This window comes from Schistocerca cancellata, chromosome 3 (assembly GCF_023864275.1).
Source record: "Schistocerca cancellata isolate TAMUIC-IGC-003103 chromosome 3, iqSchCanc2.1, whole genome shotgun sequence".
Taxonomy (NCBI): Eukaryota; Metazoa; Arthropoda; class Insecta; order Orthoptera; family Acrididae; genus Schistocerca; species Schistocerca cancellata.
Genome location: NC_064628.1, coordinates 107,403,075 through 107,547,253, shown reverse-complemented (window position 1 = coordinate 107,547,253; position 144,179 = coordinate 107,403,075). Strand labels below are relative to the sequence as shown.

The 144,179-nt window shown below is 42.6% G+C and overlaps 1 protein-coding gene across 1 annotated transcript; it reads right to left on the bottom strand.

Moving 5' to 3' along the window:
* Positions 1–54,099: 54,099 nt before the first annotated feature.
* LOC126176143 (uncharacterized) lies at positions 54,100–111,492 on the bottom strand. The gene is made up of 2 exons (XM_049923284.1): positions 110,927–111,492; positions 54,100–54,446 (listed from the first exon to the last, which is right to left on the bottom strand). Exons 1-2 carry the CDS (start codon positions 111,396–111,398, stop codon positions 54,100–54,102), a joined length of 819 nt encoding a protein of 272 aa, XP_049779241.1. The 5' UTR covers positions 111,399–111,492.
* Between the last annotated feature and the right edge of the window lie 32,687 nt (positions 111,493–144,179).

The window sequence follows — 144,179 nt, the reverse complement described above, 5'->3', positions numbered from 1 at the left end:
TCTATGCCCTTTTTGCTACATCTTCGTGATGGCTCTGAATCTGCCATTCCCGTCGAACGGTAACAGTCGTGTTCATAGGGTTGCACACATACGTTTCTCAAAATGATCAATAACGCAAACTTACACAGAGCGACTGGCCCTCCAAATCAAACCACAGAAAATCTCTGGGATATTTTGTAACAGCGAGTAAAAGATTATCCATCAACTTTCTTTTATTTCTTTGACTAAAATTAATGTTAATAAGAATCAGTTCACCTGTACTAAGACAAATTTATTATGTCACGACCGGTTTCCTTCAGTGAACATCATTTAGTCACACTACCAACAGTTCTCAAAACCAATTCTCTTATAAATGTGCTGTTATGATGACTCAAGAAGTCTAATCGTCTTACGTAATTTTGAAATACATATTCGTTACATAATATGATAACACTTCTTTAATAAAGGTCTCAGCAAATTTTACTGTTACTTGATGATATTCACTGAATAAATGTAGCTTAATACCACTTAGTTCTTTTGTTATATTTTGTTTCTTTATTTATTTACTTTTGTGAGTTATCTGTCTTCCGATTGGTTTTATGCGTATCGCCACGATCTCCTCTCTTACGATAACCTCTTCATCTCAGAGTAGTACTTGCGCACCCGCACACTCAACTACACTCCTGGAAATGGAAAAAAGAACACATTGACACCGGTTTGTCAGACCCACCATACTTGCTCCGGACACTGCGAGAGGGCTGTACAAGCAATGATCACACGCACGGCACAGCGGACACACCAGGAACCGCGGTGTTGGCCGTCGAATGGCGCTAGCTGCGCAGCATTTGTGCACCGCCGCCGTCAGTGTCAGCCAGTTTGCCGTGGCATACGGAGCTCCATCGCAGTCTTTAACACTGGTAGCATGCCGCGACAGCGTGGACGTGAACCGTATGTGCAGTTGCGGACTTTGAGCGAGGGCGTATAGTGGGCATGCGGGAGGCCGGGTGGACGTACCGCCGAATTGCTCAACACGTGGGGCGTGAGGTCTCCACAGTACATCGATGTTGTCGCCAGTGGTCGGCGGAAGGTGCACGTGCCCGTCGACCTGGGACCGGACCGCAGCGACGCACGGATGCACGCCAAGACCGTAGGATCCTACGCAGTGCCGTAGGGGACCGCACCGCCACTTCCCAGCAAATTAGGGACACTGTTGCTCCTGGGGTATCGGCGAGGACCATTCGCAACCGTCTCCATGAAGCTGGGCTACGGTCCCGCACACCGTTAGGCCGTCTTCCGCTCACGCCCCAACATCGTGCAGCCCGCCTCCAGTGGTGTCGCGACAGGCGTGAATGGAGGGACGAATGGAGACGTGTCGTCTTCAGCCATGAGAGTCGCTTCTGCCTTGGTGCCAATGATAGTCGTATGCGTGTTTGGCGCCGTGCAGGTGAGCGCCACAATCAGGACTGCATGCGACCGAGGCACACAGGGCCAACACCCGGCATCATGGTGTGGGGAGCGATCTCCTACACTGGCCGTACACCACTGGTGATCGTCGAGGGGACACTGAATAGTGCACGGTACATCCAAACCGTCATCGAACCCATCGTTCTACCATTCCTAGACCGGCAAGGGAACTTGCTGTTCCAACAGGACAATGCACGTCCGCATGTATCCCGTGCCACCCAACGTGCTCTAGAAGGTGTAAGTCAACTACCCTGGCCAGCAAGATCTCCGGATCTGTCCCCCATTGAGCATGTTTGGGACTGGATGAAGCGTCGTCTCACGCGGTCTGCACGTCCAGCACGAACGTTGGTCCAACTGAGGCGCCAGGTGGAAATGGCATGGCAAGCCGTTCCACAGGACTACATCCAGCATCTCTACGATCGTCTCCATGGGAGAATAGCAGCCTGCATTGCTGCGAAAGGAGGATATACACTGCACTAGTGCCGACATTGTGCATGCTCTGTTGCCTGTGTCTATGTGCCTGTGGTTCTGTCAGTGTGATCATGTGATGTATCTGACCCCAGGAATGTGTCAATAAAGTTTCCCCTTCCTGGGACAATGAATTCACGGTGTTCTTATTTCAATTTCCAGGAGTGTATTTCATTATTGTACTGCAGTTCTGTCTTCCTCTACAGTTTTTACCCTCTACGGTCCCCTATAATACCACGGAGGTTATTCCCTGGTGCTGTGACACATGTCCTATCATCCTGACCCTTTTTCTTCTCAGTATTTTCTATATGTTTCATCCGTCACCTATTCTGCCGAGACCCTCCTCTTTTTTTATCAGTCCACCTGATTTTCAACATTCTCCTGTACTACAACATCTCAAAGGCTTCGATTCTCTTCTGTTCCGTTTTTCCCACTGTCTATAATTCAGTATGCCCTTAACGCACATTCTTAGAAGTTTCTTATTTCCCAAGGTTGAGGCCTATGTTTAGTATCAGCACATTTCTTTTGGCAGGGAATACTCTTTTTGCCTGTGACAGCCTGCTTTTTATGTCCTCGTTGCTTCGTTCCTCCTGGGTAATTTTGCTTCAAAGACAGCAATTCTTTTTCGTCCATACTGTAATCACCAACTTTGATGTTACGTTTCGCACTATTATCGTTTCTGCTACATATCATTACCTCTGTCTCTTTCCAGTTTACTCTCAGTCCATATTCTGTACTTGTTAGACTGTTAATCCTATTCGCCAGGGCTTGTGTTCTTCACATTAATTGAGAATATAAACATCATCACCAAATCTTATCATAGATATCCTTTCACCCTGAATTTTAATCCCATTCTTAAACCTTTCAGTTCCGTCATTGCTACTCCATATATGTATTGAATATTAGGCGCGAAAGATTAAACCTCTGTCTTACACCCTTTACAATCCGGGCACTTTGCTTCTTGTACGTACCCATATTGCTCTTCTTTCCCTTTAACTTACTCCTATTTTTCTCAGAATTCCGAACATCTTGCACCATTACACATTGTCGAATGCTTTTTGTAGGTCGGCAAATCGTATGAGCGTTTCTTGATTTTTCTTCAGTCTTGCTTCCATTATCAAGCACAATGTGAAAATCGCCTCTTGGTACCTTTACCTGTAATAAAGCCAAACTGGCTGTCATTTGATTACTAATTTTCTTTTCCATCCTTCTGTATAATATTCGTGTCAGCATCTTGGCCGGCAGGAGTGGCCGAGCGGTTCTAGGCGCTACAGTCTGGAACCGCACGACCGCTACGGTCGCAGGTTCGAATCCTGCCTCGGGCATGGATGTGTGTGATATCCTTAGGTTAGTTAGGTTTAAGTAGTTCTAAGTTCTAGAGGACTCATGACCATAGATGTTAAGTCCCATAGTGCTCAGAGCCATTTGAACCATTCAGCATCTTGGATGCGTGAGCTGTTAAGCTGACTGTACGATAGCTTCCGTACTCATCTGCCCTTATTATCTTTGGATTTGTGTGTATGATATTTTTTTCCCGAATTTCTGATGGTACGTCACCGATCTCATGGATTCTGCCAACTAACTTTAATAGTCGTTTGGTTGCCAGTTCCCCCAATGATTTTAAAAATTGCAGTGGAATGCTATCCATTCCCTCTGTCTTATTTGATCTCAAATCTTCCAGAGTGATTTTAAAATCTGATTCTAATACTGGATCACGTATGTCATCCCCATCGAATTTCTTCTTCTGAAACATCAGCCAAGTTCTTTTTACCATTAAGTAGCAATCCACAATCCTGTAATTTGGTAGCTCTAAGACATCTAACCATCAATGTGTGGCTTCAACTGATATGGTCCATCCAAGGAGAATTGCGGACTCAGTTTCTCTTCGAACAGAGACCGTTATACAGGCGAGAAGCGATTTAATCTGAACTAGCGGGACGTCTCCTGGATGACTGTTCTGTCACGCGAAGTTTATAAGTTCGAGTGTTGTAGAAATAGAGTCACACCGTATTTAGCCAAAAATGAGTAACCTCATAGTAGCTCAGACGTTTATTAAAGAGATGATTTTTTATCAGTTGCTCCTCGTATATTCTTTTTGACAAGATAAAATGGCTTGTAATAGAAACAGACGTGCAAATTCCACACGTAAGTCTCATGTTCAACCAGATGGTGAAGAGACACTGGCGTTAAGATGACAACAACCTACCGTCAATGGAAAGTAAAACCTCACTGTCATCGTCCTCGATGTCTTTAGAAACGCAACACCAGCTCCGAAAAATATAGGACAGTGAAGGTAATGAACTGCGATTTCTTCTTTTCAAGCATGTGTCAGAGATGATTTCGAGAAATAGGGACGGAAGGGAATTCGTCTTGCACCTGCCAACAAAATTCACCGCTAGGTGAAGTCTGAAAATGGATTCTTGAATTCCGAAACTGGTCGTAAGAAACTTACAGTGTGCAAATCAGTTGTGTAACATATTACCAAACCTTAATTACACTCCTGGAAATTGAAATAAGAACACCGTGAATTCATTGTCCCAGGAAGGGGAAACTTTATTGACACATTCCTGGGGTCACATACATCACATGATCACACTGACAGAACCACAGGCACATAGACACAGGCAACAGAGCATGCACAATGTCGGCACTAGTACAGTGTATATCCACCTTCCGCAGCAATGCAGGCTGCTATTCTCCCATGGAGACGATCGTAGAGATGCTGGATGTAGTCCTGTGGAACGGCTTGCCATGCCATTTCCACCTGGCGCCTCAGTTGGACCAGCGTTCGTGCTGGACGCGCAGACCGCGTGAGATGACGCTTCATCCAGTCCCAAACATGCTCAATGGGGGACAGATCCGGAGATCTTGCTGGCCAGGGTAGTTGACTTACACCTTCTAGAGCACGTTGGGTGGCACGGGATACATGCGGACGTGCATTGTCCTGTTGGAACAGCAAGTTCCCTTGCCGGTCTAGGAATGGTAGAACGATGGGTTCGATGACGGTTTGGATGTACCGTGCACTATTCAGTGTCCCTTCGACGATCACCAGTGGTGTACGGCCAGTGTAGGAGATCGCTCCCCACACCATGATGCCGGGTGTTGGCCCTGTGTGCCTCGGTCGTATGCAGTCCTGATTGTGGCGTTCACCTGCACGGCGCCAAACACGCATACGACTATCATTGGCACCAAGGCAGAAGCGACTCTCATCGCTGAAGACGACACGTCTCCATTCGTCCCTCCATTCACGCCTGTCGCGACACCACTGGAGGCGGGCTGCACGATGTTGGGGCGTGAGCGGAAGACGGCCTAACGGTGTGCGGGACCGTAGCCCAGCTTCATGGAGACGGTTGCGAATGGTCCTCGCCGATACCCCAGGAGCAACAGTGTCCCTAATTTGCTGGGAAGTGGCGGTGCGGTCCCCTACGGCACTGCGTAGGATCCTACGGTCTTGGCGTGCATCCGTGCGTCGCTGCGGTCCGGTCCCAGGTCGACGGGCACGTGCACCTTCCGCTGACCACTGGCGACAACATCGATGTACTGTGGAGACCTCACGCCCCACGTGTTGAGCAATTCGGCGGTACGTCCACCCGGCCTCCCGCATGCCCACTATACGCCCTCGCTCAAAGTCCGTCAACTGCACATACGGTTCACGTCCACGCTGTCGCGGCATGCTACCAGTGTTAAAGACTGCGATGGAGCTCCGTATGCCACGGCAAACTGGCTGACACTGACGGTGGCGGTGCACAAATGCTGCGCAGCTAGCGCCATTCGACGGCCAACACCGCGGTTCCTGGTGTGTCCGCTGTGCCGTGCGTGTGATCATTGCTTGTACAGCCCTCTCGCAGTGTCCGGAGCAAGTATGGTGGGTCTGACACACCGGTGTCAATGTGTTCTTTTTTCCATTTCCAGGAGTGTAGTTTGTGATGCGCAGTGTTCATCAAGAAGTCTGAGAGGCAATCACAAGCGTGGCCAGAAACGTGACATGAACGAGGCCACCGTAGTGGGAGTCAGGGGCGACCATTCGGTAGTTCGTAGGGGGGGGGGGGGGGGGGCTGGACCTGGTGGTATGGTGTATATTTATTATTTTTGAAGACGAACGGCAATTTGTAAGAAGCTTCTCTTCCGGCCGTTTTAAAAACCTGCGTAATACCGACTTTAAACCTTTTCTTCAAAGAAAATCACATGACTACGCTGTAGCTATTTCTCTCCTTGGAAGCAAAGGGGGGTGGGGCACCCGCTGCCCTTGAGTATGGGCTCACTTGGCAGGAGCGGATGAGCGAGCAGAGATGCGCAGATCTTTCTGACCTTGGCTTAGAGCATGCGGTACCTATACACCCGTAGGTTGAACCTTCCTCATTTCACGCAAGTGTCGCTGATGGTGGAACGATCACAGTTCATTACATTTTCCAGTTCTCGAGTACATTCAAGTGGATCATTCAAGTGAATCATTGTGGATTAATGCATTTAATCGATCTTCATCCATTTCCAGAGGCCTTACTGACCGTGGAGAGTCATTAATGTTAAAACGATCGTCCTTTAAACGACTAAACCGTTTGCCGTGTTCGTCTGTGTTTTCGTAAATAAAGGTTATTACCATGTAGAAACTCTTTAAGTTCTAGAAAGTTCACCATGAATGTACATGTTTTTAAGAAAGATTTCTCCGATTCTGTGAGACCTACGGATGTACAGGTTCTTTAAAAAAATATTTGTCTGATTCCACAGGACCAAATTTTCTGCACGAATGAAGACAGAAATGGATTAAATTTCAACTCACATATCGACTCTATAAGTTTACCTCGGCGCCAGTCGAAAGTTGGCTGTTCATGTGGCGGCCGTTAAGTGTCTCCCTGGTGCAGATGAATAGCTCGTTCACCTACCTGGGTATATTGGAGATCTCGCTTTTTCCACATTGGCAAGAACATGCTGAAAATGTCATTTGTCAACGTTAGTGAGCAAAGAAGTATACAATTAACATAGAGAGGCCACCTATAAGTTACAGTGCACTAGGTGGCGGCAACAAGCAACTGTGGCCGCAGTATTTTGTAACGTCAGGCACACCGAAACTTCCAGCTGGGGAGAAGCAGCAGATACTGGAAAATCATATGTTTTGTCATTGAAATATAAATTAAATGTATTCTATTGATCATAAAATATACTGTGTACGTCTAGTGTACAGTTTCATTAATTTTACTAATTATATAGTTGGAATGTCAAACATGTCTCCACATTTAACATCTCTTATTCGTCAAATTTCTGCATCGTATTTCCTCAATCTTTATGTTCATTTGGAATTTCATACAGATGACTTTATTAATGTGCATGTCCCTACTGTATTTAGTGTGTCGGCAATATATCTGCTTCTCCAAAGTAAAATTAAGTTTTAAACGACAACTATAATTGGAATATGGGCTAAGCACGCTTATAAACTCTAACCTATTCTTCATTTTTTGTACAGAATTCCTCTGTACAACGCACGGCGCGTAACCTAGAAAAGGCGGGAGAAAATGGCAGGCTACTCAATGTAGTTATGTACAATTTTCTGGCCCTAGGGGTTCTGGTAAATGCTCATTTCAGAGAAACAAAGATACCTCACGAAGTTTGAGATAAAGCATGACACTTTTATCTTCTATTAAAACTGCTGAAAGCCACACAAAAGCGTGACGCCTGAACAAAAATCCCTAGCCCACATATGTGAAATTTTCCTCAACAGCAACGAAAATTAAGTCTCCGAATCGCGTATTAAAATCTTTATTTGCGCTTACTATTGCCTGTTCTCTCTATAAATACCAACGACTTATACAAATATACTTATTTAATAGATACCCAAGAAGGAACTTTCACATTAAAGTCAGAGGTGTAACAACTACAAGTAAGAGTTGGATATAAATTCGCCAATATCTGTATATAGCATAGCCTCCGGTAAAAAAAGCATATAAATCAGTCGTCGATACTCAACAATGGAGAAGCGCTATCTGCGCTCTTATAATCGCAATTATTACTATCTTTGTCCCTTTGTACAAGAAGAATGAGCGTATTTTTTTGTTTCACTATCTTATCGATTCTGATGTTCTAGCTGACGGACACTAATTGTTCACGGTCTATAACTGATACAATTATCTGTAGTAGTAATAGAATTTTGTTGAATATATCTGAAATTAATAATTGTAATATGTGTTTTTGTCAGTAGTGAGTACCTATCCTGCATATGTTTCTGTACATAATAAATGTTGCCCTGCCCATTTTGTGTAGGCTCATTATTGTAGCGACGTCATTGATGACAAAAATTATATAAGTTCTTTTAACATACATTTAATGCTAAAAGTATTAAAAAGAATACTCTCAATAAACTAAAAACGGCCTCTTGTAATATTTTCCAATTCATATTAGGCCAGAGGTACAGTTTTTTTATTAATAGTAATACCTATAAATGCTTACGCTGCCATATAGGCAGCTATCCTGGAGCATGCAGCCTCACAGAAAAAATAATTAAGCATTGTTTAAATGGATTATCGCGTATTATTAAAGAAAGATTTTTAATCCGTCGTGAGTAAGACGGATGTCTTCACGTTGGGATATGTATGATATTTCTGGCGGTAGCACCCTGAGAAAAATTAGCCGTGGCTTGTAAAAGAGTGCTTTCAAAACCATTTCATACAATAGAAATAAGGGCACAGTTATCGTTGTACGAAGCAGTATTCAATTTAATTACGCGATATGTAGGGTAAGATAGATTGCTAATTACAGAAATGTGCGTGTTTACATCAAAGTCACTAGAATAACGCAGCAGCTGGCACATTGCAGACATAACGTTTGAGATGCCATAGTTCACAAAAAAAAAACCTTCTTACTTGTGTTGGGGAAATATTTCTCAAAATGCGTAGTGCGGCCAAAGAAAACAAGACACAATCGCGACTAGTAGTAGCAGATAGATCTTATTGTATAACAAACAAAACAACATGAGTCTATGTTAGCAGGAACTGCATCGTTTAATATGACATTGCAAAAGATGGCAGCTAAGTTTTATTTTGCTTCAAATGTGCCGGCATCTTGGTCAGTCTTTGTTGTTTGTACAGACCGTTGTTACTGAGCCTTACTGCACAGGAACCTGCATGTAAGAACGTATTTTAACAAGCTGCTCAACAATATATCTACCGTAAGAAACACACAGATGTAGTTTGCATTACATCACTGGCGTCGATATTCCCCTAATGTGATTTTACTGTGGAATTTGTGAAAGACTCCTACGAGTTTGCGTGAACTGCGACGTCATATAGCAACAGTAATCAATTAAGTAACTCCAGACATGAACGCCAGATTTATGTGATGTGTTTGAGTCTCGTCAGAATGTTTTGTCGGGAGGGCACATTGATCGTCTGTGATAGTTAATTGCTGAAAAGTACCGAAAGATTGAGGTATTACGAATATTTTTGAATTTAGAATATGTTCTAGAATTTTTCTTTGCTTAGATGATGATGAAGTCCCATACTACTTGACAGAGCGTAGGGGACGATGCAGGAGACCAGCACCGCCGTACTACGCAAGGTCGTAGCGGAGGTGGTTTGCCATTGCCTTCCTCCGACCGTAATGGGGATGAATGATGATGATGAAGACACAACAACACTCAGTCATCTAGAGACAAGCGAAAATCCCTGACCTCGCTGGGAATCGAACCCGGGACCACGTGCTCTGGAAGCGAAAACGCTACCGTGAGACCACGTGCTGCAGACGGTACGGCTATGAATCATTTCCATTGCTCTTTTTGTTTCTGAGCATGGCTTGCACCCCATTTCAGTTGTTGCAGTTCCATAATCACAAGTCATGCAGATTATTTTTTAACAGCGAGGCTGATTCGCTAATAAAGCTCGGTATGGCGCTTGATTGTAAAGGCATCTCTCACTGGTATTCAACTTTTCTTTCACTGGTAGCCATGCCCCCTGCCGTTTTTCTGACATGTGTACAAACGGCACACCTTTTGAGTTCAGTACTTTGTTCATTAAACGCTAGAAGCCCAGTTCCTTGTTTACTTCCACGTGGTAAGAATATAGCTTCCGAGATTACCACCTCATCATCATGGGGTTATTTTAGCCACAAAAGTAAGAAACGGTACATTCTAAGTCAAAATGTAGTTTATTATTTATTACATTACTTTCAGAACGCACAGAATTATGCCTGAAAGATACTCTTTTTTAGTCCATTAATGCAGCGTGAACATTAGATATTCAGATATTAAACGAATACCTAATTCCCATTCCTAAGTCACAGAAACATTCTGTAGTCCTTTGCTTCTAATATTTCATTTTCGAAGTCTAAAGTCTAACGTACAGTTAACTGCTCTTAAATGCAACCCTTTCTTAATTGTAGCCAAGTGACTAAGATTAGGAACCGTGACTGTGTGGAATAACTATTTTTATTTTTATGTTACCAACCACATTAGTCCAGTGTTGTCTTCTGTTGATATGGATCTGAGCCTTATCTTTGTAATTTTTTACCACAGACTGTGCAGGATACAGATAATTTTGTATCTCTTATTATGGAGTGGAGTCGTGTGATATTCGTTCTATACGTTGGTTGTTCACTTACGATACTTACGTCTAAAATCTTCATCTGGATCTTTGGTGCACTGGCGGAGCTGTTGTTCAAAATTCCACTATTGCGCTGCTTATTTTAATATTGTCCCTTTTTCTTTTAATGCACTTTCGTTGTAAAAACGTTTCTGCACCAAATGTTAACAGTATGTATCAAATGCCATACGGCGGGCTTACAATGTGTGGATGAGTACCGTTTATCATTCCTTTCACCGATATTCGCGGTACTGACAGTTGGTAATCGTTTGTTTCACAGTGACACATATTAAATCTGTCGCTAATGGTTTAAGGCTTCATAAGAATTTTGAGTTTTTCAAATCCACACATTAAAAATATTATCCCCATTTTTTTGTATTTTGAATGACAATTTATATTTCTTTCATGATGTCCTTTTTTTTTTACTTTTTTCGATTTTGTGCCAAATTCCCAGTTGGCTTCGAGTTTCAAATGATGGCCTGTGTAATGTGTGTTGCTAGTGCTGATCTGTTAGATTTCTCCAGCCTGTGGAAGTCTCTACGTTCTTTAAATGGTGTTCTGAAATTTCTGCCTGTCTGAGCTGAATAGAATTTGTTGCATTGACTGAAGGTAATGTTGTAAATGGAAGATGAGTCAAAATCTGTATCTAGCGGTTTTTTTGTTGTGAATAAGCGTCCATCTCAAACCGACGGTGGCTCTGAGGCTGATTTTTACATCAGTGTTTGTGAGTAACCTAGCTTATTTAGCAAATATTATACCAAGATATGACATTTTTACATGCTTCATTGCTCGAGGACCTACAGTATAGCCAAGATCAGTTGAGTGCTTCGTTCAGAAGTTGTGATCGGTACATATCGTCTTTCCTTTTAGATCTGCCACTGAATACAGGTTCACCGAACATCTACAATACAAATGCAGATGTTCGAATGTTATGGCTGAAACCATCTGAAGACGTTATAGTCACAAGGTCTACAGACTTTTACCTATGTGTGTCGAGCAGAACTACGGAGTAAAGTGACACTGCTACGGGGACAGACAGTAGCAGCTGTTGTTTCTATTAAATTTTGTGGTTTCAGAATGAAAAACACTCGTTTGTGAAATTATTTACTGTCAGTGACGCGTTTCCCCCTTTTTGGGCATCATCAGATTGTGTAAAAGTAGCTGGATACACAATATGATGATGCTCAAAAGGGTGAAAGGCGTCATTGACATTATATAATTTCGCAACCGAGACTGTTTTTGCTTTCAAACGCTTTTAAAACGGTTGCTGTAACTGCCTGCAGGGGTATGGGAAAATTATCTTGTGGTTCCTTTGTTTTGGTTATAAGAGATGATTTCTTATTGTAAGTTTTATTACAAGTTTTCAAAAATCTAAACTTGTCATTTCTATAGTTTTGGGGATGGGGAGGGAGTATAGTTGAAGAGGTGACTTCCGACACCTAAAAAATATTGGAAAATGAACACTGCAAGCCCCGAACTGTTTGAGAATGTTTTTTACGAATCTTCCACGTGTATGAGGGCGCTCCGCAAAGCACCTCATCTTCGTCCTAATCCTAATGAGCTCATCCCTGATTACCATCGAGAGATGCGTCACATAGCCTACCGATCTGTGTGAGTTGCGGCTGCCGTTTGAGTGGTCCCGAGCGTTATCCGTGTCTCTTAGAGCGCATGATAGCTCGCCGCCATCACAGTTGAGTATCTGGAGGACTATTATAGGCCTGTAGCTCATGAATGTGCATTTATGATTATTAACTCACAGTAACTTATGTGAAACTACGGCAAAACATGCTATGTGATAACGTGATAACGCCGTACACCACTGGTGATCGTCGAGGGGACACTGAATAGTGCACGGTACATCCAAACCGTCATCGAACCCATCGTTCTACCATTCCTAGACCGGAGAGGGAACTTGCTGTTCCAACAGGACAATGCACGTCCGCATGTATCCCGTGCCACCCAACGTGCTCTAGAAGGTGTAAGTCAACTACCCTGGCCAGCAAGATCTCCGGATCTGTCCCCCATTGAGCATGTTTGGGACTGGATGAAGCGTCGTCTCACGCGGTCTGCACGTCCAGCACGAACGCTGGTCCAACTGAGGCGCCAGGTGGAAATGGCATGGCAAGCCGTTCCACAGGACTACATCCAGCATCTCTACGATCGTCTCCATGGGAGAATAGCAGCCTGCATTGCTGCGAAATGTGGATATACACTGTACTAGTGCCGACATTGTGCATGCTCTGTTGCCTGTGTCTATGTGCCTGTGGTTCTGTCAGTGTGATCATGTGATGTATCTGACCCCAGGAATGTGTCAATAAAGTTTCCCCTTCCTGGGACAGTGAATTCACTGTGTTCTTATTTCAATTTCCAGGAGTGTAGTTATTTGAAGAGTCGTCACGGTAATCTGTTTCGTGTTAACATATTTTCGCAATGGTCGAGCTATAAATGTGTTCAGTGTGGGTTTGATGATATTATTAACTATAACTTGTAGTGTACCAAAGTTAACGCGAGGCTGATATTCTGGTTTGAGTAGCAAAGACTACGTTGATAGCAGCCAGTCATGAGAAGAAGAGCCGAATGCTTTCTAGAAATGGAATTAATCTTTAAAGGTAATGGTATCGCTCTACATTTGTTTGGTGTTCCTAAATGGTTTCAGATGGGATTACGTCATTACGTCAGCCGTGGTTGAATTATTCCTGGGGATACCCAGTTTAAAAGAGCCTGGTAGAACTGGGCTTTTTTAGTTTAGGTGACTTGCGAAATTGCTAGCTACATTGATTCTAAATGCACTTGTAATGTGGGATAAATTATGTCTTTTTTTACCGTTACTGACTGGCTCAATATAGTTGAGGGACAGATACTGCATGTTCCCGTTTGTGAATTTTTAGTAAACAGTTGACGTGTGGATGGTTAAGCAACGACGGAGATTTGGCTATTTTACAATGAGAAGTCCGTAAAATAATATTTTTTTGGAAGCGAGTGTTCTGTGATACAAACTGTATAGAGACCAGGCACTAATGAGTCATGATTGTAAACGGGGACCATATGCTGATCTGAATAACTCTCTGAATTAGTATAAGTGTTAAAGTATTTGCAGACTCATTCATAGTTGAGTCGTGCAAAAATTATTTCGTGTACGAGTTTGATACACCCTGATAGGGTCGAGTGTTCGATGTGCATAATTATGCTCTAACTGCAAAAATAATGTCGTCCATTCTTGTTGTAAAAAGGCAATTGGTTTTCGCTTTTTGCTGTGAGTAACAGGAAATCAACTGCTGGCACTATGGTATTTTGGAACGTGGTAACTGATTGGTCGTACTGTGGTAATTTCGCCTACTCATTGCCAAGATTTTACCTTAACAGACGATTGATAATTTGTTGAAACCATTTACTGATACATGTATGATAAGGCTGTACCATTACTTTTTTCTTCTTCTCTTTATTTTGGGTGGCGTTGACTTTCATAGAAGAAAAAGATAGTCGCTTGTGAACAGCTAACGCCTGAAGAGGCTTAACTGTGCTCCAGTTGTTTAAATGGTATGGTGTAAAGCGGTGGTGGCACGTAGTGTTTTTGTTTGCATTTTTTTATGTTCAATTGCTTTATTGCAGGCTACAACGTGTGGCCACTCGTTGACTCTCATCGACTGCCTCTGTGTACGATAGTCAAATAAAGCAAAATTGTGTGAAGTTGAGAAAAAATTAGTCCCAACTCTTAGTTGAAAGTACCCCCGCAACAAGATGAATAGCGTAACTTTCTTCCTAAAGAAAGCCACTTAAATATTTACATGGAAATAATAAAATTCATTAAAGGAGATAGTAGTGGATATCACCAGGCGGAGATGTTCTTTGATCCTGATATTTAAGTGTGTGAACTAATTAAAGTTCAAAGATTATTAGTTTAATTTCAGGTCTCTGCTAATACATTCAGGAAGTAATTACTAACTAAGGTCTAGAAATTCGTTTACCATAACGACAAGAAATAGTAAGAGAAGAATTTAGTGTTATTTATTTGAAGTATAAATAAATCGACGTTTAGCAAAGAAATTGATTCCATTATACGAACAAAACACTTACTCTGTGTGAGAGAATATTATGTCGCTGATGAAGTGACTAATGGCATGTCTAGGTACTAAACCTACGAGAATTGTAATTTATGGAAATTATAGTTCTCTAATAAACCAGTATTCTAGCAATTATTTATTTACCTGACAACCAATAATAAGTAAGCATCGTATGTAGAAGGTGATCAGTTACTTGGTATGCTGAGTCTATGTAGAGGGTGATCAGTGGATAGGTATGCTGACTATGTGTCATATTACTACAGACACGATGATACAACTGGATCAACGGCGAATTTAGACGCATTTTCTGATTGCAATTATTTCAGAAGGTCTATTTATTAGCAGGAAATACGACAACCCGTATGTACAGAATCACGTCACGATGATAAGGAAAATGGCAGTGTGCATAACTATTCCGTGATATATACAATTCTTTGTGTTGTGTTATTCTTTGATTTTCAGTTAGTTTACTGTTCCAGGCATCTTGTATGGGGAATCTGACGTACCTATACATGCGAGTACTAATGTAAGGTAATATGAGGAAATAAGTCATTAACTCTCAGAAGTTAACCGCATATTTTGGTGATTCGAAGTGATATTACGTCAGTACAACCGCGCCGGCTCCGTCGCGCCGTATCGCATCGCAACACACATGCACGGTTCTTTCGCCCTTGAAAAGTAGAACCAGCTGCAAGCAGCGGTATCAGCAAAATCACGGTCAAATCCCCGTCGTTCTGGTGACATACCCCTGCATTCTGGTTCGTGCAATTGGAAAGCCAATTCGTGTTAGCACAGATATCGCCAGATGAAACGAAATACAGCTACGTCGTCGCAACACTAAATGAAGAGCGGTAGTGCAAGACATCCTCGCTGCGCAGCCGAACATCGAATAACACGCATCTATTAAAAACGCTTTAGTGACACGTCTATCCCAAGCAGAGCGGAGTGACTGGATAAACTTTTGCCAATGAAAGAACTCAGCAGTGGCACCCCATCACAGCTTCTACGGCGTCTACGGATGCGAGTAATACAGTCAGTGACCACGTACTACGTAACATCTGGTTGTCACGCCTACCTTCTCATACGCAGAAAATTTTAACTGTTTGCGCCGGTGATTCGAGAGCGCTAGCACAGACAGCAGACAGATTAATGGAAATATCTGTCTGGGATTGTGTCAACATTATTTGCAGACGACAACGTGCCCGCAGTCACCCATTTATCCCAGCAGTCGCAGTCAGCTGAACTGACTACAAAAATCGCTACACTGCAAACGACGCACACTTGGCGTGTGTTTACGTCGTCGATAGTCGCGAAGCCGCAATGTATCACCTGCCACGCAGAGTATCTGCTGGTAGCATTAGAAGTTGGTAGCGACGCGGGGAAATGTGCACCACCATGCAAGTGTAAACATGACACAGAACGCATATCTGCAGCAACTACTCCTGGGAATAGCATACGTTGCCTTTCCGTCACAGACGGTGACACAAAACTGCGTTTTTTGGCGGACACAGGGGCTGAAATCAGTGTACCCGGCAACTGCATTGGTTATTACCTTTTCGCCGCCATTGACTCCAAGATTAGGACATTGATGCGTGACACTAGTACTTAATCCCGGATTACACCCCAGATTTGAATGGCAATTTGCAGTTGCAGATGTGTCGCCGGTTACTCTGAGAGGTGATTATCTTTTTATGGGCTGGTCCCCGTGTAACGCCGGAAATGCATATCCTCCTATTTCCATCTATTGTACTATAAATTTGTTTTCCTTATTTTTCTTACCTGAATATATGACATTTCTGTGTCTTTATATATTGTAATTGTTTTACTATTTGTATATATATATTTATGCATTTATGTCGATGTATAATTGGTTTGTTTCGTAAATATTATTTGTATTTTTACGCTGGGTCTTGCCTAGGGAAAACTGCTATCCAACGATTACATCGATAGGTCGTGTGAAGAATCAAAGTGTGTAGGATCTTTGGTAATGTTAACACTGTAGCGTGGAGCGCGGGCAGAGAGAGTCTGGCTGGAGTAGCGAGTGGAGCAGGTGTGTTGTGTGAAGCTCCCGCGAGTTGCCGCGCTTTCGGGGTTTGGCAGCATGTAATTGCGCTCGACTTGCGATGATAGTTTCTGACATGGTGTCGCGGACGGGAAGCATTAGCTGGCGCACATCAAGAGCCCGTTTCGTCTGATGACCGTGTCAAGAAGAAGGCGCGCCAACATCCAGCTTCTGCAACAGCGACGGCCGACAATGAGTGACTGTCGCCACCTCCTCGATCAACGGCTTCAAACCTTCAATCAACCAACAAGGAAGACTGGAAGCACGTAAAGTTTTAGAACTGTATGGCAGACCTCAGCTTTTCAAACTTTTAAAATTGTTGCATCACAAAATTACAGCAACTTAGCATGAACGTTTGTTGCTCATTGTCCCAATTGCATTACCAAGCAGGGTCCCTTCCTTTTCCGGAATGAACCCGAGTGTCGTTGAAATTCAAACGCCAGCATCATTCCACTTCACTACTTTAATTTCAAAGTTCAGTTAAAGTATTCATAGCTGGCTACAATATTCAGATTACACAAGCACAAATTAAGAGTGCGAGTTTTGTTACCATATTTTAGCTTACCTGTGACTGCAGCTCAGCTTGGTACGTACTAAATTTTACTATTGTTAATTGTTCAGAATCATTTAATTCAAGTTCAAAGTTAAATCTCTTATTTCTAAATTGCGTAGATTCAAGTAGCTTTTGAAATGATTGTTGAGGTAGTCCAAGACTAACCGTATTTTACTGAATTTCGATGTGCTTCAGAAAGAAAGCTCACTATTAACTTCAGTCACTAAATTAACTTTCGATTTTCCGGTTTTATTAATTCTTTTGCTAAATTAAGTCAGAGTGTAGCGAAATTTATTACTTCTGACAAACTTTCAGTTTTCAGACTACACTTGTCAACCTTCAGTTGCCACGCTTCTAGTGCTAATTAAATGTGTAATAATCTTTCTTTTTCAGTTACTATAGTAATTGTCCTTAGGACTGGCGACCGTAATTTCCCCCAAATCTCAAATATCTAATTACCTCTAGTTGATTGTTAACGTAACGGCCGCACATTTACTTTCTTTATTAACTTTACTCCTTTTTCAAAATTAATTTCCACCAGTTTCATTAGCATTTGTCCTTTAATATAGATGTAACCCTTTCCTCCCTCTTTACCGACAGATTAACTTCGGTGACGATTGCTTTTCCCAAAATTCCATTAGGTAAACGCGGTTTAATTTTTCACTGTCATTAAGGTCGACAAGTGAGGGGGAGGTTACACCTGACCTACAACATGAGCGACTGATAGATTCTACACTAACCTGGATAGCCGAGGACAGATATGCTCTGCCTCTCAGACGACAATACGCTCGATTTCTGGGGTACTCCATGCATAAATCTGTCATGAAAGTTCACCGAGATCAGGAAACACTCGCACACACTGGTGCCAGTGAATAACACCACACAATATCATATCCCTACCACCAGGCTACGCACGTCCTCGGCGTCTAACGCGGTAAAAAGCAGGAATTCAATAGCGTGCTGATACAAGGCATCTGTCGAGCTTCCAGCAGCAGTTGGGCAGCCTCGTTACACTGGTGCCAAAGAACAATAACGGATGGCGCCCTTGTGGCGATTACCGCCAACTCAACGCAAAGATCACTTCTGACCCGTATACGGTGCCACACATTGAAGATTTCGCTTTCAACTTACACAGCGAGAAAATATTCTCTACTATTGCCATAGTGCGAGCATCCTATCACATTCCTGTTGCAGGAGACGTCTGTGTACAAGCATTTCGATCTTTTTGAGTTTGTGAGAGTGCCTTTCGGACTGTGTAATGCGGCGCATATATTTCAACGCTTTATGGACGAAATCACAAGAGATCTGGGCTGTTTATGTCTATAAAGACGATACCTTAGTGATGTATGTGTCAGAAGCGGGTCATCTAGAACATTTAAGCAAAACATTTGTTCGCTTCCATATGCAAGGCCCGGTTGATAATTCTGAGACGTGTACCTTTGGGACCACAGAGGTTCAGTTTCTAGGATACACAATCGGGGCCCATGTCATCCGACCTCCGAAAGATAAGGTGGAAGCCACAGTCAAGTAGTCCCGTCCTACTACAATTAGGGAGCTACGTCATTTTCTTGGCATCAGTAATTTCTGTCATCTATTTACACGCAGTCATGCACTAATAAGAGCTCTATTGACTGAACTTCTGAAGGGTACACCGAAGCCAAATAATAAAGTACAATGGACAGACGAAACGGGTACTGCTTTCCAAGCTGGAAAAACAGAAAAAGCAAAGGCTACACAGTTAGCTCATCCAGTGTCGCACGCTTCACTTGCACTCATGGTAGATGCATCAACTACTGCCACCGGTGCCAACAAGTGGAACATCATTGGCAACCACTCGCACTCTCAGTCGCAAGCTGTCACCAGCACAGCAACGCTGGGCAACTTACGGTCGGGAACTCTACGCTGCATATGCCGCGGTTAGGTAGTTCCGCCATTCGTTAGAAGGCCAACACTTTACCATATACATGGTCCACAAACCTCTGACATGTGCTTTCAATATGAAACCAGCGAAAGCATCACCATGATAACTTCGACATTTGTACTATACTAGCCAGTTACGATTCACGCACTCTATGTGTAAGGAAAGTCAAATATGCCAGCAGACGCTCTCCCATGTGTTGAAGCTATAACCACTGCAATTGATTACGAAGTCCTACCTCAGTCCCAGCAGTACGATGACAAGCTATGCATGTTACTGGATAACTCAGCGGGATTGAAGCTACAACGCATGACTGTACCAGAAAAAAATGTAGTATTGTACTGTGACGTGTCTCGTACAAAAATACGACCGTTCATACCTCACGAATTCCGATCGCAAGCAACTGAGTCAAGGCAAAACCTGGCTCATTCTGCGATCCGGGGCACGGCGAAATTAGTGTTGTCTGGCCAGGAATGGATGCAGACGATAAGACATTTGTCAGAAGCTGCATGGAGTGCCAGGAAAATAAGATCGCTCCGCATGTCAAGGCACCATTAGGCACATTTCTGCCTCGAACTCAATGCTTTCAACACGTTCATACAGATGTTATGGGCTTCCTTCCAGTATCAGAAGGCTACGGCTACTACATCACGTTCTTGGATCGATTTTTAAGATGGCCTGAAGCTTTCACTATGAAAGACACTACACCCGAGATGGTAGCACAAACGTTTTTCCGTACATCGATCGCCCGGTTTGGCGTACCGGTACGCATTACAACATAACAAGGACGCCAGTTTGAGGCTTACCAATTCAAATGGCCAGTTTGTTGGCCTCTAAGAGCATTCGTACTACGGCTTATCATCCGGCACTGAATGGAATAGTACGTAGGATGCCTGCATCGCTAACTGAAGTCAGCCCTCCAGTGTCACGCTAAACAAAATTGGGTGAAGACATTACAGTTGTGCTCATTGGGCTCCGTGCATCATTTAAGAGCGACCTGAAGGCTACAGCAGCTGAGTCACCGTACCGACAAACACTGCGCCTGCAAGGAGAGTTCATGTATAATGTGATGGATGATGCGGTTGATGCAGCAAAGTTTGTCACCAAATTACGATCGCACATCCGACAACTGCATCCAGTCACACCAAGAGCAAAGCTGATGACACCTGTTCATATTCAAAGACCTCTCCAGTTGCAACATGTATTCATACGATATGACACGGTGCTCAAGCCACTGCAGCCTCCGTACGAAGGGCTATATAAAGTACTTGTTAGAAGCAACAACACTTTTAAGATAGCCATCAGAGATGTACCTACCACCATAACCATTGAAAGACTCAAACCCATAGAGTATAAATATCTATGGAGCGAGCATAGCCTACTGCTCACGTTCTCAACATCAAACCGGGCTAGTCACATGGTACCGGGACGTTCCTTCTTGTTTGCAATTTGTGGTAACAGCGAAACTGTAATATTACACGTATTCACCAGTTTTTATATACGTTCCTACACGTTTTAGTAGTAATAATAGCCATGGTACAGTATTGTTGTTGCTACGTATGTAAAGAGAAGTACGTGAAAGGAGGACCAGTTATATTTCATGGGTACGTGGAACAAATCTCTAATAGTGAATATCATATTGAGGTGAGGCGCTTTATATGTTTAAAAATATCGAAACACGGTATTTAATGTCTGGTATTGTAGAGCAAATTTCTGCTTTTTTTTTTTTTTTTTTGCCCGTATGTTTACGAGAGAAATGCTAGATAAATCTGCAAGTAAGTTTAAGCTGCCAGTCAGTGTTTACGTACTCGTCTGCAGATATAGTTTATATAAGACAGTGTGGTTAATTTGCTTAAGTTTATTCAGGTCCTCAAACCCTTGTGTGTATCTAAGTACTTCTGCATGAGACAGTTTCCTACATTATGGTATTGTCTGTCAAATAAATACAGCAGGTGATGTAAACTGCTTATTTACAGTAATAATTTCATTGCTACAAAAGCGCCCCCTCCCCTCCTCCTATGATGCATCGGCTCCCAATACAGTGTCATTGTGACGTAATAATTACAACGGAGGTTCGACAACATGAATAAGTGTAATAGAAAACCTAAATAGGTATTGTTGGCAGTCACTTCTTTTCCCGCACCCGAAAAAACTTAAGTGGAACTGAGCTATGATACTGAAGCGAAAAAGCACAATACCTTTTCTGTTCACAGCTTATAAAAAGTTTCAGGATACTTCTTAAGGTGATCTATCTGTTCTAGCAAAGTAATAACACTTAAAATACGCTAAGCGTTATGCGGATTAACATGCGCCGTCTCAGTACCATGTCACGTGAGCAGCAGGAGATGTTGCGGACAGATAGACGCATTTTCTAATCGCAATCATTTTAGAAAGTTTATTTATGAACAACAAGCATGACAACGAACTTTTCTGAAATTCATAACATTTCCTAGATAACTGCAAATACTGTACTTAGTGTGAGGTTTACTTTGTGTTAGTAGCGACCGCGTGGTGCACGTATCCGTGTTCAGTGTAAGCATTAGTGGGCATTATAAGAGCGTATGTTACGTTTGTAGACACATAAAAAGTAACTTATACACTGATGTGTTGGCTTTAACCGCAATATTCGTATCTATTCCATAATTTACGATTTTACACGTACTAGCAGTTTGCAAGAACTGGTATTCATGATCATTGCCGCTTCAGATGCGTGCACGTAACTCATTGCCTGTATTTTCTACATAAATTAGTAACTAAAATTATCTTGAGGTGGAACGGAGTAACTTAGACGAATAATCAAGCCATTTTCACACATTTATAATATCGTCGAGTGTAGTAATTATCACATTGTGTGACTGCAGTAGGTGGCGTACGGTCTGCTACTTAAATTATAAGTGATATTCGTTGTAAGAAGTTTATACTGGTAACAGGCTGGGATTATTAACCACCGTTTATAGTTAATAGCGGCCCGAATTCCCTCAATGTAAAACAATACGGGAATTGGCTTTTTACGGTGTAGGAGGCGTCGTCTGTAACCAGATTCCACTTCTTACAAATTAGTGCAAGAAGTCTGGCGGCTAACGGTATAAGTAGAGAACAAAGACTGACGGTGTGTGTTAAAACCGTCACTTCTGCATATCGTCAATAAGTAGCGACAGTTTAAGACACAAAAGCATAAGAGCTGTTCCGCCACAGTGCTTCACATCCAGGGTTATTTCAGAGGATGTAACAATCCGTGGCAAGACGAGTAAGTATTTGTCTATATGAGATCGAAGGGCATTTGCTATGAGTTCCTGACTTGAGAACTTCGCGACATAGTCTTATTTAGAATTCAAATTTAAAATTTTTCGTACATATGTTTTGTAACTTTTTTCATGTTTTGGTGTGAGGCAACTATCCCAAACGTTTGCAAAAGTTATTACTATGCATACTGTATAAACTTCAGATATGCTATAATGTATGGCCACCATAGATTTCTTACTGAGGAATTTTTGTTCAAGTAACACATTATCGTTCAGTGAAGAAGGTAAAATTGTCCTCACCCTGATTGTCTTGTGGAACACCGCAGTGTTTTGCTAGGTATGGCCCAGTTACAGATGGTGTGTCCTTTACTTCCTCCGACCTTTGGCCTTACCCACACAGCTGTGTGTTGACCTACAGTTTAATGAGCACCCCCGACTACGGTGCAACTTTGGCAATTTTCGCACGTAAAATAATTTACAGATGGGAAAGAAGCGATCAAAGGGATAAATAATTTTCCAATTGAGTGAGGACTGAAACCCGAATGTTTCCAGTTTTAGGCTGTAGCTTACTGACACCGTCAACAGAACTAAGCTGTGTGGAAATACACAAAACATTAATTTGCTATAGTGATCTACTGCCTCTGTAAGGATGTACAAAATTATAACAATACCGATATTAGGAGAAAACACAACTCCGTCATTAGGAAATTTAGAGAACCAGCATTTGAGGCTAACTGCAGTACAATTTTACTGCCGCCAACTAACATTTCGCGGAAAGACCACCAAGATAAGATAAGAGAGATTAGGGCTCGTACAGAGGCATATAGGCAGTCATTTTTCCCTCGTTCTGTTTGGGAGTGGAACAGGGAGAGAAGATGCTAGTTGTGGTACGAGGTACACTCCGCCACGCACCGTATGGTGGATTGCGGAGTATGTATATAGATGTAGATGTAGACAGCTCTTTCTTATTCTTTCTTTCTTCCGGTCTTCATCGCCTAACTTCACGGGGTCAGCAGTTACTGCATTAGGCAAAGAGAGTGGCTGGAAGCCCTTCGTGTAGCCAACCCCTAAACAGCCGGCGTTGTACAGCCCGCAAAAGGGGCTGAGGAGGAACTAAGAGGAAATATTTTCCATATTTAGGAATCGAGACATTTATTTTTGCCATTGTGTATTCAGCAGATCAGTTACAACGAAATTGAGAAACTACATACAAAATCAAATGTTCCAATCAAGCCATCGAAAATATACAAGAGTTGAAAGAATCTGTTAGTATCAGTGTCGGTACTGTAAACACGTGTGTTTCAGAAACACTTGTTAACGCCTCTCTGAAGAAAGTGAACAAAAGTGGCATGACCATTTTTATGCAACCGTTTCAACATAGGGGCTTGTTTGATTACTTACCTGCAACTCAGACACGTTGTTCTTTCTTGTCTCCTTAACAGTACTTTCACTGGCAGCCTTCGAAATTTTGTCTGTGGACTTCGTTGTATAAAATTTTTTTCACATCTTCGAATACATTCCTTCCGAACATTATATTTACTCATTACCTCATAATATTAGCGTTATATTTCGTCTTGCACACTCCCACTACACCTGCTGAAGTCATTATATACTTTATTATGTGATGCTGACGTCCTCGAAAAAAACCATTAATACATTTAAAAAAGGCTCACAATTGCGTCGAAGCCGTTTGTGTAGAGCAAAATTACAACATAACTGGATTCTGGAGCGTTTTATATCTATAAATACAGTAATGTCGTATTTAAAACCTGCATAAATATCTGAGGCCATGGAATCCACCGCCTCAGCTTTGCGAAACAGCGACACTGTTCCGATAACACGGACGGCTGTTGGTCTTGAAAACATCGGATGAGGGCAGAGTGCCTGTTCAAGATAGCTGAAACATCTTTATCACAATCACAGATCTCCTAAGGAATGTTGAGATGCTGCGGGTAAAATGGTGACAGCATGCACAAATCAAAGCAACACATGGTTCGCTAAACGCAAGCCGTCTTAATTCAGACAAGATGCTTAAGTAGACCTAGGAACAGAACCCATGGATTACTGGCCAATACAGATGAGGGAAATTCGGTTATTAGAGGACAGCTATTCAAAATTGGTTTTACCTGTACACGGTTGTTGTACGAGAATGAAAGTTGCTAAAGTCCCAGTAATGATTAGAACAAATCAAATAATGTGGTCGATTGAGTTTCTGTTTCGTTCCTACCGTAAGTCATTTATGGACAACTAGAGGGGAAGCGTACAATCCAGAGTCTTACAAATTGTTTATCCTACCTCGCAATGAATGAAGGGTAACTGGTAATGATCAACAAATACCTACAGATCATTGTGTTCATTCAGTAGCGCAGGCGTTGATCCTGGGCGAGACCTCATCATTCAAAATGATAATTCCTGCACTCATTCGTTCGTGAATGAGCGAGATTCGTTCAATGAGCATTAGAATGTAATCATGGGATAAGCATATGTCGAGTCATTTCACTCACTGTTCACTTTGTGCATAATGCGTCTCCCGCGAAATTGAATCTTTTTACCGAAGAAAAGAAGAAAACGACATAATCCCCACTTGGAAAGCGTTTTAATATAATTAAGACTGATTGAGAAGCATGTTAAGACGCTCAGGAATGCTTTTGCAGGTTCTCACAACGCTAAATAGTCTAATTTGAGGGGAATGGAGACGGCCCTGTACGAGAACTTAGGAGCAGTTTCCACCTTAATTTTGCAGCTTGTAAAGGCTCTGAGCACTATGCGACTGAACTGCTGAGGTCATCAGTCGCCTAGAACTTAGAACTAATTAAACCTAACTAACCTAAGGACATCACACACATCCATGCCCGAGGCAGGATTCGAACCTGCGACCGTAGCGGTCACGTGGTTCCAAACTGAAGCGCTAGAGCCGCAAGGCCACACCGGCCGGCTGCAGCTTGTAAACTCCTAGAACATCAAAACAATATAATCAGTTGGATTAAAGTCTGCAAAATTCGAGGTAATAACGAGCAACGCGTTTTGTCATGTTCTTTTCTTAGCTGAGGGTCCTTCTGTTAGTGTCTGGAACTTGAAGTTGCCCCACGATACTGGCGTGAGATTGCCGTTTATGCAAATAACCGAATAGTGCAATCAGCTGTCTCTGTTAATATTTTAATATTCTCAACAGATCTGTAGTTATAGGATATATTAAGAAGCAAGTCAAAAATGGCATTGTGGAAGGATCAGGTTGGTCTCTAAAAGGTGACGACGGTCAAATAGCAAATACAAAATTATGGGTAACAACTATTGTTGATGGTGATGAGTCGTAATCGATATGCCACTATTCTGTAATTATATTTCTGAAGTTTATCGTCGATCCTAGGACTGAAAGCGATATTCTGTTTTACGTAAAGAATATAACCTTTAAAATTTATGTAGCAGCGAAGAACATTAATGCACAGTATATAGATCAGGAACCTAATCTCACTGCCCTTAATTTTATTCACACTGATGACATTGAGACAGTAGATAACAAGAGGAATAACTAAACTCTCAGAATAAATATAGAGAATTCAAGTGTTCACTGAATTCAAAAGTTTGCTATAATAGCGAATAATTGCTTTCACTGACTCCTTCATGCCGACGTTTCCTCAGCCATACAATGTTTGAAACTAGGACTGGCAAGGCAAAACATTTTTCCACAAATTATCAAATTGGAAGTCGAAGAGCAAGTTACATAAATTACGATGACAACAAACGTTTTTCAAGTAGACTGGTCACTATAGGCATCCAGCGCTTTTATTGTGTGTTACATGCGCAGTACGTAAACTGGCAACGCCACCAACACTCAATACCACTAAGCTATGAAACATCTGTAGCAAAACAGAGCAACCTCGTTGTCCATGTGATGGATAAGACGACTAATTCGCAACATAAATATCAATGAAAGCAATAATTTCTGCTGGAACGTGCTTCCTGGACCAAATAACAAACATTTCCTACGTCTTCAGTGCGAATCATGTTGCATATGTAATTTAAAGGACATAAAAATATCGAGTGGACTTACTAACATAATTATGAAACACTCAAGAACGTAAATCGATGGTCACATAGTTGTTAAACTTATTCTACCGTGTTGCCATTGTCCCTTAGACTAGCAGCAGGAAGAAAATGTCCGCTCAGCTGATGTGCTGAGATAGCTAGCACTGGCGAAGCTCGCGCTTCGAAGACGCCACAGCATCGTCTGCCACCACTTCGTTGGAAATGACCTCAAGTGTGAGCCAATGTGTTTTATTCGCATATCTGTGACGCTAAATTGTTGTTATGGGTAGTAGGTACGCTCATATTGCGAATCTAACATCATAAAGACAAGGGGAAATGAATTAGGCGTCCCACCTCTTCCGTAACATCATATATATTTTAGTTATTCTATATTAAATGAACTGCGCAGAAAATCATTCACCAGAAGTGAATAACTTTTCAGTAACACCAGACGATATTAACAGCTTGCCGGCGCGGGTTGGCCGAACGTTCAACGGCGTCATATCGCGGACCGCGCGGCTGCTTGTGATGTCAGTTCGAATCCTTCCTCGGGCATGGATGCGTGTTAGGTTAGGTAGGTTTAAGTAGCTCTGTGTCTAGGGGACTGATGACCTAAGCAGTTTTGTCTCATAGTTCTTAGAACAATTTTTTGACCTTTCGCGTAAATTTTCTTTACATAAACAGCCGTATCTTTAGACTGCGTGTACATAGCTCACTTTTTTACACCACCAAGGGACCGTATACCGTAGGAAGTGCGATATATTTCCGCTTATTATGTCTACCCGTACTCGAGGTAAACGGATTTTAGGGGTTGGGCAAACAGATAGACGGTCAAGAACGTGAAACTAGTAGGGTTCCATTTTCACCGATTTAGGTGACGAAATCCTACCAACGAAAATAGCTACGACAGTTACTGAAGACGAGCACCGCATAAATGATTCCCCCTACTCTTTATTCGAAATGTTCTAGTGGTAGTCGATACATCAGTATATTAACCGTAGCTACGCTTTCGATCGAAAACACGTTTACAGGAATGCAAATAAAATCCATTTGCTATTCACGTGGTAATTCAGATCGTAGTGTTAAGGTCACCGCGTTTTAGATGTGTGAGCATTCCCATTGCTAGCTAGCTTAAGAAACACTTTGGATAATGAACGTTTTCTGGCTGTGGCGAGTCTAATGGAGAATTCGAAACATAGTAGAATATGTTTGGCAGCTATGTCGCCGTTTATTTCCTGGGGTGGTGTAGAATTCTCCTACTAAATTTACTCGTTAATAACAGTATTTTGTTATTTTCATAAACATCCCGAATGATTGTCACATGAGCGGTGACATAAACGTAAAAAAATTCATGTTTTTGAGTCCAGAAAGCTCAATGCAACAGAAACTGTATATCATTTTCCCATTGTCGTTGCGAAATTGTCGGCTTATTCATGTTTGGGATAATAATAGAGGGCTGTTTGCCTGGGTTGTCTGCTAGCGTAGTGAAAGGTGTTTGCTACTGCAAGGGAGGTCTGGTTTGTTTTCGGTTCTAATCTCGATGGAGGCAGATGGACTACCAGTAAAGCAATTGTAATAATTCTCGGGCCCCCAATACGTTTTATTGCTACCTTCAATCTGTACGGGCGCCCTGTGGATGTCAATATGAAACTCTTGTAGAATTTCGTAGTTGTTACTGCCTATTTTTCCGCTTCTGTCGGTAATTCAATTGACTTAAGTGTGGCACTAAATGATTTTTAACTGAATTTCGTTATGAATCTTCACGCATTGCTAATTTTGCACACTTTCATGGTAGGTCAGCAACAGTAATCCAGTATGACTGGTCTGAACGTCGACACAGGCCGTTTCGCGGCCGAATGCGCGTAATATTTTGCTAATTCGTAACAATCTGGGGTACTTTGCATTACTAAAACTGTTATGTTGTCTCGATAAGCTGAAATTCATTTTTATTAGTACAGTTCATACTAATTAGCGTTTCTTCTTTCATATTTGTCTTATGTTTACGTGTGTTTAACACATTAATCAGCATTAATATAGTCTTAAACATGATTGAAAATAGTCTGACAAAGTTGGGATGGTTTTTTAATTTCACGCTTGTGCATAGTATGCTGGTAGCACTTCGTCGCCTTACCTGTTATGCTGTGTAGCAGACTTTAAAGCTGTGAGGATCAGCATAACGAAAAGGCGAGGTGTCTCCCTCGTTTTGTCCACGCCTGTACTTAACTGGTTGTACAGGATTCTTCTTGGCTGCACACATATAATTATAAACAGATAGCTATTGAGGCCTCACGCAGGACATACGTTACTAAGCGCCTTGTTAGAGATTGCTTCCTATCAGCTAAAGGCTATGCTATTTTACTACTTGATGTCCCGAGCAAGAGTGGACGAGAGCTCGCTAGGAACTTGATAAAAGCGGCGCTGGTCGCGACTCGCGGGTCTTATGACAATAATACTGACCGCGGTCGATAACTGCAACCCCTATCAAGTGTGGTATCGAACGTTGATACCACAGACAATTGTGAAGGTGGTTCGATGAACCCTCTGTCAGTCGCTTAATGTGATTTGCAGAGTATCCATGAAGATGTAGATGTACTTAGAGGCTGCAAATTATTTGCAGGATTTCATCATTGTTTTTTAAAATAGCAACATTGTTTAATTTGTTTATGTAATGTCTCACGGCCGACTAGCTTGAGTTCAGAGGCGTCTGTGTAAAAAAACTGTTATCATCGATCAATACATACAGAATTAATCAATACATACAGAATTAGCCCCTTGGGTGAAGTATCCGCGTACTCTACGATGTACATTATGCACATGAAGATATACACCACGCCAGCAATATAGATAAAAATTGAGGCAGATGGCGTAGTAGTTACAACACTGAACTCGAGCAGGTTTAAATCCACGTACGACCAGATTTAAATTGTCAGTAGTTTCCCTGATTCACCTTACGTGACAGCTGGGTAGATTCATCTGCAACGTGTGGAGCCAATTTGCTCGTTTGTGCCCACTCAAAAGTATTGCTCTGTCTTTGACGAACCACGTCGACGACAGAGCGTTGAATCCTAACCTTTCTTCTTTCCTTGCTTTGGATTCAACCCAGAGCGTCCCATTCACAAACACTGACAAAACTTATTTTGATGAAATCACCTATAGGAGTCGTTAGCCTGCACTAGAAGTGTGGAGCAGAGCCTTACGCATCGTATTTGTTATTCTAGGGTATGGGAGTTAAATACATCGATTCCCAGGATGACCCGGGCTGGAAGCCAGTGGTTTTCAAGTGAAACATACGATAGGTGGCCATATTACTGGACCATAAATCTCATATTAACATTCTTACTTTGTTGGACTCATTAGGAAAATGATTTGATCTCTTGTGTTTTCTCGGGTGATTAATGGTGTGCTTTCCGGTGTCAGCTTAGTTGTTGATTCCATTTTTATCCACAATATTTCAACCACCGTATAACTGCTACATCCATTATAATCCGCGACTGTAATCAAATCTTGATCTCACTTTACAGTTTTTACCCTCCTCACTTCACTTCGTTACCAAGCTGACGATTCCTCGATGCCTTGAGAATATGTCCTGTTAGCAGATCTCTTCTTTTGCGAGTCAAATTGTGCCACATATTTATTTTCTCTCCAATTCGGTTCAGCTACTCGACATACCAATCCAATCTTCAGCACTGTTCTGAAGCACCATTTTAAATGATTCCATTCTCTACTTGTCTACACTTACTTTCGCCCATGTTACACTTTCTCACCAGACAATATCTTCAGAGAAGAATTTCTAACAGTTAACCTTATGTACGATGTTAAAAAATTTCTCATTTTTACAAATGCTTTTCTAAGTATTGCCAGTCTGCAAAATTCAGCTACCATTCTGTACCACATTTCGTAATCTAGTTCCGTCACTTCTGCCTGATTAAATTCGACCTTGTTTGCTTGTATCGATATTCTTCTTCTTCGTCTCTTCTGAAGAGGGGATGCATTCCATTGTTCTGGCCTTCCCTGTCCTCTGCCATCTTTGACAAATTCATTGCTTGCTGACCGTGAGAGGGCTATTTAGTTATTACGGTCCGATCGGTCGCGAAAGATGGGCAGTCCCTCTAGTATGCCCATCGATCGCTCTTTTCAGTTCTCATCGCACAGTGACCACACACACATGCCTAGAACATATTGTCTCCCGCCAAGTGTGAGTGCCTGCTGAGAGATTTCACCCGATTTCATGCAGCCCACGTAATTTAACCGCCATGCATTTCCTTCTTCTTCATATATTCTCGACCACACATTGCAACGTTTTCTATAGAAAGTGTTCGCTCAGCCACCCTCCATACAGCCTGAACTTGGTTCACTCAGTTTGATTTCTGCTCACATGAGTCGCTGGCTGTGAAGGCAAAATTTTGGTGCAGACCATCGTAGAGAATCAGCCTCTATGACGAGGATATTGGAAAGTTGGCACAACGCCATGATAAATGTCTAGGTCGGAGGGACGATTATATAGAGAAGTAGATGAAAGCTGTAGCTAACCGTTGAAAATACAACATTTCTGATTTTCATTGTGGTTTCCATCTCGCGACCGATCGGATCTTAATAAACGACCAACCCTAGTAGATACTGAATAACTTTGGGAATACAATTTAACATTTTCCCACTTCCTTTCATGTCCCTCTACTCCTGTAATGCAGTCCAGTTTCTGTACAAATTGTGAATAATCTTTCGCTCCCTGTATATTCTTCCTGGTAGTTTGAGGATTTCAAAGACTATATTTCATTCATGTCAAAACATTTGTATAAACCTACAAATGGTATGATCGTAGCTTTGTCCATCTTTAACCTATCTTCTGCGAAAAGTCATATAGTCACTATTGCATCTACCTCGTTTCCCAATCTTCTGAAAGTATTTCATGTCAGTTCTTTGAAACAGTTACTTACTCAACTGATAATTCTGAAATATTCAGAACTACAGGGTTACGATTATTGAACTATAAGAAGAAAACGTAAATTAGTTACAAACTAGGGCGTGCACACACTTTATTCAACATGCAAACGTCACTACAGGTATTTGGGTTTATGTTACAACATTTCCGATATGTCTGTCATCTTTGGCGATGATTTGGCACAGAGGAATAGTGAAATTCTGTATGACCCGCTGAAGTGTCGGAACGTCGATGCTGTCCTGTAAGGCTGTTTTCGGCTCAACATGGTTTTGGAGTTATTGCTGTACACCTTTAGCCCCACATAAAAGGAGACGCATGTGTCCAGATACGGAGAATACGGTGGTCAATCGTGGCCCATGTCAGTGGTCACTGGGTACCCCAGTGCCAGAATGTAGTCCCCAAAGTGCTTCTCCAGAACATTCCTGCTTCGATGGGTCGAGCTCCGTCATGCATGAACCACATCTCTTTGGGTAATGGGGATGAAATCATCTTCAAAAACCTTCGCGTACCGTTCGTTAGTCACCGTGCCATCAACGAATATCGCACCGATTATTCCGTGACTGGACACTGCACACCACAAAGAGACTTCTCAATCGTGAAATGCGGATTCTCACACCCCAAAATGCGCCAGTTTTAGTAATTGAGAACCCATCTAAATTAAAGCGGGCTTCGTCTCTACACCAAACCGTACTAATTACCACAATGCCCTGCTCACAACCGTGCAGTATGAAGGTCCTAACGCAAACCGTTCAGAAATTATGACGATTTTATTACATATAGTTTAATAACTAACGTGCCTTCTTATCACATTTTTATTAGTTTGTTTCTTGTGTGTTTGTCCGGTACAAATTTTGCAGTTGGTTTTAAATGAACTTCCCGATGAGCTACAGACTTGAAACTTTCAACATATTTTAGAAATGGATGACAATGCAATATTAACATGCTTTCTTGTCTGGTGTCTGGCGGTGTTATCAGTATCATTTCCCGATGATTTAGAGACTTCAATCTTCCAACATAACTCAGAATTCGATGAAAACCATTATTAACCCGCTTTCGTGTGTGGTGTGTGAAGGAAGGTACTTCGTGTGCAACTGCTATTTCCCCATTTTTTTCTGTTCCACTTACAAATGTTTCGTGGTAATAACAGTTGCTAGTAAGTCCGCCTGTGAGCCAGATGATCTCTAAGTTTTAACTTCGACGTCTTCTTTTGAGATAATCTTAAAAGGAAGCAATATATTGCTTGACTCAGGAGAAGAGAAATTGAAATAATCCTGAAAATTAGCACATGTCTGTGTTGTAAATACTTGAAATGGACTGGAAAATGTGGCGCACACAAAACTAAGAAGCATACTGAATTTTCTGATTTTGAGAATACTGAAGGAACGATGTGTTTTACTTGCTAAAAACATTCAACAGCCTAGATCACATAAAATATTTCTTATTTAAGAAAACCGGTTTCGACAGGCTTTGCTGTCATCTACAGATATTAAAAATCTTTCATTTCACGTTGGACGTCACGCAAAGTTGTCATGTGGATAAAAATCAACACATTATTTTATAACGTGCTGATTTTCATCCACGTGGCAACTTCGTGTGAGGTCCAACGTAAAATGAACACATTTCACAACTAAAAGTTTTTTGAGACCTGAAAATGACAGCAAAGTCTGTCGGAACAGGTTGTCTTAAATAAGAAATATTTTATGCTATCTCGGCTGTTCAATATTTTTAGCAAGTAAAAAGCAGATAATAATTATTTTAGCAATATTTTTGATATAACTTGTTTTTAAAACGGACTAAAAATTATAAAATAATATATCATAGTCCCATACAGATTCCTAACCCCTCACGGATAGTCCCACAAATTCGTCCTTGTGAGTTTTTAACAGCTATTAAAATATTTGTGGAATGTAAAACGGAAAACGTAGGGTGCACGCAATACGTAACTGACACAACAGTAGTTCACCTCCTTACTATTGTACTACACGCGCCCCACTTTTCTGTTTTATATTCTTCAAGTAGTTTCATCGTTGTTAAAAATTCAAGAGAGCAAATTTTTGGGTCTACCTATACGTGGTTAGGAATCTGTATTGGGTAGGAGGAAATATTTTATAGTCTTTAGTCGTTTTAAGATTTGCTGTATTAATGATTTTTTTTATTTAAGGTGGGACGTTCACAAAAAAGAAAACACTGTTTAAAAGATGGACGAAATCCACACTTTTGAAGATACGGCAATGAAATTTTGTACCATGCTTTGCACGAAATTAACATATTTACTCTTAAGCTCTTTGGATAATATATATTTAACATTTTTATGGAATTTAAAAATTTCATTTTCAAAAAATAATTTATGTACCTTTTTCTCAAAACTATTCAAGAAATTTCTACAAAATTTTCTCTGTTTAATCTTAAGCACGTCTCCTGAAGTTCTTTGAACTTATCCAATAGGAGAATTTTCATAATTTTTTTTATTATAATGCTGTAAGTATAACATAACATGCGTGCAAAATTCCAAGCACTTCCTCGCATACCTTAGCTTACAGTCATGATTTCAAAATTTATTCCTCAGACAACATTTAAGGGCTTTATAGAAATAAATGTACAAAATGTCATTCAGAGAAAAAAGGTACATAAAAGTTAAAAAATATAATTTTCAGAAAATGAAATATAAAGTTCAACGTTTTTTTCCTTTCGTCGCCTCTTCAAAAGGTCCCAGATTTGTACTCAGGTTTACTCTCTCCCTTCAAGGCTTATTTCCTGTCTTTTTTCCTTTACCAGGTCTCCAGCTGACTTTTCAGCTTCAGAGAGGCTCTGTAAATCTATTTTTCTCAAGATGTTTTGAGCGAAATTTCCTATCTTAAAGCCCATTGTCTATAAATAGCATCATCCCCCTTTCGTTGCCATCAGGAACTGCATCATAAGTGGCAATTCAGACAACTGTAACAGATGTAAATGTGGCAAAACAAAATTGCTTCTTCATAAACAGAGCAACTGGTTTGTTATTGTTTTTAAGATACGGAACGGAGTCATAGATTGCCTACAAAAACAAAGAGTGTGCTTGAAAGTAATACACGGAATCGTTGTTCGCCGAGCTAGTATCTACATCTACATCTACATCCACACTCCGCAAGCCACCTGTCAGTGTGTGGCGGAGGGTACCTTGAGTACCTCTATCGGTTCTCCCTTCGATTCCAGTCTCGTATTGTTCGTGGAAAGAAGGATTGTCGGTATGCCTCTGTGTGGGCTCTAATCTCTCTGATTTTATCCTCATAGTCTATTCGCGAGATATTCGTAGGAGGGAGCAATATAGTATTGAGGTGTTACCTCAAAAAGTGGGCGTGTCAGGAGAGTCACGTCACACATTTAATTATTTTTCAGGCACTTTGGATGAAATTTCGTCCTCGAAACTCCGGGAATTTATTATTCATGACTTTTATTGATAAATCGACATTTTGGCTCAATTTCATGAACGTCCTCCGTTAAGTAGTTATTACGAATTGCAATTAGTACGGTCTTCTTAATGTCTTGGGGTGTTCCGCCTGCGTAACATTTCTCACATACTAGTTTTGTCACGGTTAGCTCTCCCGAGGATATCAGTAATTTTGAGAGCACGTCGTCGTCACCCGCGGAACTTGTAAAAAATGGGATCGACATCTCGGGTGGACACCCAAAAGCAGACACCATTAAGGAAAGCGATCTCGAAGCTGGAGCCGGCGAACCGCAGTCATCGTCACAAGACGGTGGTTTCTAAATGAGCCAAGCCATCTCCCGCAGGTAGGAAAGTTCCGACGCGACAGCTACTAGGGATGGTGTGCATCAGCGTTTAAATTGGGAGACTCTGCGGGAGAACCAGGTGTGTGTGTGTGTGTGATGGAGAGGAGTGGCGTGTCGGCTCGGCGCTCCACTTGCCGTCAGTGGGTCGCTCTCGCTGACCAGCGCCAGTGTGCCAGTGGGTCGGCCGCACGCCCGGCCTTGGTCCCCAGGCTCCGCAGCAGCCCGCGAGCCCAGCATCCGCCTCTGGTGCGGAGCCCGCTTTCTCCGCGGCCGTGGCCGTGGCCGTGGACGGCCCTCACACCGCCGCGACCCACTTTGCGCGGCTCGCTGGGGGCTCTCTTCTTCTTCTTCTCTCCCGGCCAGGAAAGTGCGTCCCGTCGGAGAACGCGGCCAAGTCAATCACTAATGAAAGGACACCGGGCCAATCGCATGCAGAAACGTCTCCCGGTTCCCACTCCCTGCTGATGCCGATATTATCTCACGTCGGAAGATTTTTCTCCGCACTCTCCGCTCTTCGCTAGCATTCTTCTCTCACGCACCATCGACCAACCGCTCTTCGCTTGCCTTCTGCTCTCACGCACCGTCTAGCAACCATGAATTCGGTGAATGACAAAAATGGCGTGGTGGTAGCTCAGCTTACGAACTTTTTTCCTCCCACGGGTATCGTTGCCGACAGTACTGATCGTGTCCTGTGGTTATATTTGCTCTTGGCATACACACTACTGGTCAAAAGCTTTAGATCACCTATCACAACTACGGACTTCGTTTTGAATATTCTGCCATTGTCATTCTAACTCTGTCAGAGAGGACTAAGGACTTCGAAGAACAGTTGAGCAAAATGGACAGTGTCGTGAAAAGAGGATATTATATAATAATTATGAGCGTATGGCATTAGTGGCTGGGAGACCCCTCGCGGGGCGGTTCGGCCGCCACCCCTCAAGTTCTTTAACGCCACTACGGCGACTTGCGATTGAATGAGAATTAAATGATGATGAAAGACACACAACACCCAGTGAACTCGAGGCAGAGAAAATCCCTGACCCATCCGGGAATCGAACCCGGGACCCCGTGCACGGGAAGCGAGAACTCTACCGCAGGACCACGAGCCGCGGACGGGATGTAATATGAACATCAACAAAAGAAAAATAAGGATAATGGAATGTAGTCGAATCAGAAAGGTGATTCTGGAGGATATTAGCTTGGGAAACGAAACACTGAAAGTAGTAGATTTGCTAATTGAGTAACAATATAACTGATAATGGTCGAAGTAGACATATACCCTGAAGAGCCAAAGAAACAGGTACAACTACCTAATGTCGTGTAGGGCCCCCGCGAGCACGCAGAAGAGCTGCAACACGACAGAGCATGGACTCGACTAATACCTGCAATAGTGCAGGAGGAGATTTACTCCACGAATGCTGGAGGTCTGTATACAAAATCGTGAGAGTACGAGAGGTTGGAGACCTCTTTTGAACAGCACGTTTTAAGGCATCCCAGATATTCTTAATAATGTTCATTTCTGACGAGTTTGTGGCCAGCGAGAGTGCTAGAACTTAGAAGAGTGTTCCTGGAGCCGCTCTTTAGCAATTATGGACGTGTGGGGTGTCGCATTGTCCTGCTGGAATGGCCCACGTCCGTCGGAATGCACAATGGACATGAATGGCTCTGACAAGGGAACATCCCCATTGCACCCCCGTCAGATTTAGTTATAAGTTGGCACAATGGATAGGCCTTGAAAAACTGAACACAGATCAATCGAGAAAACAGGAAAAAGTTGTGTGGAACTATGAAAAAATAAGCAAAATATACAAACTGGCTCGTCCATGCATAAGACAGGCAATATTAAAAGCAATGTGAGACGAGGAGCGCCGTGGTCCCGTGGTTAGCATGAACAGCTGCCCTTCACTGAGTATTTTGCTTTCTTTATTTTCGCAAAGTTATGATCTGTCCGTTCGTTCATTGACGTCTCTGTTCACTGTAATAAGTTTAGTGTCTGTGTTTTGCGACCGCACCGCAAAACCGTGTGATAAGTTGATGAAAGGACGTGCCTCTCCAATGGGAACCGAAAACATTTGATCGCAAGGTCATAGGTCAACCGATTCCTCCACAGGAAAACACGTCTGATATTTTGTATACGACACTGGTGACAGCATGTGCGTCACATGACAGGAATATGTTGTCGACCCACCTAACTAGTACACTTGGCGAATGGGTGAAAAGTTTCTTCTACCTTGCCCGATTTAGGTTTTCTTGTGGATGTAATAATCACTCCAAAAAAAGTGATGAAAACATAAGAGTTTTTCACATAAACTGAAAATAAAAAAGTTAAAATTTTCGGTTGAGGGAAGATTTGAACCAAGGACCTCCTGTTCCGCAGCTGTTCACGTTAACCACGGGACCACGGAGCTCGTCGCTTCACATATCCCTTAATATTACATATCTTATGCATGGACGACCCAGTTTGTATATTTTGCTTATTTTTTCATAGTTCAACACAACTTCTTCCTGTTTTCTCGATTGATCTGTGTTCAGTTTTTCAAGGCCTATCCATTGTGCCAACTTATAACTAAATCTGAGGGGGGTGCGATGGGGATGTTCCCTTGTGAGCACTATGGGACTTAACATCTATGGTCATCAGTCCCCTAGAACTTAGAACTACTTAAACCTAACTAACCTAAGGACAGCACACAACACCCAGCCATCACGAGGCAGATAAAATCTCTGACCCCGCCGGGAATCGAACCCGGGAACCCGGGCGTGGAATGGACATCAATGGAGTCATTGGATCAGACAGGATGCTTACGTATATGTCACCTGTCCGAGTCGTATCTGGATGTATCAGGAGTCTCATATCACTCTCCACACGATTACAGAGTCCCCTCTAACTTGAACAGTCCCCTGCTGAAATGCAGGGTCCATGGATTCATGAGGCAGTCTCCATACCCGTACACGTCCATCCGCTGGATACAATTTGAAACGAGCCGACCAGGCAACATATTTCCAGTCATCGGTGTTGATGGGCCCAGGTGAGGAGTAAAGTTTTTCACGTGCAATCGTCAACGGTTCGCGAGTACGCCTTCGGCTCCAAAGCCCATAGCTATGATGTTTGGGTTGAATGGTTCGCAAGCTAACACTTGTCGATGACCCAGCATTGAAATCTGCAGCAGTTTGCGGAAGGATTGCATTTTCGTCCCGTGAACGTTTCTCTTCAGTCTTCGTTGGTCCCATTCTTGCAGGATCTTTTTCCGGTCGCAGCGATGTTGGGGATTTGTAGTGTTACCGGATTCCTGATATTCACGGCACACTGGTTAATTGGTCGTACGGGAAAATTCCCACTTCATAGCTTCCTCGGAGATGTTGTATCCCATCGCTCGTGCGCCGGCTATAACACCACTTTTAAACTCACCTAAATATTGATAACCTCCCATTGTAGCAGCAGTAACAGCACCTGTTGTCTTATTTAGGCGTTGCCGACCGGAGCGCCGTATTCTGCCTGTTTACATATCTCTGTGCTTGACTTCAAGTACCTATACCAGTTTCTTTGGCGATTCAGTGTAAAGCGGCAAGAAATGCATATATGAACAAGAGAAATTTGCTAATATCGAATGTAAATTTAAGTGTTTGGAATGTAGCCATGTGTGGAAGTGAAGCATGTACGATAAACAGTTTAGACAAGAATACAAGCTTTTAAAATGTCAGATGTCATCGTAACAGTGAGTTTGCATTAATTTACGGTACATTGTGTTTATCCTGCAGTGTGTTTGTATACTTCATCAGGGTGACACAATATTACCTCCTAATGAAAAGGAAGCAGGAGATGGAAACTGAAAGACGTGCTGTAATTGCAGCTCTGCATCAGGAAGGCTAATATAGTTGGACAGTCTCAACAAAAGTTGGCATAACCCAATCTGCAGTGGTATAAACTTCGCAGCGGATCAAGATACTAGGTGGCGATGCAAAGAGTTTCACGATCTCGAAGATCTCGAATAACATCTTACAGAGAAAATCGGTTCATATGCTTACGGAGTATATGTCAAAGGACTCGTTCTGCACCTGAAAGAAACAGTAAGTGAGTACCTCCAAGCTGTGCCTCAACAGTGCAACGCCGTCTTTGTGAACAATGTTTAAAGTGGTGCGGAGACGTCAAAAAACCTTCATTACGCAGACATAATAAGGTGAAAAGACTCTGGTGGGCTCAGCTACTTAAAAACTGGAGTGAGCAGCAATGATACAAGGCGTTATGAAGTGTTTGGAAGCCATCGTGTTTGTCCGTCGGCTTCGTTGAGAACGTTTGAAGAATCAGTAGCGACGCCAACGTTGAAGCATGATGGAAGGTCGGTCGTGGTGTGGGGATGCTTTGCACGTTATAAAGTCAGTGACCTAGTGAGCATTAATGTGACATTACAGAAGGAAGGACATCGCAGGATACTAATCTACAATGTAGTTCCATTTGACAAGAAACTTACCGGTCGTGGGTTTGTTCTGAAGCAGGACAATGATCCCAAACGTACTCCTAAATTGTGCAGATGATACGTTAACAGAAAAGATAAATTTGGGAACATGAAGAATACGATTTGGCCAACTCATTCAACTGATAGAACTCCTATTGAACTCCTATGGGATGAACTTTCGGAGTAGTTCAGGAAACTGATGTCATCTAATGTTGAAGAAGTATCGAATAAAGTAGAGACGTGTTGGATTGCAATATCTGCAAAAGCACTACAAAATCAAATCTCCAGTGTGCGGAGAGTTTGTGCACCTATTCTGAGGGTAAAGGGTGAATACTTTGAAGAGGCTGAAATCTAAAACATATTGTATTATACTTAATGATAAGAAGAGAAAATACTTATTTTGTTGGTCTATTTAGTTTGCACGATGTGTTTGTACATTCATATAAATTAGGTGGTTTTTATCATGGGTGATCGAAATGTTTGTCTGATAGACCACGTAGCTGTGTCTAATTTATTTTCCTTTGCATTTTTCTCGTTTTCATCTTACACTGTATAAACGTAGTGGGAACGTATGTTGTGATTAGAAAGATTCTAAAGGTTTTTCTGCGTTAAATCTGTAGCGGCATGAGAATGGATTGTCGTGAGGTTATTCTATCAGATAAGAAGGCACCCCCTTTGAAGGATGCTAGACTGGTTCGCAGAGCTTAACGGAGAAAGCAACTTTCATTTAATTTGTCATTGTCAAGTAATATAGGTCAATCAAACTTGGACCATGCATAGAAAAAACTGATGCAGTATAGTATAGCCTAAAGTATAGAAGGTAACTGGAAGAAATACACCGTGAGACGAACAGGAATGTGACCTACATTCCGTCACAGTAATTGCATTGAAGTCACCTCGATTTGTAACGGTCCCCTGGACATATCAAAAAGCGGTACATGGGTTTTAGTAGGGTTTGTGATTACCACGGACGGTAATGCACGCTCCGTAGCGTGCTCCAGTGCTAACCACAAGGTTGATTAGTTCTTGTGGTAGGGCATTCCGTTCCTCCACTAGCGTGGTTAACAGCTGGTGCATGGTGGTACCCAGCGAAATCCACAAGTCCGTCGCTGCACAATACTTCTCCCGTACCAGCCATCCTACAGAATAAAACAACACGCTTCCAGCTGTTTGGATAAGGTTGTTAAGGAAAGAGTTGAGATTAAATCAGCAAGTGAACTTATAGACGGAGAAGTCGGCTTTTGCTTAAACTCTGACTGGAATACATCTGAGGGGCAATATTAATCTTTCTTTCTCACCTGTTCGTAATTATTGATTATTATTGCTCATCACCATAGCTTCAACTACCGAGAGTTTAAATTTAATTGCGTTTGTGCATCGTATATGACAATTTGTTTACTTTTAGAAATGTTGCTGATTATCGAAGCCGTCACGTAGCATCTTTCCCCTACGTTCTGTGATCATTGTGTACTCCAGGCAAAAGTGTAGTTACACTTTCTTCTGTCTTCATCATTGTTCCGGACACATGCTTCTTTTCCTTTAGTAAGTCCATTTCAATGACATCTACATCCATGCAAATAATTTTGAAGTGCATGGCAGCGGGTACTCCCCATATTACGACTTATGAGAACATCTGCCACTTCCATTGACGTATGAAGTGCGGGAAGAATGAGATTCCCCAGACGCCTCTGTGTGTGCAGTAATTAGTCTAATCTTGTCTTCTCTATCCTGTATTGACAGATTATTTAATAAATAAGTTACAAGGGTTTCAAGCCAATGCTCACAAACGTCATTTTATTAGCTAAACCGTTTTTGAGGTATGTCATTCTCAGTAGCTTATATTACTTCTTAGCCAATGGCTGTGTCAGTAATTAGTAGGAACACGCATCTGAGTCCTCTAGTAGGTCCACAGGCTGATAACCAATGTAGTCAAATTTAGTGTGCTCATTGACGCTCTATGTTAATAATATGGGATATATGAACGTAGGAAGCATTTATTCACAGGACAGACCATTCTGATTCAGATTTTCCATGATTTCACAAAATCGTTCCAGGCAAATGCTGGGATGGTTCCTTTGAAAAGGCATGGCTGATTTCCTTCCCCGTCCTTGAAACAATCCGAGCTTGTGCTTCGTCTCTAATGACCTCTATGTTGACGGGACGTTGAAACCTAAACTTACTTCCTTCAAGTGTCTGCCAGCTCAGGTTTTCAGCACCTCCGTGAGGCTTCCCTACTGGTCGAACAAATCTGTGAAAATTCATGCCACCCTTTAATACATACTTTCAGTATCCCTTGTTAGACCTATTCCCTATGGCTGTCATGCACTTGAGCCACATTCTAGGATGAATTCCTTGCAGAGATGCAGAAACCAGCCACTATTTGTACAGCTCTGGTCACGTCTTGATGTGTCACGGGCTTTCACCCATATTCAGTCGGCTTAATGCATTTACATCTTCGTCACTGAAACATTTTTATGGACTCCTATTTGAACCTTGCGTCTACACTGTGTTAAATGCATCGCCCTTTTGCACAGGCCAGTTGCTGCATTTAGAAATGAGGTCGATAAAAATATTACGTTGACGAAGGTATTAATGTATTACGCCAACTGACTGGGTGTTGTGTATTGTCCTTAGGTTAGTTAGGTTTAAGTAGTTCTAAGTTCTACGGGACTGATAACCATAGATGTTAAGTCCCATAGTGCTCAGAGCCATTTGAACCATTTTTATTACGCCAACTGAAGATAAGTGCACGCTTGAAAAGCGTTTTAGCATAAATAAAGCTATAAAACAAGATGCTGGTTTCTGTATTTTCTGAAGTAATCCAACCCACCGGCAAGTAGGACAACAGCAAGGATAAATTAATGTTTCAGATGGGTCGCACGAGTGTTTTGTAAGCAGTTTCCTTCAAGAGTGATGGCATATTCCCAGTATCCTCTCAATGAACCAAGTTCTGCCACCTGCCTTCCTACTATCGCTTATGCGATCTTTATATTTAACATCTCTACAAATGCTCCCTCCCAGCTATTTATTTCAGTTCATTGATTTCAGTAGTAACTCACAGATACTGTAGTCATACTACATATTGATAGTATGCTATGTTTCTTCATTGTGTGAAGTGCACTACCTCCATTTCCGAACAATTAAAGCAACTTGCCAATCATAGCACTTGTTTAAAGTGTTATCAAGATCAATCCAGGATCCCTATACTCAAAGACAACACTCAAGAATTGTGAAATGAAATACCTCAATACCCCGTGGTCAGAATCCGCTTAAAACCCGACTAAATATCTTCTTCTTCACGTCTGACTCGGCATCGACGTTTAAAGGGTGAATCTGCACTCCACTTATACAATTGGGAACTGGTTCAGGGATATTTTCTCACTATTTTGGTATAGGTGACTTTTGGCCTGTGGTGGATCGTTACAGAATACTTGCGTTTAGTTTTGTTTCTTATTCCAAATTGTCTTTGTATTTGTGTTGCACCGAAAATGTTTACACAAGGAGGCATACGTTACGGCATGCACTGTGTGTGTTGTTTGGAAACAAACTTATTCCGTTCACTGACTGTTCTTGCCGCTGGCAGGGGTAATGCCAACTTTGATCTTCGCTTACATTCATTACTGCTCGGTTCTTCCATGGGTTCACTTTTCCAGCAGTGTTAGTTGTTTGCTAACAGCGATACGCGGAAGTATGGATAGACTGGCCTACACGCACCTTGTGTATGGGTTCACTGAATGCAGTGGAAATGCAGTATAGCGCTGCTATGTTGTCCTGTTTTCAAAACCACGGCAACCACATCACTTTACAGACGCCTTCAGTAAGTCGGATGGATGCTTCCATGCTATCGTGAATAACAAAGTACAATGTTTTTCGTGAGTACAGAGGTTCAGTATTTTCACGTAAACTGGGGTAATGGGGATGAAAAGCTGAATAAATAATGGTTAAAATAGTGTTCTGCAATGAGCTATCAGAGACTATGGATCGCTTATCCTAAAATATCTCTGAACAACATACAATGTTTTCTCGCTATATACCGGGTCCACAAGAATAATTCTGACAGATTTCTAAAAGTTGTAGAGCGTGTTATGAGCAACAGATCGAGTACAGGAGCACATACTCTCATACATCACCCAGCGACACGTAGAGCGCCTCGAACTCAAAGGAGTAACGTCTATCTGTAGGCAACCCCTTCGACAACACACTTCAATGTGAATGTTGCCGGTGTCACCCTGCGACGCTACATACCGCCGAACACACAGGGGCTAACGCCTGCCGGTAGGCAAACCTTTCGGCAACACACTTGAGTTTGATCGCTGCCGTTGTTAATTCGACAAGCAAGGGCGTGTTCGTTGTCATCTAACCATTTTAATGCTCATAATCCGATTGTGAGAAGTACCGCTAGCTGTTCGCCAGCGTACAATCGTCTGTCAAAATCGTGTCCTAACAATGGTAGCAACGTCGGATAACGTATCAAGAATACAGATTCCTGCCCTTAATCTTAAGACATCCTCTCGTTTCACTTTTCAATCTCATGCACACAGTGTCTATGATTTTTTTTTTCATTCCAGTAAGTCATATCACTGGTTCTCTCTTGTCGAATAATTTTTTTTTCTATCTTCATCCCGCTGTTCCGATGTCTCTCTTGCTTCAGGCATCTTGTGTAATCTTGCTTTGTAAATAATAGAATTGCGATCCGTTTTTTTACTAGTTTACGCAGCTTTGAAATTTCGCCAGTCTATATTCTCTATTATCTTTCAACTGTCCCTCATCAGTTTCGTCTTCGTCCAGCTCGATCTCAACTTACAATTTCCAAGTTCAGTTCTTCTGTGACCTCTATTTTCGCCCAGTTCCGACTTCTTGTAAGGACCACGAAGATGAATACCACATTGTGGCCAGTTTTGTTCAACATTCTAAATCTAGTCGCTGTTCCAGAAGCGACTGTGTGACGCCGCTAGTGAAGCAGAGAATTAAATTTCCGTAAATCATTGGTGCACAAGGCGTTTTAGCAGTTGCTTTCTTGTATACCCCCAAAATACAATACTACACAGGTGATTTTGAGAGTCACATTCGTATTGGGAATACCAATACAATATTTACGAGGGTATTTCTACAGACACTACTACTTTCGTTTTGTGGGAGGATATTACATCACAAAACGCGGTTCTCCGTAACTTCCAAGCTGTCTGTTTCTCTATGTCCTCACTGACGCTGCTGCTATCATACCTTCGATTATTAAAATTTCTAAAAAAAGTAAATAAATACATAACATAGGTTATAGTGTGCTTTCATTACATATACGACAAATCACGTGCGTTTTAACTATAATAGGTACGTGGTACAAGTTTCTGCATCACATACTTCCTTAAGCGTAGATGAACAAAGCTGTTAGCAAACAACTAACACTGCTGGAAAAGTGAACCCATGGAAGAACCGAGCAGTAATGAATGTAAGCGAAGATCAAAGTTGGCATTACCCATATCTCTTCACACGCAGATGCTGAATAAATTGAGGGCCTGCTATGCGTACGATAAACGCGATGAACTATTTGTAACCATATTATTCTCATTCCTGAAACGTCTATCCCGTTTATGGCTTGCTTTTCTTTTCTTACAGATGTCACTGGAGCTAGGCTTGTTGTTGATTTCGCTTCTGTGGGGTCTGTTTTCGGTAAACTAAAATTGTTCTGGCAGGGAAGCAGTTTACGTAACTGAACAGCGAAAATGCTCCTTCATAATTTACAAACAACAGGCAACAATAAAATCCAACACAACAACTATCTGACTGCCATATATAGATCCAGAGAAGACATATAGTTCGAAGGAGGAGTGATGCTCTCTTTCATTTTTAACTACGAAAGTGAAACAGGCAATTCAAAAAGCAATTCAAGAAATGTATATTGGCATTCCAGTTTTGTTCTGCTTTTGTTTTTAATCTTTAAACTTAAAACTGGAGTAAGGTGACGTTCACTATCTATCTTTCACGGACGACGTAAAAGTTTAGTTATAGACATACCACATTTGCTATAATACTCTGTTTATGTAAACATTTCGAGATGCCTAGAAATTTAGCGCCCTGATGTACTGTATAACCAATATAATGATCTCGTATTCTTTTAGAAGAATTATCTCGTGACACAACTAAACAGCTGTAGGCAGTGAATGTGGCCTCTTACAGGACAGAACTAAAAAATAACGAGGCACACTTTCTGCTTCATTTTTCAATTCCACTGTCCCTATTATCGTCGACGCGACATTAAACAGTGAATTTGCTTTCTTTATTTCCTGTTGTTAAGGTTATATTCAGTTCGATTCCCGACAAGGGGTAAGCAAGCGAGGGTGAGACCTGTCTTAAAAAATTAAGTTAAAAATTATGTGATAGTGGTTTCTGTTAGTTGACAGAAGCTGCTTGACTAATTTATTCGCCGAATTACATTTTGGTCATGAAATTTTTTGGTCATGAAATTTTTGGTCATGAGACACAGTCCACCAGTAGAAAAATACAAACTTATATAAATATCTCGTTTATAACTGAGATTAACATGTCGAACAAGAAATTACTATGTAAGAGAATAGCGTGAAACTAAGAAATTTTAGTGGAAAACGGTATAAGAACATGATGTTTTGTCCACTAATAAATATATATCTGTAAATTAGGAAGTATCAGTTTAATATACAGAATATGTAAAACGTATAAGAATCAATGAAAAAAAATTCGTGAACTTGCAGAGAGATTTATTAAGTAAACAAAGTAGTGCAGATAAAAAAGGATAATAACCATTTGACACTGAACAGTTGAAAAGGATTTTTAATAATTTAGTTCTTAGTAAAGGAAGAATTAACAAAAGAAGATTTTTGCGGCGTGTCATCTTAAAAACAGCGTTCTGGGATATAAGAAAGTGGGATGCGAGATATTACCTTCCAAACAAACAATGAACTAAGCATTTTTCCTTCAGTCATCCCACAAAGGGAAATTTTCTAAAATTATTCCTTCATTCCAATTGAAGAATTACCGCATTAAGTCAAATTTTACATTTGAAACTCTGAAAGTATATTCTATCATTGGCATTTGATTCTGGGATACATCACGTACCAGAGGCGAGCAGGAGGAGCGGAATCAGGGAATCAGGCGGACATCTGGCGGTGGTTACCCAGATACTTCAAGAAGCTGCCGCTAGATGCCACTGGCTCATTTGTGGGTCGTCCTTCGTCTTCGTACGAAGACTCAATTTGCAAGGATGATATGTGTATTAATTACCATATACAAGTAAACGAGAATAAAATTACATGTTACTAGCTCTGCTGTGAAATATAGCTATTTGATGGTTCACAGAAATACTAAATTAACAAGTATAACAAAGTGAGGTAGCAATCTATCCAAGAGTGATTTACCGGAATTATAAAGGCGTTAGAAATATATAGCGAATGAAACACCGATAATTTTATCAGTGAGGAACCTTTGAAGAGCCTTGATCTACAACACAGACAATGTATGGAAGGGTGTAAATAATGTTTTATTAACACCATACACATAACTCAAGTAATCTACAAAGATACTATACTTAATTCCAATCTAATACATGAAAACACCAAATTAAACAAGCATCTTTCTCGGAGAAGAGTTAATCTATTAAAATAAATAACCTGGGTAATATGTCACTCAATTCGACACAATAAAAAAATTATAGTTTTCAATCATTTATTACTTCACGATTAATTGTCTTATAAATGAAGTAATTATAACGCTAAAATGAAAAAAGCTTACTTCAGTTAGAAATCGATGTCTTCATCTCAGAATTCGGATTCTGCGAAATCACTTAGGTCACTGATTAATGTTTGTCATATTGCTATTTGCAGTGATGAAAATACATCACTAATATGTCTAATGAGGGAGATGCTGTTTAAAGAAAAAGAGTTAAGTGAGTCCTCCTGCATAAGAAGGAGGTCATTACATAGTTGAAAAGCGGCGATCTGCGCACAGGGGTTAATAGACCGCTCGCAAAAATTAAAACGAAATAATCACTGCGAGATAACTGTTCATCGTTCAAACTGATTACCAACTTCCATCTCTTAATTTAGTGTTAGAGACTGAAATGGTTATAGACTTGCTCTTCATATATATTTTGGACGTAAGCAAAGTAAAAGGACAGTGTTAGCCCCATTATAAACTTAAGTGCTACAGGCAGTTAAGTAGCACATTACCCCTTTTCGATAAAAAAAAGGTTATTTTTCGGGAACAAAAGCGACTACAGATATTGTCACATCGATGACACGGGATCGGGACCAAACTGAATCTCGTTTCACGTAGTATGAAGTTTTATTTCCGTAAATAAGAAATGACGGAAGATCTGGGTCCTGTCGACGATAAGGCCATTAAAGATGGGGAGATTTAAGGAGATGAAGGCAAACGTCCGTGCCCTTTTCATAGATATTGTCCCGACATTCGAGGAGGAAAGCAAATGTAGCTCTGGAAGTATGCTGCTACTGACCACATATTACAACCCGTTTCAAGATACACGTATTAAAAGTCCAGTTTTAAAGTCCCCTCGGTGTTCCATAATATGGTCCCAAGAATTGCATACTAACATGATTTGGGTTAAAAAGTAATCTAACCCAACCTCGCGAAAAGGAAGTAAATTCAACTGTCCAATAGTAGAGATGCCAACGGCCTTGCAGTGGTAACACCGTTTACCGTCATATCAGCGCTGTCGGGCTGGGCTATCACTTGGATGGATGACGGTCCAGTCTGGCGAGCGCTGTTGGCATGCGGGGTGCACTCAACCCTTGTGAGGCAAACTGAGGAGCTACTTCATTGAGAAGTAGCGGCTCCGGTCTCGGAAACTGACATACGGGCGGGCGAGTGGTGTGCTGATCACATGCCCCTACATATCCGCATCCAGTGACGCCTGTGGGCTGGGGATGACACGGCGGCCGGTCGGTACCATTGGGCCTTAATTGCCTGTTTCGGGCGGAAAGCAGTAGAGATGCAGTTTATTTTTCACACATGTTTTGTTACGTATACTACGTGCAGGCGTTTCCAGCGCCAAGCCAGAAAAGCAATGCGACGGAAACTTTGCAAAACAAGTGCCATGAACTGATATGTGGAATCAGAATGTTAATAAACAAGAGCTGACCAATAAGAAATATGAAAATGTCATATAAAGTATTTGGAATGAGTAATGCTTAAACAAAGTATTTGATAAAAGGTGGGTGAGTTACTCACCCTCGGGAGTACTGACACACCCGATAAGAAGTAAAATGGAAATGTCGTGTGGCTAGGGCCTCCCGTCGGGTAGACCGTTCGCCTGGTGGAGGTCTTTCGATTTGACGCCACTTCGGCGACCTGCGCGTCGATGGGGATGAAATGATGATGATTAAGACAAAACAACACCCAGTCCCTGAGCGGAGAAAATTTCCGACCCAGCCGGGAATCGAACCCGGGCCCTTTGGATTGACAGTCTGTCACGCTGACCACTTTTTTTTTTTTTTTTTTTTTTACCGCTCAGCTACCGGGCCGGACACCCGATAAGAAGTAATAGTAAATTATTCAAAGAATGAGAAAAGTTCTAACTGATTCCGCAGGGAACAATTCAGTCCGAGAATATAACGTACTTACATAAATTATATTGTTTACAATTCGTATTGAAAGATGATAAAATAAGCTGAACTCCAGAAACATTACCAAAGTAATTTTGTTTGCGTATTTTTCTGTTAGTTTATCACTAGGTACACCGGTACGAAAATTAGAAGCGTGGAACTCGCTCGGCTGCACACCGGTGGCTGAGTGAATAAATCCAGCACTTGGTGTAGCGAAATCTACTTCTGAACTGAGTTGTAAATGTGCGCGTTACTGAATAAGATTCCCCGACCTTCATATCTCCAGCATTAATTATGGACTAGCCAGTCAATAAATACGAACGACTGGAAAATCATCGACTGCTAAACAGTGCTGCTGTAGAAAAAACGCGCTTTGGTTTTGATTCTGATAACTGATTCAGAAAAACGTATTACGAGAGTCTTATTGTCAAAATTAAGTACATTTACTTATCAAAATCTTGTCAATAAAATCTAAACACCTGCACTGATAACATAAATCACTTTTCGGTCCATGTCATGTCTCACTGCTCTGTTCATATCGATGTCATTAGATGAAGACCACCCCCCTCCCCCAGTGTGTAAACTATGCAGAGTAGGTGAATTCGTTCTTTAATTAAGGAAATCGTCGCGCTCCTCGTATCATTATTCGCAGAAACGGTAAAAATATTGGATTATCATTCGTTTTAGGGTGTTCATGAGTGTGACTCTAAATGAGACAAGTCCTTCTGAATCACGTGTTTGGCTCAGAAAGAGTCTACTCGACTAATGACTTCGAATGGTTCGAACAACGAACACGGTTCGAAATTGATTCACCAAAATGATTTTGCAGCTAAATGGTTTTCAGCCGTTTACTTTGGCATTCATAATCTGTCTTCAAACTTGTTCTTTATGCGCGGCGATCTTAGGAAGATTCCGCCATTAGAAAGGGTTATATTAAGGTAAGAGTTTCTTACATAAAAAAATGATTGAAGCTGTTCAGACCATAACAAATGTCACATTTTTTTCGCACACGGTGCCCTGAAAGTCGTAGATGCAGTCGAAATGGTAGATTGCGCATTCCTAAAATTACCACGTCGGCAACAGTGTAACAACATATGACTAGACACAGTATCTTCATAGACATCTCTTCGGCTAGTAGATAACAGTGGAATCATAGCGTTCAACAGTAACTAAAGTTGCATAGACTGTCTTCTTGAGAGAATAAAAGGATCGCTCATGTTTCCAGTAGGTACAAGCAGTGTAACAGGTGGCGTCATTACAATTCTAAATTTATTCTCTGGTGTCTGCAAGGCAGTCTGATCGATATATTACTAATTATCGGGAAATATACAACCAATGAGTCGCATGCCATAGCACAATCGTGCGTTGGCGGCCTCGGATAAGGAGGCGGGTGACACTGGTGTAGCCACGTAAATACGTCCGTAGAAATCAGTAGTTCCCAAACTTTTTATACCATTCCCCCTGAGTCCAACTGGACATTAGCTAGTACCCCAGCCCTTCGCTACCACCAACCCCCCCCCCCTCACCCTCCACCGTCTGTTGCCTCTCCCCTTCCCCCACATTATCACCAACTTTAGCAGCTACCTAAGCAGTAGAATGGAAGACTTTTCTTGGAACATATTTATTTTTAAAATGATGAACGATGAATAATATTTAGTTTGTGTGTGTGTGTGACTTGCTTCACCTGCACACTGCAACCCCATTTAAAACCAACCAAGTTACAATGTTTGCACTATACTCAATATTTGTAAATCACTTGATTACTACACTCCTTACTTCTGAACTGGCAGAAATTAGAAGACATCAGGTTGTTAATGCTTAGTGTCTGACCACTAATATTAATAGTAATAGTAATAGTAATAATAATAATAATAATAATAATATTGCGTGCAGCTCTACGACACCCCTCACGTAGTTACTGCTGTGTCGTGCTGTCAATTAATTCATTTATCTATTTCGAAGCGAGTAATGAAGCAGTTCCTGACTACTGCAGGTACTATCTGCAACTTTGAGAAGACATTTTCTTGAGATATTTACCATTTGTTACGTATATGTCTCACTTTTATGATCATCGATGTACAGGACAAAGCACAAAATATATGTGTACTGGGTGGACTGTGTGAGAAACCTGTAACCTCCATCGCATTAATGCTACTAATTGACGGAAAATGATTATTGATAACTTACATAATCAGTACCATAATCTTACAAAATAGTGATAATTGTAATGATCTTTAGAAACTAGTTTAGTTTCGTGACAGAAACAGAATCGAATCGTTTAGTTTTTGGTTTTTACCCCTCAGAAAATTCCATTTTACCCCTCAGGGGGTAATTAACGTAAGGTTGGGAACCAGTGGCATAAACTAAGCGCATGAATTTTTACTGGATGTGTTGTGTGACTTTTTCCTGACGGCTTCGCAACTAACTTCAGAATGTTCTTGTGTGCGCTTCCTGCGGTTGTTATTTTCAGTAGAACCTCATTTGAAGGCCACTTGTAACAGGGGCCGAAACTTTGGACTATAAAACACCCAAGCCGAAGAATATTTTCCACAAGGTATTAATCGTTCACGAAACTCGGATTCATTGTCACATTCCTGAGCACAAGCGATAATCAAAAGCTATTGAGAGTTCAACAGTAAGGGTAAAGTTCTTTTTATCGCATTGGAAGATGATAACCAAGGCTTCAGCACTGTAAAACTTAGATAAAGTACTGGAGAAGTCATACTCACAACTAGTAAGTACTGTTCCATTATCGTTTTTTTTAAAGGGAAACTAAACCATGGAATGTAAAATCACAGCAAAATATTCCTTTTTAGCAGAACAACGTTCCAAGACCACATCAGCAGTCACAAAAACCTAAATTAACGTTGAGATTCGAAATGGTTCCTCTCAACTTTGCTCTCCAATTTTACCCTCAGTTCACTAATGTGTTGGAAATTAGTCTTCTTCAGACTAGATGAATGATGTCACTCCTTTTCTATGGCAGGGGGAGGGGTTTCCAAAATTTATCTCCCTTGGGTGAAAGATTTGGAAACTCGTCTGTCAAGCCTGTTGCCTTCGGAGGAGAGAGTGTTAATAAAAATACATTCGAATTCAATCCCTTATTGCTTGTTTACCACACTTATCGATCTAAACGCTCTGTATTAATGTAGTAGTATTTTATACCATCTACAGCTCACTACAGTACCACGGAAGTCTTCACTTTCTCTCTTAATGCACGTCCTGTGACTTTGCTCTTGTTTTACTCTATTTTGTCACGTATTGCTCTCCTTGGCGACTTTTCAGAGATCCCCATTTCTGATCAGTTCGTCTAATTATCAACATCTACCTATAGCACCATATCTCAGATGCAGTGCTTCCATTGTACATTCTTAAATATTTCGGCCCCAAAATAAACCTGATATTTGATATTAGTAGACGCCTTTTGGCCAGAAATGCCCTTTGTGCATGACCTAGTCCGTTTTTTATGTCCTTGCTATGTCGGTCATGTATTGCTTTACTTCCAGCGTAGTAGAGCTTTTTCCCTTTGTCTACTTTGTTGCTCCCAATTTCGATTAAGGATTATCGCTACTCTAATATCTGCTACACCTCATTTTTCCGACTTTGTTTTAGCTTACTCTCACTCCATATTGTGTGCTCATTTTACTCTTCTTAGTTTCAAAATTTTCTGTAGTTCTTCTCCATCTTCAGTAAGATCAGCAATATTATCAGAGAATACTATGACTAATATCTTTTCATTATGAATTTTTGTTCCCTCTACTGAATTGTCGTTTCACTTCCGTCATTGCTTTCTCAATGGACACGTTAGGCAGTAAGGAGAATGATCGCGTTCCTGCCTAGCGCCCTTTATAATACAAGCGCGTGTATCTTGGTCTTCTTATTTCTCCTTCTTCTACATCTACATCTCCATAATTACTCTGGAATTCACAATTAAATGCCTGGCAGAGTGTTCATCGAGCCACCTCGAAGCCATTACCGTTCCACTCCAGAACAGCGCGGGGAAAAAAGGAGCACTGATCTCTATCCCTTCGAGCTCTCTGCCTTATTTTGTTACGATGATCGTTTCTTGCTGTTTAGGTGGGGGCCAAACAATATATTTTCGGAGGAGAATTCTGGTAATTTAAATTTCATGAAGATTTCCTGCCGCAATGAAAAATGCCTTTGTTTTAATGATTTCCATCTCAGCTGTCAGTTCTCCTTCACCTATTCCGCGCTAATACAAAACGAGCAGCCCTTCTTTAAACTATTTAAATGCTCTCCGTCTGATGTGGATCTACTCCACAAGAGGGCTGACAAGCGTAGTGTAAGAAGTCTCTTTAGCAGACCTGTAGATTTTCTTAATGTTTTGTCAATAAAGCTTTGTCTTTTGTTCGCTTTCCGGACAACATTATCTATGTAATCGATGCAGTTTAAGTTATTTGTAACTGTAGTCCCTACGTGTTTAGTTGAATACCCAGTCTGTAGATTTGTGTGATGTGTCATGTTACCGAATTTTAGCGGATTCTTTCTAGTGCTTATGTCGATGACTTCACACTTTTCATTACTTAGAGTCAACTGCCACAATAGAGATATCATGATCCTTGTACATTCTTTACTGGTGGCTTATAACTATTTTAGTGATACTTCGTACATCTTCAAACATTTTTGGTTGTCTAACTTTTTTTCTGAGCTGACAAATCTTGTGACAACATCTTGAATTTTCTGAAGTCTTGCTTCAGTTACCAAGGGTCACTTCAGAAATACCTCCCTGGCGCATTGTCCTAAAGCCAAATTAATCATCATCTGACAGGTACTCAATTTTTTCCCAGTTTTCCGTAAATTACGAAGTCGTTCAAATTCGTACCGTGGTAAATTCAACGGGGGTCACTGAGAAATAAGTAATCGTGAATATTATTGCAAAATCTTCTTTATTCCGTGTAAAATAGAGGAGTTATAAATATATAATGTGAGTAATGGGTTAAATGAATAAATAAATAAATAAGTTAGGTGCGTTTCGCGTGGCGGGAGCCTACCGGCGAGCGTCGGACCCTGCCGGAGCCTGCGCGCCGTAGGCGAGGTAGTGGGCGTCGCCGGCGGGGGCGGCGCGGCGGCGGCGGCGGTGGTAGCCTCCGTGGTCGCCGTGGCCCACGGGCACCACGCTGACGTGGTGGCCGCCCTCGTCGCCGCCGCCCATCTTCTTGACTGCGGCGGCCGCGGCCAGGATGAGCGCCATGCCGGCCAGCGCGATGGCCTTCATGGCGAGCAGCGCCACGCCCGCCATGCCCATGGCGCCCATCATGCTCGCCATCATGCCGCCCATCGCCAGCACCAGTCCAGCGCCGCCCTTGTCCTTCTTGCGGCCCTCGAATTGCGTTCCTGTAACACGTGGACCGTACGATACTGAATCAAGAGCGTCATACAGTAGGTAACAAGACTACCACATACACCCAAAGACAAAAAAAGGACAGATGCATCACGGAACAATTACCCAAATGGGGTGAAAATCGATAGATGTGATGTACGTATACAAACAAATTACACTCCTGGAAATTGAAATAAGAACACTGTGAATTCATTGTCCCAGGAAGGAGAAACTTTATTGACACATTCCTGGGGTCAGATACATCACATGATCACACTGACAGAACCACAGGCACATAGACACAGGCAACAGAGCATGCACAATGTCGGCACTAGTACAGTGTATATCCACCTTTCGCAGCAATGCAAGCTGCTATTCTCCCATGGAGACGATCGCAGAGATGCTGGATGTAGTCCTGTGGAACGGCTTGCCATGCCATTTCCACCTGGCGCCTCAGTTGGACCAGCGTTCGTTCTGGACGTGCAGACCGCGTGAGACGACGCTTCATCCAGTCCCAAACATGCTCAATGGGGGACAGATCCGGAGATCTTGCTGGCCAGGGTAGTTGACTTACACCTTCTAGAGCACGTTGGGTGGCACGGGATACATGCGGACGTGCATTGTCCTGTTGGAACAGCAAGTTCCCTTGCCGGTCTAGGAATGGTAGAACGATGGGTTCGATGACGGTTTGGATGGACCGTGCACTATTCAGTGTCCCCTCGAGGATCACCAGTGGTGTACGGCCAGTGTAGGAGATCGCTCCCCACACCATGGTGCCGGGTGTTGGCCCTGTGTGCCTCGGTCGTATGCAGTCCTGATTGTGGCGCTCACCTGCACGGCGCCAAACACGCATACGACCATCATTGGCACCAAGGCAGAAGCGACTCTCATCGCTGAAGACGACACGTCTCCATTCGTCCCTCCATTCACGCCTGTCGCGACACCACTGGAGGCGGGCTGCACGATGTTGGGGCGTGAGCGGAAGACGGCCTAACGGTGTGCGGGACCGTAGCCCAGCTTCATGGAGACGGTTGCGAATGGTCCTCGCCGATACCCCAGGAGCAACAGTGTCCCTAATTTGCTGGGAAGTGGCGGTGCGGTCCCCTACGGCACTGCGTAGGATCCTACGGTCTTGGCGTGCATCCGTGCGTCGCTGCGGTCCGGTCCCAGGTCGACGGGCACGTGCACCTTCCGCCGACCACTGGCGACAACATCGATGTACTGTGGAGACCTCACGCCCCACGTGTTGAGCAATTCGGCGGTACGTCCACCCGGCCTCCCGCATGCCCACCATACGCCCTCGCTCAAAGTCCGTCAATTGCACATACGGTTCACGTCCACGCTGTCACGGCATGCTACCAGTGTTAGAGACTGCGATGGAGCTCCGTATGCCACGGCAAACTGGCTGACACTGACGGCGGCGGTGCACAAATGCTGCGCAGCTAGCGCCATTCGACGGCCAACACCGCGGTTCCTGGTGTGTCCGCTGTGCCGTGCGTGTGATCATTGCCTGTACAGCCCTCTCGCAGTGTCCGGAGCAAGTATGGTGGGTCTGACACACCGGTATCAATGTGTTCTTTTTTCCATTTCCAGGAGTGTATTATCGCTTAATAAAAAGAGAAACAATTTCACAAATTAACAAACTCAGTAATACGTTGGTCCACTTCTGGCAGCTATTCAGCTTGGCTTTGATTGACGGTGTTGTTGGATGTTCTCCTGAGGGATCATGGCAAATTCTGTTCTTCTGGCGCATCAGATCGTCAGAGGCCTGAGATGGATGGAGGGCCCCACTCCAAAAGGTCTCAAATGGGGAGAGATCCAGCGACGTTGCTGGCCAAGGTAGGGTTTGGCAAGTTCGAAGACATGCAGTAGAAACTCTCTCCATGTGCAGGCCGGCATTAGCTTGCTGATATGCAAGCCCAGGATGGCTTGCGACGAATAGTAACAAAACGTCGCATAGAATATCGTCGACGTACCAACGTGCTGTGAGGGCGCCGCGGATGACAACCAAAAGGATCCTGCTACGAAAAGAAATGGCGCCACAGACCATCATAGTTGGTTCTCGGGGCGTATGATGGGCGACAGTCAGGTTGGTATTCAACCACTGTCTGGGGCGCCTGTATCTTCGGTGATCATCGGGGCTCCGTTCGTAGCGGGAGCCACCAGTGAAAACTATTCCATTCGATGGACTGCCTATCTGATTCTCGCCCTCCATAATGGCCGACACCCAGGACTGATGGTCTCCAGCGCTACTTCTTTTCACAGTAGCGCCGCTTTGGTTGTCATACGCAGCATCTTTACAGTACGGTGCTATGTCGACGATATTTTACGCCCCATTTTGTTGCCCTTCATGGCAGGCCATCCTGGGCTTACATTTCAGCAAGATAATGCCCGCCTGCACATGGCGAAAGTTTCTACTCCTTGTGTTCGTGCTTGCCAATACTTACCTTGATCACTAAGATCGCGAGATCTCTCCCCAACTGAGACTGTTTGGAGCATTATGGGCAGGGTATTCCTACCAGCTGGGGATTTTGACTATCTAACGGGCCAGATGAAAAGAAACTGGCATGGTATCCCTCAAGAAGATGTGCAACAAGTCTACCAATCGATGCCAAGCCGAATAACTGTTTGAATAAGGGCCAGAGATGGGGCAGTGCGTTACTGACAGAATCCCTTTCTCTCAAATAAATCATCCAGTTTTCTGAAACTGTAATCATTTGTTTGTCTGTAAATGTACATCAAATTCTCCGAGTTCCGTCCCATTCGGGTAATTTCTTCGTGGTGCCTTTTCTTTCCTGTTTCGTGTATTTTGAGGGTTTGTAGAGAGTTTGCGAAAACTGAAGTTTCGGTTCCACATGAAGTTAAATATAGAAGATAAAGATAAAATAAGTAATGAACAAATACTCTCCGATATAGAATGCTGGTATTATAGCATATCAAAGGCAAATCCACCTGAATGTACCTTAAAGTACAAGAGCAACATTTACATGCCATGTCACAGGATAAAATTGCAGTTTTGCATAATCTACGTTGCTTATATAGCCTGCAAGGTAACTGCCAGCTGGTAGCGTCTGCCACATTTGTCACACATGGACACATGAATGAAAAATATATTTGTGAGTTAAATTAATAGTATCTACATTGTGGTTCAGAATACTGTGAAGGACGCCTACTAATGTTGAATATGCGGATAACTTCATTGCAGGGTGAGCTAAATGAAAGACGCCTGTTATGGATCAGACTACGTGGATATCCTGGCAAGGGAGGTACTAAGTATCCTAATGTCATTCTACTAATGAATCAATGCAGAATTCGCCAGGTGCCTGAGCATCAATAATTAATACAAAATAAAGGAACATATCCTTTGGCCTGTAGGCTAATCGGAAGCCGACTGTTATTTGAAAGAAAATTCGGACCACGAAACGGCCATAAGAAACTTTGTTCCTCACATATAAACGTGGCAGAAGGCTTTGATTAATCTACACTGACGGGAAAATGTCTCAACACCAAAAAACAGTTAATGTAGAATAATGAAATTTCGGGAATACATTAGTCCAGTAACATATTTAAGCGATTAACACCACAAGATCACAGATGTGAAATACTGATATGTTAATAATCGGCCTAACCTCCAGAGTGTTGAATTCAAGCATGCAATATACATTGTGTTGTACAGGTTCCGGGGGTCAGTTTGTGGGACGGTGTTCCATGTCTGTTGCACTTGGCCAGTCAACGCAAGGACGGTTAATGCTGGTTTTGGATGACGCCGGCGTTGTCGTTCGATGATGTCCCAAATGTGCTCAATTCGAAGTGGGTTTGGTGAGAGAGCAGTACAAGGTAACATGTCGACACTCTGTAGAGCATGTTGGGTTAAAACAGCAGTATGTGGGCGAGCATTATCCTGCTGGAAAACACCCCGTGGAGTGCTGTTCATGAATTGTTGCACAACAGGTCGAATCACCAGACTGACGTACAAATTTGCCGTCAGTGTGGTTGGGATAACCAAGGAAGCGATCCTGCAGTCATAAGAAATCGCACTCCAGACTATAATTCCAGGTGCAGGTAGGCTCTCAACTGGTGGCCTAGTAACCAACACACGGCCATCACTGGCACCAAGGCAGAACCATCTCTCATAAAACAACAATAGACCTTCACCCTAACCCCCCCCCCCCCAAGGAACTCTCGCTTGAGACCACTGAAGATGCAAATGGCGGTGATGCGGGGTAAGTGTAATGCAAGCTACGGGGAGCCTGGCCGGAACTAAGTCACCGATTTGTAACAATGCTTTGTGTCACTGTGGTGTCAACTGATGCTCGATGCGGCAGAGCTATCGCCGAAAGCGATGGTCTTACTGTTCGGTAGTGCCACGTGTCCGTCGTGGTCCCGGTCTTCTTGGGACCGTACATTCTCGTGACAATCACTGGACAGCAGTCATGTACAGTGGCTACATTTCTGCCACGCTTTTCTGCAGTATCGCGAAGGAACATCCAGCTTCTCGTACCCCTATTACACGACCTCGTTCAAACTCTGTGAGGTGTAGATAACGGTGCCTCTGTAGCCTTAAAGGCGTTCTTTACTAACATCAACTCACAAGTCGCGTCTCGGAGGTAACTAATACTTATGAACGTTACAGCATGCATTTAAAGCAAACCTTATTAGCAATCTCACAGTGACGCTACTAGCGCCACTCTTATGCTGTGGTGCGAAACTTAACTTGAATAGACGTCGTTTTTCAGATGTAGTAAAACGCCTACCATCATTCGTTTACGTCGCAAATCTCCTTTTTGGTGTTGCGATAATTATTTCCGTCAGTGTATATTGAAATGACAATTAATCAATGAAACTTCGAAATGATATCAAGCAGAATTCAATTATTACACGTTTATTGTACATAGGTCTACACACATGGCAAAAGCTAAAGGTGGCGAACGGCGTCGTTCAAAAGCAACACGAAATACAGTAAGTATTAATCAGTCTCAGGTAATGCGCATATGCTGAGTCCGAAGGATACTGGTAAACACAGTGTAAAGGAGGCGTTACTTCCAGAGATCGCTACTGAATAGGTTTTAAGTGATGAGCCAGAAATAATTGCGTTACCCTCGACATTAATGAGAGGTTAGACACGCACCAGAATTATTACATGTACCAGGAGAGTTAACGAGGAAGTTAGTGGTAATTCAAGATTCACTGCAACAAACATTGCGTCCCGAAACGTGAAGGAGTTGAAACGAAGATTAAAAAAAAAAAAACGTTAATGGCTGTGAAACCACTCCAAACTGGCCTCAAGGTTCCTAAGCATGTGATGGAGATACCAGTTGGATCCTAATACTACAACGAGAATACTCATTAGTCTGGCTACCGACACGAATCTTGAATGCAGAGCAACTGCTCTCCATCGACCTCAGATCAGTCTTTTCTCTGCCGCTCTCAGGAACAGAATGTACTCTGCGTCGCCCACTGAACGTAACGTTCTTTGTACTTTTCCATTTCTCTAACTCTGGTGTCTTAAAAAAAAAATTAGTTCCAACAAAGCTCTCGTCAGCCTGCAAAGGCTAGTGCTTATTTTTTTGACTTATCGATAGAAAGAAAATGTTCCACACGAGTCGCCTCCTTTTTCTCTTATCGACGCCACTTATTTTCGTCCAGTGAGAACCCTAGCCTTGTCGTTAGCCTATGAGACACGAGCAAACGCTCGTTTCTCCGCCAACTGTCCTGAATATTTTCCGAAAGCGTCTTAACGCTTCCCATACTTTTGATAAACTCTTTGGGCCCCGGTACATCTGTTTCGGGCGTAACTTCCTACTTAATCAGCAGACTGTCAACTTTATACTGGCTCCAGTATGTCGTCTGGGGTGCACAAGGTCGCCATTCCTGTCGGGAGGATGGAGCCATAGTGCCTTCAAGAGGCGTCTCTCTACCGATAAACAGCGAAACATCCCCCCTGGTGCATTCTGCCGAAAACAGGCCATAAAGAACCACAGCCTAGGGAGTAAAGTGACCGACAAGGGCAAAGCCTTCTTTGAGTGCGTTACGCGAAGGCTCAGCATTGTCTGAGGCGGAGAACAAGGGCCACCTTGCAGGAAAGTGCACGTGACTTGCATGTGAAGCTCGGCCGTCCTAACATTACCTCGTATGAACGAAAAACTGTTACTTCAGTAACATCTGACTTGCTTGTTCTTTGATCAGTTAAGAGGATTATCAAATTGTCTACCTGGATTCTATTAAAAGGAGCTAAATAAGCGAGTTCAAAGAGCTTCTTACGCGGGTGATTGCAATTGTTTCTACTCTGTTCACACTGAAATTATTCGAGGAAACTAATTTTACCGACTTCTAATCACAGCACGCTGATGTCTAGGTCTAAATGCTAGTAGTGAGACCCGCAGAAGCATCTTCCCATGTTTCTTTTATTAATCTATCTCTTTCTAGTTCGTTCTAAGACTGGATTTTCATGTTACTTGGATTAGCAAGGAAGTGAGGGGTGCGGACCTAGTTTGTCATTTATCAAACATAAGTCTTCCTGAGAGGCTGGTTATTTTTGCAAAAAATGGTTCAAATGGCTCTGAGCACTATGGGACTCAACATCTCAGGTCATAAGTCCCCTAGAACTTAGAACTACTTAAACCTAACTAACCTAAGGACACCACACACACCCATGCCCGAGGCAGGATTCGAACCTGCGACCGTAGCAGTCCCGTGGTTCCGGACTGCGGCGCCAGAACCGCTAGACCACCGCGGCCGGCTATTTTTGCAAATATTTAGAAAATGACAAGAGCCAAAAACCAGTTCAGAAAATCACAAAGATGTAAGACGGATCTGACAGACCTTTCTCAAATGTTCTTCGAAATACTTGATTAAAATATGTGATTTATCAGGGGTAAAACCATTATATAACCGTTTCTAAATGTGTAATTTGAATGGCGGAATGTGGCAACTCGTACGCTATGCCTGAAATCGCGGAGGAGTCATCTTTCGCGGTTCTCTGCCCAAAACAGCGGTTAGCCGAAGAATGTTTGACTCAAAGAACAACAGCAAAGCAGCGACCACGATAGAGAGAATGGCATGGCGAGGACAAGCATGCGGCAACGCCCTGCGTATGGTCACCGTCTGCCATTGTAATTATTTGAGCTTTTTCCTTTTTTACCGCTAACAAATCACAAGTTTTAACCTGTTACTTCCAATAACAGTATTCTCAGTAAAAACAATAAAAAAAGGGTCGTCGTAAAAAACCGCATGAAATCAGCATAAGGAGTCGCGCATGAGTTCCAAAGTGCTACCAGTAGTCCAGCCAGCACTTGACTGTGCGTAGCGTTTTAAAAATAATTTAATTCAGACAAGTTTTCTCATTAAATGAGTAAATCCAGCTGAACACCACCTGCCGGTAGTTGCCTTGCACACTATACGAACAACGCCGATTCTACCAGGCGACTATTTTATCCTATGACGTACCACGTAAATTTTGCTGATAGGTTCGATAGGTTACTCCTGTAACCACTTGAGACATTTTATGTGCTATAATAACCACGTTGTATATTCCAATGCATTTGTCTGCAGATAATAAAAATGAAGAAGCCACATCGTTTCATACCGAATGCAAATTGCCTTAATTTTTCCTATTGTTTGAGGGCTATGCAGACAGCTAAATATACCGTCACACTATTAACATTCAGAAAAATACTTACTCGGAGTCATTACAACACCAGCCGCAAAGACGATATGATACACTTGTTTACTGACGAACGAGATCGAATGCTGGCTGAACTGAAGGCGATCATCAGGAAAAAAATGAGTTAAATGTGAGGAGACAGGTGAAAAAATTTTCAATAGTTGACATCACCAACTGCTTGAATTCATTGTCTTAATGCATGGGGAGGAAAATTTCGTGATATATATGGCAGATGATATTGATGTTGTCAAATAAAATGTAATCCTACGGAAAGTCAACATCAAGATTCAAGATACGGAATATTTTCCGTCATTTGTGGACCAGACATGATTGACTAAGTTTCAGTTATTGAGAGAAACATTTCTTCATGAGTTCTCAAAGAGATTGAAATGGTTGAAATGGCTCTAAGCACTATGGGGCTTAACATCTGAGGTCATCAGTCCTCTAGACTTAGAACTACTTAAACCTAACTAACCTAAGGACATCACACACATCCATGCCCGAGGCAGGATTCGAACCTACGACCGTAGCAGCAGCGTGGTTCCGAACTGAAGCGCCTAGAACCTTTCGGCCATAGCGGCCGGCTCAAAGAGGTTCCAATACACAACACAACAGGTTGGAAGCCGGATTGAGATTTATTTGTCACGCCTTTGGCTGCTATTGCACTCCATTATTTCCAACTTGAGCTGACACACGTACAGGTTCCCAGCTTTGTCCAGTTTAGAGATTTGCAAGGCTCTTATAAAATGTTACTCCAAGACCAATAGAATAGACTGTATAGACAAGCTGCTAAAGAGATTTCAGTGTCTGCGTCAGTATATGTGTGCTATGTTAGCAAACGTCTTTTTTCTGCAATAAAAGCCTCTCCAGATTTTAATCTGCGTTATCTGTTTGTATCAAGAACCATAGTTACAGGTGTATTACCTATTCTAAAATCGAAATATGTGTAAATTTTTAAACGTCACAACATAATGTTAAATGCGTTTCTGCAAAGGTTTTCGTAGTTCTGCTAACTATTAGAACTATCTTATCTATTTATTTACCGATGTTATTGGAGTTAATGCTTTGGTGGAAAACTAACAGCCTGAAAATAAACACAAGCCATAAAACCCTGCTCATAAAAGTATGCTATGATATTCTTCCCTCATAAGTCATGGCGTCCCGGGTTCGATTCCCGGCCGGGTTGGGTATTTTCTCTGCCCGGGGACTGGGTGTTTGTGTTGTCCTCATCACATCATCATCATCATCATATGTGACAGTGACTAGATTGGATTGCGTAAAAAAATTGGACTGTGTAAACATTGGGACTTTGTACGGGCGCTGATGACCGCGCAGTTGAGCGCCCCACAAACCAAACATCATCATCATCATCCCTCATAAGTAGTTGGTTCAAATGGCTCTGAGCACTATGGGACACAACTTCTGAGGTCATTAGTCCCCTAGAACTTAGAACTAGTTAAACCTAACTAACCTAAGGACATCACAAACATCCATGCCCGAGGCAGGATTCGAACCTGCGACCGTAGCGGTCTTGCGGTTCCAGACTGCAGCGCCTTTAACCGCACGGCCACTTCGGCCGGCCCATAAGTAGTTGGTTCAAATGGCTCTCAGCACTATGCGACATAACTTCTGAGGTCATCAGTCGCCTAGAACTTAGAACTACTTAAACCTAACTAACCTAAGGACATCACACACATCCATGCCCGAGGCAGGATTCGAACCTGTGACCGAGCGGTCGCGCGGTTCCAGGCTGTAGCACCCAGAACCGCTCGGCCACATCGGCCGGCCATAAGTAGTTCTACTGCGTTCCAAATACGTCTTCGTTTGCCACATGTGCGACATTAGGCGTATAGTCGTCTCACTGGCACACCCGCTCTGACTAGCGCAATTGTGGGGGAAGCCGGAGCGCTGGCAGACTCGCATCCTGACCAGGCCGGCCGTTTAACGTCCTGGTTGCTTGTCAGGCCTACTGCGAGAAGTTGCGCTTCTGATCTGTCAGAGTACACACAAATTCTCGCTATCCTCACAGATCGTGAGGAAGTATTGCAACACTTGTTACACGAAATACACTGTCTAATGGACACACACTGCAGACTGCGCGTAAACTAAATAAAGTCGAAAGTAATGAGGGGTGGCTGAAATGAAATTGGTGATGAACTTAACATCAAAATTGCTGACTGCGAAGTAGACGAACTGCAGGAATTCTATTACCTTGGAAGCAAAACAACACGCGACTGCCGAAGCAAGGGGAAAACAAAAAGTATTCTAACAAATGCAAAGTGGGCATTCCCGGCCACATGAAGTTTACTATCATCAAACATGGGCCTGATACGAGGAAGAAATTCCTGAGAATGTATTTTTGGATTAGAGCATTGTATGTAAGTGAAACATGCACTGTAGGTAAACAGGAAAAGAAGAGAATTGAAGTATTTGAGATACGGTGCTACAAAATGAAGTTGAAAGTTAGGCACATTGGTAAATGAGAAATAAGCCTCTGTAGAATCGGCTACGAGAACGTGTGGGAAACACAGACAAGAAGACTTGAAGCCATAACTTCGAATATACTTGAATGAGCTGTAGAGGGTAAAAACTTTAGGTTAAGACGAAGATTTATATATATCTACATACGATGGAGGATGTTGGGAGGAAGTTGTTGAATGGTTCAAATGGCTCTGAGCACTATGGGACTCAACATCTGAGGTCATCAGTCCCCTAGAACTTAGAACTACTTAAACCTAACTAACCTAAGGACATCACACACATCCATGCCCGAGGCAGGATTCGAGCCTGCGACCGTAGCGGTCGCGCGGTTCCAGACTGAAGCGCCTAGAACCGCTCGGCCACACCGGCCGGCTGAAGTTGTTGAGTGAAGCAGTTGGCACAAGAGAGAAATTCGTATCAAGCCGTATAGAACCAATCGGAAGACTAATAGAAACAAAAGAACGTCACGAAAGGGCGACCCGTGACATGTGTTGAGTTCTGCTAACTTTAGCGCCGAGTGGCGTCTGTGGATGTTAGTTTCCGGACAAAAGATTCCTATCCTCAGTTGCATCCTCTGCCAAAGTGATAACTGAAGAAAGCTTCACAAGCCAAGGTTGATAGAGACGCGTTTTATTGGTTGACCGGTTTGAACAGAGGTATGCTGTCGTCATCGGATCCTCTGTCGAAACTGTTCATCTAATAAAAAGCTTTGTTATTGATTTCCGATTCTGAAATTTTTTTCAGATATCATACATTACAAATCGCTTCCAGACTGACAATGTCAGGAATATATAGCGCTTCCATTAAATGTAAGTGTTTATTATTTGTTACATCCATATGGTACTTCCAGATCATTTTAAATATTTAAATATTTAAGGATTGATGAATACTTTCTCTACATTAGGTTGTTTACACGTAGAAATTGAACAGCTTTCAATTATTTGCTGGATGTGTTCCAATCTCTGGCTTCCTCTACACTTTTTACATTCTGTAGCTTCCTCTAGTACCATGGAAATAATCCATTGATTTCCTAAAAGATGTGTAGCCCTTCTGTCCCTTTTTCTTGTTAGTGTTCCCCATATATTCTTTTCCTCGCCGATCCTCGGAAAACCTCCTAATTCCTTACCTTATCAGTCCACCTAATTTTGAAAATTCTTCTGTAGCATCACGTGTCAAATGCTTCGATTCTCGTCTGTTCCGATTTTCCTGCAGACCATGCTCCACGACCATACAATGCTATGCTCCAAACGTACATTCTCAGTAATTTCTTCCTCAAATCTAGGACTATGTTCGATACTAGTAGGCCTGTCTTGGCCAGGAATGCCATTTCTTCCAGTGCTACTGTGTTTTTTATATCTTCCTTGCTATGTCTGTCATGGGTTATTTTGCTGTCTAGGTAGCAAAATTCCTTTACTTCATTTACTTCGTTATGACCAGTCCTGTTGTTAAGTTTCTCGCTGTCCTCATTCCGCTCCTTCACATTACTTTCGTCTTTTTTCGATTTACTCTCATTAGACTGTTCATTCTAGTCAACAGATTCTGTAATTCTCCTTTACTTTCACTGACGATAGCAATGTGATCAGCAAATTTTAACACCGATTTCATTTCACATAGAATTTTAATTCTACTCTTCAGTCTTTCTTTTATTTCCGTATTATGAGAATTTTATGATCGTGGAACATGCGATCAGCATGTCCCTTCAAAAGGTATTGCCGGTAGATGAATTCTGATGATGCCTCTGTTTCTTTATTCAAGCAGCTTCTTGCTTGGTCTCACGAAGCTCCCTACGACAGAAGAAAATCTGAGAAGGTACCAGGAATCGCACCCTAGTCCTTCTGCACCATGGACAGCAACGCGGAGCATTCTTTTTCTTTTTAGTTCGAATAACTAACTAAAAAAAAAAACTTAACTCAGTCCGGACAGGCCATGAATTGACATAATAAAAGGAACTCGAGTGTTTTTTTTTAACTAATTGGAGACATGTCATCATGCGTACGTCCTGTTACATTTAAAATTGTGATTTGGCATTATGGACACAGCACCGTTCCGCGACTACCAGCTGTGCAGTCTTGAATGCGTGACTACGAGAGGGCGCTAAAGTCCATACGGCTGAACAGCCAAGACCGGCGCACAGGACTGCTGTGGCCGAGCTTATGGGGCCATGAGTGGACAGGTAGCCGGACCAGCGATTAATGCTCATACGGAGAGATAGCTTTGTTTCAGTTCATTTTAGGGAATGTAGCCGAGTGTGTTGGCACCGCTGGCCGGAGTGGCCGTGTGGTTCTAGGCGCTACAGTCTGGAGCCGAGCGACCGCTACGGTCGCAGGTTCGAATCCTGCCTCGGGCATGGATGTGTGTGATGTCCTTAGGTTAGATAGGTTTAATTAGTTCTAAGTTCTAGGCGACTGATGACCTCAGAAGTTATGTCGCATAGTGCTGAGAGCCATTTGAACCATTTTTTTTTTTTGTTGGCACCGTCCTATATCATCATGTCAACAGGAGTTCTGATGTAACTGCCAGCTACTCAAGAGCATACTTGAAGAGTTTCTTTACAATAAAGTGCTCAAGGCAATCTCCGAATTCACTTGTGTGGAAAATGATTGATCAAATTTGCCTGTTAAAATGTTTCTCTGTCTGCATTAGCGCCAATGGCAGTTTCGTTGTAGGGTTTATATTTTGGACTGTTGTATTTACTTTTAAAGGTTTTGTTAAAATTTGGGTAAAGTTGCCGTTGGATCTAATCTTTGAACTTAAATTGCTTCCTTTTACAGTACCAGTTCTGTATTCTTCGTTAAATTCACCTCTAAAAGTTTTTGGTAAAGTCGTTGCTGGACCAGACTGCTTTAAACGTGTTACATGTGAAAGTAGCGCCTTATAGATTTCGTAAAATAGAATATAACATTTTCTTTATATCTGTTTCTGAACTATAAAAATTCGTGTAAACGTTATATAGAAGCATGTCCAACAGTTATGTATATTTTCCACAGATTTACAGATTTCATGGTAAATAACACGTTTTCACAACCAATATGTTTCTCAATTTTTAGAGGTCACAAAAATCTTAGTAAAAACGAAAAAGCTAAAAATTTGACAGTAGCGGTAAACTGTAAATAGATGTAGAGAGTTTTAAAAAATTAAAAAGTTAGAAGAATAGCTAAAAAAGGTTAGTTCAATTTTTGGTCCAAATTTTCGCTCCATTGAAATTACAACAATGTGAAAAATCCTTAGGGGGCTGCAGTTGTAAAACAGTAAAAGTACAAACCGTATCGCTGTGTACATGTGTTATTGTTGAAATAGTTTCATGAATCTGATAACCGTGTGCTTATATTTCCATTCGATATTTGTTTCTCAAAATAAATCTTAAAACCGCCAAAACTTGTTACACTAATATTTTTCATTATTTTTGGCTAGTTCTTCTTCAATCAGGTCAACAGACATTATGAATATAACGTCGAAGGCCGGCCGGGGTGGCCGAGCGGTTCTAGGCACAACAGTCTGAAACCGCGTGACCACTACGGTCACAGGTTCGAATCCTGCCTCGGGCATGGATGTGTGTGATGTCCTTAGGTTAGTTAGGTTTTAGTAGTGCTAAGTTCTAGGGGACTGATGACCTCAGAAGTTAAGTCCCATAGTGCTCAGTGCCATTTGAACCATAACGTCGAAGGACGGTTCGTTGACATTAAGAGGACAGACTGTGGTGTTACCGCCAGACACCACACTTGCTAGGTGGTAGCCTTTAAATCGGTCGCGGTCCGTTAGTATACGTCGGACTCGCGTGTCGGCACTATCAGTGATTGCAGACCGAGCGCTGCCACACGACAGGTCTACAGAGACTTCCTAGCACTCGCCCCTGTTGTACAACCGACTTTACTAGCGATGGTTCACCGACAAAATACGCTCTCATTTGCCGAGACGATAGTTAGCATAGCCTTCAGCTACGTCATTTGCTACGACCTAGCAAGGCGCCATGTTCAGTTACTATTGATATTGTGAATAATGTACAGTCAAGAGCGACGCTCATCATTAATGGATTAAAGTTAAGTATTCCACCAGCTACGTCCGTTTTTCTGAATTCTAATTTCCTTGTCCTGTTCCAGACCTCACGCCAGCCAGCGTGAGCTAAAACGCGTGCCTTTCGGCTTCCTCTAATAATCACGGTGTAGGCTCTCCTGCCAACCCACAACACAGACTGATCTAGGAAATCCTCTGTATCAAGTGTCATGGTTTTACAAAGTAGTTTAATTTCTTAACACGATATGAACAAGTTATGGGTCCCCACTGTACCGTAAACAACCGCTGGAGGGGTGCCGTTGCCAATGTAGATTCGTCTCCTAGCGTGCTTGGACGACTTAGTTAAGCGAATGTGGTCATGGCTTTGTGTTGTTTAACGACTTTGTATTTTCCGACATCCATGCAGAGCTACTCTGTGCTGGTCGTTTAAATCATCATTCACTTTCTGTATCATCTGTGCACATGGATTACTCACGGAGAAGGACCGCGCGTGCTAGCACGCCGCTAGCGGGTTTCGGTAAGGCGCCAGACGCACACCGAATCCACCCGGCGGATTAACAACGAGGGCCGGTGTGTCGGCCAGCATAGGTGCGGCTTTTATGCAGTTTCCCACACCTGGGAAGGTGAATACCGGGTTGGTTCACGAGTCTCCCCTCGCTTACGCAGTTTTCACATGGGATATTGCTAGACGCCGACTGCTGGGGCACACAAAATTCCGTCCTGGAGGAAAAAAGTGTGTTGACAGTTAGAGTCTCCAGCCATTGTCTACAGCTGCCACTTCCAGATCCGAGAATTACCTTGCCAACCTCGTGAAGACAGGGGATAAAGCCAGGAAAAGATGAAGATTTGTGCTCATGGATTTCGGCACGCAAATGGATTTCGTCAAGAGAATCAATTTTGTTCAATTTGAATACCCTCTGCTCGCCAGGCCACTATATCCATAATATGTTTGTGTGATTTGAATCTAATATATTGTCGTGTTTAAATGCCTTTATGATGACTTATTTACTTTATGGGGACTGACAAAGCGAATTTTATTTGTTCTACACTACGCACGAGTAATAGGGAGTAATAAATAAAAGTAAACCAAAGTTTCGATAATCTCGAAGTTTTTTTGCATACTACTTTCAGAAGTACATTTCAGCATATCAGCATCTAAGATGTAAGGAAATCTGACATGAGGTTGATGGTTGCAGTGAAATTAGTTTTTGGGAAGTAGACTTCATACACAACGGAGTAAGTTTTCCTGAAACGAGCGACGTCAACGGATACAGAGTTAACTTTGATAGGACTCAAAGATATTCTGTAAGACCAGTATACTTCATGTTCTATACTAACGTAAGTGTGACACGGCGTTAGCTGATAGCTCGACGCTTTTTAGGATTAAATAGTTATCTATAAGAAAAGAGTTCTCGTAAGAGAAATATATGCACATATCCAATTGAAACAAGACAAGGCTACCGTCGCTACAGATAACTCTTAGTGCGAGGATGTATAGATCTACTCTGCAGATGTTACTCGCTTCCGTAGTCGATGTCACAGAAGCAAGACTGAGCGTGGGTCTCGACTCGGAGGCCACCGATTCATATTCTAATGGTGAAAATTTACATCGCTGGTATTTGGTCGGTGGTCGAGCAAAATTTGTCATCACGATATTCATTGAACCGATGTCAGCAAACATCTGTTCGTTTACAAAGCTGATTGTATGAGAGTTTATTTGAAAAGTCGATATTGGAATATTGGTGCTCTATAAGAGTCTGTACAACGCTTGGTAGCCAAAATTTAGGGGGAAGCACTGGAACTGAAGTCGGTTCTCAGTGGTTGCTGAAGCCTTGCATTTGTCTCCATACAGTGGTGGTAGAAATGCGGCCCTAAGGCTTCATAAGCAAATCGGCTGCGATCAGACGCCCTATATGGCTCTGAATGACTCTACGGAGACATCATCTGTCAAACACTTGTTGTACTGCGCGGCAATTTACGCATGCAGAAACAGTGTGTGGTATTGAACATCCAGCCTAGACACTGTTGATCAAACAGTGTATGGTATTGAACATCCAGCCTAGACACTGTTGACCTCGGAAATCCGAATTCCTTTCAAAATCTCCGATATGCTCTGACCTATGCGTCTTGATCATCCCACGTTCGAAGTCGGTTAACTCTCGACGTGCTGCCACGTTCAGTACACTTCACTTCTGTCTGTAACAGACTGCTCAAGTTTTGGTATACATTCGTGCCATAGGCTGCTACCAGCAGCAATTTTAGGGCGTAATACACGGCACAAGTTCAGATGGGACAAGTTTCCACATGACTACTTTTGGCCACTCACTGTAATTTGGTACAACAGATGATATCGAACTTCTAGAACCGAAGGTAACACCGATGGTCGCCTAACTATGTTGTTATCACTAGACTATTACTTTGAGATACTGGCGAAGTCTCAGAGGAATCAAATAAAAATACAATATTTGAAAAATCGGATTTCAATGAAGTATTTAGGAATATTCCATGGACTGCTTGAAATGTATGTTTACGAATTAACATAACAAGGCAAAACGAATTATTTCGCCAACAACGCTGCATTCACTTGTAGTGTTGAAAAATGCTAACAGACTGATGCCCTTGAAACTGTCGTCATCCACTAAAAGTCGACATCGTTATAGATTGAGAAGTAGACCAGATGACGTCCTGTCGGCTGCTAGCCGAACACTTTGCAACGGCAGTAGAAGGTATTACGGTTGAAGAAACGCAAAATGAAGAACGTAGCTAGTTGCCGGTGATTTACTTCTTGTGGGTCTGACGTTTCGTTGGGAGCCAATTAATGCCGCCTGTTGGCCGAGGAACGCTTGATGAACTCGTGAACGGTCAATGAACGCACTTGGAGCATCCACTGGCACACGACAAGTTACGGTTGCCTCTAATTGCCCTAAAGTTATTACACAAATGTGTGCACCACTGGTGGGGTCCCGTCGGGACCAGCGAATGAGACACACGAGAAAGGTGTCAAAAATAATCAGTCTACTATTCTTCACCTGCTGTAAGCAGTGTCACTCTGCTCCGTTTCCTGGATGAATGTGTGTGTGTGTGTATGACATGTAGTGGTCTCAGCCGGTAGGACACATCCACAGTGCAAATGACAATCGTGCTGCAGTAGAACATCAACAATAGAAGTCATGTATATTTATGATCTACAGCACGTTCAATAATAGAGCTTAGTTTCGATTGTGAATACCCTGCAGAGTAGTATCATGCAAAACTAGCTAGGGGCACTTACGTATACATTCGTAGTACCTCACTGACTGGATATTCACAAATTCTCTTAGGGAACTTCTACGAGATTTGAAAAATATTCAACAGTAATCAAACGAATGCGAACTCATGTTATGACGGGCAGTAGAACAAAGATACAAACCTCACTCGATAACAACGGCCTGTGATAACATACGATCATACGTAGAGCGTCCACATGTGTGCGATTGGCTTGAAGAATTTTTGATTGATAAAACCCGTTGCATTATAGGGGACTCCAGAGTTCAGTAGCTGGAAAAAAAATATCGAATATGCCCGAAGGAAGCGTAATACAATGACTAATTTGTTTCTATCCAATAGGACCAGCAGTACTATCAGACACAGTCTTCGAGAAAGTGTCGTCGTTGAATGATAGTAGCGAAAAGCACTACTCTGACATGATTCCCACATGGTTCAAAAAGGACAGCTATTTTTGAATGTTGATAAACGTAAGATAATATCTACAACAAACAGAAAAAGCCCGGTAATAAGGTTTGTGGTAAACATCTGGATAATATTGCAATACTGAGAAGCGGTAAGAAAAAGAGACTAAAAGGTGAAACCATTTCTTGAGATTGAACTGACATGTCATAAGACATCCGTGCAAGTTGGCCGTTGATTCCTTTACTCAGTTTTTTTGTTAGAGAGAGCAAACAGCCCTCTGACCGACCACGCTCAGCTACCGTGCCAGCTTCCATCTGAGCCATCGAGGGCACAGAGGATAGTGCGACTCCAGGGATCTATCTCTTGCACGCTCCCTGTGAGACCCACATTCCCAATTTAATGTCCACATTCGTAGTGCCCCTGCCCAGCACACTCATTATTCGGGGCAGACACTCTTACCAAGTACCGTAAGAGTTCGGACAATGCGTGTGCATCCGCACATTTTCAACAGTCCCCGTTGATGTACACTCCTGGAAATGGAAAAAAGAGCACATTGACACCGGTGTGTCAGACCCACCATACTTGCTCCGGACACTGCGAGAGGGCTGTACAAGCAATGATCACACGCACGGCACAGCGGACACACCAGGAACCGCGGTGTTGGCCGTCGAATGGCGCTAGCTGCGCACCATTTGTGCACCGCCGCCGTCAGTGTCAGCCAGTTTGCAGTGGCATACGAAGCTCCATCGCAGTCTTTAACACTGGTAGCATGCCGCGACAGCGTGGACGTGAACCGTATGTGCAGTTGACGGACTTTGAGCGAGGGCGTATAGTGGGCATGCGGGAGGCCGGGTGGACGTACCACCGAATTGCTCAACACGTGGGGCGTGAGGTCTCCACAGTACATCGATGTTGTCGCCAGTGGTCGGCGGAAGGTGCACGTGCCCGTCGACCTGGGACCGGACCGCAGCGACGCACGGATGCACGCCAAGACCGTAGGATCCTACGCAGTGCCGTAGGGGACCGCACCGCCACTTCCCAGCAAATTAGGGACACTGTTGCTCCTGGGGTATCGGCGAGGACCATTCGCAACCGTCTCCATGAAGCTGGGCTACGGTCCCGCACACCGTTAGGCCGTCTTCCGCTCACGCCCCAACATCGTGCAGCCCGCCTCCAGTGGTGTCGCGACAGGCGTGAATGGAGGGACGAATGGAGACGTGTCGTCTTCAGCGATGAGAGTCGCTTCTGCCTTGGTACCAATGATGGTCGTATGCGTGTTTGGCGCCGTGCAGGTGAGCGCCACAATCAGGACTGCATACGACCGAGGCACACAGGGCCAACACCCGGCGTCATGGTGTGGGGAGCGATCTCCTACACTGGCCGTACACCACTGGTGATCGTCGAGGGGACACTGAATAGTGCACGGTACATCCAAACCGTCATCGAACCCATCGTTCTACCATTCCTAGACCGGCAAGGGAAATTGCAGTTCCAACAGGACAATGCACGTCCGCATGTATCCCGTGCAACCCAACGTGCTCTAGAAGGTGTAAGTCAACTACCCTGGCCAGCAAGATCTCCGGATCTGTCCCCCATTGAGCATGTTTGGGACTGGATGAAGCGTCGTCTCACGCGGTCTGCACGTCCAGCACGAACGCTGGTCCAACTGAGGCGCCAGGTGGAAATGGCATGGCAAGCCGTTCCACAGGACTACATCCAGCATCTCTACGATCGTCTCCATGGGAGAATAGCAGCCTGCATTGCTACGAAAGGTGGATATACACTGTACTAGTGCCCACATTGTGCATGCTCTGTTGCCTGTGTCTATGTGCCTGTGGTTCTGTCAGTGTGATCATGTGATGTATCTGACCCCAGGAATGTGTCAATAAAGTTTCCCCTTCCTGGGACAATGAATTCACGGTGTTCTTATTTCAATTTCCAGGAGTGTATATCAACGCCTGTCGGCAGCTTATGGTCTTGATTTTATTATGGTTTCATTCTAGAGAGCTTCACGTTCACCGATTGTATCTGTTCTTTCGGACGTCTCCCAAGGAACAGATAGCATCTTCATATTTCTAGATAAGGCAAATGGATGGCTTACGTATGTTGGAAGAGTTTTTAGAAAATTCAGTGCATCCGTAAGCTAAATAAGATGGAGGGCGCTTCTGTGTACAATTCAAATATTGTATCAGCGTTGGACGAATTCCGTGACGCACTGCTAGGATTTCTTTATCCTTTTCCTTTTTTTGGATCCAGCAGTCTTCTGACTGATTTGGTGCTGCACATCACGAATTCCTCTCCTGTGCCAACGTCTTCGTCTCATAGTAGCAGTTCTAGCCTACGTCCTCAAATATTTGCTGGATATATTACAATCTCTGTCTTTCTGTGCAGTTTTTACCCTCTACAGCTCCATCTGGTACCATGGAAGTTATTCCCCGATGTCTTAACAGATGTCCTATTATCCTGTCCCTTCTTGTCAGTATTTTTCATATGATTCTTTTCTAGCCGAATCTGAGGATTATCAATCCACTTAATTTTCAACATTCTTCTCTAGCGCTACGCCTCAGAGGCTTCGATTCTCTTCTGCTCTGGTTTTCCTACAGTCCATGTCTCACTATCATACAATGCTGTTCTCGAAACGTACATTCTCAGAAATTTCTTCCTCATATTAAGGCCTATGTTTGATGATAGCAGACTTCTCTTGGCCAAGAACGCACTTCTTGACCTACTTCGTGATTCCCAATTCTGATTAAGTTTCTCGCTGTTCTCATTTCTGCTGCTCCTCATTCCTTTCACCTTTCTTCGATTTACTCTCGATCCATATTCTGTTTTTGTTAGACTGTTCACTCCATTTACCACATGATGTGATTCTTCTTCACCATCACTGAGTATAGCAATGTCATCAGGAAATATTATCGTAGGTATCCTTTCCCTTTGAACTTTTGTTGAACCTGTTCCAATGTATAGATCTAACAGCAGGGGCGAAAGACTGCATTCGTGTCCTGCACCGACTTTAACCGGAGCAATTCCTTCTAGGTCGACCACTCGTATTATTCCCTCTTGGCTCTTGTACACTTTGTATTTTATCCGTCTCTGCCTATAACGTATCCCTATTTTCCTCAGGACTTCGAACATGTCCCACCTTGTTACATTATCGAACGCTTTCCAGGTCGACAGATCCCATAAACGTGTCTTGATCTTTTCCTCAGTCTTGCTTCCATTATCAATCGCAACATCAAAATGTCTCCCTGATGTCTTTACCTTTCCTAAAGCCAAATTGATCGCCATCTAATAGATCCTCAATTTTCTTTCCCTTTCTTATGTATGTTGATCTTGTCTCACACTTCTTGGCTCTAACTGCCTTCGTAATGTGTGGTGGTATGTTGCCACTTTCCTATACACCAACGATAATAGGCGTTTTGTTGCCGCTGATTTGCCAATGATTTCAGAAATTCCGATGAGATGTTATCTGTCCCTTCTGCTCTAGTTTATCTTAAGGCGTCCGATTTTTTTTTTTTTAATTTTGATTCTAATATTGGATCCCTTATCTCTTCACTATCGACTCCTATTTCTTCTATCATGTCATCAGAGAAGTCTCCCCCGTCCTAGAGGTTACATCTGCTCCCTCTTCTGCGTTTAAGAGTGGAATTCCCATTGCACTATTAATGTAAACCTCCCTTGCTTTTAATTTCACCGAAGGTTGTTTTCACTTTTCTATATGCTGAGTTAGTCCTTCGGACAATCATTTCTTTTTCGATTTCTTCACATTTTTCATACAGACAATTCAGCGGCCCGATGACCTCAGCAGTTTGGTCCATTAAGATCTTACCTACCACAATTCACCTTGACTTCCCTCCTCTTCCTGTTTATTTCGTTCCTATGCGACATGTATTTTTGTGTTCCTGAATTTCCTTGAAAATTTTTGTATTTCCTTCTTTCGTTGGTCAACTGAAATATTTCTTTAGTTATCCATGGTTTCTTTGTAGTTGCATTCCCTGTCCCTACGGTTTCCCTATCCAAAGTTTGTGATTGCCCTTTTTAGAGATGTCCATTCCTCTTCATCTCAGTTGCTTACTGAGCTATTCATTATCGCTGTATTATAGCGCCAGAGAACTTCAATCGTGTCTCTTCATTCCTTAGTACTTCCATATGCCACTCCTTTGCGCATTGATGCTTCCCAATTAGTCTGTTAAACTTCAGCCGTCTCTTCATCACTACTACATTGCGATCTGAATCTGTATCTGCTCCTGGGCACATCTTACAATCCAATATCTGATTTCTTTCTCTACCTGACAATGATGTAATCTAACTGAAATCTTCCCATATCTCTCGGTCTTTTCCAAGTATACCTCTTCCTTTTGTGATTCTTGAGTGGAATATTCGCTATTACTAACTGATATTTATTCACACTCAATTAGTCATCCTCATCTCTCGTTCCTGCTAGCAAGCCCATTTTCTGCAGCATCCCTTTCTTCTACTCTACTCCCTACAACCGTATTCAAATGCCCCACGACATTAGATTTCATCTCCCTTTTGTACTGATGCCCGTTCAATATCCTCATATACTTTCTCTAACTCTTCATCCTCTGCTTGTGACGTCAGCAGGTATACCTGACCTATTGTTGTCGTGTTGTTTGATTCTGATAAGAACAACCCCATCGCTGAACTGTTGACAGTAACTCACTCTCTGCCCTGCTTTGCTTCATAGCAAATCCTACTGCCGATGAACCATTTCCTGCTGCTGTTGATATTATCCTACACGCCTCTGACCAGAAATCCATGTCTTCTTTCCACTTCACTTCACCCCTCCCCCCTCCCCCGTCCCCTCCCCAAGGATATCCAGACTGATCCTCTGTATTTCGCTTTTCAGATTTCCCAGGTTCCCTACGACGATCAAACTTTAGACATTCCCCGCCACGACTCGTAAAACGTTGTCATTTCGTTGGTTATTCAGTCTTTTTCTCATTGTCACCTTCCCCTTGGCAGTCCCCTCGCGAAGATCCGAATGGGGGACTATTCAATAATGTTTTGCCAAAGGAGAGATCATCACGAAACTTTTTCAATTACATACCCCATGCCATGTGGATACGCAGTCATTACGTGTCATTAATTTAATGGTTTCCATTGCCTTCTGCATCGTCATGCCATTCAGCATCGCTGATTCTTATCCCTTGTGGGATCAGTTTCCTATCGCAAGTGCAATATACTGCCGTGAATCTCTTTGACAAGGCCGTTGGCAGAACAGGGTGGTTTTTATGCCGGACGTCATCGATCGCCTTTGCTGGTGATTTTTATTCAAAATTTAGGTAGTGTTGTGTTTCGTACCAGGGACCGAGAACGTTTTGATTACTAGTCGGAGATGCTCTGGGAACTTAAATGAGAATCGTTAGAAGAAAGCCGATGTTCTCTTGAAACTAAGTTTGGTAAATTGAGAGAACCGATATTCTAGGAAGATTATGCGACTATTCTACTGGCACCATAGTATTGGAAAAAACACGTAAAAATGCGCATCCAGAGGAATAAAGACTATTTTTTCCACATGCAGGTCCGATTGGGAGAAGTTATAAAATCCCTAACACTCCTATGAATTACCCCAAATATACGAATTACATATATTGAGGTGGAGGTCGAGTTCTGTAAGTTTTTGTTTTATCCGAGACTTGGCATGACTGAGTTAATTTGTTAGCTACAGTGACAGTAAAATGCTACCTTTTCTTCGTCCAGAACACGATACAAAATGTTAATCTTGAAGCAAGAAAATGGTTCGCCTCAGGACATACACCGTCCGTCCAAAAAGTACCGATTCAAATTTTATTCTTGGCTTACAATCGACGTCAGAGCAGTAACTACGGTAGCATATAGAACAAACAAATGTAAACAAGAGATGTGCATTCGACCAGTCAGTAGTGAGCAGGCAGTATAAAGCATGGACGTGTAGCCGCAGTGTGTTAACGTCGTAGCGTCAGAAATCTCAACGGAGCGACATCTCCAAACCAATTGTTCAAGGCATTTTCCAGAATGTTGTCAAGAAGGGAAAAGTATGTGCAAAGTCTGTCCCTCATTCCTTGGCTCACGCACGTACACAACTACGTGTGAGACACCTGGCACTACCCCATTTAAATGCAAATCGCGAACATTTCTTTCAAAATCTCTTATGTAAGTTGGTGTTACCAAAACGAACCCACCAGAAAACGAAAAACTAACATGATTTACCAACACTTTGAAGACGTAACAGACGTTCAAGCCAATGTGACGCGGGATTTGAACATCATCGCATAGGAGGACTTTTCTGACACTTTAACTTGACTGTATGTACTTACTGCGCTTTACAATCAGATCTTGGACTATGTAGAACGCCAGAAACATTACACCACAAGCTTAACTTTTCTCTCTCTTTTTTTCTTTATTAATCCAGTCTCGAGACGGGACACGTTCCTATTCATATCATTCAGTTTTATAAATAACAACTAGTGGCCTCAACATTTCTTAAACGCTCATAATGGGAAAAAAGGGAAGCGGCCTGTATGTCCACACCTTACTGTTAATTTAAATATTTGAAGTGAACTGAGGCAGGAAATTAGCCTATCGAAGACAACACTTCATTATTCAGCACACAACCATTACGAAATGTGCTCCCCTTTGAACTTCTCAAGAGACTTGCGAGGGGCTGGATGAAAGTCATGTCGTTGTTGCTGTACTGAATAGATGAGATGTCTGTAGCCAGGGCTATGTTTCTGATTCGATTCATTTACTCACTAGTATAGGACACTGGACAGCTCTGGCAATAATCTCCAATGTAATAACTGAGCATCAAACGCGTTTTACGTCTGAAGTTAGTCTACATAGCCATGAAATTGATTCGATAAGCTTAAATACTTCAATAAGTCATAATTAAACACTCGTAGCGAACCCTAGTGCCATTTGTCACGCTAAATAGCCTCTAAGCCAGATACCGTGAATTTGTTTTTCTGTTCTGCATGAGTTCACAGCATTGCCGAAAGAGTGTATACCAAGCACGTACCCATTTTTTAGTCAGTCGTTACTGAATTCCTGCTGGGAAACGAATTATTGTCCTTTCTCTTATAAGCATATTCTTATATTATTAATCCATTACTAGATACTTAGCAGGCCCACGCTAGTATCTGATTTTCATAATCGGGCACAGAATTCATCAACATATGTGGAATTAACCGTCAGAGGATAAGTCTATGTTTCCGATTTTTTTTTTTTTTTTTTTTTTTGCGGCTGCTATAACAGAGATAAAGCGAATGGGAGGGGAGGGTGGGGGGGACTGATCACATGCTGGACAAAGTGTCTCTTAGACTGAGGTCAAAATTGTACAGAATTACTGGATACTAAAACTGAATATTTGAAACAATGGAGCTAATAATCGGAAAAGGAATATTTAAGTTTAGTGACATCATCCGCTTGCATTTTGTAGTAACAACTTATGCTCTTAGCAGTTGTTTGAACTGAAAGTCGACAGTCTCACTCATGTACTGCAAAGACGCATGCTGTGTATTTTAGAATGAAACAGAAAGTTGGGACCATCAGCTAGTTCCTATACACTTCCACGTTTCATAAAACAAAGACTTCATGTAGCGCCGTTGTAAAAAATCTACCCTCTCAGATTCGTCGGTAGTGCTAGACATGGAACAGGTGCTCTCCCTCCTAAGACAACAATGGGGGTAGGGATCCTTTTCTTCAGGTGGTCAAAGAACTGAAAACGGCGTAGCGCACCGACGTGTTGAAATCATTTTCATTTGCGGAGAAGAGGTAGAATCTCCAGAAAATGTCACGACACCATTTGAATAAACGCTTGGTGACGTGCACCATTCAAACAGAAAGGGCGTATTAGCTGGTCCTGTACAGTTCCAGCGAACAGGCTGAGAATATTTGATGGTGATAAGCCGCGATGCAAAATCCTGACAAGCCACATTTTACAGGGCGGACAGCTGGGATACATGCTGGAAGAGAGTCTATGAGGTTCTGGAAGGTACCGACAGGTATGCCGAGCCATGCCGTGCCGTGATTGGCGTGAACTGCCCGATCCACATGGTCCCACAGATTTTCGATTTCGTTTCAATCCGGTGAGTTTGATGGCCAGAGCAGTACAGTGGTCTCCGAACCACGTACGTACGATGCGAGTGGTGTGACGCGTTGCATTATCCTGTTGGTGTATGCCATCATGCAGAGGAAAAAGACCATGTAGGAGTGAAGGTGGCCGCCAAGAATCGACGCATGCTTGAGTTGATCCACTGTCTTCCAGAATGTCGAGATAATACAGAGAATAACTTCGGGCCCGGAAACTTCCAAGATTGTTGCAAGGTGTTTGCTTTCGGAAAACCTTCAGACGCTTCACCCGAACACGTCAACGGCCATCTATCCGATGGAGCAAAAATTTTGATTCATCTGAAAAGACCACCTGTCGTTACTCACTGGAAGTCCAGTTGCGGTATTGCGTGCAAATACCAGGCTTCGTCGCAAACTAACAGCTGTCAGCATGAGTGCAAAATCAGGAGCCTGCTGTGGAGGGCCATACTACCAATTAACTTTTTCTGAGCGGTCTTTGAGGAGACACTGTTGGGAGCCCCTTGATTGATCTGGCGCGGTCGGTTGCTCAACAGTTGCACGTGTATTCGCCCTTAATCCCCGCAGGCATCGTTCATCCCTGTCTAAGGCCAGTGCTGAACCACAGTTGCTTCGGCGCTGGTTTGGATAGCGACATTTCGCCATGCACGGTATACTTTAACCATAGTGGTACGCGGGCAGTTTACAAACGAAGCAAAAAAAATTGTTCAAATGGCTATGAGCACTATGGGACTTAACATCTATGGTCATCAGTACCCTAGAACTTAGAACTGCTTAAACCTAACGAACCTAATGACATCACACACATCTATGCCCGAGGCAGGATTCGAACCTGCGACCGTAGCAGTCGCGCAGTTCTGGAATGAGTGCCTAGAACTGCTCGGCCACGGTGGCCGGCCAAACGAAGCCGTTCGGAAAATGCTTCTATCCTTGTCCCGCGAGCTAATGATCATGCTCTTTTGGACGTCAGATAAATAGCTCCGCTTCGCACCACAAAAGCGTCTGCACTGTTTCCCGCGATCGCCCAACGTCCTTTATATACTGCTAATGCTGCCACCTTCGGAGTAGGTATTAAAATACATAGAGAAGAAATAAAAACTTTAAGGTTCGCCGATGACATTGTAATTCTGTCAGACACAGCAAAGGACTTGGAAGAGCAGTTGAATGGAATGGACAGTGTCTTGAAAGGAGGATATAAGATGAACATCAACAAAAGCAAAACGAGGATAATGGAATGTAGTCGAATTAAGTTGGGTGATGCTGAGGGAATTGGATTAGGAAATGAGACACTTAAAGTAGTAAAGGAGTTTTGCTATTTGGGGAGCTAAATAACTGATGATGGTCGAAGTAGAGAGGATATAAAATGTAGACTGGCAGTGGCAAGGAAAGCGTTTCTGAAGAAGAGGAATTTGCTAACATCGAGTATAGATTTAAATGTCAGGAAGACATTTCTGAAAGTATTTGTATGGAGTGTAGCCATGTATGGAAGTGAAACATGGACGATAAATAGTTTGAACAAGAAGAGAATAGAACCGTTTGAAATGTGGTGCTACAGAAGAATGCTGAAGATTAGATGGGTAGATCACATAACTAATGAGGAGGTGTTGAATAGAATTGGGGAGAAGAGGAGTTTGTGGCACAATTTGACAAGAAGAAGGGACCGGTTGGTAGGACATGTTCTGAGGCATCAAGGCATCACAAATTTAGCATTGGAGGACAGCGTGGAGGGTAAAGATCGTAGAAGGAGACCAAGAGATGAATACACTAAGCAGATTCAGAAGGATGTAGGTTACAGTAAGTACTGGGAGATGAAGAAGCTCGCAACATGATAGAGTAGCATGGAGAGCTGCATCAAACCAGTCTCATTACTGAAGACCACAACAACAACAACAATGCTGCCACCTGCCGTCTGTGATTGTTTATTGCATGTTGACATCACATTACTGTGACTGGATCGTTTAATAGACTTCTCATAAATAGGAATGCTCTCTCTTTCTGTGCTCGTCTGCTTCTTATTTTCTCCTTGCTTCATTCGACGTGAGACACTTTTTTTCACGTTAGCAGAATTACTTAACTTTATTTGTTACCTGGTTCCCAAGATGGTTCAAATGGCTCTGAGCACTATCCGATTTAACTTCTGAGGCCATCAGTCGCCTAGAACTTAGAGATAATTAAACCTAAGTAACCTAAGGACATCACACACATCCATGCCCGAGGCAGGATTCGAACCTGCGACCGTAGCGGTCGCTCGGCTCCAGACTGTAGCGCCTAGAACCGCACGGCCACTCCGGCCGGCCCTGGTTCCCAATTTTCAAAAAATGGTTCAAATGGCTCTGAGCACTATGGGACTTAACATCTATGGTCATCAGTCCCCTAGAACTTAGAACTACTTAAACCAAACTAACCTAAGGACATCACACACATCCATGCCCGAGGCAGGATTCGAACCTGCGACCGTAGCGGTCGCGCGGTTCCGGACTGCGCGCCTACAACCGCTAGACCTCCGCGGCCGGCCCCAATTTTCATGTAAGGTTTATAGCCTATCTCATTTCTGCTACTCCTCATGACTTTCATCTACTTTGCGTTTGCTCTGACCCAACATTATATGCACAGTAGATTGTTCATTCTTTTCAGCAGGTCCCATAGCTTTCCTTCACTTTCAGTGAGGGTAGCAACGCCTTCAGCGAATCTTATCAGTGATGCCCGTAACATAAGAGAGGAAACACTGGCCGACGCCGGTCATTCGGTGCATGTTTCAAGCAGCCGTTCGTCTGCATGACGGGTATCCACACATGAGCTGGTGTAACAAGAAACATGATACACCGACCAGGCACCATCTTTCCATTGATGATATCTGGTCAACATTGGGACCATTGAGACACGTAGGGCCATTATATGAGGAGCCCCATATTCGACTATATAAGCTGAATGTAGTCCTACGAATCATTCTACCTACACTGGCATTGTACACCTCGTCAGATCTGCCACAGATCTCCGCTTATCCTGCTTTACGGAGCTGGCAGCTTCCGATCTCGACGTTCTGTGATGATACGTTGACGTCTAGCCCGATGCCGCCTAGACGTGTTTTGACCGTTCTTTAACCTACTTTCCATAGGTAAACACTGCAATAGATAGCGGAAATCATACCAGTTTCGCTGTTTTCGAGATTCCCCGGGTTGTAAAAGCCTTCGCCCCACCAAATTCGCTTATGTCAGTGGATTTGTGTTGTAGCAGAAATTTTGCTACCGATTCAGGAAATTTACTATTTTTGTTGCTTAATAACGAGTGGTGGGACCCTCGTTGTGACCCATTGGTGATGGGACATGACAGCCAGTGGAAATATATGGATTCATCATAGCTGAAAGCAAGGCCAACAGTTATAATCGAGAAATGTAATGCTGAGTATTTTTTACGATTACGATGGGGTGGTGCTATCAGATTATGCTCGTAAGGCGCAAACCGTACAGAGCTGTGCCAACGGATGACTTTCCTCTACGTAAACGCCCCAACTCGCTCAGCGCAGGATACTGACTCACATTCTTCTTCTCTGGGCTTTCAGATTTTCGAAACTCCTCCGCCCCTTTTTCTCCTGAAATGGCACGTAATGACTTCTTCCCCTTTCTTGGATTAAGAAGCCACTGTTTGGCAGGCAAGAATAACCATGTGATTTTCGTGATGGAACGTTTGCTCAACAGCCAAAACGGGAACCCCTACAACCAGTGATTGAACCATGCCAGCCATCATTGGGAAAACTGCGTTACATTTAAGTGTGACACTGTTGCAGTTAGAATTTAATAAAGGTTCACCGCGGCAACGATGGCTCAGATAGTCAGTTGCAGTATTTATAACAATGCCGGCATTTACCTGAAGTATATTTGGGAAACTGTAGGAAACAAAAATCAGCATGGTCAGATGGGAACTAGAGCTCCAGAATTCAAGGACACGTTTTTTTTAAAATAATGCAGTATCTTTCGGTTTGAAATAGTGTACAATACTGTTTTGCTTGTACGTTCTTTCAAAGAAACTATCTCACATCACGCAATATTTTTCATTAATTCAGATGAGAAAAATTATGTGCAGATTCGTAGCAGATATAGGATTTTTCTAGACAGCAATTTCGCTGTTATTCTTTATTGTTTCTGTTTTAGTAATTATACAAACTCGCCTTTTCCTCTCACTCACACATATGTTCAACACACATATTGAACACACTCCTCCTCCCCCTCTCTGTTTGCTCCTCTTAATCTCTCTTCTGTCCTCCCAATTCTGTCTGTCTCTTCAGCTTCTCCTCCCCCTCTCTTCGTCCATTTCCTTCATCCTGTCTCTCTAATCATATCTCTCCCCCATCTCTCTGACCATATCCTCCACCCCCTCTCTCCATCTCCACATCCCTTCTTCCTTTTCTGCCTGCCCATTACCCCTCTATACTTTCCACCTGCATCGTGCATCTCTCCCTCCTATAGTCTCTCTGTCCATTTCTTCCTCCATTTTCTATTTATCTCAACCTGTCTCCACATGTAGCTCCTACAATACAGTTTAATAAAACTAGCCAATATTACTCTTGCCTGTCTTGCAGTGCAGGCTACACATAGCACTTGCAACGTACGTCCCCAATTATTTGCTTGACGTATTCCAATCTCTGTTTCCTCTACAGTTTTTGCCCTCTACAGTACCCTCTAGTACCATGGAAGTCATTCCCTCATGTCTTAGCAGATGTCCTATCATCCTATCCCTTATCCTTATCAGTGTTTTCCACATATTCCTTTCCTCACCGATTCTGCGTAGAACCTCCTCATTCCTTACCTTATCAGTCCACCTAATTTTCAACATTCTTCTATAGCACCACATCTCAAATGCTTCGATTCTCTTCTGTTCCGGTTTTCCCACAGTCCATGTTTCACTACTATACAATGCTGTACTTCAGACGTACATCCTCAGAAATTTCTTACTCAAATTAAGGCCGGTATTTGATATTAGTAGACTTCTCTTGGCCAGAAATGCCTTTTCTGCCATAGCGAGTCTGCTTTTGATGTCCTCCTTGCTCCGTCCGTCATTGGTTATTTTACTGCCTAGGTAGCAGAATTCCTTAACTTCATTGACTTCGTGACCATCAGTCCTGATGTTAAGTTTCTCGCTGTTCTCATTTCTACTACTTCTCATTACCTTCGTCTTTCTCCGATTTACTCTCTAACCATACTGTGTACTCATTAGACTGTTCATTCCGTTCAGCAGATCATTTAATTCTTCTTCACTTTCTCTCAGGATAGCAATGTCACCAGCGAATCGTATCATTGATATCCTTTCACCTTGTATTTTAATTCCACTCCTGAACCTTTCTTTTATTTCCATCATTGCTTCCTCGATGTACAGATTGAAGAGTAGGGGCGAAAGGCTACAGCGTCGTCTTACACCCATCTTAATACGAGCACTTAGTTCTTGATCGTCCACTCTTATTATTCCCTCTTGGTTGTTGTACATATTGTATATGACCCGACACTCCCCATAGCTTACCCCTAATTTTTTCCGAATCTCAACAGCTTGCACCATTTTAAATTGTCGAACGCTTTTCCAGGTCGACAAATCCTATGAAAGTGTCTTGATTTTTCTTTAGCCTTGCTTCCATTATTAGCCGTAACGTCAGAATTGCCTCACTCGTCCCTTCACTTTTCCTAAAGCAAAACTGATCGTCACCTCGCGCATTCTCAATTTTCTTTTCCATTCTTCTGTATATTATTCTTGTAAGCAGCTTCGATGCATGAGCTGCTAAGCTGATTGTGCGATAATTCTCGCACTTGTCAGCTCTTTCCGTCTTCGGAATTGTGTGGATGATGCTTTTCCGAAAGTCAGATGGTATATCGCCAGACTCATATATTCTACACACCAACGTGAATAGTCGTTTTGTTGCTATTTCCCCCAATGATTTTTGAAATTCTGATGGAATGTTATCCATCCCTTCTGACTTATTTGACCGTAAGTCCTCCAAAGCTCTTTTAAATTCCGATTCTCATACTGGATCCCCTATCTCTTCTAAATCGACTCCTGTTTCTTCTTCTATCACATCAGACAAATCTTTACCCTCATAGAGGCTTTCAATGTATTCTTTCCACCTATTTGCTCTCTCCTCTGCATTTAACAGTGGAATTCCCGTTGCACTCTTAATGTTACCACCGTTGCTTTTAATGTCACCAAAGGTTGTTTTGACTTTCCTGTATGCTGAGTCTGTCCTTCCGACAATTATATCTTTTTCGATATCTTCACATTTTTCCTGCAGCCATTTCGTCTTAGCTTCCCTGCACTTCCTATTTATTTCATTCCTCAGCGACTTGTATTTCTGTATTCCTGATTTTCCCGGAACATGTTTGTACTTCCTCCTTTCATCAATCAACTGAAGTATTTCTTCTGTTACCTATGGTTTCTTCGTAGCTACCTTCTTTGTGCCTATATTTTCCTTCCCAACTTCTGTGATGGCCCTTTTTAGAGATGTCCATTCCTCTTCAACTGTACTGCCTACTGCGCTATTCCTTATTGCTGTATCTATAGCGTTAGAGAACTTCAAACGTATCTCGTCATTCCTTAGTACTTCCGTATCCCACTTCTTTGCGTATTGATTCTTCCTGACTAATGTCTTGAACTTCAGCCTACTCTTTATCACTACTATATTGTGATCTGAGTCTATATCTGCTCCTGGGTACGCCTTACAATCCAGTATCTGATTTCGTAATCTCTGTCTAACCATTATGTAATCTAATTGAAATCTTCCCGTATCTCCCGGCCTTTTCCACTCCTCCTCTTGTGATTCTTGAACAGGGTATTCGCTATTACTAGCTGAAACTTGTTACAGAACTCAATTAGTTTTCCTCCTCTTTCATTCCTTGTCCCAAGCCCATATTCTCCTGTAACCTTTTCTTCTACTCCTTCCCCTACAACTGCATTCCAGTCGCCCATGACTATTAGATTTTCATCCCTCTTTAAATACTGCATTACCCTTTCAATATCCTCATACACTTTCTCTATCTGTTCATCTTCAGCTTGCGATGTCGGCATGTATACCTGAACTAGCGTTGTCGGTGTTGGTCTGCTGTCGATTCTGATTAGAACAACCCGGTCACTGAACTGTTCACAGTAACACGCCCTCTGCCCTACCTTCCTATTCATAACGAATCCTACACCTGTTATACCATTTTCTGCTGCTGTTGATATTACTCGATACTCATCTGACCAGAAGTCCTTGTCTTCCTTCCACTTCACTTCACTGACCCCTACTATATCTAGATTGAGCCTTTGCATTTCCCTTTTCAGATTTTCTAGTTTCCCTACTACGTTCAAGCTTCTGACATTCCATGCCCCGACTCGTAGAACGTTATCCTTTCGTTGATTATTCAATCTTTTTCTCATGGTAAGCTCCCCCTTGGCAGTCCCCTCGCGGAGATCCGAATGGGGGACTATTCCGGATCTTTTGCCAATGTAGAGATCATATGACACTTCTTCAAATACAGGCCACATGTCCTGTGGATACATGTTACGTGTCTTTAATGCAGTGGTTTCCATTGCCTTCTGCATCCTCATGTCGTTGATCATTGGTGATTCTTCCGCCTTTAGGGGCAATTTCCCACCCCTAGGACAAGAGAGTGCCCTGAACCTCTATCCACTTCTCCGCATTCTTTGACAAGGCCGTTGGCAGAATGAGGCTGACTTCTTATGCTGGAAGTCTTCGGCTGCCAATGCTGATTATTTGTCAAAAACCCGAAGACGTTTTGATTATGAATCAAAGACGCTACCCCTAGACCACGGGTATTGGAGCTAGGAATTTATAAACACCTCAGTGCTAATACTCATGAGGCATGCTGTTTCATAACAAATTTGGTTGAAATCGATTCAGGGGTTTTGGGAGAAGATCCCTGACACGCACTCTTATACTCATTTTCTTTGTTTTATGTATGTAACAGATGTAGACAAATAGTGATAAATAAATAAAATAAGAACAATGAAGTGTAGCCTTGGAACTGGTATTTCTTGGGAAAAAATTTATCTATAACGTAAAAAAGTAATGCTACAATGTTCATTAACTTTTCTCAGTCCACTTTGTATGATAATGGATGGTTCATTCTTTTGCTTTCACTGAGGATGGCAGTGTCATCAATAAATCTTATCATTAACATTCTTTCGACGTAAATATTAACCACACTTATTAAACTTCCTGTTGTTTCCATCACTGTCTCTTCTATATATAAGATGTACGCTGGAGTACGTAGATAACTTTTACAATGAGCAGTTCTTTCTTAGTCTTCCATTCTCATTTTTTCCTTCTTTCTTCTCACAAATATTTAATACTATTCACCTTTCTCTACAGCATATACCTATTTTTTCTGAGGATTTCAAACATCTTGCACCGTGCCAGAGAAAGTGTCTAAATTTTTCGTAAATCTTGTTTCTGTTGTGGAGTACAAAGTCCGATATTGGAAACTGTTATCTGTCTATCTACGTTATCCATCCCTTATGGTGCTTGATTGGGAGCCTTGCAAAGTCTTTAAAACTGTAACTCCTGACTCTATCATTTGGCACTATGTATCTTCCAATGCGACACCCATTTAGTCTTATATTACGTTATCAGATAGGCCTTATCCTCCGCATAGTGAATCAGTACAGTCTTCCCATCTCTCCATTATAGCTTACATGCACTTACTATTGTAATCATAATGTTCATGCACTTGCTTTTAGTTTCTTACAACTTTGTGTAGACCTTTCTGTATGTTGAATCTGTCCTTCACCTCATCATTTCACTTTCAATTTCTTCACATTTTTCGTGTAGCCTTTTCGCTTAAGCTTCTTTACATTTGATATCCATTTGTATTCCTAGGAGTTTCTAAAGATTTTTATACTTTCTTCATTCGTCAATCAGTTGAAGTATATCTCCTCTAACCCATAGTTTCTTTGCAGTCACTTTTCTTATACATTTATTTGTATGCATTTGCAGATATCATCTTGCTTTTCCCATTTTGGAAATGTCCATTCCTTCTGAACACGACTACTGACTGTGGATCTACAACCTCAGAGAACTTTGAGGAACTTCAGTATGCTGCTTCCTTGTTCACTGGTCGTTTCTACTGATCCTCTTAAATTTCAGACTACTCTTCATCATCACTCTGCCACTGGGCACGTCCCACAACCCCATGTCTAATTTAAGAACCTGTATCTCTCCAAGATATAATCCAGCTGGTTTTTCCTGCCTTCTGACCTATTCAAGTAAACTGCCTCTTGCGATTTTAAACAATGTACTTACTGTTACTAGCTTAAATTTGTTGCAGAACCTAAGGACACTTTCTCCTTTAACACTCCTGTTTCACACTGCGTTCTCCTCCTTACACTACTCCTTCATCTCCCTGATAAGACTTACCCTTCTGTCACGTCATTGTCTGCTTGTGACATAGACATGTGTCCCTTAACTATGGGTATTTGTGTTCGTTTCGTTCCGTTCGGAATCTAATGATAATAATCCTGTAGCTGAACTATACACAGTAAATCCCTCCTTGCCCTACCTTACTTCAAAATCCCACACCATTTTCTGCTGCCGATGGCGCTACTAAAGATTCTCCTGATTTTATACATATATTAATCAGGAGGATATTCAGTAGTATATATATATATATATATATATATATATATATATATATATATATATATATATATATATATATATATATATATACGAGTATATATTCCCATTTACTTCACTAACCTCAACTACATGCATTTTCAGATTTTCTAGCTCCTACCACCTTCAGAAATTCCAAACTGCAACTTAGTTTATTTTCCAATGTTTTTATTTTGGTCACATCTACCTTGAAGTCCCCTCAGGAGGGCCGGACGATGGACTAATCCGGGATCTATTGCAAATTGTTTAATGGTGCCACGTTTTCAACTAAAGACCCAGTTTCTGTGGACACATGCAGTGGTTTCCATTGATTTCTTGATATCACTGATCTGGTTTAACGGCAGTTTACCATTCGAAAACCGCTGGCTTGAACCTCTAATTGCCCTCCTGCCCACTTTAGAAAAGATAGTTTGAAAAGTGAGGACAGTTTTTAAACTGGAAATCTGCGGCAGGCATAGCAGATAAATTTTATCCCAAATTTAAGCTGTAGCTGGGACTGTACCCAGATCTAGTTCTTTTTGGTTGGTAGTCGAATATGTTGCCCTATAATATAGGGTAACATATAACTGAAGGCGCGACAGGTTCTTGTTTGCAATAGACCTCATATACTAGTGAAATACCTCACAAGTAGAATAAGCATATCAAAAACGCATGTCTGGCCACTGACCAACTGTCAAAAATCATACGTACTTAATGGTTATTGAAGAGATTTTGAGATATATAATGGGGCTCGTTAAGAACAATTTTTGTCTTTCAAACAGTTGTATGAGAGATGTGTTAGGTTAATAAGCATTATGATGGCACCCACTCTCATTCATATAAAGGAACGAATAGATTGTGGCACAGTTTACGGCAGAACAGAAGGGCAGAGGATTTGGTACCAATCTGTTCCTTCTAGTATTCAGAAACGTGCGACTGAGTAGCGTGTAAGGTGCTGAACTCGTATTCGGCTTGGCAGCGGTTAAAATTCACAACAAGCCGTCCAGGTATTGCTTTTCCATGGTTCTCTTAAATCGCTTAAGGCAAATGCTGCGGCGATTTCCGTTGAAGAAAAAAAAGGTTCGGCCGACATTCCATTCCATCCCATCCTTGTTCATACCGAACTTTTGTTCCTTCTTTAATCCCGGCGTACTCAGTAGAATATTATATCCTCCTTTCGTCGACTACTCATGGGTTCATTCCATGTGGTGTATATGCACATCGTTCAGTGTTCGCTCCTGTCCACAACGTAAGTCCACCATCACGAAATCCGTACGTTCCGGAAACAAAGGTGGTTTTGAAGCAAGAAACTGCCGAGTAACAACTACTTTCTTAACAATACTTTGTGTCTAATAGTTTGAAGCACAAATGTGTGAGTCACAAACATTATCAAAAAGTGAACCGCCTGGAAATTTCCTTTTCTCATAACAAACACATGAAGTTCCAGAAGATCCACTGAAATGTGAGCGCTCCGAATATTAGAAAGTAAAATACGGCTGCGTCTGGCGAGACGACGACCATTTTGGGTCAGTATGCTGTAGTGCCGTTAATAGGAAGAAACACTCTGCGTGGATAGTGGTCACTTTCAAGAAGATGGGTACGGCCTGTTCTGTTTCATATGCAGCACTTTTCCGTTTTTCCCGTTTTTCTAGAACCTCTGCAAGAGAGCTATAATATTTCGCTTGTCAATTACTTCATTCGTAAGGACCAACCATGGCCTCCCGATGAGGTTGCTTACGTTGTCCTAATGCGTCACGTTGTTTGAAACTAGTATCACAATTGTGGAATTAGGAATTCCAACCTCACGCTGAAGATGGCCATTTTCTATCTTACCAGTGGCTCACCATGCCACATATTCCGGTTAGTTAGATAATAAGGTTTGTGATCTGTCTAATTTTCCCGGAGTCAAGGCAGCGCGTAAGCATAACAACACATCTCGGAACAGCCGAAGAAGACAATTCAGCCGTTCGTCGAAAGATAGTGCATAAAAATTAAACATCAATTCGGCTGTAAACTTGAAAGCACACCATCAGGTAATTTGATAGCTGAGCCTTTTTGCTGTCACATTGTCTCACGTCAGAATAAGTGTGGCAGAAAATGCAATGATCTGCATTATTTGAGAAAAGTGTTTGGAGTGCTGTTGAGTCCTCAGTCCGCTTTTACATCTGACACCTGTATAACCGTGTTTTGTGAAGAACAGTCATGAACAGCAGTTAACTAAAATATCGCATTTTAACATAGTTCTAAATGGTACAACATTTTTTGTCTTTATATGAGAGTAGTGACTTTTCCTTTTTTTTAATACGCTCTAGCGCAGCTGTTTATATTTATACCCAGTACAAAATTAACTGGAAATCTTTTCTAACATCTAATTTTGAATAGCTTCTCTACGCTTAGAATTCTAGACAAGAACTCTTAAATACGCTGTAATAGAAATGAGAGCTACGCAATACTGAGGAAACGAAAGAACACAATTTTGAACACACACAGAAGAATGTATCAGAAGTAGTTATTGACTCTACTGCAAAATTCGTTCCTCAGTTCTACTTTTTTCTTTTATAATCCATTACTGCAACTATTATGGGTGCAATCTTTAAGACAATTATTCGTTGTTGTAATATTTTGGTTGTTAATCGTTAGTTTCTTTGCATACGGAATACAGTTTGGAGAAACAACATATTTTTAAGCATTCTGGCCTGGTTAAAACACATGTAGGCTACCCGATAACGGTTAGAGTTAAGTTTGTATACTTTCAGTCATGACATTCATTTAGAAACACTGGAAGTATAAATGTAACAAATTTCCTTCATAACAACGGCCACAAACAGTCAGTTTTAACAGTCGTTAAATATGACTGTAAACCGAAAGACTTCCGACGTTCATGTCTAAATCTTCCACGTCTGCAGTCTCATGAATAGAACTTGTATTCGATTATCATCTATGAGTTTACGAATGACAGTGTGGAAAAAGGATGCCAGATTGGTGCACGAAAAAAGGCAAGGATTATGCCGTCGCAAGAATCCTCAGGTCACCTGAGAAAAATCCATCATTATGCCTTCTGTGTAGCTAACAATGAATTGACATACAGTAATAGTTGTAAAATTAAATAACAAAATTGCTAGACATTTTCTAACTAATGTCGAATGTTATATAGTCTGTAATGTTTGCAGTATGGCATGGTAAATCGCTTGAGCTTCGTGAGTCAGAAAATTAGATTGTTAAACGATTCATATTTTATGCATAATTTGTTACTTCCTACAGTTTTTATCTTTCACATGAACAGCATCCGAGAGTAGGTTATTTGATTATAAAGTCCCAATAGTCTCGTTAAGCCTCAGTAAAAGTTAGTGTTGCATGATCGCAGTATTCTCCTATAGTTTCACTCTTTCAGAAGTTGTCGAAATAAAACAGTATATTTATTTTTTTCGTTCATTATTTGCCATGCGTCATCACAATGGATGTTTGTGATCAGGCAGTGATATTCGAAGTAACATTTTATGATTCACGACGACTTTCTCGACGATCTGCACTCAGCTGCTGATTAAGCTCGATACTGTCACTATTGGCAGTGCTGTCGAAGTGTTCAATAAAAACAAAAATAACAAAGATAACATTGAATTATTAATTTAATGAAGGCAGTGTTTTCACGCATAGCGTGCTGGACGAGTGTCAAGTACCTGCTACGTTTAATATGAAACTGTGGATCACTGATTCCAGCATTGTGGAAATATGTGCGAATGACACAATTTCTTCGTGAAGTGAGCTGATACGATATACTCGTGATATTTATATTCTACATTTCTGTGTTGCTTTATTAATTTGCGTCACTGTAATTTCTCATTAACTTTGAAAAATTTTAGAGCTTTACAAGAGGTGCAAGCCATAAGATTGTTACACTTATCAATACTTATTGTACAGAGTGAGCTAGAAATTCAACGACAAAATTTCGTAGGTTGCATATATTGGTGCATGGGATCTGTGGCCTCCATAGGTTAGTTACACAGTAACAAAGTAATTATGACTCAATCGTAATTGTTACCATATTTATCTTTTTTTCTGTGGAAATACTTTCACAGCAGTAAAGAGGATTGTAACACGTAATCAACAACTAGTAACACGCCGTCAGTGCGGGAACAGCTGGGCTTAGGGCTGACGAGCAGCTTTTCCGTTTCATTCACTGAGCCCACAGACGATATGCAGATGGGTTGCTTCTGTAGCAGTAAACGTGTCCGTACTGTTGCTTTGTTTCACTTAACTTACAACTAACACCCCAGAAAAAACAAACCCGAGATAGGACCGAGCATTATTGAACGCAAGATCGGGGACCAAAATAGGCCATGCAGGCAAAAGCAAGACACACACCAAGCGCACCACACATCCCGACGACACTTTTACTGTTGTGTAGATACTTTCAATGCAATACCGATTCAAAGGATAAGAAATCAAAGGAAATGTTATTCCTGTGTAACGAGCCACCGAAGACCACAAGTCTCTTACGTAAAAATACTCGCTAATCATCAATAAACAACCTACGAAATTTGTCAGTGGAGTTCTGGTCCACCCTAGGTAAGAATTTTTCGCTATATACTCTAAATTCATTAACAATGAATAAGCCTAAACGCAACCTGATCAGATTAGTATGTCTAAATTCAAGTTTCTGAATGGTAACTGTGACTGCTTTGAGTTCTGTACCAGGTTTGTGCCATCTACGGTATCTTACATCAAAATATACTGTCTCACATATTAATATACGACAAATTACTTCCCACATTATGCATTCAGAGGTAAAGCCTACGGAGCCCCAGAAATGTAGCGACAAACTTCTACTATTTGTACAGGGTGTCGTGCGGTTCTAGACGCTACAGTCTGGAGCCGCGTGACCGCTACGGTCGCAGGTTCGAATCCTGCCTCGGACATGGATGTTTGTGATGTCCTTAGGTTAGTTAGGTTTAAGTAGTTCTACGTTCTAGGGGACTAATGATCACAGATGTTAAGTCCCATGGTGCTCAGAGTCATTTTGTACAGGGTGTCTCAAGGCTAAAATAATGGATAGGAAACTGCAGGTGGGCAACAGAGCATCGCATCCACAGGAGACAAGGCCCTTCTACTCCATCTTCTCCATTGGCGATACTGACGGTCAGACACGATCACTGAATAACAAACAACAGTGTGAGACGTTCCGCCTAAGGTCGGTTAGTACAGAAACTCACGTTTGCTGCCAAAGGGGTGCCATAGAGGCAGGCGCCGTTGCTTCTAACTTCGACGCTCTGTAGCGTAACTGGATGACGTATCCGCAAACTATTTCCTATCTTCGATTTGTTGGTCGAGACACCCTTTACAACCCCTTGAAGTTTATCCCAACATTTCTGGGACACACTGTATTTTGCTTATATCAAATCATAACCAGATTACAACTTGCTCTAAAATGAATATTGAAGCTCTGCAGTGAGAATATTTCGGTCGAATTTGGCTGCCTTTGCTACTTATCTCGAAAATTGCACAAAATGATTCTAACGAAGCATTTGAAAAAGGCGTAAAGGAATATTTCGTACTACATGTTGACAGTTTCCCCCCAAAACATTCAATGTTCCAGTTCTTTTCTTGTTCACAGCCTGTTAGAACGATCTGTACAAATCCAAGGAGACGTCCTTTCCACTGGACTGTTCGTTTGAATGACTACTTTATCAAGCTAGTTCCGAGCGTGTGCTCTTTCTCAAGAGCACAAATCTATGTGGGTACGTCATTGTCCACATCCACTTATTTTCTCAAGAAGTCAACACTTGCTCGGAACTAGCTACTAGTGCTTAATAAAGTACTCAGTTGGACGAACAGCTCATTAGAAAGGATATCGTTCTTTTAATATATCAAGGATGTTGTACCCACCCAGAATGAGTCAGTCAATTATACAAAAGTAGTTACGTCAAGACATCGCATTCTCTTCTAGAGCAGAACTTTCTCGATAACTTAGATATACTGGGTTATTTTTTCCACCGTGTACAGACTCTAGGGATTGATCGATGAGAGGATACGAAACAAAACAGGTCTAATGAACTTACGGCCGGAAATGCGTGGTTTCCATGCTAGAGACCATTTATTCAGTCATATATTGTTACAAAGGCTACGGTCTAATAGTCGTTGTACTATGGAGCCACAGTTACAGTATGTGTTGGAAATGGTTTCTATTTGCCTCAACTCATGTGTGTACGTGCCGTATTATGTTCTGTCTGACACGTACACGTGAGCCAGGCTGCATCCGAACAGTGACATAGACAGCGTGAATACACAGCTCCAATGCCTCCACATTCGATATGGGCTTTACATACACGATACTTTTGAGCTATTCCCATAACCAGAAACCGCACTGGTTGAGATCCAGTGAACGAGCAGGTCGTGTAACTGGGCCCGGTCGTTAACAGGGAAGTGGGCTGGATCACCATTATGTAGCATCTACAAAACCCTTCGAATCATCAATGGCGCTTCTTCCAGCAGGACAGGCAAAAATCACCCGCATGAAACGCCTATAGCGGCGGTCTGTTAGGTGACGTGCAAGCAAGATGTCCCAAAATACGATCGCCAACTATCCCAACCTGCAAATTCCGGCAGCACCGATGCTAATGATTCGGCCACATCTTACCACGGTGATTCTGCATACTATCCCACAGATGACTGTTATGAAAGTTGAAGATATCACCCCGTGTAAAGATGGCCTCATCTTGAATAGGATGGCTGACACAAATTCCAGAATGGTGATTGCTGGTGAAGAAACTAGTGACAAAACTGCTCCCGATGTAGAAAGTATGTCGCTAGTAAGGCCTGCACACGATGTAAGTGACAATGGTAGTAACAATTGTCATGGAGAATGTTCCACACGGTCGTCTGGCTTACCCTGTACTAGTGGGCCAACTGCCTGGTGCTGACACAGCGGACGCCTTTCACAGTGTTAATCACATTTTCCTCCAAGCGTGTGGACCGAACATTTCGGGTACGTTCTTCCTGAAACGACCTCGTCTCAGACAAACGGCGTACACTGTTGCAAGCATTGATTGCTGCAGTTGTTGTCGGTGGGAATAGGTCTCCTGATACAACCTTGCTACCCACTGCCCGTTGCCATTTGCCTTTCCGTAAGTAAACACCATGACGGCAAGCTGTCGATTCGAATACGGAACCATTGTTTACAAATACACTCCTGGAAATGGAAAAAAGAACACATTGACACCGGTGTGTCAGACCCACCATACTTGCTCCGGACACTGCGAGAGGGCTGTACAAGCAATGATCACACGCACGGCACAGCGGACACACCAGGAACCGCGGTGTTGGCCGTCGAATGGCGCTAGCTGCGCAGCATTTGTGCACCGCCGCCGTCAGTGTCAGCCAGCTTGCCGTGGCATACGGAGCTCCATCGCAGTCTTTAACACTGGTAGCATGCCGCGACAGCGTGGACGTGAACCGTATGTGCAGTTGACGGACTTTGAGCGAGGGCGTATGCATTTGCAGATATCATCTTGCTTTTCCCATTTTGGAAATGTCCATTCCTTCTGAACACGACTACTGACTGTGGATCTACAACCTCAGAGAACTTTGAGGAACTTCAGTATGCTGCTTCCTTGTTCACTGGTCGTTTCTACTGATCCTCTTAAATTTCAGACTACTCTTCATCATCACTCTGCCACTGGGCACGTCCCACAACCCCATGTCTAATTTAAGAACCTGTATCTCTCCAAGATATAATCCAGCTGGTTTTTCCTGCCTTCTGACCTATTCAAGTAAACTGCCTCTTGCGATTTTAAACAATGTACTTACTGTTACTAGCTTAAATTTGTTGCAGAACCTAAGGACACTTTCTCCTTTAACACTCCTGTTTCACACTGCGTTCTCCTCCTTACACTACTCCTTCATCTCCCTGATAAGACTTACCCTTCTGTCACGTCATTGTCTGCTTGTGACATAGACATGTGTCCCTTAACTATGGGTATTTGTGTTCGTTTCGTTCCGTTCGGAATCTAATGATAATAATCCTGTAGCTGAACTATACACAGTAAATCCCTCCTTGCCCTACCTTACTTCAAAATCCCACACCATTTTCTGCTGCCGATGGCGCTACTAAAGATTCTCCTGATTTTATACATATATTAATCAGGAGGATATTCAGTAGTATATATATATATATATATATATATATATATATATATATATATATATATATACGAGTATATATTCCCATTTACTTCACTAACCTCAACTACATGCATTTTCAGATTTTCTAGCTCCTACCACCTTCAGAAATTCCAAACTGCAACTTAGTTTATTTTCCAATGTTTTTATTTTGGTCACATCTACCTTGAAGTCCCCTCAGGAGGGCCGGACGATGGACTAATCCGGGATCTATTGCAAATTGTTTAATGGTGCCACGTTTTCAACTAAAGACCCAGTTTCTGTGGACACATGCAGTGGTTTCCATTGATTTCTTGATATCACTGATCTGGTTTAACGGCAGTTTACCATTCGAAAACCGCTGGCTTGAACCTCTAATTGCCCTCCTGCCCACTTTAGAAAAGATAGTTTGAAAAGTGAGGACAGTTTTTAAACTGGAAATCTGCGGCAGGCATAGCAGATAAATTTTATCCCAAATTTAAGCTGTAGCTGGGACTGTACCCAGATCTAGTTCTTTTTGGTTGGTAGTCGAATATGTTGCCCTATAATATAGGGTAACATATAACTGAAGGCGCGACAGGTTCTTGTTTGCAATAGACCTCATATACTAGTGAAATACCTCACAAGTAGAATAAGCATATCAAAAACGCATGTCTGGCCACTGACCAACTGTCAAAAATCATACGTACTTAATGGTTATTGAAGAGATTTTGAGATATATAATGGGGCTCGTTAAGAACAATTTTTGTCTTTCAAACAGTTGTATGAGAGATGTGTTAGGTTAATAAGCATTATGATGGCACCCACTCTCATTCATATAAAGGAACGAATAGATTGTGGCACAGTTTACGGCAGAACAGAAGGGCAGAGGATTTGGTACCAATCTGTTCCTTCTAGTATTCAGAAACGTGCGACTGAGTAGCGTGTAAGGTGCTGAACTCGTATTCGGCTTGGCAGCGGTTAAAATTCACAACAAGCCGTCCAGGTATTGCTTTTCCATGGTTCTCTTAAATCGCTTAAGGCAAATGCTGCGGCGATTTCCGTTGAAGAAAAAAAAGGTTCGGCCGACATTCCATTCCATCCCATCCTTGTTCATACCGAACTTTTGTTCCTTCTTTAATCCCGGCGTACTCAGTAGAATATTATATCCTCCTTTCGTCGACTACTCATGGGTTCATTCCATGTGGTGTATATGCACATCGTTCAGTGTTCGCTCCTGTCCACAACGTAAGTCCACCATCACGAAATCCGTACGTTCCGGAAACAAAGGTGGTTTTGAAGCAAGAAACTGCCGAGTAACAACTACTTTCTTAACAATACTTTGTGTCTAATAGTTTGAAGCACAAATGTGTGAGTCACAAACATTATCAAAAAGTGAACCGCCTGGAAATTTCCTTTTCTCATAACAAACACATGAAGTTCCAGAAGATCCACTGAAATGTGAGCGCTCCGAATATTAGAAAGTAAAATACGGCTGCGTCTGGCGAGACGACGACCATTTTGGGTCAGTATGCTGTAGTGCCGTTAATAGGAAGAAACACTCTGCGTGGATAGTGGTCACTTTCAAGAAGATGGGTACGGCCTGTTCTGTTTCATATGCAGCACTTTTCCGTTTTTCCCGTTTTTCTAGAACCTCTGCAAGAGAGCTATAATATTTCGCTTGTCAATTACTTCATTCGTAAGGACCAACCATGGCCTCCCGATGAGGTTGCTTACGTTGTCCTAATGCGTCACGTTGTTTGAAACTAGTATCACAATTGTGGAATTAGGAATTCCAACCTCACGCTGAAGATGGCCATTTTCTATCTTACCAGTGGCTCACCATGCCACATATTCCGGTTAGTTAGATAATAAGGTTTGTGATCTGTCTAATTTTCCCGGAGTCAAGGCAGCGCGTAAGCATAACAACACATCTCGGAACAGCCGAAGAAGACAATTCAGCCGTTCGTCGAAAGATAGTGCATAAAAATTAAACATCAATTCGGCTGTAAACTTGAAAGCACACCATCAGGTAATTTGATAGCTGAGCCTTTTTGCTGTCACATTGTCTCACGTCAGAATAAGTGTGGCAGAAAATGCAATGATCTGCATTATTTGAGAAAAGTGTTTGGAGTGCTGTTGAGTCCTCAGTCCGCTTTTACATCTGACACCTGTATAACCGTGTTTTGTGAAGAACAGTCATGAACAGCAGTTAACTAAAATATCGCATTTTAACATAGTTCTAAATGGTACAACATTTTTTGTCTTTATATGAGAGTAGTGACTTTTCCTTTTTTTTAATACGCTCTAGCGCAGCTGTTTATATTTATACCCAGTACAAAATTAACTGGAAATCTTTTCTAACATCTAATTTTGAATAGCTTCTCTACGCTTAGAATTCTAGACAAGAACTCTTAAATACGCTGTAATAGAAATGAGAGCTACGCAATACTGAGGAAACGAAAGAACACAATTTTGAACACACACAGAAGAATGTATCAGAAGTAGTTATTGACTCTACTGCAAAATTCGTTCCTCAGTTCTACTTTTTTCTTTTATAATCCATTACTGCAACTATTATGGGTGCAATCTTTAAGACAATTATTCGTTGTTGTAATATTTTGGTTGTTAATCGTTAGTTTCTTTGCATACGGAATACAGTTTGGAGAAACAACATATTTTTAAGCATTCTGGCCTGGTTAAAACACATGTAGGCTACCCGATAACGGTTAGAGTTAAGTTTGTATACTTTCAGTCATGACATTCATTTAGAAACACTGGAAGTATAAATGTAACAAATTTCCTTCATAACAACGGCCACAAACAGTCAGTTTTAACAGTCGTTAAATATGACTGTAAACCGAAAGACTTCCGACGTTCATGTCTAAATCTTCCACGTCTGCAGTCTCATGAATAGAACTTGTATTCGATTATCATCTATGAGTTTACGAATGACAGTGTGGAAAAAGGATGCCAGATTGGTGCACGAAAAAAGGCAAGGATTATGCCGTCGCAAGAATCCTCAGGTCACCTGAGAAAAATCCATCATTATGCCTTCTGTGTAGCTAACAATGAATTGACATACAGTAATAGTTGTAAAATTAAATAACAAAATTGCTAGACATTTTCTAACTAATGTCGAATGTTATATAGTCTGTAATGTTTGCAGTATGGCATGGTAAATCGCTTGAGCTTCGTGAGTCAGAAAATTAGATTGTTAAACGATTCATATTTTATGCATAATTTGTTACTTCCTACAGTTTTTATCTTTCACATGAACAGCATCCGAGAGTAGGTTATTTGATTATAAAGTCCCAATAGTCTCGTTAAGCCTCAGTAAAAGTTAGTGTTGCATGATCGCAGTATTCTCCTATAGTTTCACTCTTTCAGAAGTTGTCGAAATAAAACAGTATATTTATTTTTTTCGTTCATTATTTGCCATGCGTCATCACAATGGATGTTTGTGATCAGGCAGTGATATTCGAAGTAACATTTTATGATTCACGACGACTTTCTCGACGATCTGCACTCAGCTGCTGATTAAGCTCGATACTGTCACTATTGGCAGTGCTGTCGAAGTGTTCAATAAAAACAAAAATAACAAAGATAACATTGAATTATTAATTTAATGAAGGCAGTGTTTTCACGCATAGCGTGCTGGACGAGTGTCAAGTACCTGCTACGTTTAATATGAAACTGTGGATCACTGATTCCAGCATTGTGGAAATATGTGCGAATGACACAATTTCTTCGTGAAGTGAGCTGATACGATATACTCGTGATATTTATATTCTACATTTCTGTGTTGCTTTATTAATTTGCGTCACTGTAATTTCTCATTAACTTTGAAAAATTTTAGAGCTTTACAAGAGGTGCAAGCCATAAGATTGTTACACTTATCAATACTTATTGTACAGAGTGAGCTAGAAATTCAACGACAAAATTTCGTAGGTTGCATATATTGGTGCATGGGATCTGTGGCCTCCATAGGTTAGTTACACAGTAACAAAGTAATTATGACTCAATCGTAATTGTTACCATATTTATCTTTTTTTCTGTGGAAATACTTTCACAGCAGTAAAGAGGATTGTAACACGTAATCAACAACTAGTAACACGCCGTCAGTGCGGGAACAGCTGGGCTTAGGGCTGACGAGCAGCTTTTCCGTTTCATTCACTGAGCCCACAGACGATATGCAGATGGGTTGCTTCTGTAGCAGTAAACGTGTCCGTACTGTTGCTTTGTTTCACTTAACTTACAACTAACACCCCAGAAAAAACAAACCCGAGATAGGACCGAGCATTATTGAACGCAAGATCGGGGACCAAAATAGGCCATGCAGGCAAAAGCAAGACACACACCAAGCGCACCACACATCCCGACGACACTTTTACTGTTGTGTAGATACTTTCAATGCAATACCGATTCAAAGGATAAGAAATCAAAGGAAATGTTATTCCTGTGTAACGAGCCACCGAAGACCACAAGTCTCTTACGTAAAAATACTCGCTAATCATCAATAAACAACCTACGAAATTTGTCAGTGGAGTTCTGGTCCACCCTAGGTAAGAATTTTTCGCTATATACTCTAAATTCATTAACAATGAATAAGCCTAAACGCAACCTGATCAGATTAGTATGTCTAAATTCAAGTTTCTGAATGGTAACTGTGACTGCTTTGAGTTCTGTACCAGGTTTGTGCCATCTACGGTATCTTACATCAAAATATACTGTCTCACATATTAATATACGACAAATTACTTCCCACATTATGCATTCAGAGGTAAAGCCTACGGAGCCCCAGAAATGTAGCGACAAACTTCTACTATTTGTACAGGGTGTCGTGCGGTTCTAGACGCTACAGTCTGGAGCCGCGTGACCGCTACGGTCGCAGGTTCGAATCCTGCCTCGGACATGGATGTTTGTGATGTCCTTAGGTTAGTTAGGTTTAAGTAGTTCTACGTTCTAGGGGACTAATGATCACAGATGTTAAGTCCCATGGTGCTCAGAGTCATTTTGTACAGGGTGTCTCAAGGCTAAAATAATGGATAGGAAACTGCAGGTGGGCAACAGAGCATCGCATCCACAGGAGACAAGGCCCTTCTACTCCATCTTCTCCATTGGCGATACTGACGGTCAGACACGATCACTGAATAACAAACAACAGTGTGAGACGTTCCGCCTAAGGTCGGTTAGTACAGAAACTCACGTTTGCTGCCAAAGGGGTGCCATAGAGGCAGGCGCCGTTGCTTCTAACTTCGACGCTCTGTAGCGTAACTGGATGACGTATCCGCAAACTATTTCCTATCTTCGATTTGTTGGTCGAGACACCCTTTACAACCCCTTGAAGTTTATCCCAACATTTCTGGGACACACTGTATTTTGCTTATATCAAATCATAACCAGATTACAACTTGCTCTAAAATGAATATTGAAGCTCTGCAGTGAGAATATTTCGGTCGAATTTGGCTGCCTTTGCTACTTATCTCGAAAATTGCACAAAATGATTCTAACGAAGCATTTGAAAAAGGCGTAAAGGAATATTTCGTACTACATGTTGACAGTTTCCCCCCAAAACATTCAATGTTCCAGTTCTTTTCTTGTTCACAGCCTGTTAGAACGATCTGTACAAATCCAAGGAGACGTCCTTTCCACTGGACTGTTCGTTTGAATGACTACTTTATCAAGCTAGTTCCGAGCGTGTGCTCTTTCTCAAGAGCACAAATCTATGTGGGTACGTCATTGTCCACATCCACTTATTTTCTCAAGAAGTCAACACTTGCTCGGAACTAGCTACTAGTGCTTAATAAAGTACTCAGTTGGACGAACAGCTCATTAGAAAGGATATCGTTCTTTTAATATATCAAGGATGTTGTACCCACCCAGAATGAGTCAGTCAATTATACAAAAGTAGTTACGTCAAGACATCGCATTCTCTTCTAGAGCAGAACTTTCTCGATAACTTAGATATACTGGGTTATTTTTTCCACCGTGTACAGACTCTAGGGATTGATCGATGAGAGGATACGAAACAAAACAGGTCTAATGAACTTACGGCCGGAAATGCGTGGTTTCCATGCTAGAGACCATTTATTCAGTCATATATTGTTACAAAGGCTACGGTCTAATAGTCGTTGTACTATGGAGCCACAGTTACAGTATGTGTTGGAAATGGTTTCTATTTGCCTCAACTCATGTGTGTACGTGCCGTATTATGTTCTGTCTGACACGTACACGTGAGCCAGGCTGCATCCGAACAGTGACATAGACAGCGTGAATACACAGCTCCAATGCCTCCACATTCGATATGGGCTTTACATACACGATACTTTTGAGCTATTCCCATAACCAGAAACCGCACTGGTTGAGATCCAGTGAACGAGCAGGTCGTGTAACTGGGCCCGGTCGTTAACAGGGAAGTGGGCTGGATCACCATTATGTAGCATCTACAAAACCCTTCGAATCATCAATGGCGCTTCTTCCAGCAGGACAGGCAAAAATCACCCGCATGAAACGCCTATAGCGGCGGTCTGTTAGGTGACGTGCAAGCAAGATGTCCCAAAATACGATCGCCAACTATCCCAACCTGCAAATTCCGGCAGCACCGATGCTAATGATTCGGCCACATCTTACCACGGTGATTCTGCATACTATCCCACAGATGACTGTTATGAAAGTTGAAGATATCACCCCGTGTAAAGATGGCCTCATCTTGAATAGGATGGCTGACACAAATTCCAGAATGGTGATTGCTGGTGAAGAAACTAGTGACAAAACTGCTCCCGATGTAGAAAGTATGTCGCTAGTAAGGCCTGCACACGATGTAAGTGACAATGGTAGTAACAATTGTCATGGAGAATGTTCCACACGGTCGTCTGGCTTACCCTGTACTAGTGGGCCAACTGCCTGGTGCTGACACAGCGGACGCCTTTCACAGTGTTAATCACATTTTCCTCCAAGCGTGTGGACCGAACATTTCGGGTACGTTCTTCCTGAAACGACCTCGTCTCAGACAAACGGCGTACACTGTTGCAAGCATTGATTGCTGCAGTTGTTGTCGGTGGGAATAGGTCTCCTGATACAACCTTGCTACCCACTGCCCGTTGCCATTTGCCTTTCCGTAAGTAAACACCATGACGGCAAGCTGTCGATTCGAATACGGAACCATTGTTTACAAATACACTCCTGGAAATGGAAAAAAGAACACATTGACACCGGTGTGTCAGACCCACCATACTTGCTCCGGACACTGCGAGAGGGCTGTACAAGCAATGATCACACGCACGGCACAGCGGACACACCAGGAACCGCGGTGTTGGCCGTCGAATGGCGCTAGCTGCGCAGCATTTGTGCACCGCCGCCGTCAGTGTCAGCCAGCTTGCCGTGGCATACGGAGCTCCATCGCAGTCTTTAACACTGGTAGCATGCCGCGACAGCGTGGACGTGAACCGTATGTGCAGTTGACGGACTTTGAGCGAGGGCGTATAGTGGGCATGCGGGAGGCCGGGTGGACGTACCGCCGAATTGCTCAACACGTGGGGCGTGAGGTCTCCACAGTACATCACTGTTGTCGCCAGTGGTTGGCGGAAGGTGCACGTGCCCGTCGACCTGGGACCGGACCGCAGCGACGCACGGATGCACGCCAAGACCGTAGGATCCTACGCAGTGCCGTAGGGGACCGCACCGCCACTTCCCAGCAAATTAGGGACACTGTTGCTCCTGGGGCATCGGCGAGGACCATTCGCAACCGTCTCCATGAAGCTGGGCTACGGTCCCGCACACCGTTAGGCCGTCTTCCGCTCACGCCCCAACATCGTGCAGCCCGCCTCCAGTGGTGTCGCGACAGGCGTGAATGGAGGGACGAATGGAGACGTGTCGTCTTCAGCGATGAGAGTCGCTTCTGCCTTGGTGCTAATGATGGTCGTATGCGTGTTTGGCGCCGTGCAGGTGAGCGCCACAATCAGGACTGCATACGACCGAGGCACACAGGGGCAACACCCGGCATCATGGTGTGGGGAGCGATCTCCTACACTGGCCGTACACCACTGGTGATCGTCGAGGGGACACTGAATGGTGCACGGTACATCCAAACCGTCATCGAACCCATCGTTCTACCATTTCTAGACCGGCAAGGGAACTTGCTGTTCCAACAGGACAATGCACGTCCGCATGTATCCCGTGCCACCCAACGTGCTCTAGAAGGTGTAAGTCAACTACCCTGGCCAGCAAGATCTCCGGATCTGTCCCCCATTGAGCATGTTTGGGACTGGATGAAGCGTCGTCTCACGCATGAAGCGTCGTCTCACGCATGAAGCGTCGTCTCACGCGGTCTGCACGTCCAGCACGAACGCTGGTCCAACTGAGGCGCCAGGTGGAAATGGCATGGCAAGCCGTTCCACAGGACTACATCCAGCATTTCTACGATCGTCTCCATGGGAGAATAGCAGCCTGCATTGCTGCGGAAGATGGATATACACCGTACTAGTGCCGACATTGTGCATGCTCTGTTGCCTGTGTCTATGTGCCTGTGGTTCTGTCAGTGTGATCATGTGATGTATCTGACCCCAGGAATGTGTCAATAAAGTTTCCCCTTCCTGGGACAATGAATTCACGGTGTTCTTATTTCAATTTCCAGGAGTGTATGTATGACATCCACTACAAGGTGAGTTAACAAGAGAAGTTAATCGGACATAACACTACCAATTACTATGGCAGGAGAGCCGCTAGGGCATGACGTATGAGGGACAGTACCACCCCCTAGGAGGAAACTATGCATATTGTAACTATGGATGCATGATACAGCGAGTATTAGACATCAGTTTCGGTAACAAAATATGATTGAACAAATAGTCTCTAGGATGGAAACCATTCATTTCCCGACAGAAGTTCATTAGACTTTTTTATTCCCTATTGCCTCATCGATCGACCCCTACAGTTCGTACACGGGGAAAAACATCGCTCTGTACAGTCATTAGTGTGGAGTGAACTGAGAATATCCCAGATGTGCACCAGCGACGATTGACCATTTCTTATTGTGTTAATAGTAGGATTTTTATAGTATTACTACCACTGTGCATCCTGAGTTCCATCTTCTTTACTGGTTTTCGTATCATCTGATTGTAAATCTTATTTTATGTCTAATCAGTCCTTTGTTAATCCTATGTTACATCATCCCAAGGTGCTACTTAAATAATGTCTACCTCATGAATTGTGAAAACCACTTGTAATATGACATTTCTTGTGATTAGCTGGTTGAATGGACAAGTTTTGAATGCCAATGAATCGAAAAGAAGAAAACTTCCTGGATACTTTCACGCCTCTTCGCCACCAAAGGAAGCTAGCGACTTGATATTACAGTTCAAAGAAAGGAAATTATTCGGTGGAAAACATTAAAACTTTGGACTTGAGCCATTACTTTTACCTGTGGCTATCCGACTAACCTACTTTAAAGTGTCTTGCACGGAAAATTCAGAAGATACATGTTAGCCGGCCGCGGTGGTCTAGCGGTTCAGGCGCTCAGTCCGGAACCGCGCGACTACTACGGTCGCAGGTTCGAATCCTGCCTCGGGCATGGATGTGTGTGATGTCCTTAGGTTAGATCGGTTTAAGTAGTTCTAAGTTCTAGGGGACTGATAACCACAGATGTTAAGTCCCATACTGCTCAGAGCCATTTGAACCATTTGATACATGTTAATATATTTTATCTTCTAATTGCACTGACGTCATAAGTACAAATGGTGCCAAACGCTGTGTCGTGAAGAACGCGGGCCACCGTTCCGCCGGTGGCCGCTGGGCAGGTTTGAGTTTCGGGGCGGCCGCGAGGGCTCAGGCGGTGAACATCGGCCCGGTGGCTGATGCTCGGTACAGCAACGGTCGTACGTCGTGGGCGCACTTGGAAGACTTGCCGCCTGTGATGGACGTCCATCTACATGGTCACGTCAACAGAAGTTCGCATACAAGAGGAACTTCACAGTTTTCATTAATAAGATGCTGAAGGCCGCTTCTGAGTTTTTTCCACGGCAAAGGAATTGTTCGCTGAGTTTGGTATTGGTTCCAACGGCAGCTTCAGTGTTGCTTTTATACATTTGGTTAGGGTTATTTGTTAATTTTCATAAAGGGCAATAATACCAACTGCGCTTTTCTCCGTTGCGCCTGATAACCTTGGCTGTGTGCTGATTGTATAAACATTACCGTTAAACATTGTATTAAACCTGTTTGTTCCAATAAAAGTTGCTAACAAAAACCGATTTAATCAACCATATCCTTCCACTCTCGCTGTGTTGCGAGAATACCACTCAGAAAATTTAGGAAACCGGCATTTAAAACTGACATAGATCGATTCTACTGCCACCAGTATATATTTCGCGTAAGGACCTCGAAGATATAAGAGAAATTAGGGCGTGTACGAAGGCGTATAGACAGTCTTTTTTCCCTCCTTCTATTTACGAGTGAAACAGGAAAGGAAATGACTAGTAATGGTAAAGGGTGCCCTCCACCACCCTCTGTAAGGTCGGTTAGGGAGTGCACGTGTAGATGTAAATAAAACCGACCGACAACACCTCTATTATTTTACGGTATTTACTACTTCCAGTGATTTGTCGTGTAAACGAGTAGTAGTGGATCTCTTCGCCTATTTACCCACAATAAGATAGATTTACTAGTTGTTCAGTAGTCAATAAACAGTTTAAGCTATCCAGAAAAATACTTGCTTCATCAAAATTTCAGTCTAGTATCACAATATTATTTGTAATCTTTTAAAAATAACTATATGATCAAAGAGTGGAAGCGGTACGTTTACTTTCGTTCAGGGTCAACAGCCAATCACTGCAGTAATCATCGACACCTCGTAGGTGTTTCAGCATTTCGCTGCAGTCTTGAGGCGCTGCAACCATACTACACATAGCAGTCTTGTCAGGTAATAGCATCACAGAGCATCTAACGTTGTCCAGTAGACATCTAATATAAATTGCGAATAGTAACTGCCCTATAACATTCCTTGAGGAACACCCGAAACGACCCTTACGCCTGTCAGTTAAAAATGAGGCATTGAGTTCTATCTGCAGGGAACTCCTACATGCAGTCATAGATCTAGTCTGATACTCTGTAAGCTCATATTTTCCTCACTATAAGACCGTGGGGAACTGAGTCCAGAAAGCACATCATCAATCTGAGCATCTTTGTGTACCCTGTCCTGGATTTCATGGACCAAAGAACGAGCTGTCATTTGTTTCAAAGCACAGAGTTACGATCGCGTTCCAGTTGTTTATTTTTATTTTTAGGTGGCCGTTTTCGATCTTCTAATAGATCAACTCAGGAACCGTTGGCGTGTAGCAGGTCCATCTGTGCAAGTGTGGACAACAATATTCACCATGCATCAATATATGGATCTGAGTGTTCATCGGAGGTGAGGGTATCATCTGGAGTGCCCCAGGGAAGTGTGGTAGGTCCAAATGGCTCATGAGCACTATGGGACTTAACTTCTGAGGTCATCAGTCCCCTAGAACTTAGAACTACTTAAATCTAACTAAGCTAAGGACATCATACACATCCATGCCCGGGGCAGGATTCGAACCTGCTACCGTACTGGTCGCGCGGTTCCAGACTGTAGCGCCTAGAACCGCTAGGCCACTCCGGCCGGCGTGGTAGGTCCGCTGTTGTTTTCTATCTACATAAAAGATCTTTTGGATAGGGTGGATAGCTATGTGCGGCTGTTTGCTGATGATGCTGTGGTGTACGGGAAGGTGTCCTCGTTGAGTGACTGTAGGAGGATATAAGAAGACATGGACAGGATTTGTGATTGGTGTAGAGAATGGCAGCTAACTCCAAATATAGATAAAAGTAAATTAATGCAGATGAATAGGAAAAAGAATCCCGTAATGTTAGAATACTCCATTAGTAGTGTAGCGCTTGACACAGTCACGTCAAGTAAATATTTGGGCGTAACATTGCAGAACGATATGATGTGGACAAGCATGTAATGGCAGTTGTGGGGAAGGCGGGTAGTCGTCTTCGGTTCATTGGTAGAATTTTGGGAAGATGTGGTTCATCTGTAGAGGAGACCGCTTATAAAACACTAATACGACCTATTCTTGAGTACTGCTCGAATGTTTGGGATCCCTATCAAGTCGAATTGAGGGAGGACATAGAAGTAATTCAGAGGCGGGCTGCTAGATTTGTTACTGGTAGGTTTGATCTTCATCACGCGAGTGTTACGGAAATCCTTCAGGAACTCGGGTGGGAGTCTCTAGAGGAAACGAGGCGTTCTTTTCGTGAATCGCTACTGAGAAAATTTAGAGAACCAGCATTTGAGGCTGACTGCAGTACAATTTTACTGCCGCCAACTTATATTTCGCGGAAAGACCACAAAGGGAGTGGAACAGGGCGAGAAGGTGCTAGTTGTGGTACGAGGTACCCTCCGGCACGCGCCGTATGGTGGATTACGGAGTATGTATGTAGATGTAGATGTAGATCTGCTCCCACCAACGATTCCTGCGGTCATCAGGGAATGTGAGAGCTAAATATGATCTCTTAGAAGATCAAAAACGATATTCTATCAATAAAAACAGACAACTTAAATGTGATCCCGGCAGTGTGTACTGAAATATCTTGTAATATTGTGAAAATTTTTGTTTTTCCTGGAACAATATTCCTAAAAATTTTGGAGCGAGCTGCGTTTCGCGATATCTTTGTTTACGGAAGCCGTGTTGGTTTTCATAGTGGAGATTTTTCTTCTCCACAAACGACTTAATTCGTGAGCACAGAACACTAAACCTGAATCGCTAGTACGGTCGCTGAAGCCAAATAATGAAGCTTACCAGAGCGCACAAGCGACGAGTTGACGAAGGAGTCCCATTCTTCCCTGCCGACGAGCTGAGCTAGCTCAATGCGGACCTCCCGGCCCTGCAGGAAGTTGGCCACGGACGCAGCGACTCCGCCGTCTGCAGACATCCCCGTGTCGCGTCGCGCCCCCTCCAGCGTGCCACCACCGACTTTGACGAGGGTGACGCCGCGCGCCAGTTCCACGGGGCCGTCGCTCTCGGCGATGGCTGCCGCTTGCCGCACGAGACGCAACCCCTGGCAGGTGATGCCGCCCCCGGACTCGGGACACGGCCCCACAGCGTCCATAACAGCGCTCACGACGCCACGTCCCGCCTCCAGCAAGTTATTCTCCAACGCCGCGGGGTCGCCGGTGTGCTGCGCCGAGGCGCCGGCCAACAGCGGCAGCAGAAGTGGCAACAACAGGTGTTTGACGACGCGCTTCACTGTGCGCTCGTGCGCGACTGCCATGGTCACCCGGTGCGACTAGGAGGAAGCCGAGGAAAACGCAAATCACGGCGTGCCTGCTGCTCGCTGGCTGCCCTGCTGTCCGGCGCTGTTGCTGTCCGTCCACTGGCTGCGGAATAATTCGCGGCGGGCTTTTATATGTAGCCCATTAAGAATAGCGCAGACTGCCCGAGGGGGGACGCGAACAGTAGTCAAAGAAAAGGACGTCACAGGAGAGCGCGCAAGGGACTGTGGCAAAACGTACCCCCGTTCCCCCCCGCCGGCGGGGTACCCTCGAAATGGAGCGTGCTGGCCATTCTCCTCTCCCTCGCCGGCGCTAAACTGTAACGGGAAGTACGAAAAAAAGGACAGCTGGAAGAAGGCCAGTAGTTTTAGAATGGTAGCGCGCCGCGTACAAAGAGATGTAATTTACAGGCAATAAAAGCGCTGACGTAGGCAGAAAGGAGATGTACGAACAGCCGAGGCGTAAGAAAGTAATGAGCACTCAGATATATGCCTGTCACCTTCACTAAGGAAACAAAACGCATATGAAACTGCTCCAATCACGAAGAGTAATTCTTTTTGATTTGCCTCGCCTCGTAAAATGTCAGTTAACTACTCCGGCATTTATCGGAACGGAATAAACACAAGTTATTCGTTTTATGACCTTCTCCCGTGCCACCTGGAAGTCTCACGTTCCTACCCATAAACCAGATAGAAGTTATTTGTTGCACTTCTGTAGGCTGAAAGAGATTTATCCCATTGTAAAACAAATTAGAAATTAATCGTCAATATCAATGAAATTCTTCACCAGCCATGTAACTGAGACATTATTTTATATCATTTTGACGACTACCAGTTTCGCCATTCAGACCCCACATGCACCTCTCAAAATAAGCGAATAAAGCCTTGCTATTAAGTCTTCGAATGAAGCACTTGTGAAACAGTTTGAATTCACGACATCCAGGGATACATGGCACTGCATGACATTAGCTTTTAATTTGATAGATGCGTATGGGGCCTGAAGATGGCATAGCGGAATCTCGGAATTGGTAGTCGTCGAAATAAAATAAAATAATAACCCAGTTACACGGCTGTTGGATAATTTCATTGATATTAATAAATACTTAACTAGCTGATATCCCTTGTCCATGATGTATCAACAGAGTATTAGACTTTATGCCTCTTGGGTAGACATTTTCACTTACTGAGTCCGCAGCTCGTGGTCGTGCGGTAGCGTTCTCGCTTCTCACGCCCGGGTTCCCGGGTTAGATTCCCGGCGGGGTCAGGGATTTTCTCTGCCTCGTGATGATTGGGTGTTCTGTGATGTCCTTAGGTTAGTTAGGTTTAAGTAGTTCTAAGTTCTAGGGGACTGATGACCACAGATGTTAAGTCCTATAGTGCTCAGAGCCGTTTGAACCACTCACTGAAGCTAATATTTCTATTAATTCATTGAACAGTTCTCCTCATGTTACAAACTTCATTTGGCGACCAATACCGATGGCTTTATCAGTTACTGTTGTTGATATTATTACACACTGAATGTAATCACACTTGGAAGTATCCCCAACCGGTTGCTTAACAGTAACATTGTGTTTTGGAAACTCACCTTCGGCTAGTGTTACGCGTCTACGATTAAAAAAAAACTAAGTTCCAACATCCAGGGGTTTTTGGAATAACTGTCATTAGCTGTGGTGACCGATATTAGCAGCGACCGACTGTGAGCCTGTGAGCCCTCTTGCCATTGGGAAAAAAACTAAATCAAAAATCGGGAGACTGAAGTGTTGCCAGAGAAAGTGCAGAAGGAAATGGAAACCACGTCACTAAACGGTAAACAGAATGTAGTATGCCATTCTGAACGGAGAAAAAACTATTCAGACGTAAAAGCAACTTCAGACGTGCCCAGCGGAGTGTTATAGGACCATTATTTTTAACAATGTATGGTTCTGAGCACTATGGGACTTAACTTCTGAGGTCATCACTACCCCGAGAACTTAGAACTACCTAAACCTAACTAACCTAAGGACATCACATACATCCATGCCCGAGGCAGGATTCGAACCTGCGACCGTAGCGGTCTCGCAGTAGCGCCTAGAATCGCTCGGCCACACCGGCCGGCAACAATGTATGTAACTGATCGTAGATAACTTCGGAACTGCCGAGAAGCTTTTCGCGGATAATGCTGTTGTATACAGAGAAGTCATGACGATAGAAAATTGGAGCGAAAGCCTTTCGCTCCAGCATTCTATCGTCAAGACCTACAGAGAATCGACGCATGGTGCAGGGGGTCACAGTTGACCCACAACATAAACAAATGTAACGTATTGCGATTACATAGACACAAAGAACGTCTATTGAATGATTACGCAGTTGTAGGACAATCACTGGAAGCAATTACTCACTCTAAATTTAGTACTGTAAAACAAGCTCATGATGCTTCCGTCGTCCCAGGAGAATCAATTCACTGGTTGTTCTATGGATAGGTTTGTAGAATATTAGAAGTCTGAACTTTGCAGGCAAACTGGAGAACATGAGAAGAGGAATGACCAAGCAACAGCTCACGTATGAAGGATCAGTGAAGTGAATCGGAAACACGACACTGATTTAAAGTCGGACGAGTACGATAACAACAATATAATTGCGGTGGCATAATTATGAATAGAAAGGTAACTAACAGTGTGACTTACTATGAGCAATATAGTAACCGAATAATTCTTCTAATCAAGCAACAACCAACAATGAACAACTAAACATGCCCATATCACAAACTGATGAGAAGGAGATATGGTGAACAGATGACGAAATACACTCCTGGAAATGGAAAAAAGAACACATTGACACCGGTGTCTCAGACCCACCATACTTGCTCCGGACACTGCGAGAGGGCTGTACAAGCAATGATCACACGCACGGCACAGCGGACACACCAGGAACCGCGGTGTTGGCCGTCGAATGGCGCTAGCTGCGCAGCATTTGTGCACCGCCGCCGTCAGTGTCAGCCAGTTTGCCGTGGCATACGGAGCTCCATCGCAGTCTTTAACACTGGTAGCATGCCGCGACAGCGTGGACGTGAACCGTATGTGCAGTTGACGGACTTTGAGCGAGGGCGTATAGTGGGCATGCGGGAGGCCGGGTGGACGTACCGCCGAATTGCTCAACACGTGGGGCGTGAGGTCTCCACAGTACATCGATGTTGTCGCCAGTGGTCGGCGGAAGGTGCACGTGCCCGTCGACCTGGGACCGGACCGCAGCGACGCACGGATGCACGCCAAGACCGTAGGATCCTACGCAGTGCCGTAGGGGACTGCACCGCCACTTCCCAGCAAATTAGGGACACTGTTGCTCCTGGGGTATCGGCGAGGACCATTCGCAACCGTCTCCATGAAGCTGGGCTACGGTCCCGCACACCGTTAGGCCGTCTTCCGCTCACGCCCCAACATCGTGCAGCCCGCCTCCAGTGGTGTAGCGACAGGCGTGAATGGAGGGACGAATGGAGACGTGTCGTCTTCAGCGATGAGAGTCGCTTCTGCCTTGGTGCCAATGATGGTCGTATGCGTGTTTGGCGCCGTGCAGGTGAGCGCCACAATCAGGACTGCATACGACCGAGGCACACAGGGCCAACACCCGGCATCATGGTGTGGGGAGCGATCTCCTACACTGGCTGTACACCACTGGTGATCGTCGGGGGGACACTGAATAGTGCACGGTACATCCAAACCGTCATCGAACCCATCGTTCTACCATTCCTAGACCGGCAAGGGAACTTGCTGTTCCAGCAGGACAATGCACGTCCGCATGTATCCCGTGCCACCCAACGTGCTCTAGAAGGTGTAAGTCAACTACCCTGGCCAGCAAGATCTCCGGATCTGTCCCCCATTGAGCATGTTTGGGACTGGATGAAGCGTCGTCTCACGCGGTCTGCACGTCCAGCACGAACGCTGGTCCAACTGAGGCGCCAGGTGGAAATGGCATGGCAAGCCGTTCCACAGGACTACATCCAACATCTCTACGATCGTCTCCATGGGAGAATAGCAGCCTGCATTGCTGCGAAAGGTGGATATACACTGTACTAGTGCCGACATTGTGCATGCTCTGTTGCCTGTGTCTATGTGCCTGTGGTTCTGTCAGTGTAATCATGTGATGTATCTGACCCCAGGAATGTGTCAATAAAATTTCCCCTTCCTGGGACAATGAACTCACGGTGTTCTTATTTCAATTTCCAGGAGTGTATACCATGCGGTGTGGCGGGCTACGTGTTGAGCGATGAAAATTTCTGAGACCTCAGTGAACTGAACACTGCAGTGTGTTACAGAGTGGAAGAGAGACTTACTAGAGAATGCTGGCTGCCGGATAAAAATAGGAGAGGCTTGTAGAGTTTTGAAATAATTTTCAAATGGCTGTAGCGAGAAGAAGGTATAAAGAAAAAGCAGAAGAAGGAAGACCTTAATACACTAAAAAAACTAAATTATTGTTAGACTAACATAACTTCTTTCCCGTTTTTTATAATATGTACTGTATGTAGATTACTTTCTTCTTCACTTCACGTATTAGGCAAATTGCCTGTTACGGTACCCATCTCTTGCATGGTATTCCTAAATTTCTTCTTCCAGAATATTTATAATATATAATTTAGAACATTTACGAGGAATCTTACTCCTTCCATGCGGTCTACAGGTCCCTTCAATTTTCTCCTATTTTCCTTCATTTTCTCGTTTAGGCTACATATTCCTAAATGTTTCTTTAAATCTTCATTCCTTTTTCCATCTTTCCTTGTACATCCTTCAACTCTTTGTAGAAATCTTTTTTCCTGAGCCTGTATTCTACTGCCTTGGTGTCTTGTTGCCCATAAGGAGGGGTTGGTAATGCTGTTGTTTTATAAAACTTAAGCTGAGTTTCTTTCCTGGCTGTATTCTGCCAACTTTTTATCGATTGTTCCACACATGGAAGTAAATTTATTTTGGTCAACATCATTTTATTCGTAAGTGATGTCGCATCCTGGATATTTAAATGTTTTTCATATTTTTCAAGACTATTTTAGAACTTACTGGTTGTCTGCCCCGAAATGCCATCACTTTCGTTTTATCTACAAGGCTGCAATTTGAGGCGATCTGCTGCAACTTATAGACTCCAATTGGAAGGTCATCGTTATTCTCTGTAGTCACTGTTAGGTCATCTGTTCATAAAACTATATTTAATCTAGTGTTACTATCTAAAAGATCTCAATTTATGTTCAACGTTTTCTATTTGCGGAGAACTTCATCTACATATATATTAAAGAGCGTTGGAGAAATGCAGCGACCTTATCTTACATCTTTGTGTTCATTGGTTTTGTTATTATATTTCCCATATACATAACAAATTCAGTGTTTATGTATAGACTCTTAATACCATTTATGTGGTGAGATGCATAACCTTGTTCAGCCATAATAGTCCATCTATTCTCAATATCAAAAGCTTATGTAGATATTGTACTATATAAATGTGAGACCTGAGTTTCTCCCGACGTATACAATATTCGAATAATTTACGGGAATGCAGCCGAGTGACATCGTCGACAACCGCCAATATTTCGACAGGAGTACACTCTGACATTTTCAAGACAAAACTGCAGCAAGTAAACGCTGTGCAAAGGAATTTAAAACATCGCTTCGCAGAGAAACTCCAAAAATAACACACACACACACACACACACACACACACACACACACACTGTAAACACTAGAGCCACCGCAAACCAAAGATGACAAACGTCAGAAGTTATAGATAGTGAAATTAACAATCGACATGTGAGCTAGCATTAACTCTGTCCCTCTGTTTTTGACAAAGAAGATAGCAGAAGTTCGTGCAGGATTTAAAAAAATAACCAGCATCTCTATTCATAAGTGTACTTGCTAATTTAATTTCAACTGCTTCCTTAATAACACTATTCTAACAGCTGTAAGTACATGCCAGAATCTCCGTGTTGCATATTCCATAGTATGACCGGTCCCAACTCAATGTTCGGCAACGGCGGATTTTCTCGGCTGGTCGAAGCGAGTGTGACGCTTAAGCTCAGTACACTTGCCTGTTACAGTCCTGGTTGTCTGACCAATGTATGACACAACTGTAAGGAATACGGTAGACACACGGATTATGCAAACTAAGATCATCCTTTACGGAACCTAAAAGAATCCTCATCCTAGATGGTCGTCGAAAAACACATTTCACGTTATATTTCCGCTAAAGAGGACCAATCCTGTTCGAATGCTGCATGTGTAGGGTAAAACAAAAGGCCATAGACGTTGGTGCCATCTTGTATTATCACCATTCTCCTGGTGTCACCTCTGTAATCACCAATCATCCGGTGCACAATTGGTCGATAGTGCAACTAACATCTGATCCTTCACTACTACCATTCTGACAGGGGGGGGGGCTATCTCAACTGACAAACTCTCAGGGTAGGATATGACAGACAGGCCCTGTGAGCCAAGGTTCGAAGTATCCCTTCACGTTGAGCCGGATTGTGACAACTATCAGCTTGCAGAAACAAGTCAGTGTTAGAGGGTCTTCCTATAAATGGCATACCATCAACCTTCCTCCTGACTAACATATTAAGGAAGAGAACGCAGCTATCCTTCTCCTTTTCCATTGCGGAAAAATATTCATGTTGATTGAATTCTGGTGTTCAAAAAAGTAGTTGAAATCCCTACCGCCTTGAGGCCAAACAATAAAAGGGTCGTTTTTTTTTTTTTCAAAATCTTCATCTCAGAATAGCACTTGCAACATATGTCCTCAATTATTTGCTAGATGGATTCCAGTATCTGTCTTCCTCTAAAGTTTTTGCGCTCTACAGCTCCATCTAGTACCGTGCAAGTCATTCCCTGATGTCTTAACAGACGTCCAATCATCCTGTCTGTTCTCCTTGTCAGTGTTTCTCATAAATTCCTGTCCTCTCGGATTCTGCGCAGTTCTTCCTCATTCCTTATCCTAAGAGTCCACTTAATTTTCTACAATAGTCTGTAGCACCACCTCTCAAATGCTTCGATTCTCTTCTGTTCCGGTTTCCCCACAGGCCATGTTTCCCTATCACACAATTCTGTGCTCTAGACGTACTTTTTAGTAGTTTCATCCTAAAATTGTGGCCTATGTTTGATAGTAGTAGACTTCTCTTGGCCCGGAATGCCCTTTTGTCCAGTGCTAGTCTGATTCTGATGTCCTCCTAGCTCCGTCCGATATTGGTATTTTGCTACCTAGGTAGTAGAATTCCTTAACTTCATCTACTTCGTAACCATCAATCCTAATTTTAAGTTTCTCGCTGTTCTCATTTCTGCTACTTCTCATTACTTTCGTCTTTCTTCGATATACTCTCAATCCATATTCTGTAGTCGCTAGATTGTTCATTAATTGAGCAGATCATGTAATTCTTCAGCACTTTCACTCAGGATAGCAATGTGATCAGTGACTCGATCCATTGATATCCTTTCACCTTGAACTTGTAAGTAGGCTGTTTATGTTTTCTTTATGTAAGTAGGCTGTTTATGTTTTCTTATTGGCAACGTTACGTAGCGCTCTATATGAAAATCACTGGCTGTGCTGTGTGCAGTCTGTGGCTAGTTTACACTGTTGTCTGCCATTGTAGAGGGGCAGCTGGATGTGAGTAGCGTTGCGCAGTGGGAGGTGAGCCGCCAGCAGTGGTGGATGTGAGGAGAGAGATGGCGGAGTTTTGTAATTTGTCATGAACTGCTATATATATTATGACTATTAAGGTAAATACATTGTTTGTTCTCTATTAATATCTTTCATTTGCTAACTATCCCTATTAGTAGTTAGTGCCTTCTGTAGTTTGAATCTTTTATTTAGCTGGCAATAGTGGCGCTCGCTGTATTGCAGTAGTTCGAGTAACGAAGATTTTTGTGAGGTAAGTGATTTGTGAAAGGTATAGGTTAAAGTTAGTCAGGGCCATTGTTTTGTAGGGATTATTGAAAGTCAGATTGCGTTGCGCTAAAAAATATTGTGTCAGTTTAACCACAGTCGTGTACAATTGTTCTAAGGGGACGTTTCAAACTTTAATTTCACACCTGAACCTTTCTTTTATTTCCATGGTTGCTTCTTCGAAGTACAATTTAAACAGTAGGGGCGAAAGGCTACACCCTTTCTAATCCGAGCACTTCTTTCTTGGTCTTCCAGACTTATTATCTCCTGTTGGCTCATGTACCTGTTGTACTTTTCCCGTCTATCCCTATAGTGTGCCCTTATTTGTCTCAGAATTTCGAACATCTTAAACCATTATTATCGAGCGCTGTTTTCTGATTGACAGATCCTATGAACGTATCTTGACTTTTCTTTATTTCATTATCAACTGCAACCTCAGAATTACCTCTCTGGTGCCTTTACCTTTCCTAAAGCCTAACTGATTGTCATCTAACACATACCCAATTTTCTTTTCCATTATTCTATATATTGTTCTTGTCATTAAGTTGGATGCATTAGTTGTTAAGCTTATTGTGCGGTAACTCTCGCACTAAGTAGCTCTTGTAGCCTTCGGAATTGTGTGCATGATGTTTTTCCGAAAGTCAGATGGAATGTTGCCAAACTCGTACATTCTACACATCAACCTTAAATTCCGATTCTAATACTGTATCCCCTCTCCATTCCCTATAAACTCCTGTTTCTTCTTCTATCACATCAGGCAAATCTTCCCCTCGTGGTGGCTTTCGATATACTCTTTCCACCTATCCCCTCTCTCCCTGCATTTAACAGTGGAATCCCCGTTGCACTCTTAACGTTATCACGTTACTGCTCTTTTAATTTCACCGAAGGTCGTTTTGACTTACCTATTTGCTGCGTCAGACCTTCCTACAATCAGTTCCGTTTCGATTTTTTCACATTTTTCATGCAGCAATTTCGTCTTAGCTTCCCTGCACTTCCTATTTCTTCTTTGCTCAGAGACTTGTATTTCTGTATTCCTGAATTTCCCTGAAAATTTTTGTACTTCCTTCTCTCATTGATCAACTGAAGTATTTCTTCTGTTATCCGTGGTTTCTCCGGAGTATCGTTCTTTGTCTATGTTTTTCTTTCCGACTTTTATGAGTGGCCTTTTTACGGATGTCCATTTCTCTTCGATTTTACTGCCTACAGAGCTACTGGTGCATCTATAGCCTCATAGAACTTCAAGAGTGTCTCGTCATTCTTTAGTACTTCCGTATCCTACTTTTGCGTGTTCATTCTTCCTGACTAATCTTTTGAACTTCAGCCTACTCTTCATCATTTCTACATTGTGATCTGAGTCTATATCGATTCCTGGATACGGCTTACAATCCAATATCTGATTTAGGAATATCTGTTTGACCATGATGTAGCTGGAATCTTCCTGTATCACCCGGCCATTTCCAAGCATACGTTCTCCTCTTGTGATTCTTGAACCCAGTAATCGCTATTACTGGCTGAAAATTGTAACAAAACTCAATTATTCTTTCTCCTCTCTCATTTCCTGTCCCAAGCCCATATTCTCGTGTAACTTTTTATTCTACTCCTTCTCCTACTACTGCATTCCAGTCCCCCATGAGTATTAGATTTTCATATCCCTTTACGTACTGTATTACACTTTAAGTATGCTCATATAATTTCTCTACCTCTTCATCTTCAGCTTGCGACGTCGGCATGTATAACTGAACTATCGTTGTCGGTTGCCTTGATGTCGATTATGATAAGAACAACCCTATCACTGAACTGTTCACAGTAACAATACTCTCTCCCCTACCGTCCTATTCATAACGAATCCTACTGCCGTAATAACATTCTCTGCTGTTGTTGATGTTACCCTATACTCATCTGAAGAGAAATCATCGTGTTCCTTCTATTTCTCTTCACTGACCCATATTAAATCTAGATTGATCCTTTGCATTTTCCTTTACATGTTTTCTAGTTTCTATACCACTTTCAGGCTTCTGGAATTTCACTCTTCGACTCGTAGATCGTTATCCTTTAGTTTTTTATTAAATCTTTTTCTCTTGGTCACCACCCCATTGGCAGTCACCTCCCGGAAATCGGAATGGGGGACTATTCCGGAATCTTTGCCAGTGGAGAGATCATCATGAAACTTTTCAATTACAGGCGACATGTATATAGGTAATTAGGCGTTATGTGTGTTTAATGCAGTAATTTCCATCTCCTTCTGCATCCTTATACCGTTAATCATTGCTGATTCTTCTGCCTTATGGGCGGTTTCCCAGTCCAAGCATAAGAGAATGCCCTGCTCCTCTGCCTTGTTTGACAACGCCGTTGGCTGAATGAGGGTGACTTCTTATGCCGGTGACCTTCGGCCGACAATGTTGACCGTCTACATATCTGCAGGGCCGTCTACATATCTGAAAAACACGCAGGTTTCAAAGCCGCAGGCTCCAAGGCACGTTCCTCCAAGTCTTTCATAGACAAATTGGAGGACTTCCCATCGGAACTTCATGTTTCTACTCACTGTAGTGCGCTTTAATAAGTAATTGGATGCCATAGTATCTTCGTTAATTGAGCAACAGACCTATCTCAATTAACTGTAACGAATTAGACGGAGGAAGGTGAATGGAAAGAGAGAGACCACATCGAAACGAACTACAATTTCACAGTTCTTAATACGCTGAGTTCTTAATGTGATGCGCACGCCAAGCTACTGTCGGGCTCAACAGAAGAGCATGGTATTTGCGGAGCACCAGTTCTACTCACAATCAGACGAAAAGGAACCCCTTCCTTGTGGACCTTAGGAGGGCCATATAACCTAGGAGGAATAGCACAATAAGAATTAAGTCTCATGATAGTCTCCTGCGATTTTCTTCAGGAGGCTCTTAGTCTTTTTCTCAACACTTTTCGTGGAGTCTGCACCCATCCTACGACACGCTGAATCAAGCAGTAAACACTGCCCTGTTGAACGTAGCCCTGCTTGTCCAAAACAGCGGTACACTTGCCCTTGTCCACAGGTAAAATAACAATATCCGGATCAACACTAAGTGAACGTGAAGAAGCCCTATCGGCCGCTGTTGTGTTACTAATGGGTGGACGTGCCCCAGTCAACACACGACGTGCCTCCCTCCTAGCTTCTTCTGCAACATCACGAGGTAGTTCAAAACCAGCCTGTTCAACAGAACAAACTCTGAAAATTTTTCGGGAGCGCTCTGGTTCTGCCAATGCATACTTCGGAGTCCACCTTACGATATATGGAAAGGCTGTTTCTGCTACCGCCTTTTGTTTCTTCCCTCTTCCATTCACGAATCATGCATGGGGTGAACGGCCGTCGGGAAATCTCCGCATGGCTTTGATTTCTCTGACTTTGTCGTCGTGCTCACTGCTCAAGACCTCAGTGGAGGTATACTGTCCAATTCATCTTGCAACTTACGCTCTCGGAATTTTAACAATAAACCTCTCCTTGACTAACGAATGACAAGTGTAGATAATACTGAAAAAGTATATGTTTTAGTCCATATTAGTAGTTTATTTATTTTGACTAAGGGCTCCCGGTTTCGGTATGCGGTATCATCATCAGACAGTCTGCTGCCACGTAGTTGTCAAGCTCGCTTCGCTGGTGAGAAGTTGACGATCCAACTCATCCAAAAGACGTTCCATCGGTTATAGGACGAGACTCTGGGTAGGCCATTGTATTTCAGTAATGTGATATCAGAGTTTCTCGTGACGTATACAACTTTCAAACCGTGCATCGCGTGACATGAAAAATACTGAGTCGACACCTAAGTCTACTGCCTTGTTGCCTTATCCAGGAAGCACTTCCGACAAGTTCGGTCGTATTTTACGCAAATAAGATGTGAAATGTGTTTGCTGACCTCAATCTAAAATTAGAGTGCTTTTGGTTTCTGTTATGGATGATCTTGGTGTCCGTAAGGCGGGTGTATGTCGCATTCCTTGCAGTTATGGCATGGTACACATTGGTCAGACTATTAGGACCTTGGAGGACCGATGTACTGAGCATAAATGGCACACACGATTACAGCAGCCAAGTAGATCTGCTATTGTCGAACATTGTTTGGATACTGTTCACCCTATGATATATAACAATACTGAGGTATTGGCATGCACTTCCAGGTATTGGGACAGTGTTATTAAGGGAGCTATTGGAATTACATTAGCGAGCAGCGTTGTGAACAGGGATGGAGGTTTTTGTTTAAACTCTGCTTGGAATCCTGGTCTCTCCTTTGTCAAAAAACAGAGGGACAGAGTCAATGTTACCTCACCTGCTAGTTCGTAGTCTTTTACTATCGAAGCCTCTGACTTTGATCTTCTTTGGTGGCATAAGTGTTCAATGTATGTGTGTGTGTGTGTGTGTGTGTGTGTGTGTGTGAGTTTGTGTGTGTTATCTTTCCTAAATTACTCCAAGAGTCCGCAGCTCGTGGTCGTGCGGTAGCGTTCTCGCTTCCCGCGCCCGGGTTCCCGGGTTCGATTCCCGGCGGGGTCAGGGATTTTCTCTGCCTCGTGATGACTGGGTGTTGTGTGATGTCCTTAGGTTAGTTAGGTTTAAGTAGTTCTAAGTTCTAGGGGACTGATGACCATAGATGTTAAGTCCCATAGTGCTCAGAGCCATTTTTTACTCCAAGAACTGAGGTTTTAAATTTGGTTGTACATCGCCAGTCCGTTGCTCTTTGTGCGATGAAAATGGCGGGCTGTACTCCCGCCGAAATATCGGCGGTCGCTGTAAATATTGGCTGGATGAATTCCCGTAAGCTATTTCAGTAATGTTGTGGACCACAAACCATTGCCTTATGGATCCTGCTTCATGACAGGGACCATGGGTCACGCTGACACAACCATCGTCACCGAACTGTTCCTCTACTGTACTGTTGCATGATATGTCCACGTCCTTCCACATTTAGCGTTTTCTTAAGCGCAATAAGGAAACCACCCCCTAACAATGAAAAGTACACCCACGCCTCAACACCACCTTCTCTGCAGTTCTCTGTTGGTACTACGCATGTTGGCAGCGAAGTTCTCCAGGAGTTCAACAAAACCAAACCATTCTATCGTATTGCCACACGATATAACGTGATTCAGCACTCCAAACGAATCGCTTCCAGTCATCTGTTACCCAGCGGCGTTGCTCTTTACATCATATCAAGCGTTGCTTAGCACTGATTTCAGAAACGTGTCGTTAATGAGGAGCCATGTGCCCACTGCAGCCCATTCTTTTTAACGCCCTGCGCAGAACCATCACGCTATCTGGACTTTTGGTAGCATTTTGGAACTCCGCTCATTTTATGCGATTTTTCACAACCACCCTCAGCAACGCTCGATGGTCCCTGTCAGTACATGGTGTCTGCCTGGTCTTGGTTTTAGCTATGGTTGTTCCATCGAGCTTTCACTTGGCGAGCACATCACCAACAGCCGACTTGGACAGCTTTAGAGCGCTTGGAATATCCCTGATGGATCTATTACTCAGGTGGCATCCAGTGACTAATCCATGCTCAAAGTCATTGAGCTCTCCTGAACAAACCTTTCTGTTGCTGCCGCTTCTCTACTGACAGAACAAAACTCCCCACCTCCTTTTATACTGGGGTGTCCACCTCTGGTGATATCTAGTGGGCAGTTCCGCATTAAATAGAGGTACACGGATACTCTTAATCAGGTAGTGTATATCAGCTGCCTTACTTCAGCCGGCCGGTGTGGCCGAGCGATTCTAGGTGCTTTAGTCTGGAACCGCGCGACCGCTACGGTCGCAGGTTCGAATCCTGCCTCGAGTATGGATGTGTGTGATGTCCGTAGGTTAGTTAAGTTTAAGTAGTTCTAAGTTCTGGGGAACTGATGACCTCAGATGTTAAGTCCCAAAGAGCTCAGAGCCATTGGAACCATTTGAGCGTTACTTCAGCTGTAAACAGCGAAAGCTTTCCTGCTATGGACAGCGATGTTATAAATGCGAATGAGGTGCACACTGTTTCGCACAGTACCGACTGGGCGTGTTGTCCTTTGATACAGAATAGAAAACTGTTATTTTGTTCTCTAGAGCTGAGAGATTAGCAGTAACTTCGTCAGACAGTTTACGTTCGAGATTTATTGATTTGGTTGTCGGTGTCACAAATTCCACGGGGAGACGAATTCCCTCTACAACATTTTTGATTCATTTGATCTGACAGTCCACTAAGTACTGTACTCTGACTGTATAAAAAAAACGTCAGCTTCGGATTATCAATTGGGCGTCAATTTCTGTGTTAGCGCGCAACGAATTAATTCTCCTTTTTCATGTCGATTTTCTCTTGGAATTAATAAAGGCATATGTGTGTGTTTTTTTTTTTTTGTACACTTGTTCTGTTTTCACGAAGTTGCACCTTTATTACACAGTTTTTAAGAATATTCACTGTGAGAGGAACTATTTAAATGACTTCCTCCCAGACAGCTCTTTGTTTCAGAAACAGTTTAAATTGTGGTGGGATTACCTACACCCAATATGGAACACGATCGCTCTGACTTCATTCGCTGTAAGAGCTGAAGGAACCATCGGTCTATTAAACACCCCTCGCAACGCACTAGCGTAATCGCGACACTGCCAACGGGCTACTTCGCGCGTGCGTTAAGTTCGTAGCTTAACTCTTCCTTTTGCAGGTGAGCACAACCCAGGGACATCCGCTTAGTCATCGCCATGGCTGACATTTGCCATACATACATGTCAACTAAAATATCCACCAAGTCTTTTGCTACCGACTTGGAAACTGCGTGAAGAACTTGCAAGGATGTTGCAGAGTAGGTTCCGCTGAAAAAAATTGTTAAGAAAGAAATTCGGTACCTTGCGCCTTTTTTCAGCAGACAACCTAAGCTGCAACACCTCTCTAAGCTTTTCGACCTGTTTCTAACCACCCTGTATGGTTTTTTTATGTTCTGTGTTATAATTTAATTTGTCAATTTTAAAAGACCTAGGTTTAATTTCTATTATGAATTACAATGTTTACATTCTGATTGTGGAACTCGTTTGCTTTTTTAACTAACATTAGACTCTCCATGACAGTAAGTAATGCACTGTGTAAAATACTGGGTGCACTGCAACCGCAGATTACTTACATAAAATTACATATATCGGAGCTCTACAGAATTATGGATCGTGGGAGGGAGACGGGGAGGGGGGGGGGCATGTCTAGAAATTGTGAAGGCATAGCAGTATCGTTGCACTCACTCTGTATCAAGGCCACAAGTGGCCCATCGGGACCATCCGACCGTCGTGTCATCGTCTGCTGAGGATGCGGATAGTAGAGGCGTGTGGTCAGCACACCGCTCTCTCCGTCGTTATGATGGTTTTCTTTGACCGGAGCCGCTGCTACTCGGTCGAGCAGTTCCTCAATTGGCATGACGAGGCTGAGTGCACCCCGACGGCAAGGCCGTTGCCACTGTCACTGGCTAATGGCCAGTTACCGTCACATTGTAATTTATGTAGTTAAATGAAAAATTCCTCAACAAGCGCTCTATATGATATGCAGGTTCTAGCCACTGATCTACTTTCCAGCAATACCTCCGACCTACAGTCGGCATTTACTTACGAACATGGGTCAAGATAATCCTAATAAGAAGTAGTTGAAATAACGATATCACCTTGATGTTTATTTTGTAGAAAATACAATAAAGCTATTACCTAGTGTAGTACTGTTTTGAATAATATTGCTGCCACCCACAATCAGAACAGCTTAGAATGATTACAACTCCATTTGCATGATGTTACAAAAGAGAAAATTACCTTTTAGTCTATATCACAAGATGGCTAATAATCGAACAGATTTTTTTCCTTTCATCCTAAGAGCCACGGCATAAAAGGATGGCCACAGATCTCGGAACTCCCAGAAAATTCTACGCTCGCAGGCAGTGGACGCGAACTGTTATCTTTTGCGCACAGCGTGTGCTTATTAGACAAAAAAAATGGTTCAAATGGCTCTGAGCACTATGGGACTTAACATCCATGGTCATCAGTCCCCTAGAACTACTTAAGCCTAACTAACCTAAGGACAGCACACAACACCCAGCCATCACGAGACAGAGAAAATCCCTGACCCCGCCGGGAATCGAGCCCGGGAACCCGAGCGTGGGAAGCGAGAACGCTACCGCACGACCACGAGATGCGGGCTTTATTAGAAAAAAATAGCACACTATATTACAAAGAGTGCTGTATTAAATGTAAGCTATTTTGCGCACTTATGAGTCTTTCGTGAATTACTTTAGGAACCTCCGATCGACTTTACAAGCTGACTCAGAGCAGCCGACAGGTTATCGTATTTCTGTCAGAACGTCTATCTTTTTGTGAGCAAAGCATGAATAAGCATTAATTCCAATACGCTGCATGGGTCCACAGTTTTCAAGAGCAATTTTATATCCGGTTTGGTCCCCGAAAAGCACATTTGTGTTCATCTGTATCTGAAATAAACACTAACGAATTGATGTAGATATGTGTGTTTATTGCACTTGTTTGGTTTATAATGCTGTACTACTGGAGGCAACGTAATGTAATCATACAGTGACGAGAAGTTGATTTGTGGCAAAGCAGAACCCAAGGTTGCACAAAATACCTACCGTGCAGCTGTCCACGTCAGCACAAGCGGGCGGACGTAAAAAATAATAACTTTACTGTTTAAAGTTGAGGAGAATGTTGTTCATTTGCCTGGAAAATGATTACGAATGAAACTAATTTGGGGCTTCTCGTCAGTACGATGTTACATGAGAGGTGGATAGTTTAATTTTGGCTTGAGAGTAAATAGTTCGGAAGCAGTAGCGAGCACTCAGGATTTGGCCGCAGGAATTGTGGTAGCTCACCCAATATCTCTTTAAGTCAGCATTCCACATAGGGTAAGTCGTGTGAGAGACGTAACTTGCTCGTTACTGAAGAATTAAAGATTTAGTCTATCAGTAAACACTCAGGTGACAAAAGTCACGGAATACCTGCCAATATCATGTCGGGTCTCTTTTTGCCCAGCGTAGTGCAGCAGCTCGACGTGAGATGGACTCAACAACTCGCTGGAAGTCGCCGGCAGAAATATTGAGCCATACTGCCTATAAACGCGTCCACAAAGGCGAACGTGCTGGCGGTGCAAGATTTTGTGCAGAAACTGACCTCTCGATTATGTTCCGTAAATGTTTGTTGGAATTCATGTAGGACGATCTGGGTGACCAAATCATTCGCTCGAATAGTCCTGAATGTTGTTCAAACCAGTTACAAGCAATTGTGGCCGGCCGGGGTGGCCGTGCGGTTCTAGGCGCTACAGTCTGGAGCCGCGTGACCGCTACGGTCGCAGGTTCGAATCCTGCCTCGGGCATGGATGTGTGTGATGTCCTTAGGTTAGTTAGGTTTAACTAGTTCTAAGTTCTAGGGGACTGATGACCTTAGAAGTTAAGTCCCGTAGTGCTCAGAGCCATTTGAACCAAGCAATTGTGGCCCGGTGAAGTGACGAATTGCCGTTCATAAAACTTCCGTGGTTGTTCCGGAACATGAAGTCCATGAAATGGTTTCCCAGTAGCCGAACATGACCACTTCCGGTCAATGATTGATTCAGTTTGACCAGAGGGTCCAGTCCATTCCATGTAAATACAGCCCTCGTCATTATGCAGCTACCACCAGCTTGCACGATGCCTTCTTTGAAAAGTGATTCCATACCTTCGTTCAATCTGCTCCACACTAGAACCCTTTCATAAGCTCTTACTAACTGCAATCGGGACTCATCTGACCTGGCCACTGTTTTCCAGACGTCTAGGGTCAAACCAATATGGTCTCGAAACTGGGATAGGCGTTGTACGCGATGTCTTTCTGTCAGCAAAGACACTCGTGTTGGTAGTCCGCTACCATAGACCATTAACGCTATATTTTGCCACACTGTCCTAACGGGTACGTCCGACATTGATTTCCGCAGTTATTTCACGCACTGTTGCTTGTTTGTTAGCACTGACAACTCTACCCAAGCGCTGCTGCTTTCGGTCGTTAAGTGAAGTCGTCGGCCACTGTCTTGTCCGTGGTGAGAGGTAATGCCTGAAATTTGGTATTCTCGACACACTCTTGACACTGTTTACATCGGAAGTGCACTGTCCTTTTATATCTTGTGTACGCGAAACTGCCGCCATCTGTATGCGTGCATATGGCTATCTCATGACTTCTGTGACCTCAGTGTTGGGCACAAAGGGCAGTATTAAGATGTGATTCTGTCGGTTTATCTGAAGGGAACTAACGTGATATCATTCAGTAACATTGGATGTATTGCAGTTGTTGTTATCCTTTTGTATACTGAACGAGGTTAAATCGATTTGTTTGGTGATATTTGGTTCGGATCGGAGAACCATTGTTTTGAAGTGACAAAAGAAGTGTTTCTGACGAATTCACTCGAAGTTAGTTGAGTCGAAGCTTTCGGATAAATTGTAGTATTGTTATGGATTTGCGGGCAATGTGTAAGATTGTAGCATGAATAGTTGGTGTTTTGACAGACACTACGTACACTTCTGTGGAACTTTGTACAGAAAAATCAGATTCAATTTTACGGCTCAGATGTCAGTGTTTGACTTTGTCCTCAATGGAGCTGAATTGATAACCATAGAAGCATTTGACTGAGCAAATACAAGTGTCCCATTCACTTCAACTAGAAAGTTACGAGTGGCTTAAATTAACGTCTTTAATTTGCGCGATATCTTGGTCCAACGTCTGAAACGACTGTGTAGCCTAACCTGTTAAATGTCAGAGTTTAAGTGGCTGTGGCTCCAAGGCGTACATTTTTATTCCTTTCTTTAATATTCAGTACGCTTATCAGGGTGTTCCCAGCCTCCATAACAAACCACTGTACCACTATGTTGTGAAAGAGAAATACAATATCATTCTTTAAAAAAAAACTGAAATATTAGTAAACTGAAACCAACCTACTGTTCGTTGATGCAAAGTAACGAAAACAAATTATTAAGGAAAGTAAAAATTTTAAGGAAGAAAATATTACGAAAAGGTATCAGACATGTTTTCCAATAATTGTGCAATAAACGAACATATATTGAGTATTTGTTGATTAAGAAAAGAAATAATTTACGAATAAGAGTCTGAAAAGACAGATGAAATACGTTTGAAAGAGAGATGAGGAATAATTTGAGTATTACGAAAAGAAAGTAAGATTTGTATGTGAAACTTCATGGCATATTAAAACTGTCTGTCGGACGGAGACTCGAACTCGGGACCTTTCCCTTTCACGGGAAAATGCTCTGCTAACTTGGTAGAGCACTTGCCCGCGAAAGGAGTGAAATTTTAATTCTAAAGATTTGTACGGTTTGTATTATGAAACATTCTGTAATTCTATCAAAGAAAATGATTTTCAACACACAATCTGGTAAGAGTTATGTCGCTGACGTGTAGTTGCATTCATCGCTGACTGTAGAGCAAAGATTTGTAGACTTTAAACGTGAACGTTTGACACTGAACTGCAGTATGAACACTGGAATAAAAATATCGGGCTTACTTATTTCAAGAGCATTTGAAGAGGGTTTTGTGAGTACTTAATCCGCGGGTTGGGAAGTGTCACCATGTAAATCTACAGCGATGTAGACCTGCGAGGCCTAAAATCGTATGGCTGATCGCTATTCAAGTTTGACTTAAATGGAATTACTAAAGTAGTGGATTATTAAGTATTCTGAGATCTAGCCCCAAGACGGACTTCGTTTAGAAAACCAATATTATTTATGCAGTACAGTACCATCATATTCACTAAGGCAAGTCACATTAACAGATTACGTTACCGTCAACTCATTATTTTGTTTGTTTCGATGTCATTATGAGAGCAATATTTGCTTAACAATTTGGTCATTCGTTATAAGACTAGTTACCCGCAGATTAATATTTCACTCGTATGCTATGATTCTTGATTACTTTTACGAAGTCAATGGACGAGCTGCATATGTGCTGAAGCGCTATAAGCGCATGATTAATCTTGAAAAGCATAGAAAAAGTTAAAGTCAAAGTAACCATAGTCAATGAAATAGCTAGACTGTGTGAGTGACCGCATGGCAAGATCCTGCGATCTTTTAATAGAAAAGCAGTCAGTACAGGATTAACGTTTCGCTCTTGCGACAGTAGTACGAGCGCGCGCTACATTTGAAGTTGGCGCAGCAGGTTCTCAAGTGCAGCACTGAGTGATTGCAGGTGCCTAAGTTAACACACTCTTGGAAAAGAATAATTTTAACCAAATACGACGTCTTGTAAAGCTGTAGCCACTGTGACTAAATTTGGTCTACACGCGTTGGTTAAACGGAGTGATGTGAGTAACCAAAGGCACAACAAGAACAACCAATAGTGGCATAAGTCGAAGTGTTACACTCAGCCTAGACTATTTGTTTACTAGACTGCGCATTATCACGGTGGAGGTTCTTCTTTGAAGTAGTGTTCGGGATCACCACCCCTGAATCCTTAAAGAACCGAATTCCCATACTTTTGAGGTCACATCACCTGAGATGTGTGTCGTCCAATGATACAATTTTGCGGATACGTTCAGTGGTATACATGGGTACTGCCAGCAAAATTTGATGCTAATAGAATTTGTAGTAAAGAAGTAATAGATCAAAACGTCATGCTGAAGCTTTACAGCATTAATGTGAAAATGTTAGAAGCGATAAACTTATTCATTTCTTGTGTGCGCAGGAGGGGCCGGGGAGAGGAGGCACGGGTCGGTGAAAAAAAGTTTCGAAAAGGTTTAAAATTATGTATAATGTTTGTTGGAAGTCACTAAGGGCTCTCATTGTGAAACACTGGGAGGTGGATGATATTAATCATGCTCGATGTTAATGATGTTCTAACAGACCTAGTTTCTTTTAGAAAGATTGTTGGTTCGAATTATTGGAGATTATCTGAAATTGTCGTAAAGTGTACTTTCTCACGTTTAACGCCCAACAATGCATTTTAAAGTTCAGATCTTTTTATAATTGTTGATTTTGTCCCGCATGTCTTCCAAACCAAAAAACTGTGAGAAATTCTGCGCGTAAGTTCTATTGAAACGTATACTGCTTCCACACAATAAAGTAAACGTTCTGTTACAATACACTTTTATTAATCTCTGGAACTAATCAGTTACACAAATTACTTTCATGTGTTCACTTTGTAAAGAGCTACTAGAAAACTCTTTGTATGTCAATGTACGTCGTTGTTCTTTGAATCAATTCTAGCTGCTAGTGTAAACAGACACTTTCACATTCACGACAGTATGCTGCATTTGCAGGACTTACTATTACTCTATGCATTATTAACTTAAAACAGCTTCTTTATCGAAATCCACTTACAAACTCATTTTTTCCATTCTTATTGTGTGGAAAGCACATTCATTTCATGTCGAATCTGATTTTTATTTGGTCATGTTGCGTTATATTATGTACAAACAATGTGATTCAACACAGATTGTCTCAAGAAATCAGAACATTTTGTAACGAAGGCTGCCAGTGTAGAGAGCCGTCAACCGAACTTTTCGAAAGTGAAATAGTACAGAGAACTCTCTTATATCTGATTTCACCTCCTTTTTTGAAAGAAACATTTTTTTGAGTCATCAGTCGTCTGACAGGTGTGATGGAGCCCGCCACGAGTTCCTCTCCTGTGCCAACCTCTTCATCTCAAAGTAGGACTTGCAACCTACGTCCTCAGTTATTTGATATCAGTCTCTGTCTTCCTCAATAGTTTCTGCCGTCTATAGCTCCTTCTAGTACCATGAATGTCTTAACAGATGTCCTACCATCCTGTCCCTTCTCCTTGTCAGTGTTTTACAAATGTACCTTTCCTTCCGTTACTAGGCAGAACCTCCTCATTCCTTACCTTATCGGTCCACCTAATTTTCAACATTACTCAGCAGCACCACATCGCAAACGCTTCGATGCTCTTTTGTTCCCGTTTCCTCACAGTCCATGTTTCACTGCCATACAATGCTGATCTCCAAACGTACATCCTCAGAAATTTCTTTCTCAAATTGAGGCTTATGTTTTATACTAGTAGACTTCTCTTGGCCAGGAGTGTCCTTTTTGCAAGAACTACTCTGCTTTTGATGTCCTTGTTGTTCCTCCAGTCATTGGTTATTTTGATGTGTACGTAGTAGAATCCCTTAACTTCATCTACTTCGTGACCATCAATTCTGATGTTGAGTTTCTCGCAATTCTCATTTCTGCTACTTCTCATTACTTTCGTCTTTCTTCGATTTGTTCTCAATCCATACACTGTATTCAATAGACTGTTCATTCCATTCAAAAGATCGTGTAAATCTTCTTCATTTTCACTCAGGATAGAAATGTCATCAGCGAATCGTATCACTGGTATCCTTTCACCTTGTATTTTATTCCCGCTCCTGTAGCTTTCTTTTAACTTCCATCAGTGCTTCTTAGATGTAAACATTGAACAGTAGGGGCGAAAGACTCCAATCCTGCCTTACATCCTCTTTAATACCAGTACTTCGTTCTTGGTTGACCACTCTTATTTTTCCCTCTTGACCCCTGCACATATTATATATTACCCGTCTCCCCCTATAGCTTACCCCTGTTTTTCTCAAAATTTCGAACATCTTGCACCATTTTACATCCTATGAGTGTGTCTTGATTTTTCTCTAGCCTTGCTTCCATTATCAAATGCAACGTTAGAATTGCCTGTCTGTTGCCTCTATCTTTCCTAAAACCAAACTGATCGTCATCTAACACATCCCAATTTTCTTTCCGTTTCTTATGTATATTGTTCTTGTCAGCAACTTAGATGGCCAGCCGCTGTGGCCGAGCGGTTCTAGGCACTTCAGTCCGGAACCGCGCTGCTGCTACAGTCGCAGGATCGAATCTTGCCTCGAGCATCGATGTGTGTGATGCGCTTAGATTAGTTAGGTTTAAATAGTTCTAAGTCTAGGGGACTGATGACATCATATGTTAAGTCCCATAGTGCTTAGAGGCATTTGAACCATTTTTAACCAACTTAGATGATAAGCTGTTAAGCTGATTGTGCGATAATCCTCACACTTGTCAGCTCTTGCAGTCTTCGAAAACGTGTGGATGGTATTTCTCCGAGTGTCAGACGGCATGTCGCTAGGCTCATACATTCTAAGCACCACCTTGAATAGTCATTTTGTTGCCGTTCCCCCCCCCCCCTAAATGATTTTAGAAATTCTGATGGAATCTTATCGATCCCTTCTTCCTTATTCGTACTTAAGTCTTCCAAAGCTCTTTGAAATTCTAATTGTAACACTCTATCCCCTGCCTCTTCAAAATCGACTCCTGTTTCTTCTTCTATCATATCAGACAAATCTTCCCCCTCACAGAGGCCTTCAATGTACTCTTTCCACCTATCTGCTCTCTCCTTTGCATTTAACAGTGGAATTCTCGTTGCACTCTTAATGTTGCCACCTTTGCTTTCAGTGTCACCGAAGGTTGTTTTAGCTTTCCTGTATGCTGAGTCACTCCGTCCGACAGTCATTTCTCTTTCGATTTCTTCACATTTTGCATGCATCCATTTCGTCTTAGGTTCTCTGCACTTCTCATTTCTTTCCTCCCTCTGGGACTTGTATTTCTGTACTCCTGAATTTCCCTGAACATTTTCGTACTTCCTTCTTTCATCGATCAGCTGAGGTATTTCTTCTGTTTCTTTGCACTTACCCTCTTTGTACCTATGTTTTTCTCTTTCCAGCTTTTGCGATTGCCCTTTTTAGAGATTTTCATTCCTCTTCACCTGTACTCCTTAATGAACTATCCCTCGATGCTGTATCTATAGCCTTAGAGAGCTTCAAGCATATCTCATAATTCCTTATTTTTGGTAGCCGCGTGGCCTCAAGCGCCTTGTCACGGATCGAGCGGCTGCCGCCGTCGGAGGTTCGATTGCTCCCTCGGGCATGGGTGTGTGTGTTTTCCTTTGTGTAAGTTACCACAAATTAAAAAAAAATTCTGAATACTACTTCTTTGCACCTATTCTTCATCACTACTGTACTGTGATCTGATTATGTCTCTGTTCCTGGATACGCATTACACTCCAGTGCCTTAGTTCGGAATCCTTGTCTTACCGTGATGTAATCTAACTGAAATCTTCACCTTGCCTTTTCCAAGTATACCTCCTCCTCTTGTGATTCTTGAACAGAGTATTCTTTATTACCAGCTGAAATTTATTACTGAAATTCAATTAGTCTTTCTCCTCCCCCATTCCCTGTCCGAAGCCCATATTCGCCAGTAACCATTTCTTCTACTCCTTCCCCTAAAACTGATTCAAGTTCCCCAAGATTGCTAGATTTTCATAATTACATTTGCTGCATAATTTGAACACACCGTGTTGCGAAGAAAAGAAGGAAAACTGGTTTTCAGAGAGAGACTTGGTAGAATAACAGTGATGAAGATGTACATTTCAGAGTTATTGTTAGCAACTGAAATGATATGATGAGAGCGATGGAAGGACTCCCAGGAGGCTTGGAAGAAAGTGTCAACTGTAAATCAATGAGAACAAAACATTTTACTCCAAATGTGAGAGACTGAAGGCCATATTCAGTTATTGCTAAAAACATCCAACCTATTTTTCAAAACAACCTGGAATAGTAATGTGATATGGCTATGAATTATAGGTTAAAGAATCTGAACCGCAAACCACTTCGTACCAATCAATGTCTCGCTCCTTTAGGTAAACGAGCTGCCGTCGTCAAACACATTTAACAATGCAAGTGCAAATGGTTGCAGACACATATATGAAATTTATTACACATATTTGCTGTCATATAAGTCGTCTAGCTGTTGATAGAGTTACTCTGTGAAGCCGGGACGGGTCGTTAGTAAATTCTATAGGCAATCATTTCTCGTGAATCAGACGATCTATGCTGACAGAAAAACAAGATGGGGGCTTCAAATTGTAAATTGTATAGCAGAATACGATATCTATAGATTTATATACTCCGGTAATAATAATTTCGTGGGGCACAAGAGTCTCGAGCAAGTTTTCCAATTAGATGCCTCCTCGGCTACTTGCGTGCTCCTAACCCACCTCAGTTATTCAACCGAAGAAAGAGGATGTACGGGTTAGCGAGCAATCCAAGTCTCATTTCTGGCGAATTTCCAAATAACTGAGAGATGAAATCTAGGGCCAGAGGCAGACTGATAAATGCGTGGTCCGATGGGGAGTCGATCCCAGATCCTTTCGGTTTTCAGGTACACACTTTACCATTTCGTTTCACTTGTTGTTTCTGGCGAACCTCCACATGACTGATATATGTGTGCTGGGGTAAAAACCAGAGTGATAAATACGCGATTTGACGGGAATTCGACCAAACATCCTTTCGATTTCCATGCGCGTGCTTCATCGATAGGCCACCAGCACTGACAGAGATTGAGCTCATGCTTTGCTGGCCTCTGAAACTGTGGCGACAGTTCACTGCTTTTTCGGGCAGATACCGCCTCCTCTTTAGCTCGCATCATTTCCACAAGATGTCACTCCAGTTATCAATTAAACATGAAATATATAACAATACACATATTAAGCACTGATTATTATTTAGTGATAATGAATTATATACACAAACCTTTCTCGTGAATCAATCTATTACCAAAAACCTTGTCATTAAGACTACAGTATATCCTGAGATACATACAGAAACCGCAATGGAAGACTTTATAATCTGTATATAAGATGCCATGATGAGTAGCAAACATTCCCTCCAGATCCTCGAGAGCCATGCACACGCCTTCCATATACGCCTCCTGTCCCCCACGCGGACCCTCTACGAACATATCTGCGGTCTCCACACCTCCCGCCGTCTTGATCCCCCTCATCCCCTGATTGCTCCTCTTCTCTCCTCTCCAACCCCCGCCATCTACCACGCCTTCACCGTTGCGTCCCCCCTACCCTCCACCTCTACCTCCACAGTAGTGGAAACAGAACCCCTCCTTGAAAACACCCTATGGTGGTACTGATCACCATTTTCTCATTCAACATGGTAGCTTCTACCTATCATTTACTCAGGATGGTCGTAATCCACCTACGTAGGGTGGTCTCAATGCTATGCTCTTGTGCAGCGCTAACTATGGAGTCGAAGGCAGTACTGGTAACAGCCCCTTTCTTACCGAGGAAGAAGCAGAAAGCAATTTCCTAAGGTGAAGTGCTTTTCCCCCTTTCGCAACAAATTGGCGAAGTGCTTTTTCACATGATTTTCCTGGTTGGTAAGCGTGCTGGGATATTGTAGGGAAATCCAAGTTAACATCCCTCCCCAAAATGCACGCATCCTGTTTTTCTGATGTCTGAAGGAGAAAAGAGAGCAGACTGATCGGTCTCAAATATTTAAGCATGGTATGATCAGTTCTTCCTGACTTCGGAATGAAAACAACCTTCACTATCTTCCAAGAATTAGGAATGAGTCCTGCTGCTAGACTGGAACCAAACAATCTGCAAAGGAATCTAATTAATCCCTCTCCTTCTTGTTGCAGTAGAGCCAAAAAGGCCTGGTGAGTTGGCCTGGTGACTTGGCCAGTTAAAACGTTCTCAGGGCCCACTGAATTTTCTTTTTGCTTCTCAGTTCTCCCCTTAACTTCCAGTAAACTAGTATCTCACCGAGGCTGAATCTTTGTATTATCTGGAATAGAAAATTGAGGGGAGTGAGACATGAGAAGCACATCCAGCATCTCACACGCTGTCATTTTATACCCATCATTCCCCTTCCTTGGAGTGTGCTTCGTGATTTGGTTGGTATTCTAGTGAGTATTTTATGAAATCTGACTCATGCAGCAGTTACCTCCACCTCTTCTGAGAATACCGTCCAGGCTGATAGTTCCCCGCACTTAATCCAATATTTCTTTCCTTCTTGTAGCGTTATCAGTCCTCTTCCTTTGCAATTCCAGTTTATTGCTTCACCAAGGTACGTTCCTGTATATGCACTTCTTCCTGCTAGGACAGTTTTCTGAGTTCGATGTCATAATGGCAGACATTATTTCGTCTGCAATTTCCTCAAGATCTACTGGATTCCATGTTGAAGTTCTGACTTCAGACAGACGTGAGTTTACGTATTTCCTACATGGGCTCTAATCTGTCTTTTTAGGATTCCAATAGGCCATGGTCTTTGTAGCACCCATTCCAACCTGAGGCTTTATGTACATGTAGTCAGATAAGGAGGGCTCCAACATCACATGCCACTGTTTGACGTAAACAACCAGTAACAGGGAAAAAATTATGTCAGTTGCTTTTTCCCTTCTTATGTTCATGAGGGTAGGTCCCCTGACCATATTCAGGATTTTTACTCTTCAGAAAACATTGGCGAACCTACTCACCTCTGCTGTTGGTGGCGCTGCTCCCATACACGAAGTTCTGGGCACTGATATCACAATCAATCAATAGTTGTTCATTTAGCTGTGAGCAGGAGTAGTACTGTCCTCTTAAGGTAGGTAAGCAGAGGCCAAAAAGTTTCTCTCGTGCCACCATATTTTACTGCTTCATCCTGGTGGTCACTAAGTCCTGAACCAAACATTCACCATCAGCGTGAATGAAATTCCAATCTTGGCAGAAATGCATGTCCCACAGATGTCTATAGATTTCTAGTATAAATAAACTTACCTCCGGTTCATTCGACGTCTGAAATGCCCTTTCCTATAAATAGATTTCTTAGATCAGGGCCACGTCCACCTCCTGTCTTCCAGAAGACGACTCAGCAACAGTTGAACTCCTACTGTGTTGCAAGTTTATCTACAGCAATTAAAGCCGCCAACTGCCACCTTGGTCGCTTCCAATGTCTTTGACTATCCCGATTATAACCTACGAGAGCACTAAGTACAGTTTTAGGCCCTGTTCTAACATTGCCCTAAGGAATTCGTCACCCGCTCCCACGACAAGCATGTGGCCGTCAAATACAACATGTCGGTTTATTACCCTCCAGTCCTCTGTCGAGATCTGTTTGTACTGTGCCCTCACTTTCTCGAACAGATTCTTTGGAGAAGCTTCGTAAGGAATTTTGACACTCAAATTGATACCTTTGCTGATTGGAAGAGTTCAGCCACTATCTTGACTAGCAGCTTCTCCTCCTCACACGAAGATATGTTGGGCACCTCCTTAAGCGAATCCACTGTTCACATCCCCTCACAGACAAAGGTTTTAGCATCTTTGTCCAGTTAAATCCTCCTGGATTTGAGACCTGGACTTGCGTCCCATCTCCTTAAGCCAATCCACTGTTCACAGCTCCTAACAGACAAAGATTACATCTGCATCTACATTTATACTCTGTAAATCACACTTACGTGCCTGACAACACCATTGTCCACTTAAGTTCCAACCTCCTGCATTTGGGGCCTGGACTTGCGTCCCTCTCAGTTTTCTCAAAGGAAACCAGCTGAACAAGTCGCACCTGCTGCGAAGTGATGTTGATCAATGGACAATCGTGCTGCATAACCGCCATCCTGAAAACCGAGTCTGTAGCATTACAGGCCTGTTTCCCCATCTCTTGCCTCGGCTTTTTCTGGATCCAGATATACACAGAATTGGGTGTATTAGACTTATCTCTTGTTCTCTTGTTTTGTTTTCCTTCTTTGAGCAGTTTTCACATCTGAGCCCCAGGCTGGGGTTTGATAGTGAGCCAGTTGAACTTCTAAATGACGGTTTCCACTTCTTGAATTGGTCTATCGCCCGATCTACTCGTAGCTGCAGAAACTGCTTCTACCGTTTCCAACCACAGTGCTTGGGTGTTTGACGTTTCATTAACTTCCTCAGATTTTGTTTTACTTTTAATCTGTATTCACCAGTGTGTTCCCACGAGAACAGGTATTTCATTAAATTGACACCACATAGCACCACAAGGTGCTAGGATAATTATTCAGTGAAGTCGCTCATTATCCCTGATGCTCCGTTCATCAAAGATCTTCCCATGTGGGATACGCCCCCCTCGACATGGATCGCATTGCACCTTCGGTTGAGCACCTAAGAAACTGGGGGAGGACTGTGGGAATGGATCTGGGAGTCATGTGGCGTTTTGGGACACTATTCGTCTGGTTCATCCACTGAGGCTTGTCTGCCATGGGAAACCGTGCCAATAGCTGTGCTACAGCCGGCAGAGCTCACAGCTTCACGCCAACACGCAAACCGCTTAACCCGGATGGTCAGTGCTTCCTCAAGTCGGTGTCCCACGGAAAGTACTGCACATGACAGACATGCGTCGAGGGCTGATCAAACAAGTCCTCAGACTGAAGACCATAAGAATCAACGACGTTGGAAGCCGGACAATGTTTGTTTTTCAAGTCCTTGTCAGGTATTAATATCATTTCTATTATTATTTACTATGAAACAATTATTATTCATGATGTATCTGTAGAAGTGAAAATTATTTCATTGATACCTATTAATAGTATAATTTCTTCTATTCTTGAATGATTTCTCAAGTTATGATGATTTTAAATTTCTCCTAAACACCTTTTCTTTTTTACGTTTTGTCTCTGATGAACGACTATAATTTTATATCCGTTTCTTGCGATTTCGGTTAATATTCAGGAAGTAGTACACTATCGTTAGTGAAGCTGGCTTCTATGGCAGGCTGCAAGGAACTTTTATAACGTTAAAACCGTATAGGGTCACCTGTAAGTTGTTAAAATATAACAGACAATGGAAAATCCAGGATGAAATGTAACTATATTATGAAAATGATAGTTACTACTCCAGGGCACTCTCTTGTCCTTGTGTAACGCCGGAAATGCATATCCTCCTATTTCCATCTATTGTACTATAATTTTTTCCTATTTTTGTTACCTGAATATATGACATTTCTGTGTCTTTACATATTGTAATTGTTTTACTATTTGTATATATATATATATATTTTTGTATTTATGTCGATGTATAATTGGTTTGTTTCGTAAATATTATTTGTATTTTTACACTGGGTCTTGCCTAGGGAAAACTGCTATCGAACGATTACATCGATAGGTCGTGTGAAGAATCAAAGTGTGTAGGATCTTTGGTAGTGTTAACTCTGCCGAGTGGAGCGCGGGCTGAGCAGAGAGTCTGGCTGGAGTAGCGAGTGGAGGAGGTGTATTGTGTGACGCTCCCGCGAGTTGCCGCGCTTTCGGGGTTTGGCAGCATGTAATTGCGCTCGACTCGCGATGATAGTTTCTGACATGGTGTCGCGGACGGGAAGCATTAGCTGGCGCACATCAAGAGCCCGTTTCGCCTGGTGACCGTGTCGAGAAGAAGGCGCGCCAACATCCAGCTTCTGCAACAGCGACGGCCGACAATGAGTGACTGTCGCCACCTCCTCGATCGACGGCTTCAAACCTTCAATCAACCAACAAGGAAGACTGGAAGCACGTAAAGTTTTAGAACTGTATGCCAGACCTCAGCTTTTCAAACTGTACCATTTTCGTAACTATAATTACAGCAACTTAGCGTGAACGTTTGTTGCTCATTGTCCCAATTGCATTACCAAGCAGGGTCCTTTCCTTTTCCGAAATGAACCCGAGTGTCGTTGAAATTCAAATATAATTCGATTTCACTGCTTTAATTTCGAAGTTCAGTTAAGGCATTCATAGCTGGCTACAATATTTAGATTACACAAGCACGAATTAAGAGTACGAGTTTTGTTACCGTATTTTAGCTTACCTGTGACTGCAGCTCAGCTTGGTACGTACTAAATTTTACTACTGTTAATTGTTCAGAATCATTTAATTCAAGTTCAAAGTTAAATCCCTTGTTTCTAAATTGCGTAGATTCAAGTAGCTTTTGAAGTGATTGTTGAGGTAGTCCAAGACTAACCGTATTTTACTGAATTTCGATGTGCTTCAGAAAGAAAGCTCACTATTAACTTCAGTCACTAAATTAACTTTCGATTTTCCTGTTTTATTAATTCTTTTGCTAAATTAATTCAGAGTGTAGCGAAATTTATTACTTCTGACAAACTTTCAGTTTTCACACTACTCGTGTCAACCTTCAGTTGCCACGCTTCTAGTGCTAATTATATGTGTAATAACCTATCTTTTTCAGTTACTATACTAAATGTCCTTAGGACTGGCGACCGTAATTTCCCCCAAATCTCAAAAATCTAATTACCGCTAGCTAATTGTTAACGTAACGGCCGCACATTTACTTTCTTTATTAACTTTACCCCTTTTCATTAGCATTTTTTCCTTTCATTTAGATGTAACCCTTTCCTCCCTCTTTACCGACAGATTAACTTCGGTGACGATTGCTTTTCCCAAATTTCCATTAGGTACACGCGGTTTAATTTTTCACTGTCATTAAGGTCGGTAAGTGAGGGGGAGGTTACACTTGTGGTGGGAAACTGCCCCTGAAGCCGAAATAATCAGCGGTGGCCAATGGCATGAGGATGCAGAAGACAATGGAAACCGCTGCATTAAATACACATTAAGTGTATCCACAGGGCACGTGTCCTGTAATTGATCCTGTAATTAATAAAGTGTCATGATGATTTCTCCATTGGTGAAAGTTTCTGGAAGAGTCTCCCATTAGGATCTCTGGGAGGGGACTACCCAGAGGGAGGTGACCATGAGAAAATGAATAACCAACGAAAAGATAACATCCTACGGGTCAGGGCGTAGAATGGCAGACGTTTGAACGTAGCAGGGAAGCAAAAATATCCGAAAACGGAAATGCAAAGACTCAGTCTAGATATAGTAGGGCTCTGCGAAGTGAAATGGAAAGAAATCAAGGTTTTCTGGCCATATGAGTTTAGAGTACCATCAATAGCATGAGAAAGGGGTATAACTGGAGTAGAGATCATTATGAACAGGAAGGTAGGGCAGAGAGTATGTTACAGTGAACAGTTCGGTGATAGGGTTGTTCTTGTCAGAAGCGACAGCAAACCAATATCGACAACGATAATTCAGGTTTACATGCCAACGTCACAAGCTGAAGATGAAGAGATAGAGAAAGTGTATGAGGATACTGAAAGCGTAATACAGTACCTCAAGAACGATGAAAATCTAATAATCATGGGGGTATGGAATGCAGTTGTAGGGGAAGGAGTAGAAGAAAAGGTTATGGAAGAATATGGGCTTGGGACTAGGAATGAGAGAGGAGAAAGACTAATTGAGTTCTGTAATATAGTTCAGCTAGTAATAGCGAATACCCTGTTCAAGAATCACAAGAGATATACTTGGAAAAGTCTGGGTGATACTGGCAGATTTCAGTTAGATTATATCATGGGCAGACAGAGATTTCGATATCTGATATTGGACTGAACGACGTACACAGGAGCAGATATGGACTCCGATCACAATCCAATAGTGATGAAGAGTAGTCTGAAGCTCAAGAGATTAGTCAGGAAGAATCAATATGCAAAGAAGTGGTGTAGAGGAATACTAAGGCTATAAATACAGCAACAAGGAATAGCTCAATAAGCAGTACAATTGAAGAGCAATAAACATCTCTAAAAAGGGCAGTGACAGAAGCTGGAAAGAAAAACATAGATACAGACAAGGTACCTGCAAAGAAACCATAGGAAACAGAAGAAATACCTCAGCTGATCGATGCAAGAAGGAAGTACGATAAGGTTCAGGAAAATTTAGGAATACAGAAATACAAGTAGTTAAGGAAAAAAACAAACAGGAAGTGCAGGCAAGCTAAGATGAAATGGCTGCATGAAAAATGTGAAGAAATCGCAAAGGAAATGATTGTCGGAAGGAGTCGTCAGTCTGATGTGATAGAAAAAGAAACAGGAGTCGATTTAGAAGAGATATGGGGTAGAGTATTAGAATCAGAATTTAAGAGAGCTTTGGAAGACTTAAGTTCAAATAAACCAGAAGATATCGATAAGATTCCATCAGAACTTCTAAAATCATCAGGGAAACTGGCAAAAAAAGACCACTTTGGTGTGTGGAGTGTATAATCTGGTGATATACCAACTGACTTTTGGAAAAATATCATCCACACAATTCCGAAGA

Coding starts and splice junctions, on each gene's coding strand:
- LOC126176143 (XM_049923284.1), bottom strand. CDS start 111,398: ATGGCAGTCGCGCACGAGCGCACAGTGAAGCGCGTCGTCAAACACCTG. Junction 54,447..110,926: donor CTCGTCGCTTGTGCGCTCTG/GTAAGCTTCATT, acceptor CACGTGTTACAG/GAACGCAATTCGAGGGCCGC.